This window comes from Pongo abelii, chromosome 2 (assembly GCF_028885655.2).
Source record: "Pongo abelii isolate AG06213 chromosome 2, NHGRI_mPonAbe1-v2.0_pri, whole genome shotgun sequence".
Taxonomy (NCBI): Eukaryota; Metazoa; Chordata; class Mammalia; order Primates; family Hominidae; genus Pongo; species Pongo abelii.
Window position 1 is genome coordinate 208,086,957 of NC_085928.1, and position 144,179 is coordinate 208,231,135.

General features: G+C 43.6%; 1 protein-coding gene and 1 non-coding gene across 14 annotated transcripts; one reads left to right on the top strand and one right to left on the bottom strand.

Annotated features, from left to right (window-relative positions):
- Positions 1-32,480: 32,480 nt before the first annotated feature.
- LOC134761118 (uncharacterized) lies at positions 32,481-100,381 on the bottom strand. Of its 13 annotated transcripts, none has more exons than XR_010139382.1 (6): positions 99,986-100,353; positions 56,047-56,094; positions 45,794-45,930; positions 43,178-45,307; positions 42,907-43,011; positions 37,856-39,623 (listed from the first exon to the last, which is right to left on the bottom strand). XR_010139382.1 is itself a non-coding variant. In XM_063722632.1 (5 exons), the coding sequence occupies exons 1-5, from the start codon at positions 100,036-100,038 to the stop codon at positions 35,498-35,500; spliced, it is 867 nt and encodes a 288-aa protein (XP_063578702.1). In that variant the 5' UTR covers positions 100,039-100,357; the 3' UTR covers positions 32,481-35,497. The 13 variants fall into 13 exon arrangements, 2 of the variants coding, with proteins under 2 accessions (XP_063578702.1, XP_063578703.1); XR_010139378.1 differs by lacking the exon at positions 37,856-39,623 and adding an exon at positions 92,738-92,855 and having other exon boundaries at positions 41,780-43,575; positions 45,244-45,307; positions 99,986-100,340; XM_063722632.1 differs by lacking the exons at positions 37,856-39,623; positions 45,794-45,930; positions 56,047-56,094 and adding an exon at positions 32,481-35,877 and having other exon boundaries at positions 43,134-43,398; positions 45,244-45,307; positions 99,986-100,357.
- A 20,591-nt stretch (positions 100,382-120,972) lies between these two features.
- LOC129059240 (U6 spliceosomal RNA) lies at positions 120,973-121,076 on the top strand. Its single transcript, XR_008525000.1, has one exon. It is a non-coding gene; the product is annotated as a U6 spliceosomal RNA (small nuclear RNA).
- The last annotated feature ends 23,103 nt before the right edge of the window (positions 121,077-144,179 follow it).

Sequence of the window (144,179 nt, forward strand, 5' to 3'; positions counted from 1 at the left end):
CTGCATCTGGGCCACCATGCCCACTATGGTTCAAAACTCAGGCTTCTGGATTTTTTTTCTGTATCCTCTTCCCACCCCACACTGGTGGCCTGATAGAATTTCAATAGCGTCTTGGTGAACAGCGATTTGAAGTTGTGTTAGCATTCGGAATGAAACAGGAGTCTTAAGGCCAGTCAGTTTTGCCACTGATTAACCATGTCACTCCTCCCTCTCTGAACCTTGGCTTTCTTATCACTAAAAGAAGAGGTTTGGACAACATAGTATGCACGAAAATGATAATGTTTTGATGTTTATAGTTCATTTGGCCTTTGAGCACATAAGATCTCAGTTAATCCCTGTGAAATAATTTTTACTCCCTCCCCACTTTTCACAGAGAAAGAGAATTGGAAAAGCACAGTCATTTTTAAGCATCAAGATAAAGAAGAAGGCCACATAAAAAACTTCTGCAAAAACCCCACGGAGGACCCAGTCCCTTATGTTACTTAATGTTCCTTATATAACAGTTTACATGAAAAAATCCTCCTAAAATTTAGTGGCTGATAAATATGTCCCTCCAGAAGATGTAATGTGCGTCATTTTATAAGACAGAATCAGCTTTCTAACACTTCATGTTTTTCTTTTGTTTAACCGCCAGGAAGCTTGGAGCTGATTATGCCAAGATTATAATAATCACTTAAATCTCAAAGTCCTGGCATTATCTCTCATATCTTCTAAATCCTAATGCCTAAGTTTTCTTATGGAGACTATCTGTGAATAGGGGGATTGTGTAATTTATCATTGAAATGGGAGTCTTTTCAGAGGGAGAAAACTATTCATAAATATGCCAGGTGATAGATATAAGCCAGGACTGTCCCAGGCAAAACGAGATGGGTGGGCACCCTACCTGTAATTGGAAACAGGTTTGCCAAAAATTATATACAAATAGCGGTCAATTTGACCTGGTTGGTGCAGCAGTTCGGGGTCTCATCAAACTCAGCAGAATAACACAGAGCGGAGATAGATAATAAGCCACAGGAAACAACAACAAAGGTTCTGAATGTATTTGTGGGTCTGGGAAGGGAATGGGTGAGCCCTCTCCCGTCATGCAGCCCTATACCACTTTATTTCCCAAAGCCTGTGCCTCCTCAGTACTGTGGACATCATGTCTTGTGGCCAGTCACAGCTCAGAGCCTCGCTCTCTCTCCTGGAGAGAGGCTGGAGTGCAATAGCATGATCTCGGTTCACTGCAGCCTCTGCCTCCCAGATTCAAGCAATTCTCGTGCCTCAGCCTCCTGAGCAGCTGGGACTACAGGTGCGAGCTACCACACCCAGCTAATTTTTGTATATTTAGTAGAGATGGGATTTCACCATGTTGGCCGGGCTGGTCTTGAACGCCTGACCTCATGATCCACCTGCCTTGGCCTCCCAAAATGCTGGGATTACAGGCCTGAGCCACCGTGCCTGGCCAGCTCTACAACTCTTTATAGGCAGGGCTTAGGCTGGGCAAATCTGTTTAGAAGGGAAGGGCAGGGGGACTTTAATCCAGAATTGTAAGGCACTTTACTGAAGACTGGAACAAATGTGATTGTCCATCTCAAAAAATAGGGTGGTGTTGATGAAGATGATGAGACCCTGAAGAGTCACAGTCACCACGCAGTCGGCTCCCTCACAGAGCATGCCATCCAGCGTTTGCCTGCTCACATCCTGCTAAGCTTTTCCCCATGCAGAGGACAGCACTGACCTCCCCACCTTTCCCCTGGCACAGCCAGTTTAGCTGCGGGACCCTCTCACTCCTCTGCAGACAGGTCCCAGCAGGGCTCAGAGGCAGGAAGAAGCCGCTATGCCGCTTCTAAGAACCAACACTAGAGGTCGCCCGTCTCCAGCATCGGACAAGATTCCACCAAAGAGACAGCTCCAGCTTCTGCTTAAAATGCCCTGATCACAGACGACAACTCCGGGAGGACCTCGCCCCAGGTGGGAAGGCGCTGCTCTAAGGCAGAGGAGGAGGCTGAGCCCACCCAGCCCCAACGGAGGCCCAAGGTTGCTGAGGGGAAGCAGAGCCGGGCTGGAGGCAGGGACAGGCCCATCTTCAGAGTCCTTTCTCCTGCCCAGCCGTCCCCATGGACAGAATGCTGTGCTCCAGGGGAAGCCAAGTGCCTTGGGATCTGAGGAGCTGCCTGGCGGCTGGGCTGGGAAAGACCTAATCGTTTCCACGAGCGATGAACTTCTGGGAGCGACAGAAGCCTGTGCAGCCTGCAGAGTGACTAATGTGTGTGTAAATGGTGAGGGGCTATGCATGCAGAGGCAAGCACATTCATTCGTAATTGACCTCTCATTCTCTGCAAATAGACACCTTGTCTAAAGAAGGCTCGGGTGCCCCGTAAGAGCCATCGTAGCCGGGGCTGCCTGGCTTGTCTGTGGTTCTCGCTCCCTTGGGTTCCTGGGCAAGCTTTTCTCACCAAGCCCTGGTTGTCTGTGTAAAAAGGAAGGGAGGGTGCTTCCAGAAGGCAATTCTACACTTTTTTTTTTTTTTTTTTTGGAGACAGAGTCTCGCTCTGTCGCCCAGGCTGGAGGGCAGTGGTGCGATCTCGGCTCACTGCAAGCTCCGCCTCCCGGGTTCACGTCCTTCTCCCGCCTCAGCCTCCCGAGTAGCTGGAATCACAGGCACCCGCCATCAGTCCCGGCTAATTTTTTGTATTTTTAGTAGAGATGGGGTTTCATCATGTTGCCCAGGATGGTCATGAACTCCTGGCCTCAGGTGATCCGCCCGCCTCAGCCTTCCAAAGTGCCAGGATTACAGGCGTGAGCCACCACGCCCGGCTGATAAATCCATTTTTTTTTTCTTTGTGAGAAGGAGTCTTGCTCTGTCGCCCAGGCTGGAGTGCAGTGGCACGATCTCGGCTCATTGCAAGCTCCACTTCCCAGGTTCACGTCATTCTTCTGCCTCAGCCTCCCGAGTAACTGGGATCACAGGCACCCGCCACCAGGCCCGGCTAATTTTTTGTATTTTTAGTACAGACGGGGTTTCACCGTGTTAGCCAGGATGGTCTCGATCTCCTGACCTAAGGTGATCTGCCTGCCTCGGCCTCCCAAAGTGCTAGGATTACAGGCATGAGCCACCGTGCCCGGCCCAATTCAACACTCTTTAGTTTTCTAGTCATAACCTATTTTCAGCTGGAAACCAGAAAGGCTGGTTCTATGTGCAGATGGCAATGCTGAGGTTTAGAGGTAAAATACCCACCTGAAGTGAATAGAGGCTGGACTGGAACCCAGGATGGCTCAACTGGAGGCAGCGCTCCCACACAGCACCCGGCAGCCTGTTTTGCACAGGAGCAATACTTGCCTTCCTCAGCGAAAAAAAAAAAAAAAAAAAAAAAAAATGCAGGGGTTGAAAAGAAAACTGCCTGAGCTGAAAAGTTTTGTTGTTGTTCTGAGACAGGGTTTCCCTCTGTCGCCCAGGCTGGAGTACAGTGGTGTGGTCTTGGCTTACTGCAGCCTCCACCTCCCGGGAGTAGCTGGGACCACAGCAGTGTGCCACAGCTAATTTTTGTATTTTTGTAGGATATGGTTTTGCCATGTTGCCCAGGCTGGTCTCGAACTCCTGAGCTCAAGCAATCTGCCAGCCTTGGCCTCCCAAGGTGCTGGGGTTACAAGTGTGAGCCAGCATGCCCCACCTGAAAAGTTTTAAATGAGGCAAGGGTGTCAAAACAAACAAAAACAACAACCAGGAGAAGTGAGCATTGCCTCTGAGCCCCATGAGCGATCCCTCAGATGCCGAAGCAGGTTGCACTATCACCCGCTGTGAGCCCTCCGACCCTGGCCTGTGGAGTGGAGAAAAGATGCCAACTGCTCCCCTACAGCACCCTGCACTTTTCTTCCTCCAGGCCTGATGGTAGGCCTCAGCCAGCTAGTTACACACGAGTGCGCGACATGTCCAAAGCGAAGTACAGCCCTTTGTGTCGTCAGCAGGGGAACAGATAGCAGTTGCTCCCACATGAAGCCCAGGGTACCTGGCAGAGTGAAGCCCCTCCTCTTCCCACTGGGAGGAAATAGGGTAACTAACCCATTTCCCAGATGCAAAGTGATCTGGAGGTCCTCCCTCAACAGACCCTCCAAGCCAAGCGTCATCAGGAGTTATGAGTCATCCAGACACTATGGTACTAGGTCTGTGCCATCACGGAACTAAAGTCACTCTCTCTTCAGCTAGAGGAGAGCCTCTCATGGGCAGGAGCCATGGCTGATTCATCCTAGCATTGCCCACAAACCTGGACTCACGGGGTACGGTGGGTGCTTAGTAAGTTCTCATCCATCAAATTGTCCAAATTAACCTCACTGCTGAATTGAATTAAGCCAAGGCCACCTCTCTTGGGAGAAGCATGTTTTTCTGGAACACAAGAAGGATTCTTAGCTCTAACAAGTTGACATTTTGAAACATAATAATCCCTTAAAGGCATCTCTTTAAGTTTTTTTTTTTTTTTAATAACTCCTGAAAAAAGGACCTTTCGTAGCAGTACTGAGTATCTACCCAAAAGCACGTGTGATCGTATTTCTTCTTTGTTTCTTCTCAGGAAGGAATGGTTTTCCCAAGCGAGTGCCTTCCTGGGTGATTCACTGCCCTTGAGAAGCTGGATGCTGCTAGAAGGGAGTGAAGCTATGAGAACAGGCTGTTATTCATGTTATTCATGTTCAATTCCTCTTGACCTTGAAGATCTTCTTTCATGTGTGAGATAATAATAGAAAATATTCCTGAGAGTTTTGTGTATTTTCCTTGCTGCTGGATGGAAGCGCGATGTCTTCTATTACCAAATGTTCCTAAGCTGCAGCCTGTGGCCCTAAAGAAGGTTACGTCAACATAAAAGTCACATTTTAATTTTCTGTCTCCCTGTACCTGCCTGCTGACTCAGGATCTCAGCCCAGCCACGTGGCGTCTCCCACCACCTCCACTTGTTTCTGGGACTGCCTGGAGCAGCTTGGATGCACTGTGGCTCAGCTCCCTATCTTCAGTCCAGCCGCTGTCAAGCTCCTTGTGGGGAGGCCTCTCGCTGCTGTCCCTTCAGCCGGGGGTCTCCAGGGGCGCTGCTGTGGCTGTCGCCAGATCTCCCAAAGGGGCAAGTCTGTTGAAGGTGCCAGAGCGTTCTGTGTTCCCTGCCGGCCAACACATCATCAGAGGTGGGGCGATGCTCCTCCTCAAGCAGTTCACTCTCTGCCCCAGGCCAGCTGGGCCTGACCACACTGCCCTTGGCCTTTTCCTGTCTTTCTCTGCATCACTCTTGCTGCACCTCAATATGCATCCACCACCCCCCACCCAGAAAAAAAAAAAAAAGCTGCTTCAGGACCCTTTCCGGAGCACTCAGTCACCAGCGCCAACCAGAATGTGCTCAAAAGGCATCTCCACGCTGCTAAATCCATTCTACACCAAAATGAACACAACAAAAAAGTAACCCCTTTCTCAGGACTGCAGCTGGAAAAGGGAGTTTAAACTTTAACTTTGCGACCTGGCTTCTTATGGGCAGCGTTGTGCAAGAGCCGGTTCAGCACTCAAGAGTGACGCCACCTGAAAGGTTGCACACTCAGTGCCCGGCTTGCCTTACCCAGCCCTGGCCTGGCATCTCAGAGCCCTTTTCTTGCTGTGTGAAGCTTCCCCTTCTATCATCCCGGGCCCTCATCGCTTTCAAAACCTGCTCCCAGGAAAGTCACTGCAGAAGCCATGTGTACCGTGGCTAAGTACCTGCGTGCCCTCTCTCAGACGGGCAGTGACCGCATCGCCCGGACCACAGGACAGTGAGGTTTGATGTAAAAATGCCACACCTACTGGCTGGCGGACTTTGGGAAAGTTAAAGTCTGAGGCTTTGCTTTCTCATCAGTTAAATGAGAGTTGTGAAAACTACGTTTTTCACATGGTGATTGTGACAATGAGATGAGCTATGTTGGAAAGCACTCAATAAAAAATGATTTCTTATTTAAGATGTAGGTAGGTGGGAGATATTTTCAGGGAAAGCGGTGGGAATGAGGATGGACATGACAGGCACAAAACGTCTTTGAAAGAAATTGCTGTATGTACTTTGTTTTTTGAGTTTTTTTGTTTGTTTGTTTTTGAGAAAGAGTCTCCCTCTGTCACCCTGGCTGGACTGCAGTGGCGCGATCTCAGCTCACTGCAGCCTCTGCCTCCCAGGTTCAAGCGATTCCCCTGCCTCAGTCTCCCAAGTAGCTGGGACTATAGGCACGTGCCACCACACCTGGCTAATTTTTGTATTTTTAGTAGAGACGGGGTTTCACCTTGTTGACCAGGCTGGTCTGGAATTCCCGATCTCAGGTGATCCACCCACCTCGGCCTCCCAAAGTGCTGGGATTACAGGCATGAGCCACCGCGCCTGGCCTGTATTGCTAAATTTTAAAATTCTTCAGTATCATGGCTCTCAATAGAGAATGTTAGATCATTTTTAAGTAAGCAAAAGCAGAATATAATAATATAGCTATATGCTATAAGCTTAATTGGGTAAAATGATATATGGGGAACCCAGAAAATGTGTTGAATTTGGGGGACACAGCATCTAGGGTGACTTTTTTTTTCTTTCTTTCCTTCTGCTGTCTATTAAAGTTGATTGAACTTTTTATTTTCTTCCAAGATCTATTAGGATAGGAGGATTATTTGATGGTGAAGTGATTAATTCAAATACATGATCACATACATTAGGTCAGCATGGTAACCTGACATTGTTCCCAGAACTTATTTCCTTGGAATATTCTTCTCTTGAGAACGGGTCTTTGTTCCAGGCCACTTTCAGTATCCTTGAATCACACAAACTTCTGGTGCTACTTTTCAAAACTCTCATTCTGGTCACTTTATTATTATTATTGAGACAGAATCTCGCTCTTTCACCCAGGCTGGAGTACAGTGGTGTGATATCAGCTCACTGCAAACTTCACCTCCCGGGTTCAAGTGATTCTCCTGCCTCAGCCTCCCAAGTAGTTGGGATTACAGGCACCTGCCACCGTGACCAGCTAATTTTTGTATTTTTAGTAGAGACGGGGTTTTGCCATGTTGGCCAGGCTGGTCTCGAACTCTTGACCTGGTGATCTGCCGCCTTGGCCTCCCAAAGTGTTGGGATTACCGGCATGAGCCACCGCACCTGGCCACTTTATTTATTTATTTATTTATATATTTTTGAGACAAAGTCTCACTCTATCACCCAGGCTGGAGTGCAGTGGTGTGATCTCAGCTCACTGTAACCTCTGCCTCCCGGGTTCAAGTGATTCTCTTGCCTCAGCCTCTCGAGTAGCTGGGACTACAGGCATGCATCACCATGCCCAGCTAATTTTTGGTATTTTTAGTAGACACAGGGTTTCACCATGTTGGCCAGGCTGGTCTCAAACTCCTGACCTCAGGTGATCCACTCGCCTCGGCCTCCAAAAGTGCTGGGATTACAGGCGTGAGCCACTGCGCCTGGCCTAGAGTCCACTCTTTGTGTTGTATAGTTCTGTGGATACTCACAAGTGCGTAATGCCATGTACCCCCCCTACAGTATCATACCAAAGATTTTCATTGCCCTAAAAATCCCATGTACTCCAATACACATTCCTTTCCTCAGCACATGAGTCATTCTGAAGGACAGACCATATGTTAAGTCACAAAATAAGTCTGAAAACTAGAAATCAATAATGAGGAATTTTGTAAAAAATAAAAACACATGGAAATTAAACAATATGCTTCTGAATGATCAGTGGGTTAGTGGTTTTTACGTCATAAACTTTTGTTGATAATATGTCTTTCAGCCTGATATAAGGGCAGATAGAGAGCCCCCATGGGGTTTTCCAGCTATGGGGAGTCAGCGGTATGTTGGGACGGCATTGATTTTGAGTCACGAGACCTGAGTTCTAATAATACCCTGTCCAAATGCTGTCAGTAATAAACCAATTAAAAAATGATATAAACTGTCTCTAATTCCTTCAACATTTCTATAAAATACTTTAGGTGTCGTACTTAAATGTCCACGCTTACACCACCACAGGCCACCTGCGCAAGTTAAGTGATGACTATGTACACCCTCTAGGGGTGAATTCTTCGGAGGCCATATGTATGGCTAGATATCCCTTTAAGAATTCCTAGTGTTACACAAAGTTCTAGAAACTGCTTTGCAAGTGTGCATTTTCATCCTGAATGTTTGCTGAGTTCCACCTAGACTTTCACAGCAATATTGTCTCCTTTCCTTCTAATCTACTTTGATCTTTGCACAGGTGTCCAGGTTTTGCTACAAAATGAACTACGTTTGGTAACTCACAGGGCACCTCCTGCTGTCCCTTCTCCTGGAAAGACCCATCCCCAGGTCAGGACACAGAGCTTGCTTTTCAGGCCCATTTGCTGGCTCTGCAGGGCCTTTTTGTGCAGTGCCTGAACTGCCCCACTGCATACTGCGGCCCTGGACACAATCCTTCCTTCTGCCAATAAACAGTGGAGCTGCTACCAATGAGTTGTTCTTCCAAGATTGAGGGCAAGAACTGTTCTAGCTCATCTGTAGAGTCGGTTTCTAGCACACAGTTTGGCATATAGTAAGTCATTAATTTGGGATGAAGGGATCGAAGGGTGGCTTGAAGGATGGATGTCTCAAAGGATGGATGGATGGATGAATAATGAATGGATTTATGGAAGGATAGATGGAAGACAGAAAAGAAGAAAAATGTGGTAGTAAAGCAAGGCTGAAGCCAAAACACCTGGAACGAAGGACTGTGGCCCTCACCTGACAGGCGGCACCCGATGTGAAGAGAGAAGGTGTAAGCAAGAAGTTATAGCCTGCTCATAGTGCCAGCCCTTGTTTCTGGAGCTGCAACTTGGAGCCTTTCCATTAGGGAAGCCAAAAGACCAGGGCAGCCCATCTCCCATTCTCCCTTTCTCAGTCTTCTGTTTTCTCCTCAAGAAATGGGAGTGGAAAAAGTCATGAGGGATTTCTAAATAAGTGTTCAATGTATGAAGACACCAATGAGATCCTGCAGCCTTTGCTTCTTGGGCAGATCTGGAGGTAATTTCCTAAGAAATAAGCTGAAGGAAGAAAGCATTCCTTTGTAATCTTCTCCAAAGCTCTGGGCAAAGGCTTCTGATAACAAATACTTTTTAAGGGCTTCATGCAATAAACATTGAGCTTTGAGCTAAGCCTGCTTGGGCTCCTGCTATGGTGCACACTGGTGAATCCAGGTTGTTCCAGGCCTTGGCCACTGGGTCCAAGGTAGAAGCTACCTCGCAGGTACATCCTAGCGCTGGAGGCAGGACCTCAGGTTGTCATTTCTCCAGTGGGAAGGCTACACTGGGCTGACTTTATTGATGACTCTTAGTGTGTTTTCCATTCGGTAATGCTGCACAGGAGTGAAGATTCTGACTTGCTTTCTGACCAAGAGCTTTAGATGAGGCAACTTTGGAGTAAGCCTTTACATATGCATACATTTTTCCTCCTTTTACTTGAATTTCCTTGACTTCTTTTGCTCAGATGATCCATGACAGGCAATTTGCTTTATGTCAAGTGAAGGCCATTAACAACCAGGTGAGCGAACTGTGACAAAGTCACACTGGAGGCTGTTTAGGTCTTTGCTGACTTGGCCATACTGTAAGGCCACGGAAGGCCATTGTTGTTGAAGGTGATAATTGGGCCTTTTGCAGGGGTCTGTGTTTGTAAAGACCTTTATAACAGAAATCTGTGAAGTGTTTGGTACTAAGTCCTTCTGGGGTAAATGAACCACAAAAACTCTGGGCATGCTGACCCATGAAGGGAATGTCAGGTTCCAGGACCAGTCACTAACTTGCAAATAACAATTGTAGCCTGGATTTCTCTTCCTGTGTTTTCTTCGTAACCTTTGAATCAGCATGCAGGCACCTAGCTAAAGGAGCTTAAAGCAAACCTGGAGAAGTTGATGAACAACACTAGGATCTTATTTGCTGAAATTTCCCTGAGAGCAAAACAGTAAAAGGAGAACTTGGATTTCCAAAACACAGTGGTCATCCCTGTCTTGAAAACAATGTCCTCATTTGAGAAGCGAGTGGCTTTAATCTGTTCCTCACCCCACTGGCTTGTCTCCTAGCTATTCATTTGGGTTCTTCCTCTAAAGTGTAGAATTCCAAAAGTGAGGAGCATGTCTCCCCTGGATCCCTGACCAATGACTGGGCCTGGAACCATCACAAGAGCCCTGAGAAGACCTGCTAGCACCTTGCTGGGGTCTGTGTCCCAAGTGCACATGTCAGTTGCCAACCTTTAACAGCACTAAGAGCCGACCTCGTGCAGCTGGAAGCTTTTGTGAAAAGGCACTCACAGGATTCCCTGCTGGATGCATGGTGCATGGCTCGGCACAATGAAGGGACACAAAAGCAATAAAGTGGTGGTCCTTACAGTCTAATGACAAATGTGAATTATTCCATGGCCACCAGGAACCCCTGACTAAGGAACTGGCCCTATCTAGGGAGCAGTTTCAAATCACATTCTCAGGTAATACCTGATACAGCCAGTTGGAGTGGATTCATCCCGGGTTCCAGGGCAAAGCCAGAGAAAATGCAGAGCCATCGTGCCACTCACTTCCCCCAGGATGGGCTAGACTAGTAGGTAGGTCTTCTGGGCAGGAAAAAGACTATACCACATGCATAAAAACCCTCACATGCACACTCCCACACGCATCTGAGTTTTTTGTCCTGAGCACCTCCAGCATATTCTCTCAGTGTCCGTCCTGTATCCCATGCCTTTACCCTACTCCTATCTTTTTTTTTTTTTTTTAAGATGGAGTGTTGCCCTGTCACCCAGGCTGGAGTGCAATGGCGCAAGCTCGGCTCACTGCAACCTCTGCCTCCCGAGTTCAAGTGGTTCTCCTGCCTCAGCCTCCTGAGTAGCTGAGATTACAGGTGTGCTCCACCACGCCCGGCTAATTTTTTTATTTTTAGTAAAGAAGGGGTTTCACCATGTTGGCCAGGCTGTTCTTGAACTTCTGACCTCAGGTGATCCACCCGCCTCAGCCTCCCAAAGTGCTAGGATTACAGGCATGAGCACCACGCCCAGCTAAGGATGCCCATTTTCACCACTGTTATTCAACATAGTGCTGGAAGTCCCACCAAGAGCCATCAGACAAGAGAACAGACAAGAGAAGGAAGTAAACGGAATCCATGTTAGAAAGGAAGAAGTCAAATTATCTTTGTTTGCAGATGATACGATCTTATATTTGGAAAAAGCTGAAGACTCCACCAAAGAACTATTAGAACTGGTAAACAAATTTCAGCAAAGTTGCAGGACACAAAATCAACATACAAAAATCTCTAGCATTTCTATATGCCAGCAGCAAACAATCTGAAAAAGAAATTTAAGAAGTCATCCCATTTACAGTAGCTACCTAGGATTCTATTTAATCTTTTAATACCTAGGATTTTAGTTAATCTTTTATTACTTTGGTTAAGTTCATTAACCATTTATTTAATTAATTATTAGTTAACTAATTATAGAGATCTTGCATTTCTTTGGTTAAGTTTATTAACCAAAATGTATACATCTTTATTATACATTTTATCAAACAAAGAAATGAAAGATCTCTATAATTAAAACTATAAAACATTGATGAAAAAAGTTGAAGACCACACACACACACATACACACAAATGGCAAGATATTCCATGTTCATGAAGGAATCAATATTGTTAAAATGCCCATACTACACAAAGAAATCTGATGATCCAGTGCAATCCCTATCAAATACCAATGACATTCTTCACAGAAATAGAAAAAAAAAACAACTAAAATTTATGTGGAACCACAAAAGACCAAGAATAGCCAAAGCTATCCTAAGCAAAAAGAATGAAACTGGAGGAACCACATTAGCTGACCTCAAACCATACTACAGAGCTATAGTAATCAGAACAGCATGGTATTGGCATAAAAACAGACACATAGACCAATGGAACAGAATAGAGAACATAGAAATAAATCCATACATCTATAATGAACTCATTTTCTACAAAAGTGTCAAACATATACACTGGGGAAAGGACAGTCTCTTTAATAAATGGAGCTGGGACAACTGGATATCCATATGCAGAAGAATAAATCTAGAACCCTACCTCTGGCCATAAAAAAATGGATTAAAGATTTAGATCTCACTTTAGGAGGCTGAGGCAGGTGGATCACTTGAGGTCAAGAGTTCAAGACCAGCCTGGGTGGTGAAACCCATCTCTACCAAAAATACAAAAATTAGCTGGGCATGGTGGGACACCCCATAATCCCAGCTATTTGGGAAGCTGAGGCAGAAGAATTGCTTGAATCTGGGAGGCAGAGGTTACAGTGAGCTGAGATCATACCATCACACTCCAGCCTGGGCAACAGAGTGAGATTCTGTCTCAAAAAAAAAAAAAACAAAAAAAAAACTTAAATCTAAGATCTCAAACTATGAAACTACTGAAAGAAAACATTGGAGGAACTCTCCAGGACATTGGACTGGGCAATTATTTCTTGAGTAATACCCCATAAGCACAGGCAACCAAAGTAAAAATGGACAAATGGAATCACATCAAATTTAAAAAGCTTCTTCAAGGCAAAAGAAACAACAAAGTGAAGAGACAGCCCACAGAATGGGAGAAAATATTTGCAAACTACCCATCTGACAAGGGATGAATAACCAGAATATATAAGGTTCTCAAATAACTCAGCAGGAAAAATTCTAATAATCCAATTTAAAAATGGGCAAAAGATCCGAATAGACGTTTCTCAAAAGAAGATATAAAATTGCAAACATACATATGAAAAGGTGCACAACATCATTGATTATCAGAGAAATGCAAATCAAAACTGCAAGGAGATACCATCTCACCCTGCTTAAAATGGCTTATATCCAAAGATAGGCAATAACGAACACTGGCGAGGATATGGAGAAAAGGAAATCCTCATACACTGTTGGTGGGAATATAAATTAGCACAACCACTATGCATAACAGTTTCCTCAAAAAAGCTAAACTACCATATGATCCAGAAATCCCACTGCTAGGTATATGCGCAGAAGAAAGGAAATCAGTATGTCAAAGGTATATTTGCACTCCCGTGTTTGTTGCAGCTCTGTTCACAATAGCCAGGATTTGGAAGCAACCTAAGTGTCCATCAACAGATGAATGGATGCAGAAAATATGGTACATATATACAATGAAGTACTATTCAGCCATGAAAAAGAATGAATCATTTGCAACAACATGGATGGAACTGGAGGATATTATGTTATATGAAATAAGCCAGGCACAGAAAGACAAGCTTCATATATTCTCATTTATTTGTGGGATCTAACACTCAAAACAATTGAGCCCACGGAGATAGAGTAGAGTGATGGCTACCAGAGTCTGGGAAGGGTAGTTGGGGATGGGGAAAATGAATGATGGTTAATGGGTACAAAAATATAGTTAGATAGAATTAATAAAATCTAATATTTGATAGGACAATGGAGTGACTACAGTCAATTTATTATACATTTAAAAATAACTAAAAGAGTATAACTGGATTGTTTGCAACACTAAGAAAGCATCATTGCTTGAGCTGATGGATACTCCATTTACCCTGACAAGATTGTTACACATTGTATGTCTCTATCAAAATATCTTATGTACCCCATTAATATATACATCTACTAGGTACCCATAAAAATAAAAAATAGGCTGGGCACAGTGGCTCGTGCCTGTAATCCTGGCACTTTGGGAGGCTGAGGTGGGCAGATCACTTGAGGTCAGGACTTCAAGACCAGCCTGGCCAACATGGTGAAACGCCGTCTCTACTAAAAATACAAAAATTAGCCGGGCATGGTGGCACATGCCTGTAATCCCAGCTACTCGGGAGGCTGAGGCAAGAGAAATGATTGAACCTGGGAGGCGGAGGTTGCAGTGAGCTGAGATTGTGCACCACTAAACTCTGGCCTAGGTGACAGAGCGAGACTCTGTCTCAAAAATAAAAATAAAAATAAATTAAAAATTAAGACCAGGCTGTACCCTGAGGTAGTTTAGAAGGCTAAACTCCTATAACTTAGTCTTGGGAGGTCTCAAGGCTTAGCCAGCTCAAATTTTCCATTTCTCCAATAGAAGTTCTCTTATGAACTCTGAAGAAATTGCAGCATTTCTTTTGCTTTTAAATCTATCTACCTCTCCATAATTTTAGGAATACCCACTGGAGTTTCTTCTAATGTAGTGATTAATTCTGGTAAATTCAATATAATACAATTTAATTTAATACAATCCAGGGAAGTGGGGTGGATGGGGAAAGGGGAGAAGTTCATCAAAGAGTACAAAGTTTTAGTTAGACAGGAAAAATAAGCTTTACTGATTTATTGCACAGAATAATGACTGTAATAAATAATAATGCATTGTATATTTTATTTTGTTTTGTTATTTATTATTTTTTGAGACAGAGTCTCACAATGTTGTCTAGGCTGGTGTCAAACACCTAGGCTCAAGCGATCCTCTGGCCCCATTCTCCTGAGTAGCTGGGACTACAGGCATGTACCACCATACCACACCATTTGTATATTTAAAATTGCTTGTGTACGATGCTCACCATCTGGCTGACAGGATCATTCATACCCCAAACCTCAGCATCACACAATATACCCATATAGCCAGCCTGCACATATACCCCCTTAATCTAAAATAAAAGTTAAAAATATTTTTTAAAAATAATATAAATAAATAAATAAATAAATAAAATTGCTAAAAGAGTGGTGCATGCCTGTAATCCCAGCTACTCAGGAGGCTGAGGCAAGAGAATCACTTGAACCCAGCAGGTTGTGGTGAGCCAAGATCGTGCCATTGCACTCCAGCCTGGGCAACAGAGTGAGACGCCATCTCAAAAAAAAAAAAAAAAAAAATAGGGTAGATTTTAAGTGTTCTCACAACAACAAAAATGCTAAGTATGTAAGATTCTTAACCACAGTTGATATCTCACAGGAAGAGCTTCTCTTTCAAGATGTGTAGCTGCCCCATGGGTTCTTCCTGCCCACTGCACAAAAAACTCAGTTCATGGAGACCATGGTGTTGCAGCAAAGAAAGAGGTTAATTGATGTGACACCAGCCACATCATGTGGGAGGCAGAGTTATTACTCAAATCAAACTCATCTAAGGCTTGGAGGTTAGGGATTTTTCAAAGGTAATTTGGTAGGTAGTGGGCTAGGGTATGGGGAGTGCTGATTGGTTGGGTCAGAGATGAAATCATAGGGCGTTGAAGCTGTCCTCTTTCTCTGAGTCACTTCTGGGTGGGGACACAGAAGCCATTAGCTGGTCCCGGTGGAGCCATCCGTCATCAGACATGCAAAATCCTGAGAAGATATCTCAGAAGGCCAATCCTAGGTTCTACAAAAGTAACATTATCTGGAGGGGTAACTAAGGAAGATGCATATCTTGTGGCTTCTGGAATAATGCCTCACAATTGTTTTTGTCTACACCTTAGAAGAATTTAGGCTCCTCTCCTCCTCCTAGCCTGGTGGTCTCTCATTAGTATTACAAGGGTGGTTGAGTTTGGGGGAAGGGTTATTATCATTTAAACTATAAACTAAATGACTCCCACATGTAGCTTGGCTTAAACCCAGGAATAAGTAAAAGCAGCTTGAAAGCTAAAGGCAAGAGGGAGGTTGGCTAGATCAGATCTCTTTCACTGCCATTATTTTCTCGCTGTGATAATTTTTGCAAAGGCGGTTTCAGATGTGATTGGATTTTTGGATACTGTGAATGCTGAATATCTGAGACTGGTCTCAGTTAATTTAGAAAGTTTATTTTGCCAAGGTTGAGGCTGCATGCCTGTGGCACAGCCTCAAGAGGTCCTGACGACATGTGCCCAAGGTGGTCAGGGCACAGCTTGGTTTTATACATTTTAGGGAGACATGAGACATCAATCAATATATGTAAGATGAACATTGGTTCCATCCAGAAAAGCAGGACAACTCAAGCAGAGAGGGATCTTCCAGGTCACAGGTAGGTGAGAGTCAAATGGTTGCATTCTTTTGAGTTTCTGATTAGCCTTTCCAAAAGAGGCAATTAGATACACATGCATTTATCTCAGTGAATGGAGGGATGACTTTGCATAGAATGGGAGGCAGGTTTGCCCTAAGCCATTCCCACCTTGACTTTTCCTTTTAGCTTAGTGATTTTGGGGGCCTCAAGTTTTCTTTTCCTTTCACATTTCCCCCGTTTTCTTTTTAAAAATCTTTTGCAGAAAGCATTTTAGAAGAAAACGAGTCTCTGGTCTCAGGTTTCATCTGGTCTCTCACAGCTAGGATCGTTTATTCCTAGGCAGGTGGGTCTTGAGTTATTAGGAAAGCTCATTTTTATCAGGTTGAGAATCCTCATGTCCTATGAAGAGAAAATGGGTGGAGGAAGGGAGGAAAACAACAAACAAAATAACAATCCTATAAAATCTATATAGGCCACATTACTCTGAAGTCCATACATCAGTAGGCAGGTATGAAAGTAGCTTATATATGTAAATAGGTTGCTTTTATTTTCTTCTGAAGTTTAAGTTGTCTAGATTCAGTTCACAGGGCTTTAAGAAAGCACAGCTTAGTTTTCAGTGATTTCAAATTAGGAAAAATGGAGAAGAAAAGAAAAGAAAAATTTGAAAATATTATTTTGGAGACCGTAGCCAGGAAAAATTAGAATTCAGTCCAAACTGTAGAAAATAATAAAAATTGAAAACCATTAGGCAAGACTAAAATCTAACAACAGGTGTATTATAGTTCTTGAAACATAATGTTTCTCTCTCCAGTTTCCCATTTTTACTAAAGACAAATCATGGTAGGACTGATTTGCCTTATTATACTTGGCCAGATAATTTGTATAAAGTGCAGCAAGAATAATTATTTTTTGCATAGTGTTTTTAAATAGGCTTTGATGGGGCTAGGCACCCATGCCTGTAACCCCAGCACTTTGGGAGGCCGAGGTGGGTAGATGACCTGAGGTCAGGAGTTCGAGACCAGCCTGGCCAACATGGTGAAACCCCATCTCTACTAAAAATACAAAAATTAGCTGGGCCTGATGGCAGACACCTGTAATCTCAGCTACTTGGGAGACTGAGGCAAGAGAATCACTTGAACCTGAGAGGTGGAGGTTGCAGTGAGCCAAGATTGGCCACTGCACTCCAGCCTGGGTAACAGAGCAAGACTCCATATCACAAAAAATAATACAAAAATTAAAAATAGGCTTTGATGGAACTTTGTTTCATAGACGGAATCTCAGAAAAGACTTTTAAAACCGAGACCAGCCATGGATTTGTACCATCAAATACTTATGAGTTGGATGAATTCTTCTCCTGAGGTCCCAAGATATTAATAATTGGGGCCCCTGGGCATGTTGGAAAGTAAGTCTTTACTTACCATGGGTCAGGAACCCTGTACAGGGACTGGGTAGACAAGGTATGAGGCCAGTTTTCCCAAGGGGCCTTTATTGGTTCTGTAAGTCAAGTTTGATTCCTTACAGAAAAGCACACAATTCCAGTCAAAGCCTTGGTAAAATAATCAATTTCTCCAATTGTGTCCTGTTACAAATGAAAACAGATTCTTATTGCACTTATGCAAATAACTGTATTGCCATAAGTTAAGAATACTTACAAATAGTTTCCAAATTCTAGAGAAATCAGGTAGAGAGAAACAAATATGCTCCAAATTTTGTTCATAGAAGTATGCTTCATTGTTAAAAGGCATCAATAGCTCAAAAGAAAAGTTTTCTTCACTCTGAAAAACAAAATAAAGGAAGAGCAATGTTTTAAGCAAAAAGTCAAAAACATTACTTCAGTCTTCCATAAGTTCAGTCCATGCAGTTAATTCCTGTTCTGCTTGATGTTCATGAACATTCCAACTCTCCATGAGTCCTGAAAGTTTCTCCTCTATTCTGATGTCACAGTCTCCAAGTTATCAGAAACCTGCATTCAAGAGCACCTATTAGAGTTTTATAGCTGATTATAAAACCACCTTCTAAAGAGGACAAAAACGAGACAGAGTTGTCCATGGATGACAAAAACTTTTAGGACAGCCATAGTCAAAGACACAATTGACAAGCAAATTTGTTACATCTGTGGCACAAAATAATTTAACATGAAAATTATAATTATTACTGATAACATACACTAAGTCATATCAGAATTACAGGAGTTTTCCATAATTTTTAGAACACATACCATTAACATATTTATACAAATACAACCCAAAGAAAACCAAACACCATTTCGTATTAGACAATGCTTCCTATACAATTTTCATACCAAATAAGCCAAATATGTCATTTTTGGAGTTTGAGGAACCTAATATCTTACAGGGTTAACTAGGTCAGTAAAAGACATTGTTTATTATTTGATTTTGGAAAGTTTGTCAAATATCAAAGGTTTAAAACACTTGATATCACAAAATAGGATCACAGGTTATTGTAAAATAAGTCATTAATTTAACCAGAGTGATAACTTGAGAACTTCAAAAAAAGGTGAAAACCTTCATTCCTTGATAGAGGAGACTTAATTTTGCAAACAATAAGCCCTAATAAAAACAGCATGAAGTCAATCCAATTTGACTTCCAAAATTTCATAAACAATCTATAAAATTTTAATCTTGACCATAAGCTATAACTTCCTTAGGCTTTTTATAACCTTTATAGCGTTTATTTTGGAGTCAGTTAATGCTTCAAGAAAATGCTAATCTCACACAGGGGCCCATATGCTGGTGTTGCCTTAGTGTGCCTTTGACATTAATGGTTAATTTATAGAGAAACTGAACTTATTTTATCACTCAACATTGGCCCTTACAATCTCACACACACACCTCTTCTGTGATAGTCCCTGGCCTTTGAAGAGTTGAACAGCTTTAATTTCTGGCCCTGTGTTTCAGGAATGCAGTTTATTTTGATTGACATCTTTTACTGAGCCTGAAAATGAGGCTTTAATTACTGCCAGTATTTAAGATTTAGCAGGACTTGGTGTCCTTTTTAGACCCAGGACTCAAAACCCTGTACTCAATATCACAAGGACTTTAAAAGCACATACAGAAAGATACATGGATGTAATAACCTTAATTTTTAAAAAATTGTTTTAATCTCAGTTATTTTCTAAGCAAACCAAAACTTAACAATAATGGCATAGGGATTATTTTGATAAAACACAAAATCTGTTAAGCCAGTTACCAAAAGGCAAAAGAAGGACCTTCTGCAGTGCACAGAATATTATGTTGGAAGAAAATATTTCCTTTAGACCTTTAAGAAAACATTGTTAGCATCAGACCACAACAAACAGAAGTTGAGGGGAAAAAAAACTTATATGAGCTGAAAATGAGTTGAAGGAGACCGTTACTATTTCATGCCTTTTAAAAGCGGGGAGAGAACTGAAATCAGGCAAGATGCAATAAAAGTTGAACTTTGGGTTTAAAAAAATTAAAATCTCCTATAATTTACTAAGAGTAAATCAATCCCTTAAGAAAATGTTAATGTTCTAATCAATTATTTATTGTGTAAGTGTATTTTTTACATCAAACCCCATCTCTATAAAGACCATCATAATTTCTCTTTAGTTATAGACAACTCGCTCATATAAAAGTTTTGTTTTGTTTTGTTTTAAATAAAGCCTTTTATTGTGACTTACACAGACCATTCATGACATGCTTGGACTTTCTGTTTTTTCCTGAACATCCTTCTTTCTTAAACAACCAGTCATTTTATTCTAGGACTAAATATACCATACAAGATTCTTTCTCATATAAAATTATTTCTCTTTTACCTTTCTTACAAAAAATACCTCCTTATTTCTATAACTTTCTTTACATGTCTCTTATTTCCCAGTTCCTTTTATCTTGTTTTATACATAACCTTTAAATGAACTTTGAATTAGACAAAAATTCTTCACCTTTTTAAAAGGCCATTTTTTTTTAAGAAAGAATGTTTTCCTACAATATTTTTTGGAAAATACCCATATAATGAAATATCTATTATTTAATTTAACTTTAGATTCTAAATTATCACAAGTTTGTCTATAAGTATTTATCCATCCCATGACATTTACCTAATTATTTTATTTTAATCGTTTACCTAGATTATTTATGAAAATTGTGATAGTTATCATTTAAAGTTACAAAACTCGTCATTGCAAGATTCTAATTGAGACAGCAAAAAAGAATTGTCCTAACTGACTCCATCTTTCTTCTAACCTCCAAGCTGTCCTTGTTCATTCCTGGACTTTGGGAGGAACTTAGTTTATAGTTCAGCTTTGAAACAAAGTTGATAACAGTCCTTTCCCAAAACAAATCTCCTTATTGCCTGTGGACAAGACTGCCTAAAGCCACGAGATTAGAAGTTATGATAATTTTACTAAATAATTCAAGAAGTAGCTATTTTCATTAAACTAATATCAATGTCTTACTTATTTAAAAATGACACAAGCAAAGATCATTCTGTTTTGAGCTGGGTTTATAGTTTGGTAACCCCCTATGCCAAATTTTGACACCTTATAGTATTTGGCAGGGATAAGTTTGAAATTGCTTGATCAATAAATGCAAACAAAAATGTATGCTGGCAATTTTTAAGACATTTTTAATATTACTTTACCAATACTTTTAAAGCTAGCTTATTTGTTGAAGATTTTACTTAAGACACAGAAACCAGAAAAAGCATTTAACTAGTCTTTCCTTTTTTATGATAAAGTATTTGATTTAAGTGCTTTTATTTTTCTTTAAGCCAATTAATTAGAGCTCTTTTTTAAAAAAATATTTATTTATTTATTTATTTATTTATTTATTTTTGAGAGAGAGTCTTGCTCTGTCGCCCAGACTGGAGTGCAGTGGCACAATCTTGGCTCACTGCAAGCTCTGTCTCCCGAGTTCATGCCATTCTCCTGCCTCAGCCTTCTGAGTAGCTGGGACTACAGGCACTGGCACCACGCCTAGGTAATTTTTTTTTCGTATTTTTAGCAGAGATGGGGTTTCACTGTATTAGCCAGGATGGTCTTGACCTCCTGACCTCGTGATCCACCCACCTCAGACTCCCAAAGTGCTGGGATTACGGGCGTGAGCCACTGCACTTGGCCAATTAGAGCTCTTTTATATATTTTTAGTAGTGAAACATTGTGTACACAACACATAAATAGATAGATATACTAAGCATACCAATAGAAGCACATATTATAGATTCCTAAAAACTCCCTTTTTACTGTCTTAGACTTGCAAACTCTTGATAACCTATTTCATTACCCTGGCAGTTGTCAGCTAAATAGTCCTAAATTTGCAATTGAAGGAAACAACTCTTGGGTGAAAAATCAGATAGCAAAATTTACATCTCAAGGTACAGAGAGAGAAAGTCTGGTGTTGCTGGAGGAATATTCAAGATGGATGCCAAATCAAACATAAAATTATGGAACTCTATCATAGAATTGTATGAGGAGACCAATTTTATTTAGATAGGGCCTACCTGTCTTTTAACTGGGTCTCTGAGCTCTGGGCAGAGCCCACACTGAGCCCTGGGTCTCCACAAAGGCAGAATTACTGTGAGGTTAGACCACGTGATGCTTTCACAGTGCACTGAAAAAAATGTTTTTTGGCCAGGCCCGGTGGCTCATGCCTGTAATCCCAACACTTTGGGAGGCTGAGGAGGGTAGGTCACCTGAGGTCAGAAGTTCAAGACCAGCCTGGTCAACATGGTGAAACCCCATCTCTACTAAATATATGAAAATTAGCTGGGTGTGGTGGTGGGCGCCTGTAATCCCAGCTACTCAGGAGGCTGAGGCAGGAGAATCACTTGAATCCAGGAGGCAGAGGTTGCAGTGAGCCGAGATAGCGCCATTGTGCTCCAGCCTGGGCAACAAATGCAAAACTTCGTCTCAAAAAAAAAATTTTTTTTTAAATGAAGACATTTCATAGTGTCTAAACTACACTCTTCCTTAAAAACCCAAGAGCAGCCTATGTTGCAATAACTATTTTCATCAATAAATCAGGTAACAGTACAAAGGCAAGCAGTTTAAGAGCCGAGATGAACTTGTCTGTTTACACTCTTGTGGTTCCATAAGTAAAAACAGGTTTGTGCCCCAAAGGGAGTCTTGTGCATTCTCCATTTTCTTTAAGGAACCCCAGGCTATTATAAACTATTTTAGGTCTGTCATGCAGCAGCATGTGCAAGAGAAAGGAGAGAAAGAGACAGGAGAAGTAAATGAGGAAAACAGAATTCGGTCAACTGAGAAGAAAAACATTTTTGCTCAAAAAAAGAGACAAGGTCCTAGGAGAAAGAAAAAACAACAACAACAACATGAAGGCCTTTTAAATACACACACACACACACAAACACACACACACACAAACACACACACACATCTTGGATGACTGTTTTTAATTAAGCTGATTTTTAACCATTGAGCTCCTTTTAAAACATTTTTAAAAATCTATTACCATATTTCAGCTAGAAAAAAAATGCGGTTCTTTCAGAAGTACCAAGTACCAAAGCAGAAAGGGCTTGATTTAGGAACCAAACCCAGGCTGCTGTGATAGAAAAAAAGAAGATAGAACACATAGCTATGGAACTGCAGTGCAGGGAAACAGCCATTGCTCTTTCAGCTTGGCCTGGCTAGCAAAAAGGGGCCTCATTATGTAAACAAAGCCTCTTAAGTAGTCAAAAATCTTTCCTGTTTTTATTTTTTATTTTTGTTTTTTCCTTTTTCTGGCTGTTTTTCTCCCCACATCACACCACCTTTTTCTATCTTTTTTTATTTTTTGAGACAAAGTCTCACTCTGTCACCCAGGCTGGAGTGCAGTGGTGCAATCTCGGCTCACTGCAAGCTCAGCCTCCCAGGTTCAGCCATTCTCCCCCCTCAGCCTCCCAAGTAGCTGGGACTACAGGCGCCCACCACCATGCCCAGTTCATTTTTTGTTTTTTGTATTTTTAGTAGAGACGGGGTTTCACTGTGTTAGCCAGAGTCTTACTCTGTCACCCAGGCTGGAGGGCAATGGTGATCTCATCTCACTGCAACCTCTGTCTCCTGGATTCAAGTGATTCTCTTGCCTCAGCCTCCTGAGTAGCTGGGATTATAGGCACCTGCCACCACACCCAGCTAATTTTTGTATTTTTAGTAGAGACGAGGTTTCACCATTTTGGCCACGCTGGTCTCGAACTTCTGACCTCAGGCGATCCGCCTGCCTCAGCCTCCCAAAGTGCTGGAATTACAGGCGTGAGCCACTGTGCCTGGCCCAGACCTGAGTTTCTTCATGTTTCTAAAGCAGCATACCTAACTACACACTACATCACTGGACCCTGAGGTCCCTTTTATGATGGTAACAAGGATAACAATAAGGTATCACTAGGATTCTGAGAGTTAGACTCGTAAAACCAACATAGACCAATGGACCAGATCACACACAGATCCATACGTACGTGTGTGTGTGTGTGTGTGTATACAAACATACAACACAAATGCCAACTGGAGTCATTCTTTCCATGGGGCCTAGAAATAAGAATGGATCAAGCCCGTTCTGCCTCCCTCGTCAAGTACAAGGTTCTCCCGAGACCCCTAGAATCCTTCGGTGGGGGTGACGCTCTCATGTCTCCTCCGGCTCCCAAGTCCCGAGACCCCTAGAATCCTTCGGTGGGGGTGACGCTCTCATGTCTCCTCCGGCTCCCAAGTCCCGAGACCCCTAGAATCCTTCGGTGGGGTGACGCTCTCATGCCACCTCTGGCTCCCATGTCCTGCCTGTGACGTCTTGGGCTCCACATCCCACGAGGCATTTCTGCTTCGTCCTCTGTCCCTGCGTCAATCCCGGTGTGAGACTTGGCGTTTCTCTTTGATTTCTGCCCCCATGCCCCATCTCCGTGAGGCACCCGCCTGCTGGAGAGCTCTGACTGTGATCTCCAGGCCACTGGCCATGCTGCGTGACCAGCTGCTGCCTGTCACCAAGAGGCAGGCAGTCTCTCCCCCAACCCCTCACCCTGCTGCCCTCCACCAGAGCCTCCGCCTCCTGCTGCTGCGTGGATTACCGGATAAAATACAGGACCTTCAGCCACGTTGAATTTCACATAAATGACAAATCTTCTTTAGTATAAGGGTTCCCAAATCTTGTATGTGATTATAATACTTAAAAAAAGATCATCTACCATTTATATGAAAGTAAAATTTAACTGGATATTCTCTATTTTTATTTACTAGATCTGGCTTCGTCTTCCTTTCCAAGGCTCTCCTCACCCCTCCCTCCCAGATCACCCGACCCCGCAGATTTTGGCCACTCTGTAAACTGGAGCAATTCTGGTCTCCCCAGACCTCACCCCAAAACTCAGCCCAGGTCCATGCCTCTGTGTCTAAATCCCCTCGGGACATCTGCTCCTTTATTAGTTCAGGGCACCCACAGTTTATGTTTTTGTGTTTAATCCCTGTAACCTGTTCGTTTTGTCCCTGTGTTGCTGGTGTGGTATTTCTGTTGCACAGAAAGGCCTCCCGGGCTGACATCAGGGTGGAGCAGGCCCTCAGTGCCTAGGCAGCATCAGTGACGTGGATCGAGAAAGGATGTACCTGAAAAGCCGGTCAAAGGAGAACAAGAAGGGGGCATCCTGGGTGGCTGCTCCCAGGAAAAAGCCTGGTGGGAGGGCAGGCTCCTTGGACACGGGGACCCAGCTCCCCACCTCAGAGAGGCCTGGGAAATCATTCCTGGCAGTCGCCCGGCCTTGCCCATCGGATAGTATTAGGGAGGGTGAGGGAAAAGACTTCGTGGTCAGATCAATTTGGAAAACTTCCTGTAAAGTGGTGTTTGTTTTAGAGCTTTGACTAGGCTGATGCGCAGTGTGAATTTCCAGAAGTGGGTGAGTGCACAGCCTTCTGCAAGCTTCATTATCCACAGAGTCTTTTTTTTTTTCTTTTTTTGGAGAGCTGTTCATGCAAGAATGCTCTGTTTTGGGAAACGCAGCCTCACACCCTCCTCTCCCCTAATCCTGTTTCTAGGCTCATCAAGCTTTCCAATTTGAGTCTTCAGATAGACGGACAGACCCACACAGGGGACAACAAATCAACCGGCAAATGAAGCATTCAGCCAGCTTGGGAGTTCTGCTTTCCATTTTAAATTAATACACTGGCCTTCTGGTTTGTACATCGGTTGTCCTCCCGTGGGTCTGGCTGGCAGGCGTTGGTTTCTGAGGGGCTGGCTGTGTCTGGGCAAGGCGGAGACCTCAATCCTGGGCTGCTGGGATGGGCCAAAGTGACCTTCGATGGAGCATCTCCCAGCTCTAGAACTACAGGGATTTATGAAACGTGGATCTTTCCTGAATGTTAAATTTGCTGAGGGCCAAAGGGGTCAACCATCTCAGCAATGGGCAGGGGCCAGAGGTGCACAAGGGAGGAGAGAAGTGAGGAGTAGAAGAATGACAGATCGGGGTACAGGAGATCAGGCATGGGCAGGCAGGACAGGGGCCTGATGCGGGAGGGCAGTGGTGGGGACAGTGTGGGGAACAGGAGGTGGGGAGGAAGCAGGCTGCCATGCAGGCTGACCCCAGGAGAACCAGCCAGGAGGAGAGGTGTTTCCCCGTCCGGGAGGGCTGAGAGATGGCCGAGGCTCTGCTGCAGCCCTGGTAGAGGCCAACCCTGGGAAAGCCTCCGTTCTGAGCTCTGGCTCCTGGGGAGGAAGAGCCAGCCGCCAGTGAGAGCCCTGCTGGGGTTCTGGGTGGCAGCAGGAAAGCTCTGGGAACCCGGGAGTCAGAGCCTCCTGGGCCTTATCTTCCTGTTTGGACGTTACTTTCATTGGCCACTGCTCTGGTCCTGCTGGCCCGTCCTGGGTGTGAAAGGAGAGGGGGGCTCCTTGTGGGCCTGTGGAGAAGGGCGAGACCCCTTTCTAGAAGACCTCCTCGGCCTCCACTTCTGCCAGGACATCCATGGCGGCCGATTCCATTTCCCCACCCCCCAGCGCACCTGAGCTCACAGCTGCCCATTCTTCTGCTAGTAGACGGAGCTGGGACAGGCCTGCCACTCCCTGCACCCCCCCATCCCCCACACGTCCCGGCCCCGTCCCTGGATGCCGTCAGGGCCTGTTCCCCACCCAGTTCTCAGAGCAGCCCGGAATGAAACTGTATTTGAAACATCCCCTTACTTCCTTGTTCCTCTTGGCACCCGATCACCTCGGTCCCAGCCCCAAAATGCTCATTGTGCCAGCATCCTCCAGAATCAGAGACCCACCCAGGCAGACTCAGAGTCCGACAGTGTCAGAGCTGAACGGGGTACTGACCGACTAGCTCAACCTCATTTCACAGACGAGGAAACTGAGTTGCAGGGTGGGGAGGAGCCAGCAAAGGCAGCACGGCAGTGAGACCATCCCCATTTGGGGACCTCCGTGACCTCCCCGAACTGAACAGCACTATCCAAATCCTCTATCCAAATCCAAAGGCCAAGTCCTCCAGCCTCCAAGTGGTTGATGACAGCAGGGGCCACGCTGCCCCATAACCTCTCTGAGTGCCAGGACCACCCGGCCTCCTCTGCTGCCCAGTGGCGAGTCCAGCTCAGCCTCCTCCCGGGCCCCCCTCCCCACATTTTCTGACTTCACATAGGTCATTGGGTAAATGGTGTCACCTGCATGAGCCTCAGTGTTATCCATCTGGGAAAGGGGAAGAACCTCCCAGCAGGTTCTTCTCACAGTGGTATTGCAAAGCAAAAATGAGATTCGGATGCAGACGCACATGGGGAGGGAGCCTGTGAGGCCTCTTCTAAGGCGAAAACCCGTAACACACACGACTGGCTCTGCTCAGACCATCGGCTCTGGGGCCGCCTCGTCCCATGTGGGCTCTGGCCTTGCTGACACCGTTCCCTCATCTGGAGGCTCTTCCTCTGACCCTCAGTGGACCCACTTGACAGACGGTCTGATGTGCCTTCTTCCTTTAAGGAAGATGTGGTGTCCTTCTGGTTTTGGAATCAGACCGAGCTGGGTTCAAATCCTGTCTTTGAGCTGGGTTCAAATGGTTTGGGTCGCAATGGCTTCTGCTTTCTTAGAAAAAGTCCCAGATTCAGCCAGGTGCGGTGGCTCACACCTGTAATCCCAGCACTTTGGGAGGTCGAGGCAGGTGGATCATGAGGTCAGGAGTTCAAGACCAGCCTGGCCAACCTGGCGAAACCCTGTCTCTACTAAAAACACAAAAAAATTGCTGGGTGTGGTGGCGGGCGCCTGTAATCCCAGCTACTCGAGGCTGCAGTGAGCTGAGATCGCGCCACTGCGTTCCAGCCTGGGCGACAGAGCAAGACTCTGTCTTAAAAGAAAAAAAAAAAAGGGAAAATCCCAGATCCTTCAGATGGTGAATAACACCCTTGAAATGTCCTCATCCGGCCACTTGGGGAAACAGGTCCCAGGGTAGACTCACAGACTGAGGCTCCAGGGAGGGCACGGCCGGCCCCAGGGCCTGCACTGAAATCAGCTTCCTCAGGAGATTCTGATGCTCACAGAGCTTGGAAACCCAAAGAACCTGCCTCCTGCCCCACTGTGTAAACCCACCTCACTCATCCCACTCCCTCTGCTCCAATCCCCCGCTGTATAAACCCACCTCACTCATCCCGCTCCCTCTGCTCCAATCCCCCTGGACTTCTTTCAGATCCTTGGATGGGCAAAGTGTCTCTCTACCTCAGGGCCTTAGCACATGCCATCCCTCGGCCCACAGCAGTCATGCCAGCCTCTGCCTGGCTAACCTCACCCTCCTCCACTGGCCCCTGGTCAGGCATCCCTCTGCCAGCCTCTCACTGCCAGCTGAAGTCAGTACCCTGCTGTACGTCCCTAGAGAGTCTCTGCTTTCCCGTCATAACACTTATCACAATTATAATTATTTGCTAGCCTTTGTGTTTATCATCTGCTTCCAGACCAGGCTGATGAGAGCAGAGACACCAGCCTTCCTCCCCACAGCCTTTATCTCTGCTTCTAGCTCCACCCCTGGCACAGATAGGCACTTAATAGACATTGTTTCAACAAGAAATGAACCTTTCAGTTTAATTTTCTCATCTGTAAAACAGGATGTTAACATCTACTTTTTAAAGATTCAGGCTAGGCACAGTGGCTGACATCTGCAATCCCAGCACTTTGGGAGGCCGAGGCGGGTGGATCACCTGAGGTCAGGAGTTCAAGACCAGCCTGACCAACATGGTGAAACCCCATCTCTACTAAAAATACAAAAATTAGCTGGGCGTGGTGACACATGCCTGTAATCCCAGCTACTCGGGAGGCTGAGGCAGGAGAATCGCTTGAACCTGGGAGGCGAAGGTTGCAGTGAGCCGAGATCACGCCATTGCACTCCAGCCTGGGTGACAGAGTGAGACTCTGTCACAAATATAAATAAATAAATAAATATTCAATGAGTAGAGATTATTTGTATATATATTTACCTGCTGTAATTTTTAAAAAATTATTTTTAATTGACAGAGATTATCTGTATTTCTGTGTACAACATGGTGGGTTTTCTCAAATTTTTTTAACTTTTTTTTTGTGTGTGTGTGGTAGACACGGGGCCTCACTATGTTACCCAGGCTGGTCTTGAACTCTTGGCTTCAAGCAGTCCTCCCACCTCCACCTCCCAAAGTGTTGGGATTATAGGTGTGAGCCACCACGCCAGCCAACATGGTGTTTTGATATATGTATACATTGTAAAATGACTACATCAAGCTAGTGAACACAGCGTTACCTTACAAATGTATCATTGTGTGTGGTGAGGACACTTTCAATCTACCCCGTCAGCCATTTTCGAGCGCACGATACACTCGCCATAGTCACCATGGTGTGCAGTAGTTTCGAAGGATAAGTTTCGAATGAGAACACTTTTTTTTTTTTTTTGAGATGGAGTCTCGCTCTGTGGCCCAGGCTGGAGTGCAGTGGTGCCATCTCGGCTCACTGCAAGCTCCGCCTCCCGGGTTCACGCCATTCTCCTGCCTCAGCCTCCCCAATAGCTGGGACTACAGGCGCCCACCACCACACCCGGCTAATTTTTTTTGTATTTTTAGTAGAGACAGGGTTTCACCATGTTAGCCAGGATGGTCTCGATCTCCTGACCTCATGATCCGCCCGCCTCGGCCTCCCAAAGTGCTGGGATTACAGGTGTGAGCCACCGCACCCAGCCTCGAATGAGAACACTTTGAATCTACCCCATCAGCCGTCTTCGAGTGCATGATACATTCACCATAGTCACCGTGGTGTGCAGTAGTTTCGAAGGATAAGTTTCAAACGTATCTTTCCAGTTTAACTGAAGTTTTGTGTCCTCTGACCAACGTCTCCCCAATCCCTCCATCTCCAGCTTCCAGTGACCACCTTTGGACTCTGTTCCTGCTGAGTGTGACTTTTTAACATTCTGCATATAACTGAGAACATGCATTATTTATCTTCTATGGGTGCTTATTCTACGTCCCATAATATCGGCCAGCATTATCCATGTCACAAAACCGAATTTCCTTTTTTTTAAAAGGTACGTAGTATTCCATCATCTATCTATGCCATGTTTTCTTTATCCATTTGTTCGTTGATAGGTTGATTCCATATCTTGGCTATTGTGAATATTGCTGCAGTGAACACTGGAGTGCAGACATCTCTTTGACATACTGATTTTAGTTTATTATTTTTCTATTGCTGCTGAACAAATCAATGTTTTTTTTGTTGTTGTTGTTTGTTTGTTTGTTTTGAGATGGAGTCTCGCTCTGTTGCCCAGGCTGGAGTGCAGCGGTGCAATCTCGGCTCACTGCAAGCTCTGCCTCCTGGGTTCAGGCCATTCTCCTGCCTCAGCCTCCCGAGTAGCTGGGATTATAGGCGCCCGCCACCATGCCCAGCTAATTTTTTGTATTTTTAGTAGAGACAGGGTTTCACTGTGTTAGGCAGGATGATCTTGATCTCCCAACCTCGTGATCTGCCTGCCTCGACCTCCCAAACTGCTGGGATTACAGGTGTGAGCCACCGCACCCGGCCTGTTTTATTTTATTTTTAGAGACAGAATCTTGTCTGTCACCTATGCAGAAATGCAATGGTGTGATCATAGCTCACTGCTGCCTCAAACTCCTGGGCTCAAGTGATCCTCCCACCTCAGCCTCCCGAGTAGCTGGGACCACAGGCATGAACTACCACACCTGGCTAATTTTTAAAATTTTTTGTAGAGACAGGGTCTCGCTATGTTGCCCAGGCTGGTCTCAAACTCCTGGGCTCAAGCAATCCTCCTGCCTTGTCCTCCCGAAGGGCTGGGATTCCAGGTGTGAGCCACTGCACCCAGCCGACCACTGCTTTTATATACTTTTATTATGCACTGTGGGATATCCACAGTGCAGTGGAATTGCTGGATCCTATGGTAGTTCTATTTTTAATTTTTTGAGGAACCTTCAAACTTTGCCATCATGGCTGTACTAATTCACATTCCCAGCTGTGTACAAGGGTTCCCTTTTCCCCATATCCTCCCCAACACTTACTATCTTTCGTCTTTTCATGAAAACCATTCTAACAGGAGTGAGGTGATGTCTCATTATGGTTTTAATTTGCATTTCCCTGAGGGTTAGTGATATGGAGCATTTTTTCATACACCTGTTGGCCTTTGTATGTCTTCTTTTGAAAAATGTCCATTCAAGTCCTTTACACATTTTAAAATTCAGTTATTTGTCTTCTTGCTATAGAGTTGTTTGCATTCCTTATATATTTTGGAAATTAATCTCTTATCAGAAGTATGGTTTGCAAATATTCCCTCCCATTCTGTCGGCTGCCTCTTCACTCTGTGGATCACTTCCTCTGCTGTGGAGCAGCTTTTTCATTGATAAAATCCCATTTGTCTATTTTTACCTTTGTGGCCTGTGCTTTTGGGGTCTTATCCAAAAATTTAATGGCCCAGACCAATGTCATGGAGTTTTCTATGTTTTCTTCTTACTAGAAGAAACAGTTTCAGGTCTTACACTTAAGTCTTTAATCCATTTCTAGCTTACTTTTGTATATGGTGTGAGATGAGGGCCTAATTTACTCTTCTGCATGTGGGTATCTTTTTCCCAGCAGTGTTCATTGAGGAGGCTGCCCTTTCCTCAGTGTGTGTTTGGCATCTTTGTTGAAAATCAGTTGACCATAAATATGTGTATTTATTTCTGGATTCTCTATTCTGTTCCATTGGTCGATGTGTCTGTTTTGATAACAGTACCATGCTGTTTTGATTACTATAGTTTGTAGTAGATTTTGAAGAAGAGAGAGAGCTAATATATTAAGAGGCCAAACACAGGAGATGCTCAATGAATGGTAACTTTAAAAATAACAATGACACAAGGACATGACAAATGAGGTGTGCGGCGTGAAAGGCGCTGACAGGGTTCAACAGTTAGTAGCAAGTCCGTTCTCTCAGGTGGTCATTCTGGTCGCTGGCCCTCAGGAGTCCTTGAAGCCTGGATGGGGCCAGCCGGGAGTCAGAGGTCTACACCTTCCCAGGCTGCCTGCTGGAGGAACATGCCATGACTGGGAGCTGGCCCAGAGGAGCTGGAGGGTGGGTGGCAGGCGGTGGCTGTGCAGTTGAGGCTGGCTGGCTTCTCTCGGCTGATGACCAGGATGAGTATCAGTCCCATCGGACCTCAGCCAGCCCTCATGGGGAGCACAGCTTCCTTGTGACAAAGATGCCCTGGGCCAACTTGCCTCACCCCACCCAATGGGGGGCTCCCCAAGGCAGGGGGCTGGGCCTTTTTTGTTCTTGGGGTGACTCCCCTGCACCCAGCACTGTGCCAAGAACACGGCCAGTGCTTACTTAATGATCTGCAAATGAACCTATGGGTTAATAAATGAGTGAAATGGCCTGGCTTGGTGCCTCGGTCCTAGGGTGGAGATCATATTTTAATGGATCAGGTGGCCTGGGTGTGGGGAGGGTGTCCTTAGAAAAGGAAGTGGCTCAAAACTTCGTGGTGGAGGGTGGTTAAGGAGCTGGGGATGGGATGGGGAGGCAAGCCTGGACTTGGGGGGTGACACAGTGGCTGCCTCCCAACATCTAAGCTGCTGCCCCAGAGAGGGGGTGCGGGGAGCTGGCTGGGCACGATGAGGAACCAACGCTTGTTAAATATAATAATAATAAAAATGCCTAACAGTTTGTATTGTCAAGAAACATCATAAAGTTCGGGAGTTCTCAAGTTCCCTATTACTAGAAGGGCTCAGCCAGGGCTGGGCAGGGCTTGGTAGGGGCTACAGTAAGGCTTGGCGGGGGCTACTGTAGAGTCTTACTGCACAACTTTTTTTTTTTTAAACTACAACTCACATAAAAATACATTTCTGCCTGGGGCGCGGTGGCTCATGCCTGTAATCCCAGCACTTTGGGAGGCCGAGGCGGGCGGATTGCTTCAGGTCAGGAGCTCAAGACCAGCCTGGGTAACATAGTAAGACTCTGTCTCTACACAAAAAAACATTTTTTAATTAGCTGGGCATGATGGCACATACCTGTGGTCCCAGCTACTCAGGAGGCTGAGGTGGGAGGATCACTTGAGCCCGGTGGTTGAGTGAGCTGTGATCACACCACTGCATTCCAGCCTGGCCAACAGAGCAAGACACTGTCTCAAAAAAGGAAAAAGATTCATAACGCAGTTCTCTACATGTGCAGACACACAGCTTTTTGCAGTGCCCGGTGCCTGGCACAAGTCCAGGGAAGGCTTCAAGCCGGTTGGCCCTGGGGAGTCCTTTCGGCCTGGGGTTCTCTGCAGGCCCCGCTCCTTCCTGCCTCCTTCCTCCCTGGATTCCTCTTGTCCCTTTACCAGCAGCGGCCGTCTTCTCAAGCAAGTCAGGCTTCTGTTAATACTAACCTGAGAAAAACTCAACTGGGAAGATAGAGCTTCATTTTAAAAACCCACAAGACTTTTGTATTATAAAATAATACTTAGTGTTGAAAAGATCGACAAGCAAAATGAGCAAAATGAAAGTTACCCCTAACCCTACCACTCAGAGAATGCCAATGTTGCACCTTAGTTCATTTCATTCTGGGCTTTTTTTCATGTTATGTAGCTTTTAAAAAAAGTTGGGATCATATTGCATAAGCCATTTGATAAACGTGTCACTTCACACTGTTTTATTACCTTTCCCCTGATTGCTATTTACAGTAGATCTTGGAACAATGTGGGTTTGAACGGGGCAGGTCACTTACACACAGATCTTCTTCCACCTCTGCCATTCCTGAGACAGCAGGACCAACCCCTGACCCTCCCCTCCTCCTCAGCCGGCTCAGTGTGACGTCGACGACAAGGAAGACCCTCGTGATGATCCACTTCCACATAATGAATAATAAATATATTCTCCTTCTTATGATTTTCCTAACAACAGCTCCTCTTCTCTAGCTTACTTTACTGTAAGAATACAGGATATAATACATAGACCAATTATGTGTTAATTAACTTTATGTCATCAGCAAGGTTTCTGGTCAACAGTAGACTATTAGTAGTTAAGTTTTTGGGGAGTCAAATGTTATCAATGGATTTTCAGCTGCATGGGGGTTGGCGTCCTTTAACCCCTGAATTGTTCAACAGTCAACTGTATTTTTCCACAAGATCAGCTTTAAATTTTGTTTATTTATTTACTGTTTATTATTATTGTTATTTTTTGAGACAGGGTCGCGCTCTGTCGTCCAGGCTGGAGTGCAGTGGTGCCATCCCCACTCACTGCAACCTCTGCCTCTGGGGCTCCGGAGATCCTCCCACCTCAGCCTCTCGAGTAGCTGGGATTACAGGCACATCCACCACGCCCAGCTAATTTTTGTATTTTTAGTAGAGACAGGGTTTTATCATGTTGGCCAGGCTGGTCTCAAACTCCTGGGCTCAATTCATCCACCTGCCTTGGCCTCCCAAAGTGCTGGGATTACAGGCGTGAGCTGCCACTCCTGGCCTTCCACAGGATCATTTTAAAGAATATTTTATATTCCACTGCACTAATGCATTATAATAACCAAACTCCAGTCGTAAGCCAGCAGGTAGTTTCCAAGTGCTGCCATGCGCAAACATTTTTGTATACTTGGCTGGCTATTTCCTTTGAGTGAATTCCTAGAAGTAAATTTTAAGGAGTAGATGTAGAATCTTAAGACTTTCACCATGTCAGGCCGGGTGCAGTGGCTCACGCCTATAATCCCAGCATTTTGGGAGGCCAACCCTGGCGGATCACTTGAGGTCTGGAGTTTCAGACCAGACCAGACGGTGAAACCCAGTCTCTACCAGAAATACAAAAATTAGGCTGGGCACAGTGACTCACGCCTGTAATCCCAGCACTTTGGGAGGCCGAGGTGGGAGGATCCTGAGGTCAAGAGATTGAGACCAGCCTGGCCAACATGGTGAAACCCCGTCTCTACTGAAAATAAAAAAATTGGCCGGGCATGGTGGCGGGCACTTGTAATCCCAGCTACTCAGGAGGCTGAGGCAGGAGAATTCCTTGAACCTGGGAGGCGGAGGTTGCAGTGAGCCTTGAGATCAGGAGTTCAAGACCAGACTGGTCAACATGGTGAAACCCCATCTCTACTAAAAATACAAAAAATTAGCCAGGGGTGGTGGTGCGTGCCTGTAATCCCAGCTACTCAGGAGGCTGAGGCAGGAGAATCACTTGAACCCAGGAGGCGGAAGTTGCAGCGAGCCGAGATCACACCACTGCACTCCAGCCTGGGATTCAGAGTGACACTCCGTCTCAAAAAAACAAAAAGAATTAACTCCCATATATGAGGAAGAACACTTTTTAGGCTGCTGTCAATGAACAAAAGCAAAAACAGGATTTTAAAAAGAGGGAAGGAGAAAAAGAGTAGTACGGGAAGAGTGATTTTTGTTTTTACACTTTTTTAGCCAATAGATAGGTGGGTGGCTGGGCAAGGCCCCACTAGGCTGTCTGCCCCTGAGCTGGCTGGCGGGGGCTGTGGGAGGCCGCCCTTGCCTTCTGGATTCTCTGGGAAGCCAGGACAGTTCAGCCGCGCCGTATGTGAACGGTGGACTCTGTGTGAGGTCTCTCAGGATCCCTTTCCTTGGCCACAGCCCTTTATTGAGGGGGGTCCTCAGCACTCCCTCCTCAGAATGGCTCCCAGTAACTACCTCCTGGGGTTACGATCGAACAGTATCTGTGCCAACACCTATAAACGTCAGAGCATTGCAGTTACTTCTGCTATAACTCTTGTTTCAGAAAAGCTAATTTGTTCCAACATGATTGACATAGTAGGGTACAATTTGAGGTAAGTGTGAATTTTTCAATTATTTATGGGCAGTTTCATTTCGGGCATTGTGCTGGCCACGGAGACCTGGGGAACAGGGGTAGATGGCACCCGAGGTGAAACCTACGGCAGCGGAAAAAGCCAGCACCCTGTGCCCGTTGGCCTGGGTTTCCTCTGGGTCTCGGATGTCGGGAGACAGTTTTTCACTGGTTTCCCACATTTCTGCAAGTCTCAGGAGCAGATGCGCCGATGGCCTTTTGTTCTGGACTCTTGTCAAGGATGTGTATATAGTGAAAGTCTTGGCGCACAGGGACAGTGCCTCCCTCTGGGGCAGAAGGGAGATTTGCTCGCTGTCCCGTGTAACAAAGATAACGTCTACCCCGGGAAAGGTTGGGCAGGTTTGCTTCGCAGCCACTCATGAGAGACCAGCGTTTCCTAAGCGCGGGGATCCTCGGTGGTGAAGCAAACCCCCTGTGCCACACAATCCACTTGGGCCTCTGCGTAGCCCCTGTGGGGTTTGGGGAGCAAAGGAAACGGGAGTGAAGAGGAAGCTCGTTCACACAGCAATGTGCCGAGCCGTGAGTGACAGAGTCCTTTGCCCTGGGCCAGGGTCTCTGGTCTTCTGCCAGTGTCCTTCAACCACGGCAGGCTCGCCTGTGAGCTTGCAGGCCAGTGAAAGCTCAGGCCTTCCCAGATCTTCATACGAGGAGGTCTTTTCAGCTCAGTAAGTGGACTGTGGAGCGATGGTGTTCCGCCTGGCCCAGGAGGGAGCTGCAGGGGAGGCGAGGCTGGGGCACTGGCACCCGTAGGTCTGTCTGGGGAGGCAGGAGGGCAGGAAATGAAGTGAAGGTTTGCCTGGGTTGGAAACAGCCCCAACAACTCCCTGGCCGAGAGCCGCCTCTTCCCTGAAGAAGGAAGCCTTGGGGAGCAGTCCCTGGGGCAATGTGAGGAGGGGCCTCCTCCGGGCAAGCTTGCAGGCCTTCAGGGGACCTGGGCAGGGCTTCTCGAGAGACAGGAAGGTGACAGCGAGGCCAAGGCCGGCAGGCAGGGCCTGACCCCGAGGGGAATCTCTGGGCGCCAGAGGGAAGCTGGAAGTGTCTGGCCAGGGGCCAAGGGGGCTCCTGCAGAAGCCCCCAGACAAGGACTTTCCCATTCTGGGTCCTGCTCACCTCTCTCATTCCCCATGAGCTTGAGGACCCCCATTTCAAGTAGAAAACAGCCGTCCAGAGAAAATCCCCAAACATGAGAGCCCTCTGCACAGCCCCTCTGCACTTCCCACCCAGCACGAGAGCTGGAGGATGCTGCTCCCAAGCGGCAGGCTCTTCCTCATGCTCTTCTGGAAACTTTCCTCCTCCCTGAGGCAGCCCCAGCAGAGCTTGGACTCCAGCAGTGTCCAAAACCACACAGAGCACCTGGGCTCCAGCTCCTGGACTCCAGCAGTGCCCAAAAGCCGCACAGTCCCGGGATTTTGATGAGTCAACACCAACACGTGTCCCAGGGCTCACAGCACTATGCAGGTTGGCAGTTGCACAAGCGCCCTGCCAAAGGGGCCCTGGCTTCACGGCTTCATTTATTCTTGTTACTGCTCCCGGCATGCCCTAGCCTGGGCTGAGTCCATGGCTGCGAGGCTCCTGTCCACCTCACGGAGGCAAGTGAGGCCAGCGCCACCCGGGCCCTGCTTTTCTGCTTTCTCCGCTTGTCTTTGGCCCTCCTGGACAGAGGAGATGGTAGTCTCAGCATGGGCCTGATGAGGCACAGCTGGGGGCTCCTGGAGCTGCCATCTACCCAGGACAACCGTGTTCCCATGTCCCTGGGGGCTCTGCGCTCTCCTTAGTTCAAGGTCTGGTCCGCACACCTGGATCCAACCCGTACATTTGCTCAGCGCTCCCCTCCCGCCCTCCCCACCTCCTCCTAGCCTTCCTAACCCTCTGTAGGCATCTGATGAAAGACCATATTTCAGGTCCTCAGAAGGATAAAGTAGGTTATTGGTTTTTAAATGTATTGATCACTTATACAGAAACACAGACTCACAGATATGGATAAAAACACCTGAGTTTTAGTTTTGCCTCTCACTTCTGCAGAGGGCTGGTGGGGAAAGAAGGAGAGGCTCTAATCAAAGAGCAAGAGTTTGGGTTTTTCCTAATACTTTATGCAAAATACAGTGATCTTGACTCTGAAGGCACAGGGGCTGGAGGTGGGGGCGTCTTTCCCACACCAGGTTCCTCTGAAAGCCAGGCTTGTGGCTGAATGTCAACATCCAGTTTCTTTGGAGAGCCGCACTCAGGCCCCTGTGCTGGTAGGGTCAGTTGGGTGAGGGCCTGCCTCTTGGCAGAGGGGCCAGAATAACTGAGGGTAGGTGGCCTAATTGTCATCATGTGACCAGGGCTGTGGGGATTGGCTGCCCCTTGCGTGTTAAAGGGTATGACACATTCAAAGACTTTCCAGGCAATAACGGCTTATGAATGTTTTTAAAGCAGTTTTTTTTTTTTAAGTTAATCTCGGCCAGGCGTGGTGGCTCACACCTGTAATCCCAGCATTTTGGGAGGCCAAGGCAGGTGGATCACTTGAGGTCAGGGGATTGAGACCAGCCTGGCCAGCACGGTAAAACCCTGTCTCTACTAAAAATACAAAAATTACCTGGGCGTCGTGGCGCACGCCTGTAATCCCAGCTACTCGGGAGGCTGAGGCAGGAGAATTGCTTGAACCCAGGAGGCAGAGCGATCATGCACTCCAGCCCGGGCAACAGAGCGAGACTCTGTCTCAAAAAAAAAAAAAAAAAAGACCAGCCTGGGCAACAAAGTAAGACCCTATCTCTATAAAAAATAAAATGTTTTTTAAAAAGCAGATCTCATATTTAGATGAAGCTAATATAATAGTAACTGTGTTATATGTAATAAATGCTATGATATAACATCACAATATATTGATTCTTAGGTAATATGTATCAATTATTATAATGTAGATATTGGAGCTGACATTTAACTCCTCTCACACAGTCAGATTACATCTGGGCTCTGCAGGCTTTAACAACTTGGAGAGTTGGTATAGTGTCAGAATTTTAGGAAGCCCTCCAATCCAGACCCCCGTCTTCTTTGCCCTTGTGCGTTATGCTCGGCAGTAGGCTGATTCGAACTCAATGCTTCTGCTTCTCGAAACTGCATTCTCACAGACTTCTCTCCCCATCTCGAAATCACAGTGCTTGAAGAAGTTATCAACTTGCCAACTGCTGCATGAAACACCCTTTACCCGCATATGAGAAAACACCTTTACCTGCATATGAGAAACACCTTTACCTGCATGAGAAACACCTTTACCCGCGTATGAGAAACACCTTTACCTGTGTATGAGAAACACCAGCTCACCTGGCCCAGCCAGTCTGCGAGGATCCTTGAAGGGACAACAGTCTCCTGAGCCCTGTGGCCAGACCCACCCCCTCACCCTTCCAGAATGATTCCCTCAGCCAGAATCAGGCTTTGCCACGCCATCATGTCAGTGATCTGGCCCTCCACCCAGAACCACCCCAGATTCTCCTTCCAAATAGTTTGTTTCTCTTTCCATACCCACATTTGGGGGGCGGTGGGGTGGGGACGCTAACATTTGCTGAGAATCTACGATGTGCTAAGCTAATAGGAATTACATCTACTCTCCCCACTGTGCAGACATGGAGACTGAGGCTCAGCTAGGACGTGGCTTGCCCACAGTGACTCCAAAGCTCCTGCTTTTTCCCCCAGCACCCACTCTGCCTCCTACAGCTCAACAGTAGCCCCTCTCTCACCCTGCTCCTCCAGCAGGAAACCAGGAGGGCCAGGCTAGATGTTGCCTGAAGGCTCGCCCCCGGGCCTCGCCAGGTCCCGGCAGTTTATGCTGTCCCTGGCACCTTGGGGCCAAAGCCGTCTCCGGACCCTGGAAGCTGAGCTTTCACTTCAGTGACAATGTCCCTGCAGGCTTATTAGTCATCACCCTCTTGCCCCCTCCTCCAACTCCAGGAAGTGTGAGTGGGAACTGAGGCCGAGGAGTGAGAACACTCCAGGTGCACCTGAGGAAGCAGTTTCAAGGGGTGTGGCTTGGTAAGATGTCCCTTTTTCCTCTAAAGGGAGAGTCTGGCATGTGTGGGCTGAAGAGAGTGTCCAGGTCTGGCTCCTCCTCACCTGGAGGGAACACGAGGGTCACAGGTGGGTGAAGCAGGTGGACACACCTTTCTGTGGAATGCTTGAGGTTGAGGTGGGGTACGTTTATTTTTAGATATACTGTCCTGTCTCTCTCCCCTCTCCCACCCTTACCCTCTTCTCTGGTTACAGAAGGAAACGAGGGAATGTGATACCTTCCAGTCAATAGCAGGTCCACCTTTGAAAGAGCAGGGCTGAAACCATGGAGGCTGGTGTGGCCAGTGCCGCCTGGGCCCTGCTCTTCTGCCCTCCTGGGCAGGGGAGGGGGTGGTCTCAGCATGGGCCTGATGAGCTACAGCTGGGGGCTCCTGGGGCTGCCATCTGCCTGGCCTCGTGACCCAAGAAGTTAGATCGAGGGATAGTCAAGCTGGTCCCTTGGTCACGCAGCCTGGCTCCTGACGCAGTGGTGACAAGAGCCGAGATTTGGGGGATTTCCAGAGCCAGCCCAGGGTGACGTGGGCACACCTGCTGGTCTTCCCAAATAGGTCATCATTCGGCAAGAATCATCTATTGTCATGTCCCATACACCTACCCTGCCCCAAATTTTCTTCAAGGAGGTTGTACTGGGGTGAATGCATGTCCCCCAAAATTCATGTCACTCAGAACGTGACCTTGTTTGGAAATAGGGTCTTTGCAGAGGTTATTAGTTAAGTTAAACTGAGGTCATGCTGAATTGAGGCAAAGCCTAATCCAGTGACTGGTGTCCTTATGAGAAGAGGAAACAGAGACACACGCACAGGGGAGAAGATGGCCACGCAACACAATGGAGGCAGAGGCTGGAGGGACATGGCTGCCAGCCCGGGAATGTGGAGAATGGCCAGCCACCCCTGAAAACCAGGAGCGAGGCCAGGACGGCTCCACCCCAGAACCTCCGGAGGGAGTGTGGTTCTGCCCATGCCTTGATTTTGGACTTCTGGGTTCCAAACTGTAAAAGAATAAATTCCTGTTTGTTTGAAGCCACCAAGTTTGTGAACACTAAGGCAGAGGCCTTCCTGGATGGCCCTCACTGATTCTTGTCTGTTGCCCAGCACACAGTCATGCCCAGGGCCACAGACCCTGTTGCTAAAATGCTCCTCCTTCCATGTGTAGATTCCACTAGCTCGTGACCCCGTGAGGGTGTGGGCCCGGCACACAGGACCACGTGAGAATGTGGCTGTCCATTGCCGGGCTGCTCCTCTGCCTGCATTCTGCCGCCCATGCACACCGGGGAGCAGAGCTCACCAGACCTCTCTTCTGTCCCCTGGCCAGCTTCAGCTGGTGGCTCCTCTCCCCAGGGAGCAAGGGGATTAAGGAACAAGTCTCACTTTCCAGCCTGATGGGCTAATCTCACTCCCTTTTTTCTCTTTTCAAATTTTGTCTGGATCACTTTCTTCAGGATAGTCACCTGGGCTAAGCATAGTGTCCAGTATCAAAATGAGAGGCCTGGCAGTTGGTCCTGGATCGTGGCTGGGAGCTCACCCAGGAAAGAGCTGGGATGGGGAGGGGGTCTCCACCTTTTCCCAACCACCTGCAGAGTCTTTAATCCACCCATCATTTTTAGGCTTCCTGAATAATTATTCTATTTATTTTATTTTATTTTTTTGAGACGGAGTTTGGCTCTTGTTGCCCAGGCTGGAGTGCAGTGGTGTGATCTCAGCTCACTGCAACTTCCACCTCCCAGGTTCAAGCGATTCTCCTCCCTCAGCCTCCCAAGTAGCTGGGACTACAGGTGCACACCACCAACATTTCTACTAAGTTTGTATTTTTAGTAGAGATGGGGTTTTTCCATGTTTGTCAGGCTGGTCTTGAACTCCTGACCTCAGGTGATCTGCCCGCCTCGGCCTCCCAAAGTGCTGGGATTACAGGCGTGAGCCACCGCACCCGGCTACATTGTCAGCTTTGCCTCCACCATTAGACCATCAACATTAAAAGAGTTAATTGACCACAACTGTCCAAAAAAGTGGTGACGTCCTGGACAGAGCAAGCTCATGTTCACAGACTTCTGACTGTAGAAGGAGGGTCAGAGCCGCCGATCAGAACACACCAGCTCTGCTTCCAGGTTCAGGAAATGATCCTAAACACAGAAGGCACTTTGGGTACAAAGCCTCTGATCTGGGCATTACCTGTAACAGGGACACCGAGAGTAACCCAGTGTCCAAGTTAGTTCAGTTATGGTGGCAGCCAATGCAGTATCACGTGGCCTTCAGAAATGTGTGAATGGAGTTTTGTAATAATTGGGGAGACATTTAGGTTTAAAGCTAGGTCATGGCCGGGCACAGTGGCTCATGCCTGTAATCCCAGCACTTTGGGAGGCTGAGGCGGGCGGATCACAAGGTCAGGAGTTTGGGACCAGCCTGACCAACGTGGTGAAACCCCGTCTCCACTAAAAATACAAAAATTAGCCAGGCACGGGGGCACGAGCCTATAATCCCAGCTACTCAGGAGGCTGAGGCAGGAGAATGGTGTGAACCCAGGAGGTGGAGGTTTCAGTGAGCCGAGATCGCACCACTGCACTCCAGCCTGGGTGACAGAGCGAGACTCTGTCTCAAAATAAATAAATAGATAATAAAAATAAATAAATAAATAAATAAAGTTAGGTGGTAAAGAGGAGATCGAACTATATCTAGGATATGATAGATTTAAACTATGGATATGAGGTATGTATGAGGAACAAGCCAAAAATCTCTCAACGCATTAATAGGGTTGTTCCTGGGTGGTGAAACATTGATGATGTTTTTCTTCTCTCTACTTTTAAGTATTTTCATATCTCCGTGGACAGTGTGCATTACTTTATAATGAAAAAAGAAACCCAGTAAACTTTATTTTAAAAGATGGCTTTCGGCCTGGGTTGGGCTTTCTGTCAGAACCCCGCGTTGGAGAGCTTTGTGGGCCCACCCTGTCTGAGAAGATGGCCCACCCTCATTTGGTCCCCATGGTGACCGCATGTATGTGTCCCCTGTGGCAGAGGTTCCGCCTGGGAGCAGCGGTCTAACTGGGAGCCAGGAGTGTGCAAAAACAACCGAACAGACGTGGACGCTCGGCAGCAGACAGAGAGGGCGCCGGAAACCCGGGCTCCGGGATGCACCTGCCGCTCACCGGCTGTGCCAACGAGGACCTCCCTTCTCTCTGGGCCCGCACTTCCTCCACGGTAGAATGAGGACTTCAGATGACACAGTCACCAGGGTCTCTTCCAGTTTTAAAATTATGTTAAGATCCTCTTATTCTTTCAAGCTTTACCAAGGGAAGCCCCACCAAAGGACACAGGTGGCAAATCCGGGGACCTGGATGCTGGGTCACCGACTTCATGTTCTCGCTGACTTAAGGCTGGGTGAATGGAATGAGTTTAGATCCCTAGACCTCCAGGCCCTCCTGTGCCCCGGGGTGGCCCTGCTCCACGGGGATGCCCGTAAGAAGATGTTGCGTGCGTAGGCCTCATGCCCTGCTCCACCACAGAGGTGAGATGAGACGGGAAATGAGCTAATTGGTGTGAGAATGCTTGGCACTTTTAGAGAAAGGAGAAACTGAGTCCCAAGAGAATGACAGTGGCCTTTGTGTGACCCTAGTACCAGGGCACCTGCTTTCGCCGTGGCCTCGGACAGGGACCACATACAGCAGGTGCCGGGGCCTCCAGCCCACCCACCTCGTGCCTGAACTGTGGAATAAGGAGCTGCAGAGGACAGGTTTTGGAGTCATGCTGACCTGGGTCTGAATCCCAGCTCGGAGGGCTGGCTTCCACATCTGTACATGGGCATCCTCTTTTACGTGAGTGTCTAGGGTCGAGTCCTCCCAGAAGCAAATGCTGAGCTGGTGGAAGGAATGCGACGGCTATAGGGGAGTGGCACCTGCTTAAGGAGAAGGAGGCCGGGCCGGGCAGGAGGATGTGGTATCTGGTGAGGAGAAGGAGGCTGGGCAGGAGGATGTGGCACCTGGTGAGGAGAAGGAGGCCGGGCCGGGCAGGAGGATGTGGCACCTGCTTAAGGAGAAGGAGGCTGGGCCGGACAGGAGGATGTGGCACCTGGTGAGGAGAAGGAGGCCGGGCCGGGCAGGAGGATGTGGTATCCGGTGAGGAGAAGGAGGCCGGGCCGGGCAGGAGGATGTGGCATCTGGTGAGGAGAAGGAGGCCGGGCCGGACAGGAGGATGTGGCATCTGGTGAGGAGAAGGAGGCTGGGCCGGGCAGGAGGATGTGGCATCTAGTGAGGAGAAGGAGGCCGGGCCGGGCAGGAGGATGTGGCACAGCCGACACAGCCACAAAGCTCCTACTCATGGGGCGCTCTGGGGGGCAGACCGCCTGTTGGAGGAGTCTTGTGGGGTGGAAATGGTGAGGTCACTGTGATGCCACTTTGCTTAGTCATCGGCCACAGGGTCACCTGGAGAAGAGCATGAGCTCATCATAAAGGCAAGGCCCACCCTGAAGGGGCCAGCAGCTGGGGGCTGTCCACTAACCACTATCCTTGCAGCTGGACAGCGAGGCCCCTCCGAAAGGCCGTCTCCACCTGCCACCATGAAAGGACCCGGAGCAAAGGATGTCGTGGGCACTCAGCCCAGGTGATTGCCCTTCTTTTGCTTTGGAGCCAGACAGAACAGAGCTCAAATTCCAGCTTTGGGACAGTACGTGGCCCAGAAGGCTGTAACTGCAGAGTTACACTCTCCAGTTTCCCTAGATGGCCCGACCTGGCCCGTGACTCGGGGATGATGGGCGCACGTGCTCGTCTCCTGGAGCCTCAGTGTGCTCACATGAGAGGTGGGGCAGCGCTTTGTACTTCACGGGGCCATGGGGACAGGCTCAGGGCCTGGCACTCTAGTGACCGGCTTCATGCTGGGTCACTGACTAGAGAATCCACACACCTTTTTAGTCCAGACTGAGTAGGCAAATCAAACTTAATAAACATCCAGCTTCCTGCCCGAGGTCAGCCTAATTGTCCTAAGTCTGACTGAACTTTATTCACAGCACGAGGCATAAATGATATAAAGGTAAGCAATTTTAGGGGACCCAAAAAACGAGGGACTCCTACTTGGGTAGCTTAGAAGGGGAATCTGTCTTGGAGATCCTGGCTTTGCTGCCTCAAATCCAGCTGTCTATTCAAGCCAAGTCTGGGAGAATCTCATGATCTTTTACCGTTGCTCCAGTTTACTTACACCCCACACCCACACTAAGCTCTTCCTGCCTCCCACGGAATATTAACTTACAACTGACTCCAGACTCCTGCCCCTATGCAAACCCAGCAGTATGCGGGCCTAGGAGGTTTTTTGGCCCCAAGGAACTAGAGAAGCCACTCATTTTGTCCCCTCTCATTCACCCCATTCTATCCCCATCAGATGCCTTGGGAGGGGAGAAGGAAGGACAAATGGGTGTCCCGTGACCCAACCCAGATGAAGACAGAGCCATTTATCACAGAGACCCAGACGCATCCTAACTCGAAGATAGGCATGTTGAGGGGAGCTGGAAAGCAGAAGGGAAACGGGCGTGGGCAGGGAAGAGGTGAACAGGAGCGCGCACGCCCAGTTCTCCAGGATCTCGTGCTTCTAATCAGGATCCTGTAAGAGTCAAAGGGGATGCACGAAAGACCTGGGCCTGGAAATTCACTTCCGGACTCCTCCTGTATCCTGGCTTGCCCCGTGTGTGTCTCCCTCCTGCATCCTGGCTCCTGGCCTTGTGTGTCTCCCTCCAGGGATGATGCCCGGATGGAAGGAGGAGCCACGTTCCTCCACAGGTGTCCTCACAACAGGTGTCCTCACAACAGGTGTCCTCACAACAGGTGTCCTAACACTCCCGCAGCCCCTCAGCATCTACAGGCTCACTCCCACTCTACAACCTTTCAGATAGGTGTTATCCCCATTTTACAGATGAACGAGGAAAACAGCTCGAAGAGGCTGTGACTTTGTGGCGATGCGGTGGCAGAGCTGGGATCAAGCCTGGGTTTGTAACGCCCTCCTGGAGTCTTGGCCGTCACAGCAGCCTCGCCTTCCTGGCATTGGAAAGAGGTCAGCTACCTGTGCTCAGTCAACAAGATGTCCAGTGCTTAGTTTGGTCTCACCTGGATGCTTCTTTCTCCTCTAGAGATGGAAAACTGTGGTCCTGAAAGCGTCACCAAACAAAACCTGTGGAAAGGTAATGGGGGACCCATGAGCAAGAGCTGACATAGAAAAATGACCACGGGCCGGGTGCAGTGGCTCACACCTGTAATCCCAGCACTTTGGGAGGCCAAGGCGGGCGGATCATCTGAGGTCAGGGGTTCGAGACCAACCTGGCCAACATGGTGAAACCTCGTCCCTACTAAAAATACAAAAAAAGTTAGCTGGGCGTGGTGGCAGGTGCCTGTAGTTCCAGCTACTAGGGAGGCTGAGGCAGGGGAATGGCATGAACTTGGGAGGCAGAGCTCGCAGTGAGCTGAGATGGTGCCACTGCACTCCAGCCTGGGCAACAGAGCAAGACTCCGTCTCAAAAAAAAAAAAAGCGCAAAATGTTCACGAAGGCCAAGCTGGGCCTTAGTGTCTGCAAATTCCCTTCAGTAGGTCCCTCCTGCTGCCCTGTCCAGGCGCCCACAGGATGCTCCACATCCCTCTTTACCTTTATGATTTTCTTACCTCCAGGAAGAACGGGATCAGCTCGTCCATCCAGAGCTGGAGGGACTGTTGGGGGACCATGCCACTTCCCCATGGTATCCGCATTATTATGGCGTGGCCCAGGCTTTGGCCTGGGGCCATGAACAGACTTTCAGCTTCTAGAAGCAAGAAGTCACAGGGCCTCCATGACCCTCGGAGACGGCACCGCAGCGTCAGCTGCCTACTCCTCGCTGGACAAGGCTGGCTCTGCTTAGGAACGCAGAAACCCTGAGTCCTTGTCCTGGGCCCCACGGTGTCTGAGCATCGAAGGTCCCTGCTCTGGGACCAGTCACCCCACAGACACCCCACATTCGGGAATCAAGTCTTGAGGAATCAGAAGCAGAGATTCACACTGTGGCAAAGAGGGGAGCGGAGGTATCCCCGTTTTCCTTTGCTGAGAGCTACACCAACTGCCCTCTTCGCGTTCACAACCTGCTTGGGGTCCCTGTCCCTCCTCGCTTGTGCCTGTGAGTTCCAAGAGGTGGAACTGGGGTGAGCAGAGCCCCCAGGTCTCCAGGAGCAGCTCCACCTCCTCAGAGGTTACAGTCGCTCCCTCCTACCCAGGTTCCACCTTCAACCCACTGTCCATGCCAGCTCCCTCAGGCCAGTCTCCCAGACTGTCCCGGGCTCCCTGCACCCTGGCTCCAGCTCCCTGCCCTGGAAAGAAGAAGTCCACCATCTGGTGAGGGTCTGCCATGCGTCTGGGGTCTGCCATGCGTCTGGGGTCTGCCACGCGTCTGCACTGAGGTTCTGCTACACTTCTGGGGTCTGCCACGCATCTGCACTGAGGGTCTGCCATGCGTCTGGAGTCTGCCATGTGTCTGGGGTCTGCCACGCGTCTGGGGTCTGCCATGCATCTGCACTGAGGGTCTGCCACGCGTCTGGAGTCTGCCATGCGTCTGGGGTCTGCCACGCGTCTGGAGTCTGCCATGCGTCTGGAGTCTGCCACGTGTCTGCACTGAGCAGATATTCTAAGCACACCACCCCTTTCCGAAAGATGGCATACAGTGCATTTCTGTTCCTGCCTCTCACCCACATGCTTCCGCGCTTCCCAATTCCCTGGGATCTGCTTAAATCTCACTCTCTATCCCCCATTCATACACCCGCAAGGTCGCTCCCTCTGGGGCCCTTTCTTCCCCATTCTTCCCAGCAGTCCAAAGCTCTGGCGGGACAAGGGCAGCCCCTGGGGAGGGAGGGGAGGGAGGGGAGGGCCCAGGAACCCAGCTAGGAGGGTGGCCCCCCCATTTCCAGTGTGACCTGTTCCCATTCCCCCATGTCTCCTCCCATCCCTCCCGCCACTCAGCTCAGGCTGATGAGGAGCAGAGCAATGGGTGTATCGGTGTTTTCTTTCCTGGTGGGGGAGTGGGGTGGGGCTGAGGAGAGAAAGGGGTGATTAGCGTGGGGCCCCGCCCTCTTTTGTCCTCTTCCCAGGTTCTCTGGCCCCTTCGGAGAAACAAATGCACTTGGTTCGGGCCAGCCGCCTGAGGGGAGGGACGGGCTCACGTCTGCTCCTCACGCTGCAGCTGCTGGGCCGTGGAGCTTCCCCAGGGAGCCAGGGGGACTTCTGCCTCAGCCATGAAGGGGACACGCTGGAGGAGGGTCCCCTGGGTGCCCCTGAGCTGCCTGTGTCTCTGCCTCCTTCCACATGTGGTCTCGGGTAAGTGATGGAGACAGCAGGTGAGGCTGGCTGCGGGGAGCACTTGGGGGAGGTGGGAGCTGTCAGAGAAAGAGAGGTCCGGGGAGAGAGAGAGAGAATAGGGGAAAGGGAGACAGTGAAGAGGAAGAGAAGAGAGAGAAAAAGAGGGAGAGAGAAAGGAGAAAGAGATGAATGTGACAACATGGGGGGAAGGTGGAGACAGACCCAGAGAGGGAAAGAAGAGGAAGACAAGAGGGAGAGAGAAGGAAGAGTGGAGGCCGGGCACGGTGGCTCACGCCTGTAATCCCAGCACTTTGGGAGGCCGAGGCAGGCGATCACCTGAGGTCAGGAGTTCGAGACCAGCCTGGCCCACGTGGTGAAACCCCGTCTCTACTAAATATACAAAAATTAGCTGGGCGTGGTGTCGGGCGCCTCTAATTCCAGCTACTCAGGAGGCTGAGGCAGGAGAATCACTTGAACCTGGGAGGTGGAGGTTGCAGTGAGCCAAGATGGTGCCACTGCACTCCAGCCTGGGAGAGAGAGCGAGACTTTGTCTCAAAATAAATAAATAAATAAATATAAAATAAAATAAAAAATAAGAAGAGGAGAAAAGTGGGGAAGAGGAGGCGTGAATTGGCAGATTCGGGACAAGATCTGAGGGGAAAGACAGAGGGAGAATGCTCGAAAGAGAGAGAAAAGAGGACAGAGGGCCAGAGAGCAGCCCGGCGATGTCTGGAAGGATCCATGGTGAGAGCCCGGGCTTACTCGTGGAGAGAAAGACAGGCAGAGCCAGAGCAAGAGGAACAGAGTTAAGGAGAAAGATGTACACCCTTGTGTACAGAGCCGGAGGTAGAGGGGATGCCAGGAAAGCTGGGTGATGGAGACGGAAGGAAACTCATATAAAGCCACAGGGTGAGACGACGAGACAGGTGAGAGACAGACAAACTGAGGCCCCTGGGAATGGAGAGAGGAGAAGATCAGGAGACAGCAGCAAGCGAGGGAAGCGACAAGGAGGAGAGGGGCAGGCCGGCCGGGAGGGCGGTGCGGAGGAGGCGGCAGGGCGCAGAGGGCCGGGAGGTGCTGGCCGTGGGCTTCTTACTTCTGAGCTTGGGTTTAAAAGCCACCACTTGGGTCACGGCCTTCCCTGGGGCTCGTAGCCCCGGCATTGGCCTTGGCTCCTCCATGTACAGAGCTGGGAGCGGAGGGGATGCCAGGCCTGTGGGAGCCGTTCCCTTGGGGGCCCCCATCCTCTTCCCCACACTTTCCAGGCTGTCCCTCCGGCTTCAGGACCAAGTTTTCATTCTGTATTTCTGGGTGTCTGAGTCTTTGGGGGAGAGTCTGGGGTCCAGGAGAGGGTAAGGGGTCCGGAGTTCAAGCTGGGGTTAGAGTCTCAGCTCCTGCCCTGCCTCCCAGCAGGCTGGGAACATCCGCCGAGGGAAAATATTTCTGGGGCGCATTTTCGAGGAGCTTCCTGGGAGTGAGTCAGAAGGTGAATATGCCGTTTAAAGGCTGCAAGAGAAACCATGCTGGTGAAGCGGGCCCTTCCACCTCGGAATGTTTCAGGACTTGGCTGCAGGCAAGGGAAACTGCCACCACCTCCTTACACCTCCCTACCCTCCAGCACCCCCACCCCACCCTGGCCACACACCCCCGCTCGAGTGCTCATCCCACCGTGAGGACGTGGAGGCCGGAAGGAGCCACCACATGGCCTTGCCCTGCAGATGTGGTTGAAGGGGTCTCCACGGGAATCACGACTCCCAGAGCGAGGCTGGGGGTTGGGGCGCCAGGGAGGCAGCTTGGATTTAGAAGCCCCAGTGCCAAGTCTTTGCCATGAACCATTCTGGCCCCTGTGACCAGGCCCTGCCTGGTGTCTCCCCAGGGCCCCGGTCCCCTGTGTAAAAAGCAGTGGTGAATGCTGGACCTCCTGATGCCTAAGTTCTTGAGTTTCAAAATCTGCGATTTAAAGCTGACCCCAAATGTGTTGGGTACCAGCTGGACACTCAGCTCCATGTGGGGCCAGGAAGTGGGGTCTGTAGAGAGGAGCCCAGAGGGGCAAGACCTGGGGTGGGCGTGGAAAAAGCACGGGGGCATGACCTGGAGAAGGAGTGAAGGACTGTTGGTGTGCAAGGGCGTCTCCGTGACAACCCGAAGAAGCTAGGCATGTCCTGGAGCGCTGAGTCATTTGAGGAGCTGGGCCAGGAGAGGAGGTGGTAGTGGCTGGGAGATGGCACCCACACATCTGACCGGGCATGACCAGGGCGAAGGACTGTTGGTGTGCAAGGGCGTCTCCGTGACAACCCGAAGAAGCTAGGCATGTCCTGGAGCGCTGAGTCATTTGAGGAGCTGGGCCAGGAGAGGAGGTGGTAGTGGCTGGGAGATGGCACCCACACATCTGACCGGGCATGACCAGGGCTTTGGCAGGACAAGCAGTCACCAAGGGCAGGCGGGCAGCCCCCACCCCCACAGGGCAGCCGCTGGAGGACTGGCAGCCAGCCAGCCCCGTTCCTTTTGGCTCCCTGAGGGGGCTTACAGATGACCTGCCTATATTTGAGTCTAGGGTCTGCTTGCACACTTGCCGGCAGGACCCTCACCCAGGCTGGGTCACGCTGAAGCCCCAGGCCAGAGGAAAAACCCAGAGTTTCCACAAAGGAGCCGCCGCAATGAGGGTTTCCTTAAGGAACAGCCCTGGCTCTCGAAGGTTAAAGGATAAGGCACAGCAGACAGAGGTGGGCTAGACAAGGACAAATGGAAATTTGGCGTCTACTGGTCGCCCCAGGCAGGAATGACTCAGAAGGAAGCCTGGCTGTCCTGGTTCCATGCCACAGGGAAAGGCAACTGGGTCGAAATAGGCCTTGGTCTCCAGCACTATCAGTGACCCTGGGGAGGTGACAGGCTGGAGCAAGTGCAGGACAGGCAGGGGAGGGGACGCCGGCTGCAGTGCACCCTGCGGGGAAGGGTCTTTATGGGCCCCTCCTCGGAGAACCCCCCGTCTGTCTGTCAGTCTGGGACAGGCCACCTCAGCTTGCCACCAAGGACACCAAAACTCTCCACAGACCCCTCTGCCCCTCTGGGAAACCCCACTGTGCTCCAGGACACTCAGAAGGAAAGGATCCCTGGACAAGAGGTCCTGCCAGGAAAATCAGCCAAATTTTGGCCAATGACCAGCAAGGTGCACAGGGAAGAGCAGGGGCTGAAACTCAAAGGTCCAGCGTCAGCGACACCCTTAGCAGCCCGGGGAGCACAGGCAACACCCTTTGGCTCTGGAGTCTCAGGCTCTTCATCGGCAAACTGAGCCCAGGGGGAAGGGGCTACTACGTAGGGTTGTCATGAGGATGAAACGAGACAGCATCTGGTGTAAAGTAGAAAACGCATAAAGGGCCAGGCGCGGTGGCTCACGCTGTAATCCCAGCACTTTCGGAGGCCCAGGTGTGTGGATCACCTGAGGTCAGGAGTTCAAGACCAGCCTGGCCAACCCCGTCTCCACTAAAAATAAAAAATTTTTGCCGCGCATAGTGGCGGCGCCTGTAATTCCAGCTACTCGGGCGGCTGAGGCAGGAGAATCGCTTGAACCTGGGAGGCAGAGGTTGCAGTGAGCCGATATGGCAGCACTGCACTCTAGCTTGGGTGACAGAGCAAGACTCTGTCTAAAAAAAAAAAAAGAAGAAGAAAAAAAAGAAAAGCCATAAAGACGTGCTTGAGAGAGAGGCCTGGGAAGACGGGGAAGGAGGCTGATGGAACCGGGAATGGCACTTGTGTTGGCCCGGGGTCATATCCCTTCATCTAAGGATCCTCGTGCCTCTAAAAAGCCACCCTGTGCTTCCTGTGGGTTTGCAAGGGCTGGCTTGGTGTATTCAGAATGTGGCTTATTGCATGAACGGACCCCGAGGGCCATGGCCCTAGAACAGGGGCTCGCTCCAGCCGACGGCTCTGCCTCACCGCTCCCTGCCTGTGAGTCCCGCCACGCCCTTGGTTTCTGGGCTCGGCCGTGGAGGCAGAGGCTGGCCTGGCAGAGGCTGGCCTGACAATGCTTGACACGTGAGTGATTTGTGTCTTCATTGCCAAGGACAAGAGGCAATGAGAGGACAAGAAGTGGTTGGCCTTTTGTATGCTCAACGGGTGGTTTTGCTACTGTATCTTTTCTCTGATTTGACGGTGCTGTTAAATGCTTAAAATATGCACATCGTGTAGCTCACAGAGCCACTTCTCTGAAGGCCAGGACAGAGACCTATAGGCTCTCTGTCCCCCTAGTTTCAACCTTTTACCTTAAATATACGTCTTTCTTTCTGCTAGGCTGAGTTCATGCCCCAGCATGTTCTGAGAAATTGAGTCAAAATAACTGAGTCTATTGGCACTTCATAGACAGTTTCTTCATAGACGGTTTTTTTGTTGTTGTTGCTGGTTTTTTGGGTTTGTTTGTTTGTTTTCTGAGACAGAGTTTCTCTCTGTCCCCCAGGCTGGAGTGCAGTGGCACGATCTCAGCTCACTGCAGCCTCTGCCTCCCGGGTTCAAGAGATTCTCCTGCCTCAGCCTCCTGAGTAGCTGGGATTGCAGATGCCCAACACCACAGTGGCTAATGTTTGTATTTTTAGTAGAGATGGGGCTTCACCATGTTGGCCAGGCTGGTCTTGAACTCCTGACCTCAAGTGATCCGCTCGCCTCGGCTCCCAAAGTGCTGGGGTTATAGGCGTGAGCTACTGCGCCCGGCCCTACCTCACAGAGGTTTAAATACCTTTTCACCCTTTTCCTGGAGACTCTGAAGAGGCCTCAGGAACTGGGCTTTTGTGTTGCACATGAGGCCCTGCAATGGCAGCCCTGCTCAGAGAAAGGGCACTGGCCTGAGTTGCCAGCAGCTCCACTCCCCGTGTATGTGTGTTTAGGGACCGCAGCAGACATCGACTCTCTGTAGAGATGCCGCCCCGCCCAGGTTGCAGTTTAGGTTCCAAAAGTCCGGTTGCCAGTGGATTTTGGGGGAATTTGGAATAAGAAACAGCCTAGACTTTGGAGTTGTTCATTCACTTGCAGAATTCCTACTCATGCCAGCTGCTCTGGACAGGAAGATGAACACGTCACAGTTCCTGCTTTTCAAAGCTCTCTAAGTTAAGTGACTTGTTTAAGGTCATAGAACCCATAAGTGAGGCAGCTGGGACTAGAACCCAGGTCTCCTGACCCACTGCAGCACACAGCCTTTCGGCAGTCTCCAAACCAGCCCAGCCCACCAATGGAGGGAAGAACAGAAGCATTCACACACCCTGCTGAGACCGCCATTCATTCATTCATTCATTCATTTGTTAATTAAACAACCATTTAGGAACTGCCTTAAGTTCCTGACATTGTTCTAGGACACAGAGTGAAACAGACGTGGCCCAGTCTCTTGGCACTAAAATCTTGGTGCAGACAGACATCAAATAATTACAGAAATGTTCTCAACTGCACATGTGGTAAATGCAGTGTGGAAAAGTACAGGGTGTGCTGAGAGCTGCATTTTGAATAGCCAGAGAGTACGGGAGCTGCATCTGACTGACAAGTCAGGAAGGCCCCTGCGAGGAACTGCTGTGTGGGGAGCTGAGGCCTGAGGCTGAGGACTGCCAGGTGGAGAAGGTGCCAGGCCTGAGCAGGCAGAGGCGGAGCTCACGGAGATGCAGGAAAGAGCTTGGCCCCTTGGAGGGCTTGAAACAGAAGGCAGATGTTAGATTGCGCAGGGCTTTGCAAGCTGTGGAATAGATTATGAATTTTATGTTATTTTATTTATTTATATTTTTGAGACAGAGTCTCACCGTGTCACCCAGGCTGAAGTGCAGTGGCGTGATCTCGGCTCACTGCAACCTCTGCCTCCAGGGTTCAAGAGATTATCATGCCTCAGCCTCCCGAGTAGCTGGGATTACAGGCACATGCCACCATGCTCTGCTGATTTTTGTATTTTTAGTAGAAATGGGGTTTTGCCATGTTGGTCAGGCTAGTCTCAAACTCCTGACCTCAAGTGATCTGCTTACCTTGGCCTTCCAAAGTGCTGGGATTACCAGTGTGAGCCACTGTGCCCGGCCCAGATTATGGATTTTGAGTAATTAAAATGACAGACAAGGCCGGGCATGGTGGCTCATGCCTGTCATCCCAGCACTCTGGGAAGCTGAAGTGGGCGGATCATTTGAGGCCAGGAGTTTGAGACCAGCCTGGCCAACATGGTGAAACCCTGTCTCTACAAAAAATATAAAATTAGCTAAGTGTGGTGTAGTGTGCCTATAGTCCTAGCTACTCGGGAGGCTGAGGCATGAGAATCGTTTGAACCCAGGAGGGTTGCAGTGAGCCGAGATCATACCACTGCATTCCAGCTTGGGCGACAAGAGCAAAACTCCATCTCAAAAAAAAAAAAAAAAGATTTTGAAAGAGGCCACAATATTGGATGCTATGGTAGATCCAACAGCGTGATGACTCATTGCATTAAATGACATGGAGGTCATGGTTCACCTTAGCAGGATTGCATATTGAAACGAAAGCAGTGAAACTCAGACAAAATAGGTCAAAAGTAAATGTTTGAGGATTTCATTCCCATTAACACCAATGTTTTATTACTAATGTGTCTAATGGAATGGAAGAACAAGTAGACATATTGTCACTAATATTATCAGCTTGTGTCATATATCACATTCCAAAATCATAGATATCTGGTAGGAAAGTATACATATTTTGATACTACAGATGAGAAATCTGAAGTTGAGATAAATTAATTAAATTTCCTGAATTTCTTTTTGGTTTTAGCTACTTACAAAGCTAGAATTTAAATACAGATCTATCTGGTTTTAAATAGTCTGCCTTCAATATGCCTTTTGACCTCTCTGTTAATTAAATGAAATTCTGAAACATTGCTGTAGTAGCAGAAGTTGATATTCTTAAGCAGAATAACTCACACATTTTTGTTATATATTATTATCCTTCCATTTCTTGTGTGTGTGTGTGTGTTTGTGTGTGCATGTTAAATACAGCCCCACTCCTCAATGCCGTCTTAAGAATTAAAGAATAACAAAATTCATATCATATACTTAGGAATAGAGTATGCAATAGGCCATGCATCACATAGAAAATAACTTACAGATAAAAATATTTACTAATAAGAAAAATAGCAGAAACCCTCCAAGCAGTTATGAGCAAGGGTGGTAAAATCAAAGTTTTAAAGGATTTAAATTTCACTTAGCCTGAGGTTCCATGGCTTGACTTATTGAGCAGGGATTATGACTTTATCACTGACATTTTTGTGATTATGTATTGAAGGTGGCAGTAGAAGCATGAAATCATTTCTGATGACCAGTCTAGAAATATCTATTTCTTAAATTCTCAATCCTTTATAAAATCCCATTTGACAGATGCTGCTTAAGTTGAGACACTATCTTTTCATAATAACTTTGATTTTTTAAAGGTACATAGATTATACAAATGTAGCAAGCTAAAGCTTTCTCTTTATACTTATAGAAGAGTAGTACTGAAAGAAAGGAAATATGCTTCAGATATAATCTTTAAAATCTTCAAAGGGAAATAATTTTAAATATTATTATAATTTAAATCATGGTTACACTACCATTTTTCGTAACTTGTATTTAAAAAACTATTTCATGGAATGGATTTGTTTTTTCATCTCAATACTGCAAAAACTGCTTATTTATGTTTTATCTGAGTTGTAGAGTGTGATTTTGGAAGGCATTTTAATGTAATCTTCAGGCTGTTTCTTAAATAGTTACGAAAGTTGGCATCTATCTTTATTGAGTTTATATTTCATGAATCACTGATTTATTATAAAATGGTCCAGTGCAAACCATCTCACAAATTTCATTGGTGCATTTCTAAATGGCATCATTTTGTGTTGTATTCTATAGCCTCTTCTTACAGAAAACATCATGTACTGTATTTGTCGGTGCCTACCCAATATAAATAAGCAAATTTATTGGTCCAAAATAGACTCTTGATGACTATTAATTACACCTGAATGTATCAAATATACTTATCACTTAATAGTACTGAAATTTGTGCTTCTATTTGGAAGACTGTAAGATAGCTATCAACAAAATTATAAAACAATTTAACATATGAAAATTAATAATAAGCCCTCCCACCATTTGAGAGACAATGTCTATACTTCTTTCTAAATGATTATAGTCTATTTTGCATTTGACTTGGGTTTTGTTGATGAAAAGAGCAAAATCTGTAAAATATTTAAAGAGATATATTCTGAGCCAAACATAAGTGACCATGGCATGAGGCAGAGTCTCTGAGAACATGGGCACAAGGTGGTTGGGTTGCAGCTTGGTTGTATATGTTTTGGGGAGACCTAAGACATCAATCAATACATGTGAGGTAGACATTGGTTTGGTCTGGGAAGGCGGGACAACTCGAAGTCAGGGTGGGTTGAGGAGGCTTAGAGGTCATCAGTGGATTCAAAGATTTTCTTACTGGCAATTGGTTGAACAAGTTATTATTTAAAACTTCAATCAATAGAAAGGAATTTCTGGGTTAAGATAAGGGGTCTTGAAGATCAAAGTTCTTATTATGTAGATGAAGTATCATAGGTGGCCACCCTTAGAGATAACAGATGGCAAATGTTTTCTATTCTCACCTTTTCAGGTGTTAGACTATCAGTCAGTCTCTTCAGGACTGGGAGGATCTGGAAGAGAAAAGATCTAGTTATGTTAAGAGATTCTTTACAAATGCAAATCTTCTCCCAATAAAAATGAAAATGGCTTTTCAGGGCCACTTCAAAATATGGCAAAGAAACATATTTTGGGGCTAAATATTTTGATTTCCTTCTTTATCTGTCACGTGATGTGATGCCAGAGTCAGCCTGGAAAGTAAGCCACTTTATATGGGGTTAGATAGAACCATCTGATGAGATTTTCTGACTTTTAGGGCGTGACTCCCCAGGCCCCTTAGATGGGAATTTGGGCAAGAGAGATAAAAGGTCAGAATTTAGTACTTGGATTTATAGTTTGCATATTAGTTATCTCATCTGATTCTCAAACAACTCTGGGACACAGGGAGATAGAAATGAATTCCTTTACAGATGAGGTAAAAGAGGTTTAGAAAGTTCATATTTAAATAAAGTTCATATTTAAATTTGCTTCGTGTGTGTGTGTGTGTGTGTGTGTATCTGTGTGTGTATGTATGTGGGTGTAATTATGCTTCTTAAAAGTTAGAATTAAGATTTGTAGGGAACAAGAGTGCTCTAGTCAGCATTTTTTAGGAGAAATAAAAACATAAGCAAAAGTTATTAGTAAGTTAGCTTTTGTTTTGTTTTGTTTTAGCATTACTATACAAAATATTTTTTCTTATTATGTTTTATGCAACTTTAGTGACTCTCAAAGTGTTGATGTTTTTCTCTAACCAGGTTTCTGCCACAAAATCAACTCGGGAAACTGAGTTCAGAAATATCTCAGTCCCGTGGAATTCTAAATACTAAGACTGGATGGGGGAAAATGGTGAAATGTTAGTCAAAGACGAACAAGTGAGACAAGTGAGACAAGATGAATAAACTCTGGGTATCTATTGTACAGCATAAAGACAATAGCTAATAATGTATTATATACATGAAAATTATTAACAGAGTAGATGTTCAATGTTCTCACCTCCAAAAATTTGTAAATATGTGAGGGGATGTATATGTTAATTATCTTGATTTAATTATTTCACAATGTGTACACATATCCAAACATCACATTTTACATACTAAATAGATATAATTTTTACTTGTCAATTATACCATAATAAAGCTAGGAAGAATAAAAAACAAAAATAAACTAAACCCCACATAAACTAAACTGGAGTAAAAATGAAGACTACAAATGAAAAGCAATATTGACTACTTGAAATTAATCTAATAGACAGCAGAGTCAGTTATTTTCTCAATTGTTGTTTGAACCTCCATAAACAGAAAAAGGCTTTACAGTAAGAAAATAAACTATGTTATGATCTACCAAACACTTTCTTCTTTTCTTATGAATGTCTTAAGTCCAAATATATTTACAGTGTTCTAAAAAAGAATTACTTCCTAAAGGTAAAAATGCTGATTGACAAATGTTATAATGACAGTATGTTTTAGTTTTGGAATTGCCTTAGAAATACTGCATAACTACAATAATTAATGTTTATATTTAAAAACATTTATTTCATAGACATGCACACTGAAATTTTAACATCCTCTTTAGAAAAAAGCGGTGCAACTATGACAAGTCTCTGGAAAAGGTATTTTAAAAAACAACAGTGTAGCATCATGTTTTATATGCTGCTTTGAAACATATCACTAGGGTCTCAACCTACTGATCAGTTTACATGAAACTTACTTCTGAAAAGCAGTGAAGATGACTAAATGCAACAATGCTCTCAATATTTTTAACTATCAATATTTTTAACTGTCAAGATTACATAAGAAACAACAAGGAAGCATTGGATATCTGTCCCTGAGTGTGTGAAGTAAAAATTTTTTAGCAGTGAAAACAAGATAATGTTATAGCTATATCATTAGTCATCATACAACCTTATCTACCACTGGTTATACATTATTTACAAGACACTAAATCAATGTTCACATGTAGCTAGGAAGTAAGTATAGATGTTTTACTTTTAAGAAGAGTGAGAATTAGTACATATATAAAAAGCAAATGTCATGAAATGGAGTAACACTTTATGAAAATGTTGGAAAAAATAGCATTTTTTCCCAAATATCTATTGGATCCAGACTCCATTTCAAGTATTAGTAAATAAAAGTTTAAAATTTCAATAGCAATTCTTAATGGAAACATATTTTTGACCAAAAAAAATGGCTAGAAAAAACAAGAGAGTAAAATATATTATTAATTTTGATATCTTAAAAATAGAGGAAAAATCTGCATAGCATACTCATCTACCCAAACAAAAAAAGGTAAAAGTAAAAATTTTTGAATTTTGATCAGATTGCCTGTCATAACTTTCTGCTGTTTTGATTTATCTCTTTAAAATGTTAAATGGGTAAAGATATGAGTTTTCCTAAGTCTTTAGAGAATTTTCATATTAGCCATAGAAACATTTCTCAAATGTGGAATTTTTCAGGCTATTCTTGATAGTCCCATTTGTGAAAATATGGGAAAACAATCAATCTCTCCTCTCAGTGTATGCATTAAAATAACCAATAGTTTTAGAGTAAAGGAAGGACAAAGATTTCAGTACAGGAATAAAACAGGAGGTAAATAAAAGAAAATTGTTTCCTAATTTCTAGCAAAAGAAATTATATGTATCTAAAAAGTGAGCTGGTGCTAAATCTTGTCTATATTGTAGGATTATCACCAAGAAAACTGAGGAAATATTTTCATAATTGATAAATAAACTATATAAATTTATTTGGAGATTTGGATATGTTTTTTAATGTCTCTTTATAGTTTAATTTTAGAAAATTTTCAGATGTCTCAAGACATACTAAATGAGATTATAGGCCAGGTGTGGTGGCTCACACATATAATCTCAGCACTTTGGAACACCAAGGTGGGTGGATCCCTGGAGCCCAAGACTTTGAGACCAGCATGGGCAAAATATTAAGACCCCCATCTCTACAAAATAAAAATTAAAAAATTAGCCTGGCATAGTGCCACACGCTTGTAGTTCCAGCTACCTGGGGGTGCTGAGGATCACTTGAGCCCAGGAGGTTGAAGCTGTAGTGGGCTTCGATTGTGCTACTGCACTCCAGCCTGGGTGACAGAGCAAGACCCTGTCTCTAAAAATAAATAAATAAATAAATAAATAAGATCATCTGAAATCATTTATTCTTGAATTATTACCGTACTTGGAATTATTCTAATGGTTTGTTTTGCCTGTGTGTTGACTGTGTATCTTCCAATCTTGCAAAACTCACTTATTAGTTCTGGAGGTATTCTGTAGATTCTTTTGGGTTTTCTACATATACAACCACGATGTATATAATAGAGTCTGTCTTATTTTTTGTTTTGCAATCTGAATTCTTAATTTATTTATTTTATTTTTTTTTGTAGTTAATGCATTTTATATGTCAAAATTCCTTAAATAGTAGATTTTAAGTATTCTCACCACAAAAAAATAGATGTGTTGGTGATGGATATCTTAATTAGCTTAAAGTAATTGTTCCACCAATGTGTACATATATCAAAACATCACATTGTATCCCATGAATATATACAATTATGATTTGTCAATTAAAAATAACTTTTAAAAATCTTTTAAAAATATTTCAGCATTATTTACTATAATAACAAAAAAACTGGGGTGGGGGATAATAGCCATTGATTAAGAGGGCTCGGGTTAAATAAACTCCAGTACATCCACACCGTACACTGTGTGAATTTGTTGTTTGTTTTAGATGAGATAAATGTTGATGATGAAATGTTAAATGAACAATTTAAAACAAGTATTAAGTTACCCCTATTTCAACACATTAAATAGCTAGTAAAGACCGTGTGGTATGGACAGAGGGAGATGATCTATAGAACAGAAAAGAGACCAAAACAAATGCACCCAGCTGGTTTTTGACAAGCATGCAAAAGCACCTCATGGGAGGAAAGGTAGCCTTTCCTTTCAAATGGGAGTAGGGCAATTGCACATCACAGGCACAGCAAACAAGCAGGCAAACCAAAACCCTTGACCTAAACACTGTCACCTTTAGAATCCTAAGCCCCCACCAAATGAATGGACCCCCTCTTGGCCAAGGGGACCTCAGGAAAATCTTAAACGTTTAGTTCTAGTCATGACAGGGTGGGAGGTCAAACATGCCTCATTATACCCCCTGCCTTTTGGGGTTTAGACCAGCATTAATGTTAACATAGAGATCAGAAGACTGACAGAACAGACTCTGTGGCAATAAAATACCAAATTATAAACAGGACCTAAGGCCATGCCAGGCAAGGGTTAAGTCACTAACCCTACGCCTAAAGAATAAACTGTGTTCTAAGGACCACAAGGCTTTTCTTTTTCTCTAGCAGCTAAACAACCACTGGCCTTGAGATAGACAAGATTAAAACAATTTCCAGCTCCACCACCCACTGACTTACTGAACCCCTGCTCTACCAGCCATAACTTCCTGATAAGACCACCAACCGTGGATTGTCTTTGGCTGGTTTACAGAGGCTGCACGCTTGTGTGCCTTCGTGCCCTGAAAAGACCTGTTGAAATATAGGACCTAACTGTAATACATTTAAATGTTAAGACTCCACCCCAAAGTGAACATGGGTCATATGCTACATGCATGTCTGTTCAATATGCATGTGTCAGGACCACCTTCATGAATACTCATAGCTCCTCCTATAACCTGTTGAATATGTATGTTTAGCCAACCTGCCCAGCATAAAGCTCCTACCCTAACCCCTCCTCCTTCAAAGTGCCTGTTTCTGGTCCCTTGGCTGAGCTGGCCACCTTGAAGGCTGTAATCCTTATGAGAAATAAAGTCTCCTCATGTTTCTAAATGGATAAATTGTGGGGGTTCTACCCTCACACCTCATGCAAACCTTAACTCCAAATGGATCACATATTTCAATGTAAAATGTAAAACTATAAAATTTTAGGAAAAAAATTCTTAGAGAAAATTGGGATCTAGGCTAAAAAAGGAGATTTTATACTTGACATCAAAAGCATGATTCATAAAGAGAGATGGATAAATTGGAAGTCATCAAAATTAAAACCCTAGGCTCTGTGAAAAGTTCTCTTCCCCCCCCCCGAGATGGAGTCTGGCTCTGTCACCCAGGCTGGAGTGCAGTGATGCAATCTCAGCTCAGTGCAACCTCCTCCTCCCGGGCTCAAGCGATTCTCCTGCCTCAGCCTCCAAGTAGCTGGGGACTACAGGTGCGCACCACCACTCCCAGCTAATTTTTGTATTTTTGGAATGGATGGGGTTTCACCATATTGGTCAGGCAGATTTTGAACTCCTGACCTCGTGATCTGCCTGCCTTGGCCTCCCAAAGTGCTGGGATTACAGGTGTGAGCCACCACACCCAGCTGAAAGGTCCTTTTAAGAGGAGGAAAACAAATTATAGATCAGAAGAATATATTTACAAACCATATATTCTACAGGAATGTGTAAAAAAAATTTCAAAATGCAATGGTATTTTTCTTCAAAATCCAATTACAAAATTGACGAAAGACCTGTTAAAGTAAGCCCCCTGTAGAAAGACAAAATGACTCCCAGGAGACTAACTGAGGTGCTCAAAGTTAAAATGGAACCAGGCAGCCATAGCTGGGTGACAGAGCCTTCATGTACTCTGTGTTCTCAGAAAGATGTTATAAAAGTATCACAAGACCTCCCTTCCACAACCAAACCAAACCAGTTCCTGTTGTCAGTGCCAAAATAACTGTAGCCTGAGCACCGTTTCCCTGGACCCCTGACAGCCATTTATAAGAAATTTCTTTTTTTTTTTTTTTTTTTTAAAGTATTTATTGATCATTCTTGGGTGTTTCTCAGAGAGGGGGATGTGGCAGGGTCCTAGGATAATAGTGGAGAGAAGGTGAGGAGATAAACACATGAACAAAGGTCTCTGGTTTTCCTAGGCAGAGGACCCTGCAGCCTTCTGCAGTGTTTGTGCCCCTGGGTACTTGAGATTAGGGAGTGGTGATGACTCTTAAAGAGGATGCTGCCTTCAAGCATCTGTTTAACAAAGCACATCTTGCACCGCCCTTAGTCCATTTAACCCTGAGTTGACGCAGCACATGTTTCAGAGAGCACGGGGCTGGGGGAAAGGCCATAGATCAACAGCATCCCAAGGCAGAAGAACTTCTCCTAGTCAGAACAAAATGGAGTCTCCTATGCCCACTTCTTTCTACACAGACGCAGCAACAATCTGATCTCTCCTTCCTTTCCCCACACTTCCCCCCCTTCTTTTCAACAAAACCGCCATCGACCTCATGGCCCACTCCTGATGGTCGCTGTCTCTTCGGAGATTTTGGGTAAACCTCCCAGATGGGGCAGCCGGGCAGAGGCTCTCCTCACCTCCCAGACGGGGTGGCCGGGCAGAGGCGCTCCTCACTTCCCAGACGGGGTGGCCTGGTAGAGGCGCTCCTCACTTCCCAGACAATGGGCCGCTGGGCAGAGGTGCTCCTCACCTCCCAGACGATGGGCCGCTGGGCAGAGGCACTCCTCACCTCCCAGACAGGGCGGCCGGGCAGAGGTGTTCCTCACTTCCCACACTGGGCGGCCAGGCAGAGGTGCTCCTCACCTCCCAGATGGGGTGGCCAGGCAGAGGTGCTCCTCACTTCCCAGATGGGGTGGCCAGGCAGAGGTGCTCCTCACCTCCCAGATGGGGTGGCCAGGCAGAGGTGCTCCTCACCTCCCAGATGGGGTGGCCAGGCAGAGGCGCTCCTCACCTCCCAGATGGGGTGGCCAGGCAGAGGTGCTCCTCACTTCCCAGATGGTGTGGCGGCTGGACAGAGGCGCTCCTCACTTCCGAGATGGGGCAGCCATCTTAATTTATTTTTATTACCTGACTGCACTGGTTAGAATTTTCAGTGACAGATCTGAAGCTGGAGAATTTAATGTCAGCGAAGGATAGTTTGATAATTTTGGAAAGAGGTTTGGCTTAAATTTTATTTTCAAGAAAACATTTCAAGAAAAGTTTCTGCCAACCAAGAGGCAGCAGAATTTTCAGATGCCATTAAGAAAATCCCTGAGAAGAGGGCAATCAGGCAGGAGAAGGAAATCAAGGGTATTCAATTAGGAAAAGAGGAAGTCAAATTGTCCCTGTTTGCAGATGACATGATAGTATATCTAGAAAACCCCATTGTCTCAGCCCAAAATCTCCTTAAGCTGATAAGCAACTTCAGCAAAGTCAAAGGATACAAAATCAATGTACAAAAATCACAAGCATTCTTATACATCAATAACAGACAAACAGAGAGCCAAATCATGAGTGAACTCCCATTCACAATTGCTTCAAAGAGAATAAAATACCTAGGAATCCAACTTACAAGGGATGTGAAGGACCTCTTCAAGGAGAACTACAAACCACTGCTCAAGGAAATAAAAGAGGATACAAACAAATGGAAGAACATTCCATGCTCATGGGTAGGAAGAATCAATATCATGAAAATGGCCATCCTTCCCAAGGTAGTTTACAGATTCAATGCCATCCCCATCAAGTTACCAATGACTTTCTTCACAGAATTGGAAAAAACCACTTTAAAGTTCATATGGAACCAAAAAAGAGCCCGCATCACCAAGTCAATCCTAAGCCAAAAGAACAAAGCTGGAGGCATCACGCTACCTGACTTCAAACTATACTACAAGGCTACAGTAACCAAAACAGCATGGTACTGGTATCAAAACAGAGATATAGATCAATGGAACAGAACAGAGCCATCAGAAGTAATGCCACATATCTACAAGTATCTGATCTTTGACAAACCTGACAAAAACAAGAAATGGGGAAAGGATTCCCTATTTAATAAATGGTGCTGGGAAAACTGGCTAGCCATATGTAGAAAGCTGAAACTGGATCCCTTCCTTAACACCTTATACAAAAATTAATTCAAGATGGATTAAAGACTTAAATGTTAGACCTAAAACCATAAAAACCCTAGAAGAAAACCTAGGCAATACCATTCAGGACATAGGCATGGGCAAGGACTTCATGTCTAAAACACCAAAAGCAACGGCAACAGAAGCCAAAATTGACAAATGGGATCTAATTAAACTAAAGAGCTTCTGCACAGCAAAGGAAACTACCATCAGAGTGAACAGGCAACCTACAAAATGGGAGAAAATTTTCACAACCTACTCATCTGACAAAAGGCTAATATCCAGAATCTACAATGAACTCCAACAAATTTACAAGAAAAAAACAAACAACCCCATCAAAAAGTGGGTGAAGGACTTGAACAGACACTTCTCAAAAGAAGACATTTATGCAGCCAAAAAACACATGAAAAAATGCTCACCATCACTGGCCATCAGAGAAATGCAAATCAAAACCACAATGAGATAACATCTCACACCAGTTAGAATGGCAATCATTAAAAAGTCAGGAAAGAACAGGTGCTGGAGAGGATGTGGAGAAATAGGAACACTTTTACACTGTTGGTGGGACTGTAAACTAGTTCAACCCTTGTGGAAGTCAGTGTGGTGATTCCTCAGGGATCTAGAACTAGAAATTCCATTCGACCCAGCCATCCCATTACTGGGTATATACCCAAAGGACTATAAATCATGCTGCTATAAAGACACATGCACACGTATATTTATTGCGGCATTATTCACAATAGCAAAGACTTGGAACCAACCCAAATGTCCAACAATGATAGACTGGATTAAGAAAATGCGGCACATATACACCATGGAATACTATGCAGCCATAAAAAATGATGAGTTCACGTCCTTTGTAGGGACATGGATGAAATTGGAAATCATCATTCTCAGTAAACTATCGCAAGAACAAAAAACCAAACACCGCATATTCTCACTCATAGGTGGGAATTGAACAATGAGAACACATGGACACAGGAAGGGGAACATCACACTTCGGGGACTGTTGTGGGGTGGGGTAGGGGGGAGGGATAGCATTGGGAGATATACCTAATGCTAGATGACGAGTTGGTGGGTGCAGCGCACCAGCATGGCACATGTATACATATGTAAATTACCTGCACGTTGCGCACATGTACCATAGAGTCTAAAGTATAATAATAATAATAAAAAAAAGAACATGATTTCAACACTGATATTGTAGTTCCAATTGATAACTCCTTTCTAAATAACAGAGGTGATTATATCAGGTTTGCAATTATGTACAAACATTTTATATGGAGAAACTTTGTCAAAGACTTATTTTATACCCTAGATATTTTCTTAAAATTATTTAAACTCAGATTTTTATAAATCAAATACTTCAAATATAAAAAAAAAGTAGAAAGAAAAACAAATAGACAAATAAATAAATAGCAGGAAAAAAAAAAAAAGAAAATCCCTGAGAAGAATGAATATCTGCCTGCATAGGTTATTAATGCAGACGTAAGTGACCTATTCCGGGGAAAAAAAAATTCTACAAAGGGTAGGTATTAGTAAGGAAGAGAAGTGAGGACCAGGATTTAAGGCAGAAAGGGATAGGCTAACTCTACTGCTTTGTTCAAATGCAATGAGGATTATGACTAGGACTACCCTTATCTATAAAGCTGCAAATTTCTGAGCGCTGAAAGAAAAAGTTAAATACCAGCTGCCAGTCTTTTGATTGTACAACAAGAAGGCCTCAACAACCAGAACACGTTTTCTGCATTGATGCCGCCGATGCTTTGTTCCTGAAGTCAGGATGTACCCTGCCAGTAAAGGACTGCCTTCTAAAGTTCTTTTCATATTGGACAATGCCCCTGGCCACCCAGAACCCCATGAGTTCAACACCAAAGTCAACAAAGTGGTCTACTTGCCCTCAAACACAATGTTTCTAATTCAGCCTCTAGATCAGAAGGTAATATAGAACTTTAAGGCTCATTACACATGATACTTTACAGTAAAGCCTTGTCAATCATATGGAAGAGAATCCTAATAGAGAGAATATGATGAAAATCCGGAGGGATTGCAACACTGAAGATGTCATCATTGTTATAGAAAGTCTACGAAAGACATGAAGCCCCAAACAATAAATTCCTGCTGGAGAAAGCTGTGTCCACATATTGTGCGTGAATTCACAGGATTTATGACAGAGTCAATCGAGGAAATAATGAAAGAGATTGTAAATGTGGCAAAAAACGACTGGGTTATAAGTTTCAATATATGAATCATGGAGAAATTTGAAAGCTATTAGACACCACAGCAGAGGAATTAACAAAAGATGACTTGATGGAGACAAGTACTTCCAAAACAGTGCCAGAAGTTCAAGAAGACATAGAGGAATCAGGGCCAGAAAACAAGTTGACATTAGACAATCTGGCAGAAGGCTTTGGATATTCTAGACTGCTTTTGATTTATTTTACAATATGGATTCTTCTATGATATGGGCACCAAAATTAAAGCAAATGGTAAAAAGATTGGTACTCTATAGAAACATATTTAGAGAAATGAAAAGGCAAAAAAATCAGACAGAATTTGCAATGTATTTTTGTAAAGTTATACCAAGTGTGCCTGCCTCTCCTGCCTCCCCTTCCACCTCCTCCACCTATTCCACTTCTGCCACCCCTGAGTCAACGAGACCAACCCCTCCTCTTCCTCCTCCTCTGCCTAGTCAATGTGAAGACTGTGAGGATGAAGACCTTTTGATGATCCACTTCCACTTAATGAATAGTAAATGTTTCATCTTCCCTGTGATTTTCTTAGTAACATTTTCTTTCTTCTAGCTTACTTTATTGTAAGAATACAGTATATGATACATTTAACACAAAAAAAGTTAATCAACTGTTTATGTTATTGGTAAAACTTCCAGTCAATAGTAGGCTACTCAGTAGTTACATTTTGGTATAGTCAAAAATCATAAGCAGATTTTTAACTTTGTGTGGGGTCAGTTTCTTTAGCCTCTGTCTTATTCAAAAGTCCACTGTATGCATATTTTTTTCTCTTCCTTTATTCTTAATGTTCAAGTTTCCTGCTGGTATCATGTCTATTCTGTATGAAGAACTTCCGTTAATTTTTTAAAATTTTTAATTTTTTTAAATTTTACTTTAAGTTCCGGGATACACGTGCTGAATGTGGTGGTTTGTTATATAGGTATCCATGTGCCATGGTGGTTTGCTGCATCTATCAACCCATCGTCTAGGCTTTAAGCCCCACATGCGTTAGGCATTTGTCCTAATGCTTTCCCTCCCCTTGACCTCACCCAGGACAGGCCCAGTGTGTGATGTTCCCCTCCCTGTGTCCATGTGTTCTCATTTTTCAGCTCCCACTTATGAGTGAGAACATGCGGTGTTTGGTTTTCTGTTCCTGTGTTAGTTTGCTGAGAATGACGGCTTCCAGCTTCATCCATGTCCCTGCAAAGGACATGAACTCATTCTTTTTTAAGGCTGTATAGTATTCCTTGGTGTATATGTGCCATATTTTCTTTATCCAGTCTATCAGTGATGGGCATTTGGGTTGATTCCAAGTCTTTGCTATAGTGCTGCAATAAACATACGTGTGCCTGTGTCTTTATAGTAGAATGATTTATAATCCTTTGTGTATATACCCAGTAATGGGATTGCTGAGTAATAATTCATTAAAACAAGTCTGCTCACTAAAGATTCTCTGAGTTTTCTTCCAGCAGAGAATGTTTTAATTACCCTTTACTCCTGAAAAATATTTTGTGCTGGATATAGAGTTATGGGTTGAGAGTTCTATTTTGTTTTTCTTTGAGTACTTTAAAATACTATGCTAATTCCTTCTGGCCTACATACTTTTAAATGATGAGTCCACAGAAATTCAAATAATTGGACCCCTACAGCGAATATGTCATTTTCCTTTGGCGGTCTTTAAAACTGTCTTATTGTTAAATTTTTGCCAGATTGATTGTGATGTGTCTGCATGTACAGTTTTGGGCCCCTTCAGCTTCTGGAGTATGTGAGATTATGCCTTGCCCAAACTTAGAAATATTTCCTCATACTTAACTTTTTTTCAGTCCTACATTGTTTTCCTCTCCTTCTGGGACTCTGAGACACAAATTTCACAGCATTTGCTATGGTTCCGTAGCTCATTTTTATTCAATATGTTTTGTCTGTGTTGTTAAATTGAATACTTTCTGTTGACTTCTCTTCAATCTGACTGACTCATTCCTCCTACTTTCTGTTACTGAGTTTATTTAATGAGTTATTTTTTATTTTAGTTGTATTTTTTCAGTTCTAAATTTTTTTCCTCTTTATACCTATTTTAATTACTTTTTCTATTTTGACATTTGTTTTCAGGACTGCTTGGGCAAACATTTTTGTAAAAAATTAAAGTCTGTGTAAGGTATTGCCAACATCTCTGTGTATTTGTGGGTATCCATTATCTTTTCCCATGCAAGTGGAGATTGTCATGGTTCTATTCTGAGGCTGTGATTCCAACGGCAATTCAGTTTTTAGGCTGTGCTGTTATCTCCCTTCCACCATGCATGCTACCCAGTGGTCAGCCTTACCTCTGTGTGGAGGTCTATCTGCTACCACAGTTTTCAGTGTCTATTGTATTCTAATTAGGGACATAGTCACACATGGGCAGCTTGTGTTGAGCCTAAGAATTCATAAACAGCCTTGCTTTCCCAAGATCTTCTCTCTGCTGTCTCCTAGCACTGTCTAGTTGGCTGGAGGCTAATGAAAAAGTTAAATATTCTAAAACCATCACTGCTTTTTTTTTTTTTTTTTTTTTTTTTGAGACAGAGTCTTGCTCTGTTGCCCAGGCTGGAGTGCAATGGCACGATGTCAGCTCACTGCAACCTTCACCTCCCAGGTTCAAGCAATTCTCCTGCCTCAGCCTCCCAAGTAGCTGGGATTACAGGCATCCACCACTATCCCCAGCTAATTTTTGTATTCTTAGTAGAGACGGGGTTTCACCATGTTGGCCAGGCTGGCTAAAACCATCACTTCTGTGATTGTCCTGTAATTTTTGAAGAAAAAACAAAGGAAGAAAAAGAATCAATGGGTTTGACCCCACTCTGAGAGCCACGGCTCCATCTCACAGAGGAAATTTCAACTCCTATGGCATTGCTGCCTCTACAGTTGGCTACTTTTGTTGCCATCTCACTCGCAGCTTAAGGTGGCCTGGGGCATGGAATATAAGTAAGTGAAAACGTGAAAAATTTTCCCAAATCTTTCTGAGCCTAGAAGTCTCCATTTTTAACTCCTCAAGCCAGAACTGGAGAGTTTCTCTCTCTGTGTGTATCACAGTGCTCCCTTCTCAGTTCCAGGGTAGTGAATACCCAAGGAACAACAACAAAAAAAGTCAAATTAGCTGCCATTTCTTTAGTATTTTGAATTTTGGTGCTTCTCCTGACTCTACCTACTTATATTTATGTTAGCAAGACCTCAAATAGTTATTCCACATATTTTAACTAGGTTTTCTAGATGTAGTGGGAGAGAAATGTCGATGCATGTTTGCTTTATTTTACCCAGAATGGGTACTTCTGGTTCAATCATTTCTTTAAGAAAAAACTTTTTAAAAAGTTTTATGAAATCCAATCTGTATGTTTAAAATTGATATCATTCTTCTAAGTCACAATATAAGCAAGTTCTTTATCCTATATGATAGTTCTTGGCATTCCCATGTTCTTATGGGAGAAGATATTTCAAATCACAACTACGAAAGACACAAGAGGCTTGTTTTAGTCACCAAATTGTAAATTTCTCTCAGATACTTTACAACTCTTCTCAACTTTAGTTTCTCTTTGCAACAGTTCTCATTTGCAATAGATGACCTAGCTTAATGAGAGGCACAATTTCACCGACTGTGAGTTTATGTTTTGTTTTGTTTTTTAATCATTTTTTTGAGGTAACTTTATTTTTCTCTACATTTCCACCTCTTGCAGAGAAAGTTTCTTAAACTTAATCTGCCTAAGATTTTGATTCCTTCCCTAATGCCTACCTTGGCCCCCCAATATGTGATTATTACCGTTTCACCATATCTTCCTTGTTACCCCTGTCACAGAATCCTTGGACTGTCACTTCACGAGCTAGAAACCTCTGTGGCCAGCAGCATGTCTGCCTGAGTAATTGATTGTGCCCCTGGGCTTGTTATGTCCACTCATCCCAGCAGGCTGTGCTCGGCTTGTGCTACCAGCCAGAATCACACACCTGTCAAGGGTGTGCCAGGCACGTAGTGGAGAGGAGTGTGTGGGCAAGCAAGCGCATGGTCTGGCTACTGTGCACAGCGAGGTGGGCAGCTACAGGTGCTGGCACAGGTACCAGTTCTGTGCCAAGCTGTGTGCCTGGACCAGATGTATTGCACGTGGTTTCCACTGTGGGCACCCATGTCTGGATGAGGAGAATGCGGTGGCACCTGGAAGTTTGGAGATGCCAGGAGCTGCAGAGCCCAAAGAGAGTGTCACAGGCCTAGCTTGGGGGGCTCCTAGGTCTAGGCAACCTGAAGGGCTAAAGCTCTTCTCTCCTTCTCCTCATCTACAATGTGGCAAGCTGGGGGCATGTTTCAGGCCTGTTTGTGTTACAACTCTTTTAGTCCTGCCATTTAGGAGTTCCCGAGTTCTTGTCCCACATCCAGGAAGAATGAGGTACACAGACAACTGGAGTGAAGGGTAAGCAAGGTGTAGAGGAGCTTCATTGAGTGGCAGAACAGTTCTCAGGAGACCCAAAGTGGGTAGCTCCTTTCCACAGGCAGGTCATCCTGATGAGCGTCCAGCTCTCAGCAAACAGAAGACCCACAGTGGGTAGCTCCTTTCTGCAGGCAGGTCCTTCTGACTGGCTGAGGAGGTGCCAAATGGGTAGCTCCTTCCCGCAGCTGGTAGTCCCCTCTGTGTGAGTCTGGCTGGGTCTGGGGGTTTTTATGGGCTCAGAAGGTAGGAAGTGCCTGCTGATTGGTCCATGAGCAGCCATGGCTGGGCACAAAAAAAGCACCGTAAGTGGCTGACTTACCCAGAACTGACAGCTTAGCTCTGGGCTTCAGGCCATCCCTGGCTTGAAGGTGGGGCTTCACCAAGGATCCATGCCTTTCCATCCAGGAACGTTTCTGCCTCCTGCTGCCATTAATCATGTCATTCATGGGGCCCAGGCTGTTTGTGCCAAGGGAGTCCAGAAGGCCTGTGCAGAGCCATCCTCAGCGCCCCCTTGACTGCCCTCTTGTGCTCGTTGGTGCCAAATTCCAGAGAAAACCAAGGCTGCAGGGGGCTGGCATGTCAGTGCCTCCTCAAGCACACACCTGGCCAGGTTGGGACAGCACCCATGCTTGGCTTTAACTTTGCTCCGAAATCACAGTGGGTGCTGGGAGTTGGGGAGCGACAAGGCAGTGGCAGCAGACACTTCTGAGCCTGTGAGGGAAGTGGGGCTTCCCAGGCCCTTGAGAGCACAGGAATGCTCGGGTCCTTAAGTTGACAGCCATAGCTAGGGGGCTGCAGCTGTACCCAGGAGTGCAGGGCTCCACCTGCCAACTTGGAAAGGGTCAGGGCTCCCACCTGCTCTGGGCTCCCTCCAACTCCACGGGGCATGCAGCGCCGGCCACACCTCCCCAGCTGCAGCAGGAATCCCCACAGAGGCTGCTCCAGATGGGCCACCACTGCCGTCAATCATATATGTTTTAAGTTTCTATCTATCTATCTATCTATCTATCTATCTATCTATCTATCTATCTATCTGTCTGTTTCTCTATCTGATGTATCTTGAGGTAGACATAGAGAGATCTTAACCTCTACATCTCTACTGTCATTTAGCTAATTTTCTATGCAGAAAATTCTAACAAAACCTTTATTTATTCAACGATCTCAGCTGTTATCTACCAGCTAAGAACTTTTCTAATCTTGATCCTCCAAATCCCATGATATTAAAACCAAATATAAATTACTTAGCTCCCAAATTTCATTTTCAGAGAAAAAGAAACTGTTACTTTTTTTTTTTTTTTTTTGGTGAGACGAAGTCTGGCTGTGTTGCCCAGGCTGGAGTGCAGTGGCGCAATCTCGGCTGACTGCAAGCTCCACCTCCTGGGTTCACACCATTCTCCTGCCTCAGCCTCCCGAGTAGCTGGGACTACAGGCGCCCAACACCACGCCCGGCTAATTTTTTTGTATTTTTAGTAGAGATGGAGTTTCACCGTGTTAGCCAGGATAGTCTCGATCTCCTGACTTCGTGATCCGCCCGCCTTGGCCTCCCAAAGTGCTGGGATTACAGGCTTGAGCCACTGCACCCGGCCAACTCTTACCTCTTGGTGTTTAATTTTATGTCATATATGTTCCATGTTATTGCTCTTACACCTCTTCTGGGTAAAATTTTCTTAGAATATTTATCTTTTCTTGGCTTCTACCAGTTTATTATTCATATTTGAGAAGTGTCTTTGTGTATAAAGTTATATAGAAATCTGTGAAACTATGAAAATAACTATGAAAATAAAAGCAGACAGGTGCGGTGGCTCAGGCGTGGAGGCTGGCGCCTGTAATTCAGCTACGTGAGAGACTGAGGCAGGAGAATTACTTGAAGCCAGGAGGTGGAGGTTGCAGTGAGCCGAGATCGCACCACTGCACTCCAGCCTGGGCTAGAGAGTGGGACTCTGTCTTAAAAAGAAAAAGAGAGGAGAGGAGAGGAGGGGAGGGGAGGGGAGGGGAGGAGAGGGGAGGGGAGTGGAGGGAAGAGGGGAGATGGGAGGGGAGAGGGGAGACGGGAGGGGAGGGGGGAGTCGGGAGGGGAGGAGGGAGAGGGGAGGGGAGGGGGGAGAGGGGAGGGGAGGGGAGCATACAAGGAGAGGAGAGGAGGGGAGGGAAAGGGAGGGGAGGGGAGGGGAGGGGAGTATACAAGCATCCAGTTCTTTCTTATGCCCCTTCCCCCACAGGTTCAGAAGTGCCTTCTGTATGACGATAAATTTTAAAGGAGATTACTTCTTTCCTTTTTTCTTAGTTGAAGCCAAATCTTTCTTTTTTAGTACCCCATTCCTTCTTATTCTACTAATCATGAAGTCTAGTCTAGCTATTTGATTTATTTCTTTATTATAGATAAGAAGCTTTCTAAAAAATATTCTTACTGCATGTTTAGGACATCATATTTTAAGTTCTAATTTGTAATTAGCTTTCACATTAGATCCCCTGTTACATACACAAACATATAGTAATTAGAGATAAGTAGTTAAACTGTTAAATGAATTGTTGAAAACTACATGCTCCTACTTATAAGTTCAGTAGTATTCGTAAATAAATAATGTGGACAATAAAGTCCTATAAACAAATAAATAAATGTATACATATATATTTTTTCCTATTCAAACAGATTTGGGACAGTATCTGTTCCTGAGGGAGACACTAAGGCTCAGACAAATAGTGTCTTCATATTTTGCCATTATAAATATTTTGGTATCAAAAATTATTTAAACTTATTATTACTTTATAAAAAAAAGTTGCTCTTAAAGTTTCTCTCTTTAAACTATGTGAGATGAAAACTGCAGTATTTGCATTTCTGCAAATCTGGTCAGAATCAGCACATTAATTTTGCTAGTTTTGCTGGCTGCACATAATTTTTGTGCCACTATTAATTTTGTAGGTATATGCAATGAGGTTGTTCTTTGCTTGGCTTTGAAAACTACATTCATTTGGTATACATTCTTAAAAGATGTGTTGTGAAAGAGAATACATTTAAAGGAAACAGAAATATAAGTTAAAAAAGAAATTTATGTACAATTACCCTAAGTTAACCTTGACTGTAATAAGAGTAATATAATACAAAAAAATGTACTAATCATTAAATATTTAAAACTTCATAGGAAAAATATGAAAGTAGCAAGGCTTATCTTGTTCACTGCTATTACCTCTATACAGAGAAGAAATAACTGGTACATTTAAGTGGTCAATAAATATTTGGTAAATGGAAGAAAAAATGAGTTAGCAATATTTATAAAAATAATGTATTTCTTAAATATAAAAATAGGTATTAAGATATTCATATACACATTAAAAACTAACTCAGTAACTATTATTTAATCACAATATCAAATAAAGCAAAATATTTGAGGTTCAGAACATTATTCCCATCGGAAAATAAAGCTATTTTATTTTACAATTTAAGAACTAATTCAATTTTAATTTTTGGAACTTAGGAATTGAATATAGTAAAATAAATAATTCTAGATCTGAGCCTTGTTTAGAGATGAGTGCCCATAATAATCAGACTTTTGATGTTTTTGAAGATATACTTTGTGTAAATACAAGAGTAGAATATATTGAATTCTTAAATAATATACTTGGCTGGCAAGTGAAATGAGTTCTCTGGACTATATTGAAATCAATATTTTCAGAAATGTGTTCAGGAGAAAGTGTCAAATATTTTTAAAACTATATGCAATATAAACTATTTCTATACAATCTGTGGACCTAATTAGTGTTAAAAAAAATGGTCAACGATGAAGACTGAGGAGAATTGACAGAAATGAAATAAGACAAATAATTAAAATCCCAGAAGGGCACATGTTTCAGGGAACACATCTATTTCTTAATAAAGTTGAACTTATTGATAGAGAAAGATGAGAAATTGATTGACAAGAAGGGAACCAAAGCCCTATATTAATCCCTAGAATTCATAGAGGGATGGAGAGACATCCACGTTGACTTGTCAAAACCAGCACTGACAATAGTAGTCATATTTTTAAGCTTTTTCTACTACAAGTCCCTACAGAAATCACCTAAATACTGCAAATTAACAACATAATGATAATTTCTCATACTTACTACAATTATAATATAAATACAAAGTCAAGCTTTTTAATTTCTGAATATGTGGTTAAATCATTTAGTTGAAAATTACTTTTTTAATTCTTAATGTACAAATGCTTTTTGTAAAAGTCTTATACAAACAAATTTTCTGATTTTCTTAGTAATTTCTTATTGTTTGATGAATTTTTGTAAATAAATTTGCATTGTAAGGTTTAGGTGACTTCTAGCCATATACATTATAAAGTGTGTGTGTGTGGGTGGGTGTGTGAATGGTTCAGCCTCAGTAAATGGGAAACAAACCAAATAGAATTGTAAGTTGTGGCAATATTTGAAGGAATACCTGAGTTAATAGAATATCTTAATTCTTAGATTCTATGTTTATAATTTTATAAACATCCGGTAACAAATTTTAAAACTAATCAGTCTTTCCGTTGCTTTCTGTCTTAGTATGTTTAGTGCTGCTATTAAAAAAAATACCTGAGGCTAGTTAATTTATAAAGAAAAGTTTATTTGGCTTTTCTGTATTCTGTAGGCTAGAAGACTGGACATCAGGTGAAAGCCTCAGGTTGCTCTCACTCATGCAGGATGTTTAAGCCAGCATGTGCAGAGATCATATGGTGAGAGAGAAAGCAAGAGAGAGACACAGAGCAGGGAAGTGCCAGGCTCTCTTTAACAACCTGTTCTCAAGGGAAGTAATAGAATGAGAACACACCTCTTACTGTGAGAAAGGCATCAAGCCATTCACGGGAGATCTGTCACAAACCTCCCACAAGGTTCCACCTCCAACACTGGGGATCAAATTTCAACATGAGGTTTTGGAAACAAATATCCAAACTGTAGAATTTTCAATTGGTAAAGCATTCTCTTCCGAAACCTAAAAAACTCTTCATCAACATTTTCACCAGTCATGTTTTTAGTAGCCACACAATTTTAGGGATCTCACACTAAATTAAAAAGTATTGTTATAAATTCATTTTCATTAATGGTAATCCTCTTTTCATTATCCTTGCATGTTATTCTGATTTTTCTCTCACTAAGAAATGTGCTAAAACTGTATTTTCATAACTGTAATTTCCATTGCTTCAAATAATAATTTGGTGAATACTACATCAAATCACTAATCTTTATTTTATTATGAAATTAGGAAAGAAATCCAATTATAACTAAGTGGGCTTGATCTTTTCTTCAATGTTTAGAAATGTGTGTGTATGTATATTATTATGTGTGTTTATGTACGTTATTAAGAAAATCACAAAAAAGAGAAAATACATTGACTCTTCATTGGATGGAAGTGGATTATCATAAAGATGTTCACCCTCATCATCTTCATGCTGAGTAGGCTGAGGGAAAAGAGGAAGTGGGGTTGGTCTTGCTGTCTCAGGGGTGGCAGAGGCAGAAGAAAATGCATGTATAAGTGAATGTGCACAGTTCAAATTCATGTTGTTCAAGGGGCGACTGTATACTCTCTATATACATATTTCTACATAGATAACATTCTATATATTTCTAGACATTATATTTATTTCTAGCATATGTTTTCTGACATAAAATCTTTCTAATTGGAATTTTACAATGGTGAATAATTATAGTTTTATCAGCAGAAATTATATTTTACTAGAAATACCAAAATATTATGGCCAATTCTATCAGCTCCCTATAAATAGAATGATAGCAGATTAATGCTCCAATGTTATTACTTATAGTTTTGTCCCTGAAACTCATGCTTAGTGATAAGCTTTTGCACAAAATGGAAAAATCAATTTTATGGCCACATACACTACAGTGTAGGCCACTTTTTCTCACTCAGCCAATGTTTAGTGTCATTGTCCAAGGCATTCCATTATCTTAGTTTAAAATTTATGTACTTCAGCTCACTATATAATATAATACGTAGTATCCATCCCCTTCAAAATTACATGACACGTTTTTGTATCATATCACTTCACTTAGATTTTCTTTGTTCTAATATCACTATTACTCTCCAATGATCATCATGGTGCAAAGGAAGCCATGGTAAACCCATGTGAATCTCAACTCCCAATTACAGTCAAAACTTCCCAGGTTTTAAAAAATAGTGATTAATTTAATGGGAGAATAAGTAATCTAATACAGTCCCCAGTATATAGCAGTATTTAACAAATATCAGTTTTATTATTTAACTATTTAATGTAATTAATGAGGATTGCTACCCCTTACAAATTAAGATGTGTGAAATATATTCAAAAGATAGTAGCTACCAGTGTAATAAAAAAGTTGACAAAATAAAGGTGACAATAGGAGGAAAAGGATTTAAACAAAACAAAAATAGACTATGTGTGTTCATTTCTTATACACAAACCGTGGTCTCTGTTAATGTCAAAAGACATTTACTTGCAATGAGTTATAAGCAAAAGAGTTAAACTATTCAGCTCTGTGATAAATCAAATATGAGAGTTAACTGGAAGGTTCAGTGTACATAATGCATAGATTACTTGTGTTCAAAGAATAAGAATTTAATAACATATTAAACTACTGATTTATATTATATTTTCTGTGATGAGTATAAACAAATGTTAGGTTTTTACAGCATCTCCTTTGATTGACAGAACATTAGCTTTACTTTGAATTGAAACTGATATAATACTGTTATACTGCAGAAGCACTGGTTGATGGTAATAGTTGATAACATCTAAGGTAATGGATGTTATTATTCAAGGAAAATAACAGTCAAAATTAAAATATTAATTTATCTTAAATTTTAGAATACTAATGTTTAACTATAAAAACTAAACATTATGTGTCAAATCCAAATATATTATTGTTAAAGACAATTATAAGCTGACTTCATCAGATATAATTATTATACAGAATATTTTGTTTTGGTTATGCATTTTTTAAAAAAATTATATAATGGACAATATCTAATTGCAAACATGAGAAAATGAATTATCTGCCAGTATACTCTACATGAAGAGTTAGTACTTAGTGGATACGTAATATTTTAATTAAGATGTTGTAATTTCTTATAATTAATATACAAATGAGGAAGAAATAAATAATGGCAAAATAAATTTTCAATGTTTTCTTAATTATTTTAAAATGACAAGCTTAGGGTGTTTAAAAGAAATTTAAGCAGTATAATTGTGGCAAATATCAAAGTGTCCTTTATATTGTTTCTTATAGGTAGCTTTATATTACAACATTAATCAAACATGGATCATTCCTCCTTATTTTATAGGAATTACAAACATTTGTGAATATGAAGTTGTCACTTCAACTGCTGTATTGTACAAAAGCTTTTCCAGCATGATGGTAACAATTTCAAATAATAATTTTCTTAGTAAAACAAAAACTGAAGTTTAATAAAGTAAGTTGTTTATGAAAATATGTATGAGAACATATGTTCTTTTGAAAAACAACAAGTAGAATATTTCCTTACAGGAGTATTAATGATCATAATGCCTTTAAATAAAAAAGAAATTCTGTAACTACAGAACTATAAATTCAGAATATCACCTGGAGGATACAGATGTCTTGACAGATGTGATGCGCAATACAACAAACTTCAAAAAGACAATAAACTGAAAAGAATCTTGCTAATCACACATACACATATCATGGTCCCTCATATGGGTCCACACTACACAATGAGGTCCACTTGAAGGCTGTGTGGAAGAGAACTGAAATCTATGTGTATATAGTTTACTTATAAAAGTAATTATTATCAAGACATTTAAAAATTACTATTTTTTAAGTCTTACACATTATTAACTATGTTTTTACTTTATATTTTTATTTAGGTAAATTTTTCATGAACAAAACAATGTATATCTTCTATGTTAATAGAGAATGAATATATACACAGATTATATTATAATATTTTAAATAAGCTTTTATCATTAGCCATGGAAATTTTGTAATTTTGAAGGACTACATATTTATTTATTACATGTACATGTGCACTTTCCTACATGTGTATTATACTTTAATAATAAGTCTAAAATATATAAATTTGAAAATCTGTAATTACTTAGGATTATAGTATTTATTAATCTGTCATTACTTAGGATTATAGTATTTATAACAGAACATTTATTTAATATATCTGTGCATATTTTGATGATTTTTTATAGGGTTATGTATAACTAGTAAGAAGGCCAATATCTCATTTTTCTAATTTACACTAGTGGTTAATACCGTGTAACCCTGAAAATATCCTACATACTTTTTAAAATACATTTTTAGATTTAATTTTTCAAGCATAACTCATAAGTCTTAGAATAGCTAAAATTAATCCATATACAACCCGGCACTTTGCAAAATTTTAATAACTTGATGTAGTGATCCCTTAATGCTAATCAAATCTATTTCTTTATTTTAGGTTAGTCCTGTGATTTATGATTCAGACAGTGGAAAATGGCTTTACATAGCATCTTATGTAAAAATGTTTTCTTCTCCCTTCCTATAGGCTGTTAAGCTGGTAGTGAACACATTTTCTTTTTGACACAATGTACTAATTTTGATATTGGCATATCACACTTACTGCAAAATACAAGTTATTAACATGATTGTATTTTTATACTTAAATTTAAGGTAAATGGTAATTTCACACAGTGCTTCACTTCCCAAGTGCTGTAAATTTTATTAATGTAGTTTCAATAAGTAAACATGTTAAGCTAAGACCAGTTGTTATATTTATAAATTCAACAATAAAACAAAGGCTCTAATTCAAAAAATAAAACAGAGACTCAAATTCCTAGGATTTGGATGCATGGTAATTCTAACATGAAAGTCACAATATGGGATAATAATAATGTTTGCTGCTTATGTTAAACCATCTTCCATAATGTTGTAATGTGTCTTGGGGTCACACCCTGTTTCTAATATGTTCCAATGAGAAGTGACCTTGAGCAAACTGTTTAATCTCTGTGTTTCAGTTATTAGTTCACTTACCTGTTAAATGATTATAATAATATGTTCAGGTAGGTTTTTGAAATTTAAATCAGAGGTTGAACTAAAACTTTTACAATAAAGCCCAAAAATGTAAATATCAATTAAAATATTATTTTTTCTTATCATTGTTATTCTTGGTTATTATTTTTATATTGTGCTATGGCACATATAAATATGGCAGAAGTTCTGGAAAGCATCCACAAATTACAATATGGGTGAATATGAAATAAAATATTTTAAATGTCACATTTGAATGTAAACAGCATTCACACCCCTTCAAAATTAAAAATTTCCAAGTCAAATATTCCTATATTCATTAAAATATCAACACAATTCTTGTCCTTGAGATGAATTTACTGATTTTGGTGTTAACAAACAGCAGTAAGTGATAACATCAGATAAATCCAGTCCAAAATGTAAAGATATATTTAAGCAATTCTAGATTAAATTGAGCTTCACCGAGGTTAGGATCTGAAAAGAATGAGGTCTTCTAGTAATCAGAAAAGCTCTATGTACAGAAAAGATTAATATGTCATCCATACTATTTGATTAAAAGTCCATGACATTGCCTTTAAAGTTCTTGGAGAAATTGATGGGGCCAAATGTGTAGCAACTTCACTGATAGCTGCTATATTTTAATTATTTTGAATAACTTGATAATCGGCAGAGACATATGAAAATATTTTTTCAGATAGGGATTGAGATAACCCAGCACCAATTTTACCATAGTTCTTCAAATTTTTCATTATTATTTTAAAATAAGAGTAATAATGACTTCTCTTCTCTTTCTAAAAAAAGCTATTTGAAGAGAATTAAGTCAGCTTTACTTACATGGAGAGTAAATAAAAAAATTATATAAATAAATGTATTTGGTCTAGTTAATTAAGGTTTGGGGATTTTAGTTGCAATCCTCAAATGATAGAGGTTTGCATACTGCACACATTTTTAAAAAATTAAACTTGGTAGCTCATAAAACTTAATATTTACAAGATGAAAAGATTTATGGAGAAGGATGGTGGTGATGATTGTGCAACACTGTGAATGCATTTAATGCCACCAAACTGAACACTTGAAATGGTTAAAATGGTAAATTTTATGTTATGTACATTTCTCACAATTAAAAAATTAAGCTTACTGTTTGAAAATTAAGCTCTTATTGAATCATGCCATTCACATATCCTATTGAAGTTGCCTATCTATAATTTACCTTTGTTTATTATCTAGCATGTGTTTTATCACCTTATATAGGTCAGTCTATAGTTAAATTTGCTGGTAAAATTATTTCAAATTTACTGTGCAAATTACTTATGAATTCATTTACTATACCTAATTATGCCTTCATTGGGATTTTTGAATATATTCCCTTCACTTTTGCATCTTTTAGAATTCCAGTTACATCACTTTTCCCTTACCTTTCCTTTCCTTTTTTTTTCTCTCTCTCTTTTTTGTTTTGTTTTTTTCTTTTTTTGAGACGGAGTCTAATTTTGTTGCCAGGCTGGAGTACAGTGGTGCGATCTCGGCTCACTGCAACCTCCGCCTCCTGAGTTCAAGCGATTCTCCTGCCTCAGCCTCCTGAGTAGCTGGGACTACAGGCACCCGCCACCACACCCAGCTAATTTTTGTATGTTTAATAGAGACAGGGTTTCACCATGTTAGACAGGATGGTCTTGATCCCTTGACCTCGTGATCAACCAGCCTCGGCCTCCCAAAGTGCTGGGATTACAGGCATGAGCCACCGCGCCTAACGTACCTTTCCTTTCTTTTTTAATTCACATCAGGTAATGTCTAATTTTTCTGTCTTCTTATTCTCTCTCTTCTACAAAGGAACACAGGCTCTCTTCTCTGCCCACAGGCTTCTCTCCACTTCCCCATGTCTGATGTTCTGCCTGTTTGTCTCCTAGGATGTTATTTCCCTTCTGGCAGTCAAGCATCTCAATTCTCAGTTTGTATGTGTGTGTGTGTCTCTGTGTGTGTGTGTTCATGTTTTTTTTTTTTTTAACTCTATTTACCCCATTTCTGCCAACATATAATGTCCCATTTGGTTATTGTTTTCATTTTTAGAAAAAAAGTGTTTTCTGCTATCCTTTCTTTTTTCAGTTGACATGAAAATTGGACCAGATTAAAGAACATTTTTGAAAGAGAGAAAGATGACAGTCAGTAGACGTCTTCTTGGACTCATCCCCCAACTAAGCTTTGATTTTATTGGATCTACTGATTTGATATGATGTTCCTTCTTGACACTACTATGGTGACTACCCTGGGAACTACACATTCCCTTCTCCTCATTCCTCTTCTTTTCCTACTTCAACAAGTCTTGTCTATTCCTCTTTAGCAGAAACATCATGGTAGCTAAGATAGTTATGAAGGTAGGTTGCATATTAGTGTGATCTGAGAGACAAAAACAGATGCCCTTTTATCAACCAAGGTGGACTCTGAAGTTAAAGAAACAAAAGTTCTCTACAGTTTGAGGGCTCAGGTGTTTGCTGGCATGGCAACTCTCCAAGTTCCTACAGTTACAAGACAAAAACACTCTCTTGCTAAACACCCTAATAATGAGAGCTGTCATGCAATTTATTAGACCCCTCCCAATTCTGACTTACAACCTGGACCACTACAACTCTGATTGGAGAGATGACCAGCCTTACAGACATTCTTTCCTGATAAGCAATTGCAGGTCTTAAGCCCATTCCAGCAGCTTACAGAGGCTGTGCACAAACCGTCTTTGTGTGCTCCAGTTCACCTTTTGGTTTAAATAGCCAAAGTCCACCATATTTTAATACTAAAACCTGCCCCAAAGTGAACATGGGATATATGTTACATATATGTTCATCCATTCCACGTGTGCTTGGCTCACCTCATAAATATCTATAGCTTTTACCTTCAAACCTGCTGAATATGTATGACTCTACTGTGTGATACAGGTTCTGTGAGGCATGAAACCAACCTGTTTTGAAGAGAGACCACCCAGCAAACTCACACAGGAACAGAAAACCAAACACCACATGTTCTCACTTGTAAACGGGAACTGAATTATGAGAACATATGGACACATTCGGGGGAATAACACACACTGGGACCTGTTGGAGGGTTGAGGGTGGAAGGAGGGAGAGTATTAGGAAGAATAGCTAGTGGATGCTGGGCTTAAAACCTAGGTGATGGGATGATCTACTCAGTAAACCACAATGGCACACATTTACCTATGTAACAAACCTCCACATCCTGCACATGTACCCCTGAACTTAAAATAAAAGTTGGAAATAAAAAAAAAATAGAGAGCACCTTTAACCCATGATGGAGGCTTTCACTTCCCAGTGTGCAAACTGATGTCACCAATAAAGCTCTCTTTTCTACTATTTAGAGAACATGGTTGTCTTTTGGGCAATGTTAGTTAAGAGAAGAGGTGTTGGAGAAAGGCTAGTTGGGGTAACACCCTCTTTCTAATATGTTCCAATTAAGTGAACTTGGGCAAATTGTTTAATCTCTGTGTTTCCGTTATTGGTTCACCTACCTGTTAAATGATTATAACAATATGTTCAGGTAGGTCTTTTGAAGTTTAAATGATAGGTTGAACTAAAACCCTTACAATAACGCCCAAAAGAGTAAATATCAATTAAAATATTATATATTATTGTTGTTGTTATTTTGGTTATTATTGTTATATTGCGCTATGGTAAACATGAAATAAAATATTTTAAATGTCACATTTGTTCATTGTTTCTATGACCCCATGATGTTTTACACCATACAACATTTTGAAAAATAAAGGATTTATATTTCAATTCCATCAATATTTCAATTAAAAGCTATGTAATTGATCATAAAAATATTTTTAAACTACCAAAAAACTAGAAAACAGTTTAAAAATAATGACAATATTTTTGAGCCAAAGCTCAAACTATTTGAGAAAAGGCAAAAACGTTTCACGTTTTAGGATAGCATGAGATCGTGATATTATACAACATATAAAACATTCATAAATATAGCATTACTTCAATATTAAAATGAAGTTAAATATGGGAAAGATAAAGGAGAATTTATGATTACATAAAGATGTATAAAATATATATCCATGGGTGAGGAAAAAAGTTGAAAAAGAGAGATTACAGGTAGTTGAGTGCCATTAGACCGTTGCACATAAAGGGAACTTGTAGCAATGTTGGTACGAAAGTTACTTAGTGTACTGGACCCAGCTGCAAGAAAACATTTTGATTTATCCACTTACAGACCATGTTGTAGAAATTGTTACAACCTGACATTTACTGGAATGTAGGATCGTGTATCCAGTAAGTCCTCAAGGGACAGAGGACAGTCAGAGGAGAGACAAACCTGGATGTCCCCAGAGGCTAATTTTTTCTCCTCTTGTCTAATTTGATAGATCTGCAGAATTATCAGAGCAGAAGAACCGGAGACCTCTAGCTGGTACCTGAACTCTAGATTAACAAGCCCATATCTCTGTTGAGAGATGTTCCTTTGTTATACAATGAACTATGTGCCATGGGCTTTTCTCAACTTGCCTATAGATTTATATAGTGGTAGGAAGGTTGGATCCTTCCCTTGGAGCAATTTCCACAGTGGTATCTGGTATGTCACTTTCAAGGAAAGCTGAGACATCAGACAGCTGTGGACTACACTGATGTTTCTGCCTATGAATACTTCCATAAAATTTACATTTCATCTTCCCCTGAATCTGGTGTGATTCTTTGTCACTATTTGCCATATATATCTTTTTTTAATACAACATAGAGTAGACATAAAATAATTAATTTAAACACTGCCTGTTGATGAACATTTAGGGTTGTAGACACCTCTTGATTTTCATTCATTTTCCATGCCTAGTATTGATTCTTGGCAACATTATTACCATCACAGATAACTTAGGGGGCTGATCTACCATGCACCCGTTAGAAGATTCTGTTAGTACCGCCAATTATATTAGCCCTCCCCCACCCAGTGGGAAATTGGAACTGCAAATGTAATTGCCCCAAATTCTGAGCAACCAATCAGGTCAGGTTCTCCTTGCTAGATTTTCACACCTGAACTGAAGCACTGAGCGATGCTCAGCACTGGAGTTTAGTGCAGTAAACTTTATGAAAATCTATGAAATCCTTAAGTTGAAAACATAATTTTTAATATTAAAATAAACCTTTATTTCAGAAAAATACAGAAATTATAAAAATGCAGCTCTATGTATTCCACAATATGAACACACCTATGTGTTCATGCCACAGGATCACACACGGTTCTCAGTTTGCTGCAGGCTGTGTAGAATGTAGCCATGAGTTCCCACTGGTAGATTAAAGAATTTGCCCAGGTTCACTGACTCAGAACATAGCAGAATGAGGATTTGATCTCCAAGGAACTTCACTATGATGCTTCTTCTCTTAAGTAATAGGCATGCTGCCTCACTATCTTAGCTAGAACAGTTTTTCTGATAAATCTCCAACATGAAAATAAGGTCTGTTTTCTGATTTGTTGTATTTAACATAAGACGTTGATTGTGTATTTGTTTATTTATTTTTGTGGAGACAGGGTCTGGCTATGTTGCACAGGCTGGTCTCAAATGATCCTTTTGGTTGAGCCTCCCAAAGTGTTTGAATTATAAGCTTGAGCCACCACCCCCTGCCAGGATTGAGAATTTATGACAAATGTTTCCAACCTGTCTTAAAACATTTTATGTAAGAATATTAGAAGAGTATTTGAAAGCAAGCAAGAGTTACTTATTAAGAGTAGAGAAACAAGAGGAAGGACCATGTGTGGTTCCTGGGGCACAGCCACTGTGTGCAAGCACAGGTGAGTCATCCCAGGGAAATCAATGGGTCCAATAAAGCTGGTAAGGGATGGCTGGGGATATGCATGTTCAATTCACTCAATAACATCAAAAATCCTCCAAATGGATACTCCCCTCAGCAGTGTATAAGAGCTCTGCTTACTTCAGGTCCTCACTTAAAATTGGTGTTTTCGGTCTTTGAAAAAAGAATGTATTACCTGCACTGGTGTATGTGTTCGTACTTCACTGTTGTTTTATTTTGCATTTTCCTGATGACCAGGTGGTGCAGCTTTTCGTATGTCTTTGTTAATCTACAAAGCGTTTTAGCTGAAGTCCTTTTTCCAATGTCTCTCCATTTGCTCTACCACATTTCTATTTCTTGATTATTTAAAGGGTTTTTTATATTCTAGAAACAAGTCCTTTGCTAGGTACGGTACTATAAATATATTCTGTTCTTTTTGTAGATAGTTTTTTTATGAAAAGTTGTTTTAAATTTTAAAGGCTAAATTTACCAATCTTTTTCTTTATTTTTATTGCTCTCTTTTTTTTTTTTAATTTTCATTTATTTTTATTGCTCTTCGTGTTTTATTCTTCTTTATTTTTATTGCTCCTGGTGTTTAGTCTTGGCAAAGGCATAAACATATTTTTCTATATTATATTCCAAAATATTTATATATTTTTATCTTCTACAATGATATCTGTAATTAAAGTGTTTGGGGGTGTACAGTTAGGCAAACTTTATGTCTTGTTCTCTTTTGCTTTGTTTTCCTGATATGGCTAACCAGTTTACTCAGCAAGGTTTATTGGAAAGTCTAATCTTTCCTAAGTGTCCTGTTGTGCTACCTTAATTACAAATCAAGACTCTGTCCATGTGTGGTTCTGTTTGGGGGCTTGTCATTCAATTTTGGTGGCTTAAATGTTTATGCTTACACTAGTGTCACACAGTCACTTTACTGATCTTTCTAATAAGTATTAAGCTCTGGAAGTGAAAGTTCTTTATTCTATTCTTTCTTTTAGATTTTCTTAGCTATTCTGAGCACTGTATTTCCATACAAATCATCTTCTTAATTTACACACACACACACACATACACACACACACACACACACACACAACGTGTTGAAATGTTGATTGGGATTTCATGGAATCTGAAGAACAATGTGGGTAAAATTCTGTCCTTTGGAATACGGAGTCTTTCAATAATGAACATAGTCTTTACATTGATTTGGTTCTTTAATTTTACTGCCTTATTTTTGTTATTTTTGGCATAGAGATTTTGTAGCTCTTTCATTCAACTTATTCCTAGGAATGGGATGTTTTTGATGTTACTGGAAGTAATAGCCATATTTTTTTCTTAAACTGTTGTTGGTACGGTGTTTAGAAACACAGTTTTTAAAAATATTTACTTGCATCCAGTAAGTTTGTTAAATTTCTTTAGAAATTCTAATAGCCTATTTGTAGATTTTTAATATCCTATTTTATATTTATGTAACTTTCAAGTAATACTATTTATATATTTCTATTTGATATTTATTTATCATTTATTTATTTGCTTGATTAAACTAGCTGAGGCTTCACTACAATATTACATAGGAGAATAAAAGTAGTAACAGGGGACAGCAATGTGTTATTTCTGATCTTGCAAGGAAAGTTTTTAATTTGTTTTAATTTAATCTGATATTTACCGTAGGATTTTTTTTTTTTTTTTTTTTTTTTTTTTGCCTCTTCCCCCCACCCTACCTCGGCTCTAACAAAAACTGAAGCTCTGGTAGGTGTGGTGGCTCATGCCTGTAATCCCAGCACTTTGGGAGGCCGAGGCGGGCGGATCACAAAGTCAGGAGATCCAGACCATCCTGGCTAACAGGGTGAAACCCCGTCTCTACTAAAAAATACAAAAAATTAGCCGGGTGTGGTGGCAGGTGCCTATAGTCCCAGCTACACAGGAGGCCGAGGCAGGAGAATGACGTGAACCCGGGAAGCAGAGGTTGAAGTGAGCCGAGATCATGCCACTGCACTCCAGCCTGGGCGACAAAGCGAGACTCCGTCAAAAAAACAAAAAAACAAAACTGAAGCTCTTAAATAGGAAGTTTCTTCAATCTTTAGGTGGATAAGAAATGTTATGATAATATTATGAATTTTATGAAATGGATTGTTTCTGCCTTTATTGAAAATACGACAGAAGTTTTCTATTTGTCTTAGCTTCTATTCTATTGTTTACTTATCTTTTGTGAATATGGCATATTATATTGGTTGATATATGAATGCTAAATCCTTCTTGCATTTCGAGAATAATCCCAGCCAGATCAAGATGCAGCATTTTGTCATTTCTGTCACTGCGTTCATTTTTATATGAGGATTAATTTCATTTTATTATTATTATTATTAGTGATAGAGTCTCACTCTGTCACCCAGGCTGGAATGCAGTGGGGCAATCTTGGCTCACTGCAACCTCTGCCTCCCGGGTTCAAGCGATTCTCCTGCCTCAGCCTCCCTAGTAGCTGAGACTACAGTTGTGCACCACAGTGCATTGCTAATTTTTGTATTTTTAGTAGAGTCAGGGTTTCACCATGTTGGCCAGACTGGTCTCGAACTCCTGGCCTCAAGTGCTCCACCCACCTGGGCCTCCCAAAATGTTGAGATTATAGGTGTGAACCATGTACCTGGCCTCATTTCACTTATTTTTAGCATACATGTGTTTATCCGATTCTCTTATTGTTCTTTTGATGACCATAAATTTTAAAGGATATCTCTGTTTCTATTATTGGTACTGACAAATTATGCCTCTAGACTACTTTAGGGGAGGGAGTGTTGTGCATTTGTTTTTCATTTTATTAGCCCACACTGTCAGCATTTTGAAGAGTATGTATTAGTCTTTTCAAAAGACCCACCTTTGATTTAATTATCCATATTATATTTTATATTTCATTATCTATCTGCTATTCTCTTTAAGATTACATCTCTCTTCTTTGAACAAAATGCTTGAATCACTGATTTGCAGCTTTTCCTTGATCATAGATGCACGAATGTCTATAAATATTTCTCTTTTGGATGTGTTTGGTGACTTTCACATCCTTAAGTATCTATTTTTTGTGTGCGTGTACTCAGTGGAACTTATGTCCTAACTTAATCATTCCTTTATGATACATGTTTTATGTTTAAATGCATTGCTAATTACTAAACATTTTTGAATTTTAAAAGTTATTCTTTTGTACTTAATTTCTGGATTAATTCTACAATGGTAAGAAAACCTACCCATTATGATTTCAGTTCCTCAACATTACTGAAGTTTTTGCTTTATAGCCTGCTGTTCAGCATAAAAGTTTGCTAAGTGCTCCTTGTGCAGTTGACAAGCGTGAGTGCTGGAGTCATATGTTCACTTTTGACATTATTGTCTTACATTTCTTAATGATATTCCAATTTTCTATTTCCTTACTGACTTCTTTAGTCTGCTTTTCTTACTATTTTGTGTTAGCTACTTTGAATTTCTTTAAGATTTTAAGGCTACGAAGCTATGTTATGTACATAGCAGTATAAAATTGTAATATTTCCACAATGAATTGATTCATTATTGTGAAATGTCCTACCTTAACTCTAGCTGTGCTTCTTGGTTTCAAGAAGACGTTAGTTTGCTTTAGTATAAAGGCACCCATTTCCTTAGGTTACTAATCATAAATACCTTTTTATATACTTTTTACTTACAACATCCTTATTTTGAAAGTCGAACAGAAATGATTTATGTATATGTGTATATACGTAAATCTTTGCCTTTTAATTTCAGCATGTGATACATTTGTTTTTAATATCATGATTAATACCAATTTACTATTCTTTTTCTACTGAGGCCACTTTTCTATGTTACTTTTTTTCTACTTTCTTGTCTCTTTTTGATTAATCTATTACTTTCATTTTTATATTGTTATTAACTATAGTCCCCATGTTGAATAATATATCTCTTGAATTTATTCCTCCTTATCAGCTATTTATCATTTCTTTTGCAATTTTATTAATGTGATAATTAGACTATTGCTATTTCTTTATTATTTTAGTAGACATCATAAAGTTTATCCTAACTTACCTTAGTCTAAAACAAATTAGGACTTTTTCTTCCTTCCAAAAAATAAAAGACTCTTGGAATATTTTAATTGTATTACTTTCACTTTTGCCACACTAGATATTATGTTAAGTATATGTATATATACACATATATACATGTACATATAAACACATGTATATACACATGTATACATATATACATAAGTATATATATACACACACACATATACATAAGTATATATGTACACACACAAACACTCCACCAGACATTAGTATTCTTATTTTAATATAGTCAGTATTTATTTAGATGTATCTGTAGCTTTATCTTTTATATTACATTTAATTCTTTCTTTATCCTTGATTCATAATTTTGAATCATTTTTCTTCTGCCTGACAGATGTTCTTTTTAGTAATTTCAGGGCAGACCCAATGAAGACAGTGCTACCAAAGTTTTTTGTCTGTCTGAGAATGTCTTCAGCCTTCTTTAATTTTGAAAGATACTTTCATTAGTTTGGAATACTGGATTTCCAGTTTTTGTTTCTTCACACTTTGAAGGTGACACTCAATTATTTTACAATTTTCAAAAGCAGTGGTGGCATCTGGAACTGGTCTGCACTTACTGTTAGACTCAGTGTCATTTAAGGCTGGCCTGGCAAGGAAACAACTAGGATATGCTGTCTTCCTGTTAGATGCACACACTCTCACCCCACACCACCACCAGCAAAGCCCACTCTGCAGCCATGGGAAGGTGAGACACAAGAGCTCACTTTATAATTTTGTGTCTGAGAGTGGGCAAAACCAAAGTCACTGTGCAACCCACAAAATAGCAAACACAATCCTCTCCTGGCTAATATGACTGCTCTTCTTTGCAAATTGAAGCTCTGTTTTCATTCTAGGGGCTCCTCTTCCTAGGTAAGATTTACTGAAATAACCAGTCATAGAATGGTCCTTACTTCCTAAGAGCACCCAATGCATAGTGAGTGCCTGCTTCCTTGGATGGTCTCCAAAATCATCCCATCAAAGTCCTCCCTAATACTCACTACTGAAAAGCCAGCTGACTTCCCATGATGTGTGTCCTTGCTCACTGAAAAGAATAAACCCAATTTGTTCAACTACAGGTGTGTTCCTGGTGATATATGACTGAGTGGCATTGAAATCGTAATTTCTTGTAATAAAGTCATGGTTCATTTGATTGTTTATCTTTTCATTGTAATCTGCCTTTTATCTCAGGCTAAATTTTAGATGTTTTTCTTTGTACTTATTTTACGCATTCTTACCACATTGGGCCTAAATGTGTTTTTCTGTTTATTTACCCTGCTTGAAGTTTGCAGAATTCTTCAGTATGTGAGTTGCTGACTTTAATGAGTTTTAGAACATTCTTATTCATTATCTTTTCAAACATTGCTTCTGCTCCGTAGTCCCTGTCCTCTCCTCTTAAATCACAAATACACATGAGTCAGATTTATTCAGCATGCTCCTCATGCCTCTTGCAATGTTTCTGAATTGTTCTCATATTTTTTTCTTGGCGCTTTAGTTTGTATGTGCACTACTGACCTGTGTTCCAGTAAACTGGTTCTATTTCCTTCTGTGAGTTGGGGGGTGTCCAGTGTCACTGGACTCAGACAAGTTGGTAATTGATGCACAGTGAACATGTTTCATGAGCCTCTTCAGCAATTTGTTTTTCATTTTTTTTTAAATTTCACTCAATCCTTTTTAGGTGATCTTTCTCTTCTGGAGCAAGTTATACCTTCTTAATTTTTCCCCTCCAATGCATATTAATTGTCAGTTTACACATGTTAATCATTTCCTCTAAAAATAAAACTTTTTATAGTTTTGCTATTTTACTATAATCTTATTCATCCGTATGTTCTACTACCTCTTTCATTTTCTTTCCTAGAGTTTATGTCACTGTTTCTTTTTTGAGTGTTTACTGGAGTCAGACATTCCATTAATCTATTTTTCTTATACAAGGCTTATATTCTTGTAGAACATGTATTTTATGCTCTGTTTTCATTTGTATACTACTTTAGCTCTGTTCCAAGATTCTAAAATATGATGATTTCTTTATTGTTATTTTTCACATGGTCTAGTCACATTCCTATTTGGCCCACAGTTATGAAATGTTCCAAAGTGCCCCAAATCTCTCTTTCTTTAGGAACCAAATACACTGGGGCTTCCACTGTCATACTGAAATTTACAATAGATTCTTGGATCTTTGGAGTAAGAGAGTACCTTATTTTACTTTTGTTCTTTATATTTGTATATGTCTTACTTTTTTACATTAAATATAACACTGTTTGATAGAGTATTCTTTAATCATCATAATAGAACATTAAGCATAATTTTTATAGAAAGTTTAATTGTTTAATAATTGTATTAGTTTGCCAGGATGTCATAAGAAAATGCCACAGATTGCTTGGCTAAAACAACAAAAAACACTAGAAATTTATTTCTCAAAGTTCTGGAGACTGAAAGTCCAAGACCAAAGGATTGATTTGTCTGGTTTCTCCTGAGGCCACTGTCTTTGGTTAGCAGATGGCTACCTTCTTGCTATATATTCACATGGTATTCAGTGTGTGCACATTTCTGGTGTCTCTTTGTGTGTCCAAGTTTCCTTTTCTTATAAGGTCACCAGTTATACTGGATTAGGTCCCACCCTAAGGGCCTTATTTTAACTTAACCACTTCTGCAACTACCCTATTGTCATGGGTGCAATGGCCACGGCCAGCATTGCTGTTGGTAAAGGAATCTAGCAACACAGTTGTTGGGGAAGAGAGGCAGATTTATTAGAGGAAAAGTACACTGCAAAAAAGCAATGGGCAGTATGGCAGAGAAGGGGCTGCCTGGAAAGTGGCAGGGGCTGGAGGGAAGTTTTATAAGGTGGTGCTGAAGAGACTATGTGGGGAACCAGGTATTTGGGAACAGAATGTTGTGCCAATGGATTGTGATTAGCTGTCTCTCAGAACAATTGTTTGTCCCAACCTGGGGCCCCTTCCTCCTTCCTGCTTACTTACCTATCTCAACCCCACACCTGTCTCCACATACAGTCACATTCTGAGATACCGGGAGGTTCAACATAGAAATGTTTTTGAGGAGGGGGACAAGACAGGAACAATTCAGCCGGTAACAATGATATTTTACATAAATTTTTGCTTAAACATGTTTATATGCATGTGAGTAATAACATAAAATATACAAAGAAATAAATGAATATAGTTAACTTAGAAAATTAAAGATTATAAATTATTTTGTGTACCTGTTTTTAGTTTTCATACTTAAAATAGGAACAGTGAACTCACCAGTTTCTTTGTGATTTCTAATAAAATATTTTGATATCTTCTTTTAGTGGAAGAGAAGTTCAATCTTCACTGACTATTTTCCATTCTCATTTTATTTCGTTATAGGAAATAAGAAGACCTGGGAATATGTACCATAGAAAAATATTTCTCTTCTTTATTGAATACATTCTAATAAAATATATGGATTAAAATGTTTTTGAAAGTAAAATTAAGAGGTAAATAGAAATTTGTAGGTGTTAAGAATGTTTTTGTTAATTTTGATTTTTTCCAAAGTGTTAAACTTTAAATAAATTTCAATAAGTATGAACAGATTTGAGGCTGAGAAATCCCACTCTACTACAAACTTATAATTCTCCACACCTACTCCTTTATTTTCATTTACATTTTTACAGTGTGTTCAAATGAATGGAATTCACAGATGTAAATAGCAAAGAAAAACCCTCACAACTTTGAACAAAAGGAAGAAAAAATCATGATTTGTTGAGAAGAAAACCATTTAGTTGCAGTAATTTAGAGGACAAAATCAATGGGTCTATAAAAGAAATAAAATAGTTCTTTCACCAAAATGACAAATTGTTAAATCATATTTAAGTTTTCTAAATGAAGCACAATGGAACCTTTAAAAAATTATACCTATGAAAAATTTGTAAACTTTTTTCTTTAGGTGATTAATTTTTAGTTTCTTTTCTAACTACAAATGGAATTTCTTTTCCATTTCTTAACAGATCATAAAAGACTTAAGAAATTACCCTGAGTGGGTGGGAAGAAAAGGCCATTTTTTTCCCCTTTTTGTGTTTTGTTTCTGCATAGAGAATCCTGTGGAAATTACATTTTTTATTCTTTTTTACTAGGCACATTCCACTAATAGATAGTTTGTGATATGTAAAGCTTATTTCCAAAGCTCTCCAACATCCTTGTTTATTGAATCTTCTTCCCTTCAGAGGTAATTACTGCTACCTTTTCTCCTGAGGCAGCCACTTACCACTGTTCAATTTCTATACTTAACCCCTTCCAGAATTGACCATGAAATATTCATCCCCAAGTATAATAGAGTAGCACTTGAGTGTAAGTCTTTATCACTTGCTATTGCCCTTCTTTACATCTGATACTTGCATTAATTGAGATCAAACTCCTAGCAGGGAAGAAAGCCCTGATATTACACCTTCAGATAATCTGCTGTACAAAAAAGAAATTCCTTAAGGGAGATCAGTTCTCTCCAATAGCTTTAATATAAATTCTTCACACAAAGTCTATTTATTTGGTAAAATGCAAATTATATTAGAATATTATTTTAATTTGTTTCCTTTTTTATTCTGTTTTAAATGGATATTAAAGATAGAAATTTTATTTCATACTTTGTGGTATTTCTACAACCTAAAATAAGACTGATACATAGAAGGCACTCAATAATAATTTATTAATGAATGAATCAATGTAAAACCCCATTCCTTTAAAAGTAATTAAAATTTTCAATTGTGTAGAAGAAAACAATTAAAATTGCATAGGGTGTCAGGGATTCTCAATACAACACGAAGGCTCACTGACTCACTAGAAGGACTCACAGGCTTCAGAAAAGCTATTAAATTCAAATTAATTCTCCCAGCAATTGATATGGACAGGAGACAGGGAAATATTGGGTTGAAGAGGGTAGTTCCCTGGCAAAGGCCCCGCCTTCAATCCTGGAAACCTGTGGCCCTAAATGAGAACAGACATTCCTATTTTTGTTCCCAAAAGTTACCTTTTGGCCTGTCATGACCCCCATCCTATACTCATATAAACCCCAGACCCCAGGCTCCAGAAGCAGATGAGAAGGAGACAAACAGAAGAGCCGGAGAACAGCAGAGCGGCGCAGCAGAAAGAAGAGAAAGAGCGTCTGAATGCTGAGAGGAGTTTGGCTGTCGGTGGTCAGAGAGGAGATTGGCCACCGGACAGCCAAATTCCTAGGGAAGATCATCTTCCCTACTCCATCCCCTTCCAGCTCCCCATCCATCCTGCTGAGCGCCACCTCCACCACTCAGTAAAACCCCTGCATTCACAATCTTCACGTTGATGTGTGACCTGATTCTTCCTGGATATTGGACAAAGACCTGGGTGCCAAGAGGGCACTGAGCTGGTGAACACTTAAGCCGTATGTGGATGGCAAAGCTAAAAGAGCACATGGTAAGACAGGCCACACCCATGTGGGCTTTGGGAGTCACAGGCACTCACCTCTAAATGCTACCACGGGGCTGGAGCCCCAAAGCACTCGTCTAAGCTCATGTACCTGCCAGTCTGCACGCTCCCCGTCCTCCCCGTCCTGTAAGGGGTTTGAGTGTGCAAAGGGGTCATTAGGTTACGGTATTTAAACATATGGCTCATTGCCTATTGTATTCAGAAAACACAACTGCTAAAATGAAGAATCCTAGTGTATCTGTAATCGTTTTCCTCTCTTTATCTCTGTAATTAATGCCAAAGCTGAAAACAAAACAAAACTAAACTAAAACGCTATGCTACCACCCCTATTAAGCAGTCTGGAGAACACAGGTTTACTTTGCTCCAGTTTCCTTGATTTTTCTGTCTCTGTCCACAGCTTCTCATGAATGAGGAGGTAACAGGCCATCAAGTGATGGTTGCTATGAAAGTTGCAAGCCCCTTGGACATACTCCACTGAGTTGTCTTGACCATATCACTTAAAAGAGTTACTAGAGTTAAACATTTCATTGCCTGCGCTGCAGCAACAGTTTTTGAAATATGGCTAGGTTGTCACTAACAGACATTACCTTGCTTGACATAAAATTTATGCTTCATAGCTGAAGATAGTTACATGTCTATCAAAACAGCTGTAATAATGGAAAGTTAGCAGAGTGATAGCAGTCATCAGTTTTGTATTTTTAAAGCTACTGTCAGGACCTTTTATCAGGGAAAATTTCTTCCTAGTTATAGATTTGTTCCCTTAATGGCCACTCCCTTCTTTGCTAAATTATTGTGTATATACAACCTAAGATAACTATATTGGGGTAGAAAACTAACTCATTTGGTGACAGAGATAGAATATGTGGTCTATGTCCACGGCCCGTCTTTCACCTGAATTGTTATGTTTTATAGAGTTATTTAAAAGATTACTATTACCATTGGCCCCTTTCAAGCTGTGAATTTTGTATAAATCTTTCTTCAGAGTTTCTTTTTCATTGGCTCACATAGTTGAAGAAAATATTGATGTTCAGGACTGCAAATGTTTTCTTGTTTTTGGCTTATGTCATAAATCTCATAGTGTACATTTGGCTTTTCACTTAGTGACACAAAACAATATTCATTCTGTGTCTTATAACTTGCACTTGTCCCCTCACTACTTTAGATTCCCTTCCATATCTGAAACATATTAAACTTTGCCCACTATGCGTCAAGTTTCTTAATAGATGGGTGATATTTCAGTGAAGTTGAGCACTGAAGGTGCCTAGCTATACTCTGGTTAAGTCAAGAACTGTATTACTTTCTTCAAAATGTCTAGCACATTATGTGTCAAATACATCTTGGCCTAGCTCTTTAGAGAATATTAGTTGCTGAATTACTTTCATCTCATGATATAATATTTTTATTACGCTGATGATTTTGAGGGGAAGCTAATTTCTCACTTTAAGGAAGAACTTAAACATTTTCAGTTCAATTTATGTGAGTGCAGCATTTCTCATGTCAGAGAACAACAGATGCATTAACAGAAAAGTTAGCAGGTTGTTTTAGAAACTGTATTGTTAAAATACTTTCAGAATGGAAACTTTGGGGATCTTGGATGCTGTCATCTTTATTGAAACAAACAGCTTTAAAGACCACAAATATATACTACATGCACACTCACACAGTCACCCACCCAATACTGTTGCTATTAATTACCACATTTAGTCACTAGGGACAGACTAATGAAACTTTTTATTAACACGATAGAAGCACAACGTACAAAACAATCTGTTTAATTCCAAGTAAAAAGCTCATTTGCCTGATGTGTCTCAGAAGGGAAACAAGAAACTCGGAAATTGTAACTTGCCAAATACTAAATGGATGGACACCTTCTGTCATGAGATTTCTGAAGCTCTCAAGATTGGAAATGTTTAAACAAAGTCAAATTTATTTCATTGGTAAAGTTACTTTGAAAAGATCAGGTAGGATAATTCTTATTTGCAGGCACATAAAAAAGTATCTTGGGAATTCGACTGATATTTAGTATTAATACAAGATTTGTGGAATAAAAGAAAAGATGTAGTGTAAAATAAAAATATGTGTTGCATTCAGAGTGTCTATACATAAAAACACACATATATCATGTATACATTTTGATATAGGTTTATATTTTTAAAGAAAATAAGCAAAAAGTATTATTTATAATATTTCAACCCACAGTTTATAATTTTCAAAGTTGAGCTTAAAATTTTAAATGAAATGAATTCTGTGAAAAAAACTATAGGTGAAGCATTTAATCAATTAATATACAAATGTGCAAGAGATTAGTACAAATTAATTTTAACATATTTGCAACAGTTTTCCAAAATCCTTACATCATCATAAACTGCAGACTTCCTCAGTTATGATGGTACAATTTACTTTTTTTTGACTGTACAATAGTATGAATGCCATCTGCATGCAGTGATCCACATTTAAAAACATACTTAAGAGTACCCATACAATCATTCTGTTGTTTACTTTCAGTTCACTATTCAATAAATTGCATGAGATATTCAGCACTTTATTATAAAATAGGCTTTGTGATAGATAATTTTGCCCAAATATTAATGTAAGTGTTCTGAGGATGTTTACGATAGGCTATGCAAAGGTGTGATGTTTGTAAGTTAGGTGTATTAAGTGCATTTTTGACTTACAGTATTTTCAACTTACGATGGGTTTATTGCGATGTAACTCCATCGTAAGTCAAGGAGTATCTGTATTCATGTAACAGAAATAACAGATTCATTTTAAAAACAACCACCATTATAAAAGGAAAGACTATACCTCTTAAAATTCTTAAGCACTAATATATATTTTATGAGAAAAGAAATAATCATGCCAAACAAATTAAATGTCCCAAACAAATTAAACTGTTTTTTATTTTAACAAATAAGCATATATTTCAAGTTTGAAGATATTGTTTACTTTATTACTTAGGTTATTGTTTAACCTAAGGTTAAAATAAATTATAAATCAGATTATGATAATTAACATGGCACAGAGTTAAAGTATTTATTGTTAATAACTCACTTAGCATAATAGGCATGTTTAGCCTAAGTAACTGATGTCACAATATTTTTACGCCTAGGAGGAATTCTTTTTATATTAGCTCTCAAAAGAGATAAGATTCTCTCCACGTGGTTTGGGCTTACCCCTTTGACTGAGAGCATGCCACTTTTTACTAGAGGTTGATGTATGACTCAACTTAGAGTTGAGGATGAAAAGTGGGGATCATAGCACCTGCCTATACCCTGGTACAGATCATATGATGTTGATTGATTTATTTGTGGAGTCAGGGTCTCGCTGTGTTGCCCAGGCTGGAGTGCAGTGGCACGACCATGGCTCACTGCAGCCTTGAACTCCTGGGTGTGGTGGTGCGCACCTGTAGTCCCAGCAACTCTGGCAGGCTGAGGCAGGAGAATCGCTTGAACTCAGGAGGCGGAGGTTGCAGTGAGCCGAGATTACACCACTGCACTCCAGCCTGGAGACAAAGTAAGACTCCATCTCAGAAGAAAAAAATAAATAAATAAATTAAAAAGTTTTAGTATCTAAAATGAGCAATATCGCCAGGCACAGTGGGTCACACTTGTAATCCCAGCACTTTGGGATGCAGAAGTGGGTGGACCATCCGAGTCAGAGGTTGAGACCAGCCTGCAGTGAGCCGAGATTGCACCACTGCACTCCAGCCTGGGAGACAGAGTGAGACTCCATTTCAAAAAAAGAATTAGCCAAGCGTGGTAGCATGCACCTGTAGTCCTAGCTACCGGGGAGGCTGACGGGGAAGGATTCCTTGAGCCCGAAGGTCAAGGCTGCAGTGAGCCTTGTTTGCACCACCTCACTCCAACTTGGGCAAGACCCCATCTCAAAAAAGAAAAAAAAACCCACAAAAACAAAAAACAAAACAGAACAGAACAGCATCACTTCCTTATCATTAGTTTGAAGGAAGTGAATTGCCTGTAAAAGTTTCCATTTTCAAAAAAAGTATTAAAATATAGTGTAAAGCCAGGCACGATGGCTCATTCCTGTAATCTCAGCACTTTGGGAGGCTGAAATGGATTGCCCCAGGAGGTCGAGGCTGCAGCTGAGCGATCCTCCCGCCTCAGCCCGGCAAGTAGCAGAGACTACAAGTGCGTGCCACCATGCCCAGCTAATTTTTTATATTTTTGTAGAGACAGGGTTTCACCATGTTGCCCAAACTAGTCTGGAACTCCTGATCTCAAGCGATCCACTCGCTTCCGCTTCCGCCTCCACCTCCCAAAATGCTGGGATTACAGGCGTGAGCCACCGGGCCTGGCCTAATTACTTTCTTCAGTCTGAGCGTGAAGGCTGGAAGAAAAGCTCTCACTTGCATATAATTTTTTAGAGACAGAGTCTCCCTCTGTTACACGGGCTGGAGTGCAACGGCGCAATCTCAGCTCACTGTAACCTCAACCTCCCGTGCTTGATCGCTTATATAATCTCAGCTCACTGTAATCTCAACCTCCCGGGCTCGATCGCATATATACACACATATATTTGTTTGTTTAGACAGAGTCTTGGTCTGTTGCCCAGGCTGGAGTGCAGTGGCCCGATCTCCGCTCACTGCAACCTCCGCATCCCGGGTTCAAACAATTCTCTGCCTCAGCCTCCCGAGTAGCTGGGATTACAGGCACCCGCCACCACGCCCGACTAATTTTTGTGTTTTTAGTACAGATGGGGTTTCAGTGAAACCATGCTGGCCAGGCTGGTCTTGAACTCCTGACCTCGTGATCCACCCGCCTCGACCTCCCAAAGTGCTGGGATTACAGGCGTGGGCTACCTCGCCCAGCCGATCGCTTATATTTTTAAAAAGATGTTTTCTTCGTTTCCTAGCCCCTTCTACCTCGCCACAAAGTTTCAAAGACTTAATGCTATTACAAAAGGCCGTCAGAGGTCAAGCTCAGCGGTGCAGCTCCCTCATGCCCGGCAGCCTCAGAGGGGGCCGATCCTGCCCAGGATGAGCGGCGCCAGGTAGCCGGGGACGCTCCCGGGGGTCCCCGGGCCCTGGCTGGGGGAGGTGTTGTGGGACGCACTTACCCAGGCTCAGGAGAGGCGAGTGGGCGGCTGAGGCTGCAGCTGGAGCTGGCCATTGAGGAGCTTCTGCGCGACAGTGCGATCGGTTGCACCTTCTGCGACAGGTGCCAGCCGGTTGGCGCGCAGCGCCTGCTAGGGCAGAGTCTGGCCCTTGCTGCGCCCGGCCCCAAAGACCGGGAAGTCGTAAAGCTCCTCCTCGCAGCGTATGTGCGGCTGCGGCCGGGCCGAAGCCTCGGGACACAAAAACTGCCAGCTCAGCAGCCGGTTACATCCCCACCGGCCACCCGTAGCCAGCGTCCGCTCATGCGCGCTCCTGGAAGACCCAGCAGCCCCGCCGCGAGTTCCGATTGGCTCCGCGTGAGTGGCGGTCCCCTGAGACGTCACAAGGGCGCGCCTTCCGTGACGTCACAAGGGCGCGCCTTCCGTGACGTCACAAGGGCGCGCCTTCCGTGACGTCACAAGGGCGCGCCTTCCGTGACGTCACAAGGGCGCGTCTTCGCCGACACCGTAGAGGTGGGCGTTCGGCGACGTCACAGGCGCCGGGTGTTCGGCGACCTCACCGGGGCGCTACAGCGCCTGGGGCTAGGCAGTCTTCTCATCAGAGTGGGGGCTGGTAACAGCGACCTCCCCGCCAGGTCTGTGTGTTGCGGGCTGAAGAAGGGTAGCTGAAAAATTCAGACCCAGCACAGTGTTTATGTTCGTCAAAAATAGAAAACTATGTCTGGCGCCGCTGAGGCGGGAGGACCCTTCAGGCCAAGAGCAGCCTAGCAACATGGTGCAACCCCATCTCTGTAGTCCTACCTCAGCCCCCCAGCTACTTGAGCCCAAAGGTTCAAGGCTCCAGTGAGCTATGATCCAACCATAGCATTCCAGCCTGCGAGATTGAGGTAAACCCTGTCTAAAAAAATTAAGAAACTATCCAAGTGTGCAACAGGGAGGGACTGCTAAATAAAACATGAGGCTGGCTGGGCCCTACTGTAATCCCAGCACTTTGGGAGGCCGAGGCGGGAGGATGGATGGCTTGGGCTCAGGAGTTCGAGACCAGCCTGGGCAACATGACGAAACCCTGTCTCTACAAAAGATACAAAAATTAGCCGGGCGTGGTGCGCACCTGGCCTAATTTTTGTATTTTTCTAGAGATGGGGGTGGGGGGGGCTCGCTATGTTGCCCGGGCCAGTTTCGAACTCCTGAGTTGAAGCGATCTTCTCACCTTGGCCGTCAGAGTTGTCGGGATTACAGGCATGAGGGACCGCGCCCCACCTGGGTTAGGCTACTTAATAACAGAAGAAAGTGCTTCGCCAGGCTCAGTGGCTGACGCTTGTAATCCCAACACTTTGGGAGGCCGAGGCGGGTGGATCACCTGAGGTCAGGAGTTGGAGACCAGCCTGGCCATGGTGAAACCCAGTCTCTACAAAAAATAGAAAAATTAGCCAGGCGTGGTGGCGCATGCCTGTAGTCCCAGCTACTTGGGAGGCTGATAAAGGAGAATTACTTGAACCCGGGAGGCGGAGGTTGCGTTGGGCCGAGATCGCACCACTGCACCCCAGCCTGGGCGACACAGCGAGACTCCAGTTTGACACCAGCCTGGGCAATATAGTGAAACCCTGTCTCTACAAAACAAACAAAAACCCAGGCATAACTGTGTCCACCTGTGGCCCTAGCTAGTTAGGAGGCTGAGGCAGGAGGATCACTTGAGGCCAGGAGCTCAAGGCTGCAGTGAGCTATGGTAATCCCACTGCTTCCCATCCTGAGCAATAGAATGAAAGCATGTGTCTAGATAGCTAGCTAGCTAGATAATTGATGTGTAGTTTTGAATCAAATTTTTTCCCTAGATTTGAACATGTTTTTCTAAAGTAGCATTCAACACATCAGCATTTTACAGTGTTATTAGTTGTTAATATGATTTTTTTCTGAAATACAGTATCCTTTACAAAAGCAGTTTTGTCTTTCAAAGTACATAGATAAGGCCCTCAAGTGAATTTGTCTGATGTTGGCAACCTTGGTACCATTTTGTCCACTTGATTGGAAAAGTTAGTGAATAATTTCAGGTCACTGTTGGCCTTAGAAGAAGAGCCCAAAGGCAACAAGCAAAGGCGTTGGTGTCCAGTCGCCTTCTAGAAGCATTTTCACTTTCCTTTAAGGTTTCCCTTGATGAACATAGAAGTACTGTATGTAGAATTGACCCAGTGCTGCCCTGGCAACTTTGTATATTAGGCCAAATTTACATTTCTTACCTTTATGAGAGGCACCCTGATAGGCTAGTGGAGTTACACACAAAGTCTGATCTCAGCTGCACTGTCCAGAGATGCAACACAGTCCAATCAAAGAACATTCTCTGAGCCCGTTTCTTTAGCTGTAAAAGAATAACATACCCATCTAAGAAGGCAGCTTATTGTATTTGATTGGTCTTTTATTTTCTATGAAACTGTGTTTAACACAGTAATTATTTTCATTTGTATACTTCATTTGTGTTCTGTTTTTGGTTTTAGTTTTGTTTTTGAAATGGAGTCTTTTTTTTAGTGGTTTTTTGTTTTGTTTTGTTTTGTTTTTGAGATGGAGTCTTTCTATTGTCACCCAGGCTGGAGTGCAGTGGCATGATCTCTGCTCACTGCAACCTCCACCTCCCAGGTTCAAGTGATTCTCCTGCCTCAGCTTCCTGAGAAGCTGGGATTACAGGTGCCCGCCCCCACACCCAGCTAATTTTTTAAATATATTTTTAGTAGAGATGGGGTTATAACATGTTGCCCAGGCTGGTCTCAAACTACTGACGTCAAGTGATCCACCCGCCTTGGCTTCCCAAGTGCTGGGATTATAGGCATGAGCCACCGCGCCTGGCTTGTTTTCAAATAAGGGTTTCTTGGCTAGGCATGGTGGCTCACGCCTGTAATCCCAGCACTTTGGGAGGCCAAGGTCAGTGGATCACCTGAGGTCAGGAGTTCGAGACCAGCCTGACCAATATGGAGAAACCCTGTCTCTACTGAAAATACAAAATTAGCCAGGTGTGGTGGTGCATGCCTGTAATCCCAGCTACTCAGGAGGCTGAGGAAAGAGAATTGCTTGAACCCAGGGGGCAGAGGTTGCAGTGAGCTGAGATCGCACCATTGCACTCCAGCCTGGGCAACAAGAACAAAACTCTGTCTCAAAATAAAAAAAAGATTTCTTAAAATGATATTTTCAGTATTTTATAGATGATGTGTAAGCAGCAATCTTAATAGGATGTTACCCAACACTTTGCGAGACTGGCAGCTGATTTGATCCAGATGTCTCTAATTCTTTTTTCTTTTTCTTTTTCTGTTCTTTTTTTTTTTTTTTTTTTTTTTTTTGACAGCCTTGCTCTGTTACCCATGCCGGAGTTCAGTGGCACGATCTTGGCTCACTGCAACCTCCACCTCCCGGGTTCAAGAGATTCTCCTGCCTCAGGCTCCCGAGTAGCTGGGATTACAGGCGTCTGCCACCATGCCCAGCTAATTTTTTGTATTTTTGGTAGAGACAGCGTTTCACCATGTTGGCCAGGCTGGTCTCGAACTCCTGACCTTAGGTGATCTGCCTGCCTCGGCTTCCCAAAGTGTTAGGATTACAGGTGTCAGCCACTGTGCCTGGCCCAGATGTCTCTAATTCTAACATGAGATGTATTGCAGGATCATAGCAGAGTGAGTTGCTGATGTATCCAGAAGGAAACAAGCATGGAACTCTCACGACAGCTGTCCTGAGAAGTGTGTGTGTGCTGTGCTTGAATATCTCACTGCTCATTTATACACAGGCTTTCTGGTGACTGAGTTAACAGTATCTGTTTCATAAATAATGTAGCCCTCTTTCTTTCTTTCTTTCTTTCTCTCTCTCTCTTTTTTTTTTTTTTTTTTTTTTTTGAGACAGGGTCTTGCTCTGTTACCCAGGCTGGAGTGCAATGGTGCAGTCTTGGCTCACTGCAACTTCAGCCTCCTGGGTTCAAGCGATTCTCCTGCCTCAGCCTCCCAAGTAGCTGGGATTACAGGCATGCGCCACCACGCCTGGCTAATTTTTTCTTTTTTTTTTTTTTGAGATGGAGTTTCGCTGTTGTTGCCCAGGCTGGAGTGCAATGGCACAATCTCGGCTCACCACAATCTTTGCCTTTCGGGTTCAAGGGATTCTCCTGCCTCAGCCTCCCGAGTAGCTGGGATTACAGGCATGTGCCACCACACCCGGCTAATGTTGTCTTTTTAGTAGAGACGGGGTTTCTCTATGTTGGTTAGGCTGGTCTCAAACTCCTGACCTCAGGTGATCTACACGCCTCAGCCTCTCAAAGTGCTGGGATCACAGGCATGAGCCATCGCTCCTGGCCTAATTTTTGTATTTTTAGTAGAGAGGGGGTTTCACTATGTTGGCCAGGCTGGTCTCGAATTCCTGACCTCAAGTTATCTGCCTGCCTCGGCCTCCCAAAGTGTTGGAATTACAGGCGTGAACCACCGTGCCTGGCCAGCTCTATTTCTTTAAGCCTACATGTTTTGCACTTGTTAAAAGTATTTGAACATACAATTACTCAGCTTCCCTTGTTTAGCTTGAATTTTGTATAATCTTAAATATTTTTTCCAATCTAAGCTTTATTTTATCCTGTTTCTTCTATATTTGTATAACTTCAGGTGGCTATCTTCATTGAAAGTTTTTTCTCAAAAGCCTTAAAATAGAACATAGTTCTTGGCAGCAATTTGAAAGTTATTTGAGGAGAAGGGGAGACTTACAGTGATGATTCAAATGAAGCAAACTAAAAAGTAATGAAGCAAGAGAGAGGAAAAAGCAGTATTCACTTGAGCACATCCCAAAAGAATAACATTTCAAATGTAACTAGAAAAAAGTATGCTGAAGTTCGCAATACAGAAATAATTATTAATAAGATAGCTTTAAAGCCCTGCTCAGCTTTTGAATGTTGGGAATTGACCCAGAGGTGGCTGTAACCAAAGATGATTCCTTCAGTAATGACCATTTTTTCTTTTTCAAGATGATGATTATTCCCCACCTTCTAAGAGACAGAGATCAACGAGCCACCACAGCTACCAGTCCCAGAACCTGCCAATGCTGGGGAACGGAAAATGAGGGAGTTCAACTCTGGTAAGTTCTCAGCAAAATCCACGACCTTTTCCTTTATCTTCTGGACTCTCAATGTGACTGATGAAAGTTACCACATGCTCTGCAGGGGGAAATGGTTTAGCATGTATTACTACATTTTAATCACATCTTTGTAAAGCCAGGAGCATTTTGAAAGTCACGTTACAGACATTGTTTAAACATAGTCCGTACTTACCAAAGTATAGGACATTGTATCATCTCATATTAATTAGTTAGTTGGCTCAAAATTAGTGCTAATGAGTTAGTAATTCAGTGATTTCTGTTAGCGTTAAGACCTTTATTTCAGAACTATTTCACCTCTTGGTTTTCATTTTTGCTGTGTGTCACTGCCTGCCGGCTGCTAATTTATTGACTCCCAGTGAATCATGTGTCCCGTGAAGGCACTCAGTATTAGTGGCAAATTATGTTGATGATTTGTATTTTGAATAAATAGTTTGAATACACAGAACATTAAGCTTGTATACATTTTGAAAATAGTATTTTAATATTCTACTGTGTCATAGTCACAATGATTGGATATATATTGAATTTATATGTACTTTAAGTTGTTATATGTTTATGGTCTTTAGCATTCTAATGTGCAATTGTATATCTGTTAAGTCTTTTTTTTTTTTTTTTTTCAAGATTAGACTCTGATTTATTGAGGCATTTGTTTGATGCCACATTGAGTGGCCCAGGCTTTGTGTAGGGGTTGAGGTTAAAGCAGGAAGAAGGGTGGTGAGAGGCAGGGGTACCAGGATTAGGTTGGAATACCTGGGGGTGCTCTGAGGCTCCCCAAGTTTCCCTGGTCTTGGCCGGCTGTGCTGCTGGCCTGAGCATCTGATGGGCCTGCAAGGGTGGTTCAGGGGCTAGGGCAGGGACTTTGGAGTCACGCTGTTGGTTTTGAATCCAGACTCCTACACTTGGTAGCTGTGAACTCTCCATGCCTCAGGGACCTGCAGAACTGAGCTCTGTCTGAGCCAGGTTCCATCCAGGCACTGCGGATCCATCCAGAGGGGCACTGCCTCAGGTTGCTCACTATTCACTGCCTTCTCAAGCAGACCCTTGTCTCCTTCTAGGCCCTCACAATCCAGTGGAGGAGACGAAAATCATCTGCCTCTGTCCCTCTGGGCACGCCTCATGCCAGGTTGCATCTGTGGACAGGGGCCATGCTCCTGGGCTTCGAAAGTTGGAGAAAGCTGCCAGGCTCAGGTGGGTACATCACAGCAGCTGCTGCCCTCTGGACATAGTGACAAAAGAACACTCTGGGCCTGGAGCCCTGGTCTGGGGCATTGGGCAAGGCTGTTGCACTTCTCTGAGCCCATTTCCCCATCTGGAAAGTGTGCTGATTGTATCTCCCTGTGGGCACTGAGGGCTCAGTGTTAGTTTGAGAGCCAGCATCTGGGGCTTGGGCTGTAATTCCCCGTCAGCCCCATAGCTGCAGGGAACCAGGGACTTTGTTGGGATTACCCTAGGCATCAGTCTAGCTTCCTGCCCCTGGCTTGGGCTCAGCACCTGAAGTAGTCTAGGGGGTAGGTGGTCCTGGTGGGGGCTGGGGCTTTTCGCCAGACTGAGGTCACACCCAGAGCCAGAAATCTTGGTGCCTGCTCTGGGCAAAGGTGCCAGCCTGTGCGACAAGAGTGAAACTCCGTCTCCAAAACAAAAACAAAAACCCTTGCATCATTTCAAGGGGCTCACACCTCCCTAAGGGCCTGGTAATTGGCTGGCTCTGGCCTGCATCTGGCCCCGAGGGTGTAGGTAACTCCCCACCTTACCTGGTTTCTTCCTGCCAGGGCCAATCTTCAGACCTCAGGACTTTGCAGCCTATCCCACCTCCCCTCTGTCCAGCCTTGAGCCCTTGTGGGCCCAGCACTTTTTCCAGGCTGTCTCCTGGTTGTCCTTCTGCCTCGAGGCCTGGCTCATGCTGCACCCCCTCCCTCTCACCAAGACCCACAAGGACCACTCCACACCCAGCTCAGCCCCATCCCCTCAGAGAGTCCTTTCTCTTTCCTCAGGTGGCCAGGTGCATATCTTGGTGTGAGGCCCTTCACTGTATCTGGGAATGCCTACTGGTGACCTCGGTGACAGAGACCAAGGCATTTACCTGATATGAGTGTCTTGGTTCACTGTCTACATGGCTAGGGAGGGAGTCAATAATAGGCTTTTCACTTGCTGCAAGGGCCAGTTCTCCTGGCCCCATGGCTCTAGGGATGGAGGATGCTGCAGGAGATGCACCGCTCACTTCCCAGCTGAGGACTGTGGGTCATCTCAGGACGATTTCACAGTCCCCACATGCCCCACCCCCTCAGCTCTGCAAATACCAAGTAGTGCAGCCTGCCTAGGGGATGATGGGCTCGAGAGTGCCCAGGTAGTGCCCAGAGTGCCCTTGGCAGGCCTCTCACCTAGCTGCTTCCACAGCTGTGTAGCAAGAGTTCTAACCTTTTTTGACCCTGAAGCCTGCTGAGAATAAGAGCTGTGGACTGTTTTCCCAGAAAGGCATGTTCATGCTCTCCACACAAAACCTTTCATCGTGGCCAAGCACAGTGGCTCATGTAATCCCAGAACTTTGGGAGGTGGAGCCAGTCGGATCACCTGAGGTCAGGAGTTCAAGACCAGCCTGCCCAACATGGCAAAACCCTATCTCTACTAAAAATACAAAAAATTAGCCAGGCGTGGTGGCAGCCACCTGTAATCCCAGCTACTCCGGCAGCTGAGACAGGAGAATCACTTGAACCCGGGAGGCGCAGGTTATAGTGTGGTGAGATCACGCCACTGCACTCCAGCCTGGGCGACAGGAGCGAAACTCTGTCTCAAAAAAACAAAACAAAACAAAACCTTGCATCCTTTCAGAGGGCTCACACCTCCCTAAGGGCCCAGTAATTAAACCCCCTGGGCCTGAGGGTGAGAAACTTTGTCTCAGTTTTCCCCGAGTGATCAGCCCAGGGGTAAGGAAGGAGAAGCCAGAAAGCAGGACCCATGAGAAGGGCCCCCTCCTGGAGTTTGAGGCCCACTCCCTCCTGCCCCTGCCTCTCCTCTGTCCAGGACTCCTCCCTGCTGTGCCCCACTCCTGGGGCTATAACCATGGGGAGCTGTGGTTTTCTACAGGCCCCTGGGCACAAAGTAGGCAGGCTCACCTGGAGGTGATCAGAGTAACATGGCAGGAAGTGAGGGGGAAAGCCGCCCTGGAACTGTGCCTCTCTGCCCCCGATGTCACTGGCGTGCACTCCTCCCTCCCCTCACTCAGGCAGTGGCATGAGTTCCATGTGAGCACTGTCCTGCTCCCTCTGCTGCCTCTTTTTTTCCTTGGGGCTACCATAACACTTTCCCTTCCCCAGCCCTGCCAACCTGGTGGGACATTGGGCTTCCCTCTTACAGGGTCCTGGGGACAGGCCCATCCTTTATCATACCCACAGAGAGACCCTTTTTTTCTTCAGGACCTGGGGAGCAGCCAGGTTCCATGAGTTAAATGCAGATCTGAACCAAGCTGGGATTGAGGTACACACTCTCCTCTACTGAAAAGTAGCTAGGGATTCCAACTAGGTAAGTAGGAGAGTGGGGCAGAGCCAGACCAGACAAGGACTGATCACCTGGAAAAAGCCTGCCATCAAAGATCTTGGCAAATGCTGGGTGCGGTGGCTCACTCCTGTAATCCCAGCACTTTGCGGGGCTGAGACAGGTGGACTACTTGAGGCAAGGAGTTCGAGTCAAGCCTAGGCAACATGGCAAAACCCCATCTCTACTAGAAATACAAAAATTAGCTAGGCATGCTACACTCCTGTAATCCCAGCTACTCAGGAGGCTGAGGCAGGAGAATCACTTGAACTGGGGAGGCAGAGGTCGAAGTGAGCCAAGATTGTGCCCCTGCACTCCAGTCTGGGAGACAGAGTGAAACTGGGCCTCAAAAAAAGGAAAGAATATGGCCTTGGCAGAGAGGGGCCAGCCCGGCAGTGCCTTTCCTTGGGTTTCTCCTGGGTAGGCCTCTGCCATGAGGAGGCGCTTCCTTCTGCCTGTCCGTGGCCCACAGCAATGGAATGTCTGCTTCTGGGGGTTGGGTGGGAGACTGCTGGCAGAACTGGAAACCTTCAGGTGGGGTTTTTTTGTTTTGTTTTGTTTTCGAGATGGAGTGTCGCTCTGTCACCCAGGCTGGAGTGCAGTGGTGGAATCTCAGTTCACTGCAACCTCCGCACCTGTGGGTTCAAACAGTTCTCCTGTCTCAGCCTCCTGAGTAGCTGAGATTACAGGCATGTGCCACCATGCCCGGCTAATTTTTGTATTTTTTGTATAGATGGCATTTCGCCATGTTGGCCAGGCTGGTCTCGAACTCCTGACCTCGAGTGATCCACCCACCTCAGCCTCCCAAAGTGCTGGGATGACAGGCATGAGCCACTGAGCCCAGCCCCTTCAGGGGGGTTTTGAGGCTTCACTACAATACCAGTTTCCTGTGGCTGCTGCAACAAATTACCACAAACTTAGTGACTTAAAACAACCAAAATGTATTCCCTTACAGGTCTGAAGGCCAGAATTCTCCAGTAAGTCCTGCTGAGTCAAGGTGGGAGCAGGGTTGGTGGCTTCCGAGGCTCTGCGGGAGAATCCGTTTCCTGGCCGTGGAGGTGGCCTGCTCTCCTCAGCTTGTGCTGCCCGTCTCAAAGGACTGGAGATTCCTGCTCTGTCACTACACCTCCCACCCTCTCCATCACCTGCTCTGCTCTTATAAGGATCCAGGTGAGTACATCAACCCCAAAAGCCAAAGACCCTTAACTTCATTATATCTGCAAAGCCCATTTTGCCATATAAGGTCATGTTCACCAGTTCCCGGGATTAGGATATGGGCATCTTGGGGGCATCAGCCCGCTACAGCTAGGCTGCAAAACGGTTACACCCTCCTGGTGTTTCAGTGATTGGGAGAAAAAGGGTTGGCATTTTTTGCTTAGGGGTCCCTCTTAAACTTGTATCTGTAAGGTCTGGGGTCCCACTTAACCTTGTGTTTTTGTTTTTGTTTTTTTGAGGTGGAGTCTTGCTCTATCATCCAGGCTGGCAGTGGCGTGGTCTTGGCTCACTGCAATGTCTGCCTCCTGGGTTCAAGTGATTCTCCTGCCTCAGCCTCCTGAGTAGCTGGGACTACAGGCGCCCGCCACCATGCCCTGCTGTTTTGTATTTTTGGTAGGGACGGGGTGGGGGTCGGGCTAGGGAGGGGGGGTTTTGGCTATGTTGCCCTGAGCTCAAAGCGATCCGCCTGCCTCTGCTGCCAAAGTGTTGGGATTCCAGGCCTGCACCACTGCACCTGGCTGCTGTAAAGTCTTATTTCACACAGCTGACACACGTTTTAGGAAGTTTGCTAAAAGCCCCCTGGAGACCTCCTCATTGTGACCTCCCTGTTGTTGTGTTTAATTTGATTGAACTTTTCTGCCCTCCTGCTTTTCAGCTTCTCTAATAGTCTCCCATTAAATCAATTCTAAGAACCACCAAAAAAGGAAAATTTTTTTTTTGAAAGCAGTAAAATGACATGGACTGTTAGAATGTAAAGTATATGAAATAAGTCATTATATGTTAGTGCTGCTCTGACATAGGGACGCATTATTGAGAATCAACTTTTGCTTGATTTTCAGAGAAATGGAATAATCGTGTTGCTGATCTACGTAAACAAATTCAAGAATTGTCTGAAAGAAAATATGGTATGTCTAAACTGGAAAAGTCCTGTAATCTTATGTTCATGGGCATTTGCACAATGGAGTTACTGTTCATCATGGGGGTACCATGGACAAGCCCAGGGCTGCCGGCGAGTCATGCCATCCTTACACGTTTCTCCTTGTAAGGTGGTTTGTAGTGTCTACACACTTTGTTTCTAGATTGCTGCAAAGCTGAGGAAATGTTGTATTTCTTTAATTATTAGTTAGCATTTCTTTTAAACTTTCAGTATGGAGATTGGAAATTTATTTACATATTTATTGCAAAGCCCTGGATCTTAGGGATTTCATTGAATTATTTATTTATTTTTTTTGAGACGGAGCCTCACTCTGTCGCCCAGGCTGGAGTGCAGTGGCACGATCTCGGCTCACTGCAACCTCCACCTCCCGGGTTCAAGCAGTTCTCTGCCTCAGCCTCCCGAGCAGCTGGGATTACAGGCGCCAGCCACCGCGCCTGGCTGATTTTTGTATTTTTGGTAGAGACAGGGTTTCATGATCTTGGCTAGGCTGGTCTTGAACTGCTGACCTCCTGATCCACTCACCTCAGCCTCCCAAAGTGCTGGGATTACAGGTGTGAGCCGCCATGCCTGGCCAAATGTTTTGTTTTTAAATGAATTGTTTCTCTTAGTCTGCTTTGTTAAATTTGGAATTCATCTGGGCGCAGTGGCTCACACCTGTAATCCCAGCACTTTGGGAGGCCAAGGCAGGCAGATATCTAGGTCGGGAGTTCGAGGCTAGCCTGACCAACATGGAGAAACCCCGTCTCTACTGAAAATACAAAATTAGACGAGCGTGGTGGTGCATGTCTGTAATCCCAGCTATTCGGAAGGCCAAGGCAGGAGAATCACTTGAACCCAGGAGGCAGAGGTTGCGGTGAGCCGAGGTTGCACCATTGCACTCTAGCCTGGGCAAAAAGAGCAAAACTCCATCTCAAAATAAATAAATAAATAAAATGTTCAGTACTCACCAAGATGCCCCTGTTGTCTCTACTTTTATCTTGATGCATCACTGAATTGATGTTAGATTTCAAATTCATCATTGCCCTTATACTATTCTATGCTGAAGCCACCTTTATATAATGATGAAAGAAATTAGCGATTTGTTATTATCCTCTCTGTTGGTATACATCAAATGCTCACCTAAAAAGAGCAACAACCAGTGGAAAACACATGATGTTTTTATTTGGATGACTACTTGTAACCTACTAGCAAACTATAAAATTGTATGATATGCAGAATTTTAACTGAATTGCTTTAAGTGGACATTTAAACATGATAAACCATATTGATGGTATTTACGTTAATATACTTAAAATGAACATTTTTCTTCATCATGAGTAATATAACCTACTCCTCAATGAAAACCTAGCATTAAATTTGCTAATGAATTCAATAACATTTCCATAATATTTTTAGTTACATGCTTAAGGTTCTCTTAGTGTTTCTCCCACTTTTTAATAGCTTATGCCTTTTTCGCCTTTGGTTTTTTTTTGGTTGATTTTAAAACAACAATCTCACAACATGTGACACCTGGAAACACTGTAACCTAGTGGTAAGACCATAGGCCCTGGGGACACAGGCTGGCCATGTCTCCTCTCCTGTCTGAGCTTTAGTATCCTCTTTTGCGGTCATGAGAACTGAAGATCTGTCCCGAAGATTTCATAAGATAGTAAAGTGCTTCGCATAATACCAGACATATAAATACGCAGTAAATGCTTCCTCCTTATATTTTTATTGATTAATTGATTGAGACAGAATCTTGCTCTTTTGCCCAGGCTGGAATGCAGTGGCGTGATCGTGGTTTCTGCAACCTCCACCTCCTGGGTTCAGGCAATTCTCCTGCCTCAGCCTCGCGAGTAGCTGGGATTACAGGTGCCTGCCACCATGCCCAGCTAATTATTGTATTTTTAGTACAGATGGGGTTTTACCATGTTGGCCAGGCTGGTCTCGAACTCCCAACCTCATGATCTGCCTGCCTCGGCCTCCCAAACTGCTGGGATTACAGATGTGAGCCACTGTGCCCAGCCTGTCTTTTCTCTTCACACCCACAGTTCATGATGAAATATTAAATATGTACTAGTGGATATTACTTTGCTGAATATTGCCTAGTGAATATTAAGTATTCTCACCTTTCAGACATGAACTTATGAATTCAACAGGTGAAGATTTACAACTTGATAAATCAGCTTTGTGAGGTACATCTTCAGTCTTAAGTCAGATTAGAAGATTATGTGAAGTAATTAACACTTAACATTGATTTAATGGTAGCTTCCACATGAAATAGTATGCCTCTAAGTATTAATTATGTCCTAGGACAGGAGAATTCATGTTGTCAAAATTCTCATACTCTCTAGAACAATGAACTCATTTTCTTTTTATTAGTAGATATTGCATTTATGGGTAGACAAAACTGAAAGAACACTATTTGTTCTACCTTTGAGATGCAAGATTCATCTGGCATAATGCATTGAACAGGTTATTATTGAAGTCTACACCAGTCAACTGAATAAGCATTCATCAAATGTCCATGATATGCAGGACATAAGTTTTCTTTTAGAGTATGGAACCATGCATATTATCTTTTAATTAGATGATTTAGTTAGATATGTTTTTAAAGAAATAGAAATATAATTGATTTTCTTGTTTTGGCTCTGGAGTGGAGTGGGGATGAAACAGAATGGATTCACACTGTTTAGATTTACTAAAATGGAAGGATTGCAGCAAGATCATATCTGTAGTCTCCCCGTAGCAAATGTCACCTGCTAGCTGTTTTTTTTTTTTGTTGGTTTTTTTTTTTTGGTAAGTTGAAGTTTTGTTCTGTCGCTCACGCTGGAGTGCAGTGGTATGATCTCAGCTCATGGCAAGCTCACCTCCTGGGTTCAAGCAATTCTCCCTGCCTCGGCCTCCTAAGTAGCTGGGATTACAGGCCTCTGCCACCACGCCTGCCTAATTTTTGTATTTGTAGTAGAGTTGGGGTTTCACCATGTTGGCCAGGCTGGCCTCGAACTCCTGACTTCAGGAGATTGACCAGCCTCAGCCTCCCAAAGTGCTGGGATTATGGGTGTGAGTCACTGCACTTGGATTTAATGGGATATTTCACTACAGACTTTGGTAAACAGAATATTAGCATTTTTGGTGTTCTTTTTATTTTACTCATACTATTTTTCTTTGGACTCAATCACAATAACAGAATTAAAGATCAAAGCGTAAAAGTTAAAGAGCAGTACAGATTCAATAATTATTCTTTTCTACATACTGTGTTTAAATGATATCCCTTTTTCTTTTTGTTCTTATAGCTCGAGCTGTAAAAGCCAAAGATCCGGTGATGATCCCATACCCTTTTTTCCAGTCTCACGTTGAAGATTTTTATGTAGAAGGCCTTCCCAAAGGAATTTTTTTTTTTTTTTTTTTTTTTTTTTTTTTTGTTTGAGATGGAGTTTTCACTCTTAACGCCCAGGCTGGGGTGCAATGGCGCAACCTTGCTGGTCACTGCAACCTCTGCCTCCTGGGTTCAAGAAATTCTCCTGCCTTAGCCTCCCAAGTCGCTGGGATTACAGGTGCCCACCACCACACCAGGCTAATTTTTGTATTTTTAGTGGAGATGGAGTTTCACCATGTTGGCCAGGCCAGTCTCAAACTCCTGACATCAAGTGATCTTCCCGCCTCGGCCTCCCAGAGTGCTGAGATGACAGATGTGAACCCATGCCTGGCCAGGAATTTTGTTTTTTAGAAAGGCTTTCTACTAATGGAATTCCTGGCCTTGAGAGGATATTACTTTCGAAGGAAAGGATTTTTCTGTTATTTAAAGGTCAGATTCTTAGATTCTTATTGGACTATTATCTCTGTTATGAGTAATCCATCTTTAGTCATTCACCACTAGGGTTGTATTTAATTAAGTCTGAGTTATTTTATGGTGGTTTTGTTTTGTTTGTTTTGTTTTTACCGAATTTTGTTCTCATTGCCCTGGCTTGAGGGCAATGGCGTGATCTCAGGTCACCACATTCTCTGCCTTCCCGGTTCAAGCAATTCTCCTGCCTCAGCCTCCTGAGTAGCTGGATTTACAGGCATGCGCCACCATGCCTGGCTAATTTTTTGTATTTTTAGTAGAGATGGTGTTTCACCATGTTGACCAGGCTGGTCTAGAACTCCTGACCTTGGGTGATCCACCCGCCTCGGCCTCCCAAAGTGCTGGGATTACAGGCATGAGCCACCACGCCCGGCCTGGGCCTGCTTCTTTCTCTTTTTCTTTTTTTTCATTAGCAGCTTAAAATTGGTGCCTTATTCAGACACAAGCAAAAGGACATTAGCCCAGCTTTGGAAATAGATGTGAGCCCATATATGATTTTCCTAGTTTCTCCTCCCCCTTTGCTTTTTGCTCTCTTGTTAGTATGTTAATTGTTTTCACTCTCTGAATCTTTTTTCCCCATTTCTTTGGCAGACATTTTTACTTGTCTTGGAAGAGTAGGTGAAGAGCTGTTTTTAGGACTCTTTGAAAGGGTACAGTATGGGTGACAGTCTTGGCTAATGGTAACATCCAGGGAGCTGGGGTCAGCGTGAGCTGGAATCAGTTCAAATTAGCAAAGCACTGGCACTCGGTGGCAGGAATACAAGTGACTGCAAAGTGTTAAACACATCTGGAAAGGGATACTGACATCATCCTCAGAATCTGTGGGGAGTTCACATAGCCAGTTAAGACCCATTCCTCTTTGGCCCTATAAAGATTCTTTAAAGAATAATACCCTTAGTGGTTTTCTAGCCAGCTTGCCTGCTCATTTATCTTTGAGGACGACATGCCTTGTGGAGCTCCACAGGCCCCAGAGGGGTATGGATTCTGCATTTGAAAGTGCTGGAGCTGAGAGACTGGGTCTTGGTGGACCACAAGAGGTCTGTTTCTCCTCTACTTATTGTTCCTTTTTTTCCCAGCAGCTGGCATTGCTGTTTAAATGGGTTGTTCTTTGCTGTTTTAAGTTGTTTCATAGTGTTGTGTCAGGATTTGGGTTTTCTGAATACTTTCCAAGCTGGTGACTTGAGTGGTGGTTAGGGAGGAGCTGTTTTAGGGCTGTTCCGGAGCTATAGAGGTCAGGTGTCTAGATACTCCCAGCTTGTCTGTTGAGGAAAATGCTGTTCTCATTGTGCTGTCTTTGGTGGTGCTGTGTGTGGCTCTTTAGATGTGGTTGGAGGTGAGCTGGGGGAGTTAATGAGATCTTTTTTAGGTGCTTTTGATAAAGTAGCCTGCACTACAGGATTCATTGTGACTTTTTCCCTTAACCTGTGCATTTCTGTCTGCTAGCTTTCTCTGTCTTTCTCATGCCTTTGATTTTCCCAGCTCCTCTTGGTTGAATTAAGTGCTCTGCTATGGTTTAAATGTGTCCCCCAAAGTTTATGTGCTGGAAACTCAATCCTCAATGCAGCAGTTGGGGTGTGGGGCCTAATAAAATAGCCTTTATGAATGAGTTAATGTTGTTAATGTGGTAATAGATTAGTAATCACAGAGTGGGTGCATTATAAAACAGAATTCAGCCCCTTTTACCCTCTTGCTTTCTTGCACTCTCTTTTCCTTCTGCCTTCTGTAGTGGGATGGTGCAGCAAGAAGACCCTTACCAGATGCAGGCCCCTCAACCTTGGACTTCCTAACATCCAGAACTGTTAAGAAATAAAATTTATTCCTTTCCTTTCCTTTCCTTTTCTTCCTCCTTTCCCTTCTCCTCCCTTTTTTTCCCTTCCCCTCCCTCCCTCTCTCTCTCCCTCCCTCCTTCCCTCCCTTCCTCCTTCCCTCTTTCCCTCTTTCCCTTCCTTCCTTTCCTTCCTTCTCTTCCTTCCTTTCCTTCCCTCCTTCCCTCCTTCCTTCCTTTTTTCCTTTTTATAAATTATGCAGTCTGTGGTATTCTTTTATAGAAGCATGAAATGGACAAAGACAGACTCCATTTTCAAGAGCAAGCACTTTTGTAGTTTCTGAGCGAATTATGACTGCAAAGGAAGTTCTATAGATAGCCTCAGATCCACTACCTAGGAAGCATGCTACCAAGGAGACCTAGGATCTAGGATTTGATCAAGTGCTGGGCAACATGATACCGCTGCAATTTAGCACCTCTGTATATACCTCCAGTTGGCTCAGCCCATCAGGGCTAAAACTACCCCTCATATCCTAGTGTCTCTTGTAGGCAGAAGCCTTGCCTAAACCCTAAGCTGCTTGGCTCACATTCTATCATGTGCTTTTTTTGTAGGGGGTTCAAATACACACAAAAGAAATATGTTGAACCTCCATGCACCCAACCCGCAGATTAAGCAGTTACCTCCATTTTTCCAGATTTGTTTCATCTGCTTCAATCTCCCTAAAAATTTATGTTTGTACAGGAAAAACTGAATAAATGGCTAATTCTCCACCCTACCTCTCATCTTAAGTCACTTTTCAGAGTAGTGAGTTAGTGACCTAGTAACCTTCCCTCTAATGACCAGTAGTTTTTTTTCTGAATACCATTATAAACTCATAGATTATTGTTTGCATTTGATGTATTTCAGGCCATTGCAGTCTTTATTGTTTTGGTTGCTTACATTGTCTCATCTAGGTTAATAATTATCTCTTCAAGTTGACTTTCATGTCTTTTTGATGTGATCCTGTTGGACTTTGATGGCTTCCTTGCTTTCTGGCAAAAAAGATGTTCCAGGATCAATATACTGCACCATACATGGAGTCAGCCATTTCTCTAGGGAACCTTGATTCCTTTTAGTAGAGAACACAGTTTGAGGTCTTGGACTGAATGACTTTTGTGAACCTCCTCTCCTGAGACTACAGCCTGCATCCCTGCATATAGCCCGTTTGGAGCTCTTGCTGGGCACCAACAGGTCTCCTAAAACTGCTATATAGTTCTGCCTCACTCTTACAAAGATTCATCTCTTGAGAGTTTTATGCTCTACCCCCAGATGTGGTCTTTCTGGTTCTGAAGCTTTTGCTTCAGTCACCCTGAATTTTGCCAGCCCTATGCATGCTATACCTTGGATTGCCAACTTGCCCTCACTGAAGCCAGTTTCTCTGGTTAGAATCGTTGCCCCAACCCATGCCTAATACTCTAGTAAACAAGGTTCTACCTGGGCTTAGGTTAACTTTTGCTCCTTTGGGCCCTGTGTTCTACCAGCATTCCATTTATCTGAAACTCTCCCTCACCTTAAGAACTTATCTGTTCTTTAATGATTTACTGCTGCTTCCTGGGTTCGAAAGAACCCAGTTCAGGAGTTTCTGTTTTAGTTTGAGATCTTATAGGCCTGTCTCATCAGGTTGGTGTCAGCCCAGCTAGGATTAGGCAGAATTGGGTGGGGGCTGTAGTGCATTTTTGGCACAGCATGTACCTATCTGACTAATTCTCCGTCTTTTCTTTCTTGTTGCAATTCGTGGGTCTTAGCATCTTCTGAATGGTATTTAGTAGGTCATCCTGTTGATTTCCTGCTAGGGAGTAGCATACTCTGGCTCTGTACCATTGGCCAAGGGAGTTAAGGATAGATGAAGGGCTGCAGTTTTGTTAAATGGAACAACATGAAGTGATGGCATTGTAAAAAAAAAAAAAAAAAAAAAAAGGCTTGGCAGCAGGGCCCATTTGAATGGTTGGTCCTTGGCTCCTGTGTTGATATAGGCAGATCCTTGATGGGAATTTGGAATGATCCCAAATATGGTATTGGTACATCAAGTCATCCTCAAGGTTGTGTGTGTAACAGTCTTGAATGATGTTTTGTCAGTCTTTGGAGATTCTCTGTATAGGGTTTAATCATTTAGTTATTTCAGTTGAGCCTGTTTAGTTTCTTTGCAAGGAGATAAGAAATGTGAAAGAGATGCAGACATTAAGGAAAAAAGTCAGGAGCCTTGTTTCCCCACCCTCTGCTTGGGTTCTGGAACTGGACTCATAGGTGAGCAGTGAAGAGCTGGGCCCAAGCACATTAATCCTAGATCTAGCTCTGCTTTGCGCTCGCTCCAGTTCTTGTATCAAATTCACTTCAAGCCACCCAGAGTAGTATGTAGAGGAGTCATTCAGGACCGTGCTTGTACTTCATTGTATCAAATGGGAGATCCAGTAATTTATAGCCTATTATTTCTGGAGCCTGGAGATGGCTCTGCATAAGGTTTGCTGAAGCAAATTTTATTACATTAGAAGAGAACCTAGCTGGCTGCGTCCTACACTGGAAGCTTTTAGATGCTAATAAGGAGGTCATGTAAAGGTCACAGAATGACTCTGGAATCCATTCCCCGCCAAGAAAGAATAATGACAATTCTATGTTGGCCTCTTTTCATTTCCCTTTGATTTTGAGTAATAAATTCTCTCCTCACTTCCCAGCTGAACGGTTTGGGAGTCTGTATTCCCTTGAAAGACTTTGGTCACATACCCATCAGATTAAATCAGGTGAAAACTCTTTGGCCTTCATGAATGTTGAAGGATTTCAAAGGGCTAATGGAAATTCTTCTAGAAGTAACTGCAACCTCCGCCTTCCAGGGTCAAGCGATTTTCCTGCCTCAGCCTCCCGAGTAGCTGGGATTACAGGCGTCCACCACTATGCTCAACTAATTTTTGTATTTTTAGTAGAGATGGGGTTTCACCATGTCGGCCAGGCTGGTCTAGAACTTTTGACCTCAGGTGATCCGCCTGCCTCAGCCTCCCAAAGTGTTGGGATTACAGGTGTGATCCACCGTGCCCAGTTAAACTTCAGTTTTTCATGTTCCATGCATAGGGCAGGGTCTTAGGGAGTGATTCATTCTAGCAGAACTCCCTGGATTTTAAGGCAGGTGTTCCATTTATTAATTGACAAAGGAGGCATATTTCTCCCCTGGTAACCCAAAGATTTAGGTCGTTTTCCCAGAGACTCCATTTCCACTGTGAGGGTTCTTGGAAAACTAAGCAGAGGATGAGGAAAAGTCTGTGAACAAGCTTGCTGGTTTCTCCCTGTCCTACAAAAGAGCATACGTCTTCTGTAACCCAGAAGGCCCTTTTGATTAGTCAAGGCTGGGCAGACTGAGATTAGGGGGGTGTGTGTGTGTGTGTGTGTGTGTTTGTGTGTCTGTCTTGAGACAGGGTCTCACTCTGTCACCCAGGCTGGAGTGCAGTGGTGAGATCAGAGCTCACTGCAGCTTCCACTTCCTGGGCTCAAGCGATCCTCCTATTTCAGCCTCCAGAGTAGCTGGGACTATACGAATGTTTTACCGCACCCAGTTCATTTTCTAATTTTTTGTAGAGATGAGGTTTCACCGTGTTGCTCAGGCTGGTCTTGAACTCCTGGCCTCACGGGATCCTCCTGCCTTAGTCTCCCAGTGGGCTGGGATTATAGGTATGAGCCACCTCACCTGACCTGCAACGATTTTTCAACAATGTAATTTCTCTTTTACAGAACCACCTAAGCTGAAGATTCCCTTGAGAACAAGTACTGTCCTGTGGTTTCATGACCTTTCTTCCATTTGTGGTTCTTGTGAAGTGGAATTTAAATGACATCTTATCAAGATGGATAAACCCTAGTTTCCCAGTGCTGGAATATAGAAAATGATGGACAAGTAAATCCCACTCAGCACCCATAGTCCAGGCATGGGGACCTCAACACACCTGAGCCCCAGACATCACCTTTCATTGTGAGTAGCTCTGAGATGACACTTCTGCTGTTCCCAATTCCAGCATTAATTGAATTAGATAGTTATTTTATGAAGAATTTTCATATGCCACAATCCTGACCATATCTTCAAGTGAACAGAAAAATTCTATTAAAAAGTCAACCTTCTGTCTCACTCTGTTGCCCAGACTGGAGTGCGGTGGTGCAATTACGGCTCACTGCAGCCTCAACCTCCTGGGCTCAAGCAATCCTCCTGCCTCAGCCTCACAAGTAGCTGGGACTACAGGTGCTTGTCACCACACCTCACTAATTTTCCCATTTGTGTTATATGTGGATTCCACAGGACTGACTTCGAAAACTTGAGTATGCGTGGATTTTGGTATACACAGAAATGGGAGAGCTGGAACTAATCCCCCCATATACCAAGGGACTAATTGTATCTGTTTTTACAATTATACTGTAGGAGACATTATGTTCCATGACAATGGTAATTTTTAATGACAATTTTTAATTGAGTGAAATTACCATAAAAATAATAATAGCAGCTAATATTTACTGAGCTGTTACTAGGTGCCTATAAATAGCATAGATTTTTAAATTCTCCATAATTCTTCCTTATTTCACTTAACCACTCTATCTTAAATTACTCATGCTTGCCTCAGTAGCACACATACTTAAGTTGGAACAATAGAGAGATTGGCATGGCCTCTGTGAAAGAATGACATGCAAATTTGTGAAGCATTCCATATTTTTTAAAAAAAGAAAAAAATTACTCCCAGATTTTCACTGTGTTTGTGCATACGACCTTTTGTTTAAGTTGAATTATATCCAAAGATGAAATTTCCAGAAGTGAGATTAGTGTGAGTCACAGGGCATGAGCATTCTTATTACCCTTGATGTAAATTGCAAAGCTTTCAGGCATGGTGGCTGTCAGCCTGTAATTCCAGCACTTTGGGAGGCTGAGGTGGGAGGATTGCTTGAGGCCAGGAGTTGGAGGAGGCAGTATAATGAGTCACTGTCTGTATGATTTAAAAAAAATTTCCAAGCTTTATCCTGGAAGGCTTATATACATTTTAAACACCACTAATACTGCAAGAAAATGGCCATTTCACTGCACCTTCGCCCACACAGGTATTATAATTTAACAAGTTATTTTCTGTGTGATAAATGAAAGACCTCATATTATTACTTTTACTTTGTCACCCATTTTTTTTTTTTTTTTTGAGACGCAGTCTCGCTCTGTCAACCAGGCTGGAGTGCAGTGGTGTGATCTCGGCTCACTGCAACCTCTGCCTCCCAGGTTCAAGTGATTCTCCTGCCTCAGCCTCCTGAGTAGCTGGGATTACAGGCACATGCCACCATGCCCAGCTAATTTTTGTATTTTTAGTAGAAACGGGGTTTCACCATGTTGATCAGGCTGGTCTCGAACTCCTGACCTCGTGATCTACCTGCCTCGGCCTCCCAAAGTGCTTGATTACAGCTGTGAGCCATGCGCCCAGCCTATTTGTCACATATTTTATCTTTCCTTATGTTAGCTTATTAGCTTTATTTCTTTATTGTCCTTTTTTTTTTGAGATGAAGTCTCGCTCTGTCTCCTAGGCCTGAGTGTAGTGGCACAGTCTCAACTCACTGCAGCCTTGACCTCCTAGGCTCAGGTGATCCTTCCACCTCAGTAGTTGGGACTATAGGTACATGCCACTATGCCTGGCCAATTATTTTTATTTTTTTATTTTTACTAGAGACGAGGTCTTGCTTTGTTTCTTAGGCTGGTCTGGAACTCCTGGCCTCAAGCAATCCCCCCACCACCCCCTCCCAAAGTACTGGTATTATAAGCATGAGCCACCATGCCTGGGGTATCTGTGTCTTTTCCATTTATTTATAGAGTTACTTTGTCTTTTACTAATTCAATGATCTGTTTAATCTTTTATTAAATTAGAAAAATAGTAAATACTTTTAAATAAGTGAAAAATTTCCTTCACTCTTTAGACCCATAATCTTATCTCAGGAAATAATTGCTATTGAGAAAATGGGCCATATCCTTCAAGATACGTACATGGTGATTGAACATCACTTCACATTTTCATATTTCGTGGACAGTTGTGCCAATAGCTATTGATCTATCTTAATCCTTTTCATGGTTGCATAATATTTTATTATATGGGTGTATCACAATTTACCAGTACCAGTCAACTGCTGGAGGCATTTAGGCTCCTTCTAATATTTGCTTTGAGCTCTTTATATAATTAAAAATTAACCCCCTCAGCCGGGTGTGGCAGCTCATACCTGTAATCCAAGCACTTTGGAAGGCTGAGGTGAGAGAACTGCCTGAGTGTGGGAGATCACCACCAACCTGGTCAACATAGCGACACTTTGTCTCTACTAAAAATTAAAAAAAAAAAAAATGAGCTACACGTTGCAGTGCACACCTGTAGTCCCAGCTACTGGGGAGGCTAAGACTGGAGGATCACTTGAGTCTAGAAGGTTGAGGCTGCAGTAAGCTATGATCACACCATTGCACTTTAGCTTTGCTAAGAGCAAGACTGCATTTCTTAAACAAAATAAAAATTAGATGGGAATATTGCTCAAGCCCTGGAGGTTGAGGCTGCAGTTAACTGTGATTTCACCACTGCAGTCCAGCCTAGGTGATAGAGCAAGACCCTTTCTCTAAAAATAAAATAAAATAAAAATTAATCTTCTATCATATTTCCCAGTAACACCTTCCCTCCTACGTTTCTCCTAGAAGCCCTTAAATTTTGTTTTCCACATACCATTTAAAACTTTTAAGTGCTGATGTCTGTCTGTGTCATCCCTCTTTTTTTTTTTTTTTTTTTTAGAATGTCTTTTTGTCACTTCTAGCTGGACCTACCATGAAAGACTTCTGAATCCAGGAAGAGAGACTGACTGGGCAACATGTTATTCAGGTACAAAAAGACTTGGACTGTAACTCAAAAATGATCAAATAATAGTGCATGCATCAAGTGCAATGGGAAGCTCTTCTGGAGAGGGAGAGAAGCTTCCAGTTAAGGTGACATTGAAGCCAAGTCCTGTAAGATGAGGAAGAGTTGTATGAGAGTAGGGAGGGGAGGGAAGGGGGAGGTGGAGGGATGGGGATTGGGCTGGGATGGGATGGAGTGAGCTGCCCAGGCAGGGAAACCAGCACTATACAGACCTGAACAATGAAGATGGCACATTTTGTTCAGGGAATGGTGAATTAAGTGTGGCAGGAATGCTTTGGAGAGACGGTCATTTGCTTGTATGGAATTTTGCCCAAGAGACCTCATTACAGTTTCTAATTTTTTGATGTTATCATGCATCACTGCCCTTGTCAGATAGTATCATGATCACAATAACATCAAGCATAATATTTCATTGATTCTCACAAAAACAGGTGGGTGCCACAGTTATCCCCATTATGTGCACAAAATGATGAAGACTTGGGGTTAATGAGCGATTTGCCCAAGCTCACCTGAATATTAAGACTGAGTCAAATGTTAGTCTGGTCTGACTTTAATGCTTGCCTTGTTCATGAGCACCATCCATTGCCTCTCCTATGCAGTTAAGCAGGTAGACAGGTGAGAGAAGAGCCTGTGTGATATCGGGGGAAATTCACCCCTGATATTTCATGTAGGTTCTTTTCTATTTTCCCTGAGTGTCAGCCGGTCTGAGAAATAAAGGGAAAGAGTACAAAAGAGAGAAATTTTAAAGCTGGGTGTCCAGGGGAGACATCACATGTCGGCAGGTTCCGTCATGCCCCCCAAGCCGCAAAACCAACAAGTTTTTATTAGTGATTTTCAAAAGGGGAGGGAGTGTACGAATAGGGTTTGGGTCACAGAGATCACATGCTTCACAAGGTAATAAAATATCACAAGGCAAATGGAGGCAGGGCAAGATCACAGGACCACAGGACTGGGGCAAAATTAAAATTGCTAATCAAGTTTCGGGCACGCGTTGTCATTGATAACATCTTATCAGGAGAAAGGGTTTGAGAGCAGACAACCCATCTGACCAAAATTTATTAGGTGGGAATTTCCTCGTCTTGATAAGTCTGGGAGCGCCACACGAGCCCGGGGCTTATTTCATCCCTTATCTATGACTGTAAAAGACAGCCGTCCCCAAAGCGGCCATTTCGGAGGCCTCCCCTTAGGGATGCATTCTCTTTCTCAGGGATGTTCTTTCCTGAGAAAAAGAATTCAGCAATATTTCTCCTATTTGCTTTTGAAAGAAGAGAAATATGGCTCTGTTCCACCCGGCCCACAGGCAGCCAGAGTTTAAGGTTATCTCCCTTGTTCCCTGAAATTGCTGTTATCCTGTTCTTTTTTCAAGGTGCCCAGGTTTCATATTGTTTAAACAACTTGTGCAGTTTATGCAATTATCACAGGGTCCTGCGGGGACATTCATCCTCAGCTTACGAAGATGACCGGATTAAGAGATTAAAGTAAAGACAGGCATAGGAAATCACAAGGGTATTGATTGGGGAAGTGATAAGTGTCCATGAAATCTTCACAATTTATCTTCAGAGATTGCAGTAAAGACAGGCGTAAGAAATTATAGAATTATTAATTTGGGGAACTAATAAATGTCCATGAAATCTTCACAATTTATGTTCTTCATCCGTGGCTTCAGCAGGTCCCTCCATTCGGGGTCCCTGACTTCCCACAACACGTTTCTCTCTACTCACAGACTTCTGACCAAATGTATGTGCAGAGTTTCTACACCGATTCTCCAACTCTCTGGATACCAACCGCATATCCCGCAATTGCATTCTGACACTACCTAGAGTTAGCGCAGAACCCACAGGTTAGGGGCTCAGTCCCACAAGACCACCCTCACTTCAGATGCCAGTTGCAAGTCCTAGGTTGTCACCTGTATTTTGACCAACCAGTTAGAAATCAGGGTTTCCCATGACCTTCTTCTTGAGTTTAATTATTTACTAGGACAACTCACAGAACTTAGAAAAACAGGTTTTTTTCTTTTCTTTTTAAGAGACAGGGCCTCGCTCTGTTGTCCAGGCTGGTGTGCAGTGGTGCAATCATAGCTCATTGAAGCCTCAACCTCCAGGGCTCAAGTGATTCTCCTGCTTCAGCCTCTCACATAGCTGGAATTATAGGGTTCCCACCACCACATCTGGCTAATTTCTTTTATTTTTTGTATAGATGGGGTCTTCTTATGTTGCCCAGGCTGGTCTCAAATTCCTAGGCTCAGGTGATTCCACCCACCTCTGCCTCCCAAAGTGCTGGGATTACAGGCATGAGCCAGCGCATCTGGCCACCTTATTTTCTATTACTGGCCCAATGTAATGGCTCCATCTCAGGAACAGCCAATGAAAGAGATGCACAGGACAAGGTAAGTGGGGAGGGGCACAGAGCTTCCATGCTCTCTGTTGGGCACACTACCCTCCCAGGACCTCCTTGTGTTTAGCAACACAGAAGCTCTCCAAACCCTGCTGTTTGGGTTTTTATGGAGGCATGTTTGATAAAATCGTTGGCCATTGGTAGTTAAGTCAATTTCCAGTTCCTTTTGCCTCCTGGAGTTCAGCAGGTGAGGCTGAAAGTTCCAAGCCTCAAAAAATGTGGTTGGGGTCAGGTGCGGTGGCTCACTCCTGTAATGCTAGCAGTTTGGAAGGCTGAGGCACATGGACCACTTGAGGTCAGGAGTTTGAGACCAGCCTGACCAACATGGTGAAACCCCGTTTCTACTAAAAATAACAACAATTAGCTAGAAGTTGTGGCACATCCCTATAATTCCAGCTACTCGGGAGGCCGAGGCAGGAGAATTGCTTGAACCCGGGAGGTGGAGGTTGCAGTGAGCTGAGATTGTGCCATTGCACTCCAGCTTGGGCTACAAGAGCCAAACTCCATTTAAAAAAAAATGCGGTTGCTTTCTCTGGCAGCTAGCCCTCCTCCTGAAGCAGTCTAGGAGCTTGCAGCCACTGTGTTAGCTCAACAGCATCCCACATGCATTCTTACCATGCTGCAGATCTGAAAGACCTTAGAGGCCCTTGTGTCAGGAACCTGGGACTAAGACTAAATATCAAAACAGAAAATGCTGCTATTACCTCTGTCACAAAGGGCTTTTTAAGAGCTTTGGAAGCTCTGTGCCAGGAACCAGGGGCAGAGACCAAATGTATATTTCTTTTCTTATATTTGAGACAGAGTCTCACTCTGCCACTGAGGCTGGAGTGCAGTGATGTGATCATAGCTCACTGCAGCCTTGACCTCCTAGGCTAAAGCAATCCTCCCACGTTAGCCTCTCCAGTAACTGGAACTACAGGCGTGCATCACCATGTCCAGCTGATTTTAATTTTAATTTTGTAAAGACAGGGTCTTCCTATTTTCCCCAGGCTGATCTCTAACTCTTGGCCTCAAGCAATCCTTCCTCTTTGGCCTCCCAAAATGTTGGGATTACAGATGGGAGCCCCCATACCTACCAATCACAAGGATCTTTATAAGAGAAGGAGGTAGGAGAGTCAGAATTAGAGAAAGTGATGTGGTAATGGAAGAAGAGGTCAGAGAGGGAGATTTGAAGATGCTGTACTTCTGGCCTTGAATATGGAGTCACGAGGTAAGTCAAGGAATGGGGGTGGCTTCTAGAAGCTGGAAAAGGCAAAGGAGCACATTCTGTCTAGAGCCTCCCCCAGAAGGAATGCAGCCCCTCTGACACCTTGACTTTAGCCTTAATAGACCTAGTTGGACTTCTGGCCCCCAGAACTGTAAGATGGTAGATTTGTGGTGTTTGAAGCCACTAAATGTAGGGTACTTTGTTGTAGCAACAACCAAAAATGAACGTGAAGCTGGGACCTCATGTTACAGTTGCTGACGCCTGTAATCCCAGAATTTTAGGAGGCTGAGGTAGGAGGATCGCTTAAGCCCAGGAGCTTAAGACCAGCCTGGGCAACATAATGAGACCTCATGTCTAAAAAAAATTTTTTTAAAAGGCCAGGCTCAGTGGCTCACATTTGTAATCCCAGCACTTTGGGAGGCCGAGGAGGGTGGATCACAAGGTCAGAAGTTCAAGACCAGCCTAGCCAAGATGGTGAAACCCCATCTCTACTAAAAATACAAACATTAGCCAGGTGTGGTGGTGGGTGCCTGTAATCCCAGCTACTCAGGAAGCTGAGGCAGAGAATCACTTGAACCCAAAAGGCAGACATTGCAGTGAGCTGACATCGCACCCTTACACTTCAGCCTGGGCGACCAAAACTCCATCTCAAAAAAAAAAAAAAAAAAAAGCCAGGTGTTGTGGCATGCAGCTGTAGTCTCAGTTCCTAGGGAGGCTGAGGCGGGAGGATTGTTTAAGCCTGGGAGGTTGAAGTTGCTGTGAGCTGTGATTGCACCAGTGTACTCCAGCCTGGGCAATAAAGCAAGACCTTGTTTCAAAAAGAAAGAAAGCAATGAGCATGGTGGGAATGGGGACAGATGACAATGTTAAGTAGAGTGGTCAGGGTCGGCCTCATAAGTGAATATTGAGCAAAAGTTTGAAGCAGGTGATGGAGCTGGCCAAGGTGCTGAGGGAAGAGCATTGTAGGCTGAGTCAACAGGATCTTTATCCTGTTGGATAAAGGAGGAAACTCTCTGGTGTGTCTGAGGCTCTGGAAGGAGGCCAGTGGAGCAAAGAGATAGAGGGAGCAAAGTCAGCAAGGAGGCCAGGGAGTTACTGGGCTGGGATTGGTTCAGATCGTGTAAGCCCTGGGATGCTATTGCTGGGGCTTTGGCTTTTACTCTGACTAAAATGGGAACCACCGAGGGCTTCTGAGCAGAGAGGCGACATGGTCTGTCTCCTGATTTAAAAGCACGACCTGGCTGCCAAGTTGAGAAAGACTATGGGAAGATTTGGGTAGAAGCGTGGGGGCCAAGCTGTGGCAGCATCCCGGTGGGAGATGATAGTGATCCTGACCGGGTTCACGGTGGTGGTGAGAGATGGTCAGAGCATGGATACATGTTGAAGTCAGTCAGTAGGATTTCCTGACAGACTGGATGTGAGCTGTGAGAGAAGGCAGTGGCCAAGGTTGAGTTTGATTCTAATTGAATTATTAAGTAATTTTAAAAAACACTACTGCCTTTCCCAATCCTACCAAGTAAAGGATGCTAGATAAAAGAAATCTCAAGTCAGGCCAGGTGCAGTGGCTCACACCTATAGTTCCAACAGTTTGAGAGGCAGAGATGGGAGTATGTTTGAAGGCCATGAGTTTGAGAGCAGCCTGGGCAACATAGCAAGACCTCCTCTCTAAAAAAACAAAAAAAAAAAAATTAAAAAAAATAAATATAGCCAGACATGATGGTATGTACCTATGGCCCCAGTTACTCATGTGGCTGAGATGGGCAGATCTCTTGATTCTAGGAGTTTGAGGCCAGCTTGGGCAACATAGCAAGACTTCTCTCTCTACAAAAATGAAAAAAAATGCCTGACATGGTGGTACTTTCCTGTATTCCCAGGTATGGGGGCAGCTGAGGCAGGAGCATCTCTTGAGCCCAGTTGGTCAAGGTTGCAGTGAGCTATGATTATACAACTGCACTCCATCCTGGGTGACAGAGTGGGACCCTGTCTCAAAATACAAATACACATGAAATCTCAAGTCAGACCAGTCCCTTCTAGGCTATGTAGGCCTTGTAACCACATAGCTGTATGATCAGGTTTGTGTGGCTGTGGATGAGGAGACCCCTGTCCAATTGTCGGCTTTGTAATCAGTTTATTTTTCAATATAGTAATCAAATATATTTCATCATACTTGATGGTCTCAGATATGTGTGGATTTTGGAGTTCCCCTTGGAACAGGTTGTAACATCTTATTGGCTCCATAATTCCGTAATTTTTAAAATCTGATCAGTTTTTAATAAGATCAGAGTTGATATTAGACTACCTAATCAGTTTCGTTAATGAGAAAATGAAATTGTGTTGTTTGCATTTTATCCAAGTTGGCTGTCATATTGGCTACATCTCATCAATACTTGAACAAATGCAAAATTAGAGCTTATCATGAAACACAATGTAATTCTTGAAGAAGATGCCATTTCTTTTTTTTTTTTTTTTTTTTTTTAAGATAGAGTCTTTCTCTTGTCACCCAGGCTGGAGTGCAATGGTACGATTTTGGCTCACTGCAACCTTCACCTTCTGGGTTCAAGCAATTCTCCTGCCTCAGCCTCCCGAGTAGCTGGGATTACAGGTAAGTGCCACCGCACCCAGCTGATGTTTGTGTTTTTTGTAGAGACGAGGTTTCGCCATGTTTCCCAGACTGTTCTCAAACTCCTGAGCTCAAAGCAGTCCACCCATCTTGGCCTCCTAAAGTGCTGGGATTACAGGTGTGAGCCACCTTGCTCATTCTAGTTTAAACTTTTGAATGGTTTGTGTCTCCCGATTGGACTCCTACAAGTACAGAGTCGATGCTAGGAAGGGTACCAGGAGATAGACACACACAGATGGGATTTGGGAGTGGGTTTGGTTATCCAAGGAGCAGTGCTGAGCTCCTTGCTAATGGGATATGGGATGCTGGTGATTTCCAGGAAGTGACTTCACAATGACTCAAGCTACCATATACTGTTGATTGTGAAATGCCAGTTGAAGCATATGTCCTGTGAGCTTAGGGCTGCTACAGGTTGACCACTGCAGCAGTAAAGATGACTCTGAAGAATGGCATGGGATGGATCCTTTCGAATGCACTTGAGCAGCGGTCTCCAACCACAGGGCCACAGAGCTGGAGGTGAGCAGCAGGTGAGTGAAGGGAAACTTCATCTGTATTTCTAGCCCCTCCCATCGCTTGCATGACCACCTGAGCTCCATGTCCTGTCAGATCAGCAGCAGCATTAGATTCTCATAGGAACACAAACTCTGTTGTGAAGTGTGCATGCGAGGGATCTAGGTTGTGTACGCCTTAAGAGACTCTAATGCCTGATATTCTGTTACTGTCTCCCATCACCCCAGATGGACAGTCTAGTTGCAGGAAAACAAGCTCAGAGATCCCACTGAGTCTACGTTATAGTGAGTTGTAGAATCATTTCATTATATATTACTATGTAGTAATAATAGAAATAAAGTGCACAATATATGTAATGCACTTGAATCATCCTGAAATTATTCCCTCACTCCCAGTCTGTGGAAAAATTGTCTTCCACACATTCACTCTGTTTTATGGTAGAGGCAGGGTCTTAATATATTGCCCAGGCTGATCTCAAACTCCTGGCCTCAAGTAATAGACCTCTCTCAGCCTCCCAAAGTGCTGAGATTACAGGCATAAGCCACCACCCTCAACCAAGACTTTCTTAAACCAAATAAAAATTAAGTGAGATTACTTGAGCCCAGGTGGTCAAGGCTGCAGTGAGCCTGATTGCACCACTGCACTCCAGCCTAGGTGACGGAGTGAGACTGTCTCAAAAAATAAAATAAAATACAAATTAACCCTTTATGACGTTCCCAGTAACTTTCCCTCCTAAGTGTTCCCCACAAATCTTTGAATTCTGTTTAATTTTCACATAACATTTAAGACATTTAAGAACTTATGTCTGTCTGTGTCATCCCTTTATGTCAAAAGATGTCTTTTTGTCACTTCCAGCTGGATCTACCATGAACGACTTCTGAATCCAGGAAGAGAGACTGACTGGGCAACATGTTATTCAGGTACAAAAAGATTTGGACTGTAACTCAAAAATGATCAAATGATAGTGCATGCATCAAGTGCAATGGGAAGCTCTTCTGGAGAGTGAGAAAAGCTTCCAGTTAAGGTGACATTGAAGCCAAGTCCTGAAAGATGAGGAAGAGTTGTATGAGAGTGGGGAGGGAAGGGGGAGGTGGCAGGATGGGGAATGGGCTGGGATGGGATGGAGCAAACTGCCCAGGAAGGGAAACCAGCACTGTACAGACCTGAACAACGAAGATGGCATATTTTGTTCAGGGAATGGTGAATTAAGTGTGGCAGGAATGCTTTGTAGAGACAGTAATTTGCTTGTATGGAATTTTGCCTGAGAGACCTCATTGCAGTTTCTGATTTTTTGATGTCGTCATCCATCACTGTCCTTGTCAAATAGTTTGGAATGGGTATAATGATGACAATAACCCCAAGCGTAATATTTCTTTAATTCTCACAGAATCACAGGTAGGTGCCACAGTTATCCCTATTTGATGAATGGAGTGATGAAGCCTTGGGAATAATGAATGATTTGCCCAAGCTCACCTGGATATTAAGACTGAGTCAAATGTTGGGTCTGGTGTGACTTTAATGTTTGCTTTGTTCATGAGCACCACGTATTGCCTCTCCTATGCAGTTAAGCGGTAGACAGGTGACAGAAAAGCCCATGTTTGTCTCTACTCACACACTTGTGACTGAATGTATGTATGGAGTTTCTACACCAAATTCTTCAGTGCTCTGGATATTAACTGGGTGTCCCATGACTTTATTCTGACACTACCTGGAGTTAGCACAGACCCTATAAGTTAGGGCCTCAGTCCCACGAGACCATCCTGACTTCAGATGCCAATGGCAAGTCCTAAGTTGTCACCTGTACTTTTGACCAACCTGTTACAAATCGGGGGTTCCCATAACTGTTTTCTTGGGTTTAATAATTTGCTAGAACAGTTTATGGAACTCAGAAAAACAGTTTATTTTCTTTTTTTCTGAGAGAGAGGGTCTTATTTTGTTGCCCAGGCTGGTGTGCAATGGTGCAGTCATAGCTCATTGCAGCCTTGATTGTCTGGGCCCCAGTGGTTCTCCCATCTCAGCCTCCCTAGTAGCTGAGACTACATGCCTGCAACACCACATCTGGCTAGTTTCTTTTATTTTTTGTATAGATGGGGTCTTGTTGTGTTGGCCAGGCTGGCCACAAATTCCTGGTCTCAAGTGATCCTCCCACCTCAGCCTCTGAAAGTGCTGGGATTACAGATGTGAGCCACCACATCTGGCCAGTTCATTTCCTATTACTGGTTCATTGTGAAGGATACATCTCAGAAACAGTCAATGAAAGAGACGTGCATGCTGGATGCAGTGGTTCATGCCTGTAATCTCAGCACTTTGGGAGGACAAGGTGGGAGGATCGCTTAAACTCAGGAGTTTGAGACCAGCCTGGGCAACATGGTGAAAACCTGTCTCTATAAAAAATTAAAAAAAAAAAAAAAATAACCGGTGTGGTGTTGTGCACCTAGAGTTCCAACTTCTAGGGAAGCTGAGATGAGAGGATGCCTTGAGCTGGGGACTGGGGAGGCTTAGGTTACAGTAAGCTGAGATTGTGCCACTGCACTCTAGCTTGGACAAAAGAGCCTGATCCTGTCTCAAAAAAAAAGAAAGATACCCAGGGCAAGTTAAGTTCGGAGGAGCACAGAGCTCCCATGCCCTCTGTTGAACATGCGACCCTCCCAGCATCTCCTGTGTCCAGCAACCCTGAAAGCTCTGCAAACCCCATTCAGGGTGTTTATGGAGGCTTTATTATGCAAGCATGATTGATAAAATCTTTGGCTGTTGGTGATTAAGTCAGTCTCCAGCCCCTCTTCCTCCTGGAGTTCAGTGCATGAGGCTGAAAGTTCCAAGCCTCTTACCATGTGGTTGCATGGTAATCAGCCCTCCTCTTGAAGAAATGTAGGAGCTTGCAGTCACCCAATCATCTCAACAACATCCCTAAATGCATTCTTACCATGCTGGAGATCCCAAAGTTCTTAGAGGCTCTTGTGTTAGAAACCTGGGACCAAGACCAAATATTAAAACAAAAGATGTTCTTGTCACATCTATCACTGAGGTCTTTCTAAGAGCTTTAGAAGCTCTGTGCCAGGAACCAGGGACAGAGATGAAATATATATTTCTTTTCTTTTTTTTTTTTGAGACAGAATCTCCCTGTGTCATCCAGGCTGGAGTGCAGTGATGTGATCATAGCTCACTATAGCTTTGGCCTTCTGAGATCAAGCGATCCTCCCATCTCAACCTCCCAAGTAGGTAGGACTACACATGCATGTCACCCATGCCCAGCTCATTTTTGTAGAGTCGGAGTTTCACCATGGTGGCCAGGTTGGCCGTGTTGGCCAGATGGGGTCTTCTTTTGTTGCCCAGGCTGGCCGCAAATTCCTGGGCTCAAGTGATCCTCCCACCTCTTCCTTGTAGAGATGCGATTTAGTTATGTCGTCCAGGCTGATATCAAACTCCTGGGCTAAATCGATTGTCTCACTTCAGCCTCTCAAGTAGCTAGGACTACAGGCGCATACCACCATGTCGGGCTAATATTTGTTTTTATTTTTTTTCTAGAGGTGGGGGTCTCACTATGTTGTTCATGCTAGTTTCAAACTTCGGGCCTCAAGTGTTCCTCCTGCCTTGACCTCCCAAAATGTTGGGATTCTGGGTGGGAGCCATCATGCCCAGCAATCACAAGGGTCTTTATAAAAGAAAGAGAGTAGGAGATTCAGAATTGGAGCAGGAGATGTGGTGACGAAAGCAGAGGTGAGAGAGGGAGATTTGAAGATGCTTCACTTCTGGCTTTGAAGATGGAGTCAGGGGCCATGATCCAAGGAATGGGGGTGGCTTCTAGAAGCTGGAAAAGCCAAGGGAACACTTTAGAGTCTCCAGAAGGAATGCAGCCCTGCTGACACCTTGACTTTAGCCTTAATAGACCTAGTTTGGGTTTCTGGCCCCTAGAACCGTAAGATGGTAGTTTTGTGGTGTTTTAAGCCACTAAATGTAGGAAACTGCAAACTATGTTGCAGCGGCAAGAAGAAATGAACATGAAGCCAGGCATGATGGCTCATGCCGGTAATCCCAGCACTTTAGGAATTTAGGCAGGAGGATCACTTGAGGCCAGGAGTTCAAGACCAGTCTGGGCAACATAGTAAGACCTTGTCTCTACAAAAAATGAAAAAATTGGCCAGGCGTGGTGGCTCACGCCTGTAACTCCAGCACTTTGGGAGGCCGAAGCGGGCAGATTACCTGAGGTCAGGAGTTCGCGACCAGCCTGGCCAACATTGCGAAACCCCGGCTCTACTAAAAATACAAAAATTAGCTGGGTGTGGTGGCACGCACCTGTAATCCCAGCTACTTGGAAGGCTGAGGCAGGAGAATCACTTGAATCTGGGAGGTGGAGGTTGTAGTGAGCCGGTATCAGACCATTACACTACAGCCTGGGCAAGAAGAGTGAAGCTCTGTCTCAAAATAAAATAAAATAAAATACTAAAAAATTTAGCCAGGCATGATGGCATGAACCTGGAGTCCCAGCTACTGGGGAGGCTGAGGTGGGAGGATCGCTTGAGCCTGGAAATTTGAGGTTGCAGTGAGCTGTGATTGTGCCACTGCACTCCAGCCTTGGTGACAGTGAGATCTTGAAAAAAAGAAGAAAGTAAAGATAGAAGAAATGAGCACGGTGGGCATGGGGACAGATGGCAATGTTAAATAGAATGGTCAGGGGTGGCCTCCTAAGTGAAAATTGAGTAAAGACTTGAAGGAGGGGAAGGAGCTGGCCAAGGTGCTGAGGGAAGAGAACTGTAGGCAGAAACAATAGAATAAAGTGTCTGAGGTGTGTCTGAGGCTCTGGAAGGAGGCCCATGGAGCAGACGGAGAGAGGGAGAGAATTAGGGGAGGGGGCCAGGGAGTTGCTGGGTGGGGATCAGTACAAATCACTTAAGCCCCGGGAGGTTATTGCTGGGGCTTTGGCTTTTACTCTGACTCAGATGGGAACTGCGGGAGGGTTCTGAGCAGAGCGACGACGTGGTCTGTCTCCTGATTTAAAAGCATTCTCTGGCTGCTGAGTTGAGAAAGACTATGGGAAGATGTGGGTAGAAGCATGGGGGCCAAGCTTTGGCAACATCCAGGCGGGAGATGATGGTGGTCCTGACCAGGGTCATGTGGTGTTGAGAGATGGTCAGAGGGGAGAGGTAGGGGAGGAGGCCAGGGAGTTGCTGGGTGGGGATCTTTAGTACATGCCGAAGACAGTCAACAGGATTTCCTGACAGACTGGATATGGGGTGTGAGAGAAGGCAGGGGTCAAGGTTGAGTTTGATTGTTACTGAAATTATGAAGTAATTTTAAAAAACACTACTGCTTTTCCCAATCCTACCAAGTATGGGATGCTAGATTAAAGACATCTCTTCAGGCTCATTGCGGTGGCTCATGCCTGTAGTCCCAGCTGTTTGGTAAGCAGAGGTGGGAGTATCTTTTAAGGGCAGGTGTTCAAGACCAGCCTGGACAACACAGCAAGATCTGCTCTTTACAAAAATATTTTTCAAAATTAAATTAATGTAGCTAGGCGTGGTGATGTGTACTTGTAGTTTCAGCTACTCAGGAGGCTGAAGTGGGCAGATCTCTTGAGGTCAGGAGTTTGAGGCCAGCTTGGGCAACATAGCAAGACCCCTCACTCTACAAAAAAATTAAAAAACTAACCAGGCATGGTGGCACTCAACTGTACTACCAGCTACTGGGGAGCTGAGGCAGGAAGATGGCTTGAGCCCAGGAGGTCGAGGCTGCAGTGAGCTGTAAGTGCACAGCTGCACTCCAGTCTGGGTGACAGAGCAGGACCTGTCTCACAATACAAATAAAAATACAAGTAAAATAATGAAATCTCAAGTCAGAGCCTTTTGGCTCTGCAGCCCTTGCAACCCGTCAGCCGTGCAGTGGGGTTTGCGTCACTGGGAATGAGGAGACCCCTGCCCGGTGTTGTTGCCTGACTAATCAGTGTTTTAAAACATATATTAATCGGGGTGGGCGCGGTGGCTCACACCTGTAATCCCAGCACTTAGGGAGACCCAGGCGGGTGGATCACCTGAGGTCAAGAGTTCAAGACCAGCCTTGCCAACATGGCGAAACTCCTTCTCTACTAAGAAAATACAATAATTAGCTGGACATGGTAGTGGGCCCCTGTAATCCCAGCTACTTGGGAGGCTGAGGTAGGAGAATCGCTTGAACCTGCGGGGCGGAGGTTGCAATGAGCTGAGACTGCACCACTTCACTCCAGCCTGGGCAAAAGAACAAGACTTTGTCTGAAAGAAAAAAAGAAAGTATTATATCAACATGTAATGGTTTTATTATTAATATGTAATGAATATTAAATATTTTTAAAATCTTGTATTATATTAACGTGTAATGGCTTTAATATGTGATGAATAATATTTAAGAACTTGTGTCTTATTTTCTAGTTTTAATATAATTATCTACAGAAAGAAATAGTCTTAGAGATCTTCAATAAAGTTAAAAAATGTAAAGGGATGTTAGATCCCAAAAGATTGAGATTTTCTAGTTTAGAAATATTCAGAGTAAGCCACATACTACTTGCTACTTGAACTATTTTTTTTCTTTGATTTTTATTTTAGGAGATGGGGTCTCACCCTGTCACCCAGGCTTGAGTACAGTAGTGCTATCAGCTCGCTGCAGCCTTGAACTCCTGGGCTAAGGATCCTCCTACCTGAGCCTCCTGAGTAGCTGGGACTGTAGGTATACATGACGATACTTGGCTAATTTTTAAATTGTTTTGTAGACGTGGGGTCTCACTTTGTTGGCCAGGCTGGTGTCAAACTCATGGCCTCAAGTGACCCTTCCACCCCTGCCTCCCATCCTAGAGGTGTGTGCCACCACAAGGAGCACTTGTTCAATGTTCTAAAAAACAAATTTCTAAAGTAAGGCTGTGGGATGATGGCAGGAAGATCAAAGAAAAACAGAAGAATAAGTTAAAATGACTTATTCACACATATTCTTTTGACAGCAAGAAGAACTTTTAGTATATACATTCCTTACAAACAAACAAAAGGCAGATAAACAATGTTGTATACGAACTTCAACACACACCGTACAATATTCCCATTTTGCTGACATAAGTTATGGAAATTTCGTTGTTTACTTGAGTGTCGCTACCAGTATTTTGCTTCTCTGATGATTTTTATCAACTTCCTCATCTGTTAACTTCTCTCCAAGGTATGTCATATCATGACATACTGCTGCTGCACGAACATGGCCAGTGTCTTCCTGTTAAACATGTAGAATGCTTTCCTAATTTCTCTTTTTACCCTCTGTCTTTGTGTTTTGCATTTTTCTTACTCTTATTGTCAGAAACTCCAGAAAGTCAGTCGTACTAATTTATCACCATTTGCTTTATTAATTTATACTTTGCTTATATGGAATTTTGCCCAACAGACCTCATTACAATTTCTAACCTGTTTTATTTTGTTTTTCTTCTGAGACAGAGTCTCCCTCTGTTGTCCAAGGCTGGAGTGTAGTAGTGCTATCCCAGCTGACTGCAGCCTCAACCTTCCAGGCTGAAGCGATCCTCCCATCTCAACCTCCCACGTGGCTGAGACTATAGGTGCTTGCCACTATGCCCAACTAATATTCGGAATTTTCCTATACGTGGATTCCAGAGGGGTGACAGTGAAACGTGAGTAAGCATGGATTTTGGTATATGCAGAGATGGGGGGCTGGAACTAATTCTGTATACTGAGGGACGACTGTATATGTTTTTACAATTATGCTGTAGGATACATACTGTTGCATAGCCTTGAAAATAATAATTTTTAATCGAGTGGAATAATAATAATATTGATAAAAGTAGCAGCTGGCCAGGTGTGGTGGCTCACACTGGTAATCGCAACACTTTGGGAGGCTGAGGCAGGAGGATGGCTTGAGGCCAAGAGTTTGCGATAGGCCTTGGAAACAAAGGGAGTCACCATCCCTACAGAAAAATACATGAATTAGCCTAGTGTGGTGGCATGTTCCTGTAGTCCCAGCTCCTTGGTAGGCTGAGGTGGGAGGATCACTTGAGCCCAGGGAGGCTGAGACTGCAGTGAGTCATGATCAGGCCTCTGCACTCCAGCCTGGGTGACAGAGTGAGACCCTGTCTCAAAACGACAAAAAAGTAGCAGCTAACATCAACTGACCTTTTACCGGGTACCTATTAATACCATAGTTTAATTTCTTATAACTGTTTCTTATTTCACTTACCAACTCTGTCTTCAGTTACTCCCAGATTTTTACTGTGTTTGTACAGATGACCTTTTGTTTAGATTGAATTGTCTCCCCAGAAGTAAGATTACTGTGAGTCACGGTGAATGGACGTTCTCATTACCCTTGATGTAAATTGACAAGGTTTTGGGTGCCTCCCAGCTATAATCTTAGCACTTTGGGAGGCTAAGACAGGAGGATTGCTTGAGGCCAAGAGTTGGAGGAGGCAGTATGGCAGTATGGTGAGACCCTGTCTCTATTATTTTAAAAAATTGACAAGCTTTACCCTGGAAGGCTTATACACAATTTAAACACCCCTTATAGTATAAGAAAGTGCCCATTTCACTGCACCTTTGCCAGCACAGGGTATTATAATTTAGTAAGTCATTTTTTGTTTGATTATTTTAAATAGATAAAAGATCTCATATTACTTTACTTGTCACATTTCAACATCTTTCCTTAGCTTATTAGCTCTGTTTCTTTTCTGTCTGTAAATGGTTGTTGTTGTTTTGTTCTTTGAGACAGGGTCTTGTTCTGTCACCAGGCTGGACTGTAGTGGCATAATCATGCCTCACTGCAGCCTTGACCTGCCAGGCTCAAACTTCAGCATTCTGAGTAGCTGGGACTACAAGTGTGCACCACCACTCCCAGCTAATTTTTTTCTTTTTTTGGATAGAGACAGGGTCTCACTGTGTTGTCCAGACCAGTCTCTAGCTCCTGGCCTTAAGCAATCCTCCTGCATTAGCTTCTGAAATTGCTGGAATTTCAGGCATGAGCCACCATGCCTGGCCTGGGCTAGTTTTCTATTTTTAGTAGAGATGGGGTTGCTCCATGCTGGTCAGGCTGGTCTCGAACTCCTGACCTCAGGTGATCTGTGTGCCTTGGCCTCCCAAAGTGCTGGGATTACAGGCATGAGCCATTGTGCCTGGCCAAAATTAATACTTTTTATATTAAATTTACATATATATACATTTTTTCTTTTTGATACCAGGTCTCGCACTGTCACCCAGGCTGGAGTACAGTGGCACAACCTCTGCTCACTGCAGCCTCCACCTGCCAGGCTCAAGCAATTCTCCTGCCTCAGCCTCCCGAGTAGCTGGGATTACAGGTAAGTGCCACCGCACCCAGCTGATGTTTGTGTTTTTTGTAGAGACGAGGTTTCGCCATGTTTCCCAGACTGTTCTCAAACTCCTGAGCTCAAAGCAGTCCACCCATCTTGGCCTCCTAAAGTGCTGGGATTACAGGTGTGAGCCACCTTGCTCATTCTAGTTTAAACTTTTGAATGGTTTGTGTCTCCCGATTGGACTCCTACAAGTACAGAGTTGATGCTAGGAAGGGTACCAGGAGATAGACACACACAGATGGGATTTGGGAGTAGGTTTGGTTATCCAAGGAGCAGTGCTGAGCTCCCTGCTAATGGGATATGGGATGCTGGTGATTTCCAGGAAGTGACTTCACAATGACTCAAGCTACCATATACTGTTGATTGTGAAATGCCAGTTGAAGCATATGTCCTGTGAGCTTAGGGCTGCTACAGGTTGACCACTGCAGCAGTAAAGATGACTCTGAAGAATGGCATGGGATGGATCCTTTCGAATGCACTTGAGCAGCGGTCTCCAACCACAGGGCCACAGAGCTGGAGGTGAGCAGCAGGTGAGTGAAGGGAAACTTCATCTGTATTTCTAGCCCCTCCCATCGCTTGCATGACCACCTGAGCTCCATGTCCTGTCAGATCAGCAGCAGCATTAGATTCTCATAGGAACACAAACTCTGTTGTGAAGTGTGCATGCGAGGGATCTAGGTTGTGTACGCCTTAAGAGACTCTAATGCCTGATATTCTGTTACTGTCTCCCATCACCCCAGATGGACAGTCTAGTTGCAGGAAAACAAGCTCAGAGATCCCACTGAGTCTACGTTATAGTGAGTTGTAGAATCATTTCATTATATATTACTATGTAGTAATAATAGAAATAAAGTGCACAATATATGTAATGCACTTGAATCATCCTGAAATTATTCCCTCACTCCCAGTCTGTGGAAAAATTGTCTTCCACACATTCACTCTGTTTTATGGTAGAGGCAGGGTCTTAATATATTGCCCAGGCTGATCTCAAACTCCTGGCCTCAAGTAATAGACCTCTCTCAGCCTCCCAAAGTGCTGAGATTACAGGCATAAGCCACCACCCTCAACCAAGACTTTCTTAAACCAAATAAAAATTAAGTGAGATTACTTGAGCCCAGGTGGTCAAGGCTGCAGTGAGCCTGATTGCACCACTGCACTCCAGCCTAGGTGACGGAGTGAGACTGTCTCAAAAAATAAAATAAAATACAAATTAACCCTTTATGACGTTCCCAGTAACTTTCCCTCCTAAGTGTTCCCCACAAATCTTTGAATTCTGTTTAATTTTCACATAACATTTAAGACATTTAAGAACTTATGTCTGTCTGTGTCATCCCTTTATGTCAAAAGATGTCTTTTTGTCACTTCCAGCTGGATCTACCATGAACGACTTCTGAATCCAGGAAGAGAGACTGACTGGGCAACATGTTATTCAGGTACAAAAAGATTTGGACTGTAACTCAAAAATGATCAAATGATAGTGCATGCATCAAGTGCAATGGGAAGCTCTTCTGGAGAGTGAGAAAAGCTTCCAGTTAAGGTGACATTGAAGCCAAGTCCTGAAAGATGAGGAAGAGTTGTATGAGAGTGGGGAGGAAAGGGGGAGGTGGCAGGATGGGGAATGGGCTGGGATGGGATGGAGCAAACTTCCCAGGAAGGGAAACCAGCACTGTACAGACCTGAACAACGAGGATGGCATATTTTGTTCAGGGAATGGTGAATTCAGTGTGGCAGGAATGCTTTGTAGAGACAGTAATTTGCTTGTATGGAATTTTGCCTGAGAGACCTCATTGCAGTTTCTGATTTTTTGATGTCATCATCCATCACTGTCCTTGTCAAATAGTTTGGAATGGGTATAATGATGACAATAACCCCAAGCATAATATTTCTTTAATTCTCACAGAATCACAGGTAGGTGCCACAGTTATCCCTGTTTGATGAATGGAGTGATGAAGCCTTGGGAATAATGAATGATTTGCCCAAGCTCACCTGGATATTAAGACTGAGTCAAGTGTTGGGTCTGGTGTGACTTTAATGTTTGCTTTGTTCATGAGCACCACGTATTGCCTCTCCTATGCAGTTAAGCGGTAGACAGGTGACAGAAAAGCCCATGTTTGTCTCTACTCACACACTTGTGACTGAATGTATGTATGGAGTTTCTACACCAAATTCTTCAGTGCTCTGGATATTAACTGGGTGTCCCATGACTTTATTCTGACACTACCTGGAGTTAGCACAGACCCTACAAGTTAGGGCCTCAGTCCCACGAGACCATCCTGACTTCAGATGCCAATGGCAAGTCGTAAGTTGTCACCTGTACTTTTGACCAACCTGTTACAAATCGGGGGTTCCCATAACTGTTTTCTTGGGTTTAATAATTTGCTAGAACAGTTCATGGAACTCAGAAAAACAGTTTATTTTCTTTTTTTCTGAGAGAGAGGGTCTTATTTTGTTGCCCAGGCTGGTGTGCAATGGTGCAGTCATAGCTCATTGCAGCCTTGATTGTCTGGGCCCCAGTGGTTCTCCCATCTCAGCCTCCCTAGTAGCTGAGACTACATGCCTGCAACACCACATCTGGCTAGTTTCTTTTATTTTTTGTATAGATGGGGTCTTGTTGTGTTGGCCAGGCTGGCCACAAATTCCTGGTCTCAAGTGATCCTCCCACCTCAGCCTCTGAAAGTGCTGGGATTACAGATGTGAGCCGCCACATCTGGCCAGTTCATTTCCTATTACTGGTTCATTGTGAAGGATACATCTCAGAAACAGTCAATGAAAGAGACGTGCATGCTGGATGCAGTGGTTCATGCCTGTAATCTCAGCACTTTGGGAGGACAAGGTGGGAGGATCGCTTAAACTCAGGAGTTTGAGACCAGCCTGGGCAACACGGTGAAAACCTGTCTCTATAAAAAATTAAAAAAAAAAAATAATAATAACCGGTGTGGTGTTGTGCACCTAGAGTTCCAACTTCTAGGGAAGCTGAGATGAGAGGATGCCTTGAGCTGGGGACTGGGGAGGCTTAGGTTACAGTAAGCTGAGATTGTGCCACTGCACTCTAGCTTGGACAAAAGAGCCTGATCCTGTCTCAAAAAAAAAGAAAGATACCCAGGGCAAGTTAAGTTCGGAGGAGCACAGAGCTCCCATGCCCTCTGTTGAACATGCGACCCTCCCAGCATCTCCTGTGTCCAGCAACCCTGAAAGCTCTGCAAACCCCATTCAGGGTGTTTATGGAGGCTTTATTATGCAAGCATGATTGATAAAATCTTTGGCTGTTGGTGATTAAGTCAGTCTCCAGCCCCTCTTCCTCCTGGAGTTCAGTGCATGAGGCTGAAAGTTCCAAGCCTCTTACCATGTGGTTGCATGGTAATCAGCCCTCCTCTTGAAGAAATGTAGGAGCTTGCAGTCACCCAGTCATCTCAACAACATCCCCAAATGCATTCTTACCATGCTGGAGATCCCAAAGTTCTTAGAGGCTCTTGTGTTAGAAACCTGGGACCAAGACCAAATATTAAAACAAAAGATGTTCTTGTCACATCTATCACTGAGGTCTTTCTAAGAGCTTTAGAAGCTCTGTGCCAGGAACCAGGGACAGAGATGAAATATATATTCCTTTTGTTTTTTTTTTTTGAGACAGAATCTCCCTGTGTCATCCAGACTGGAGTGCAGTGATGTGATCATAGCTCACTATAGCTTTGGCCTTCTGAGATCAAGCGATCCTCCCATCTCAACCTCCCAAGTAGGTAGGACTACACATGCATGTCACCCATGCCCAGCTCATTTTTGTAGAGTCGGAGTTTCACCATGGTGGCCAGGTTGGCCGTGTTGGCCAGATGGGGTCTTCTTTTGTTGCCCAGGCTGGCCGCAAATTCCTGGGCTCAAGTGATCCTCCCACCTCTTCCTTGTAGAGATGCGATTTAGTTATGTCGTCCAGGCTGATCTCAAACTCCTGGGCTAAATCGATTGTCTCACTTCAGCCTCTCAAGTAGCTAGGACTACAGGCGCATACCACCATGTCGGGCTAATATTTGTTTTTATTTTTTTTCTAGAGGTGGGGGTCTCACTATGTTGTTCATGCTAGTTTCAAACTTCGGGCCTCAAGTGTTCCTCCTGCCTTGACCTCCCAAAATGTTGGGATTCTGGGTGGGAGCCATCATGCCCAGCAATCACAGGGGTCTTCATAAAAGAAAGAGAGTAGGAGATTCAGAATTGGAGCAGGAGATGTGGTGACGAAAGCAGAGGTGAGAGAGGGAGATTTGAAGATGCTTCACTTCTGGCTTTGAAGATGGAGTCAGGGGCCATGATCCAAGGAATGGGGGTGGCTTCTAGAAGCTGGAAAAGCCAAGGGAACACTTTAGGGTCTCCAGAAGGAATGCAGCCCTGCTGACACCTTGACTTTAGCCTTAATAGACCTAGTTTGGGTTTCTGGCCCCTAGAACCGTAAGATGGTAGTTTTGTGGTGTTTTAAGCCACTAAATGTAGGAAACTGCAAACTATGTTGCAGCGGCAAGAAGAAATGAACATGAAGCCAGGCATGATGGCTCATGCCGGTAATCCCAGCACTTTAGGAATTTAGGCAGGAGGATCACTTGAGGCCAGGAGTTCAAGACCAGTCTGGGCAACATAGTAAGACCTTGTCTCTACAAAAAATGAAAAAATTGGCCAGGCGTGGTGGCTCACGCCTGTAACTCCAGCACTTTGGGAGGCCGAAGCGGGCAGATTACCTGAGGTCAGGAGTTCGCGACCAGCCTGGCCAACATTGCGAAACCCCGGCTCTACTAAAAATACAAAAATTAGCTGGGTGTGGTGGCACGCACCTGTAATCCCAGCTACTTGGAAGGCTGAGGCAGGAGAATCACTT

Bases quoted from the DNA above. Each gene is read 5' to 3' on its own strand.
- LOC134761118 (XM_063722632.1), bottom strand. From the start codon at position 100,038: ATGGCCAGCTCCAGCTGCAGCCTCAGCCGCCCACTCGCCTCTCCTGAG. The intron at 45,308-99,985 runs GTAAGTGCGTCC...ACCTTTCCACAG, and splicing joins CTCGCCTCTCCTGAGCCTGG to GTTTTGTTTGGTGACGCTTT. The intron at 43,012-43,133 runs GTGCCACATCCT...TCCTTCCACCAG, and splicing joins GGCCTCCTTCTCCTCACCAG to CTCAGCATTTGCTTCTGGGA.